This window comes from Clarias gariepinus, chromosome 11 (genome assembly GCF_024256425.1).
Source record: "Clarias gariepinus isolate MV-2021 ecotype Netherlands chromosome 11, CGAR_prim_01v2, whole genome shotgun sequence".
Taxonomy (NCBI): Eukaryota; Metazoa; Chordata; class Actinopteri; order Siluriformes; family Clariidae; genus Clarias; species Clarias gariepinus.
In genome coordinates, this window is record NC_071110.1 from 24,250,573 (window position 1) to 24,378,138 (window position 127,566).

At 38.8% G+C, this 127,566-nt stretch overlaps 6 protein-coding genes across 6 annotated transcripts; 5 read left to right on the forward strand and 1 right to left on the reverse strand.

Annotated features, from left to right (window-relative positions):
- The first annotated feature begins 3,192 nt into the window (after positions 1-3,192).
- On the forward strand, positions 3,193-8,769 carry LOC128533079 (zona pellucida-like domain-containing protein 1). Its single transcript, XM_053507284.1, has 10 exons — positions 3,193-3,311; positions 3,390-3,616; positions 3,795-3,985; positions 4,190-4,262; positions 4,343-4,440; positions 4,551-4,634; positions 4,739-4,910; positions 4,992-5,088; positions 5,212-5,238; positions 8,076-8,769. The coding sequence occupies exons 1-10, from the start codon at positions 3,218-3,220 to the stop codon at positions 8,204-8,206; spliced, it is 1,194 nt and encodes a 397-aa protein (XP_053363259.1). The 5' UTR covers positions 3,193-3,217; the 3' UTR covers positions 8,207-8,769.
- Positions 8,770-8,872: 103 nt separating this feature from the next.
- Positions 8,873-10,288, reverse strand: zgc:162608 (uncharacterized protein LOC100037332 homolog). The gene is made up of 3 exons (XM_053507290.1): positions 10,109-10,288; positions 9,887-9,992; positions 8,873-9,796 (listed from the first exon to the last, which is right to left on the reverse strand). The coding sequence occupies exons 1-3, from the start codon at positions 10,152-10,154 to the stop codon at positions 9,010-9,012; spliced, it is 939 nt and encodes a 312-aa protein (XP_053363265.1). The 5' UTR covers positions 10,155-10,288; the 3' UTR covers positions 8,873-9,009.
- Positions 10,289-14,693: 4,405 nt separating this feature from the next.
- On the forward strand, positions 14,694-22,744 carry LOC128532810 (uncharacterized). Its single transcript, XM_053506914.1, has 5 exons — positions 14,694-14,703; positions 18,169-18,392; positions 18,698-18,859; positions 21,455-21,539; positions 22,605-22,744. Exons 1-5 carry the CDS (start codon positions 14,694-14,696, stop codon positions 22,742-22,744), a joined length of 621 nt encoding a protein of 206 aa, XP_053362889.1.
- A 6,221-nt stretch (positions 22,745-28,965) lies between these two features.
- si:dkey-103g5.4 (uncharacterized) lies at positions 28,966-43,435 on the forward strand. The gene is made up of 19 exons (XM_053506915.1): positions 28,966-29,110; positions 29,212-29,547; positions 29,641-30,015; positions 30,999-31,169; positions 31,727-31,884; positions 31,964-32,104; positions 32,201-32,348; positions 32,434-32,567; positions 36,923-37,066; positions 37,299-37,488; positions 37,578-37,652; positions 37,778-37,933; positions 38,010-38,069; positions 38,965-39,081; positions 39,209-39,360; positions 39,535-39,621; positions 42,505-42,651; positions 42,737-42,889; positions 43,044-43,435. Exons 1-19 carry the CDS (start codon positions 28,966-28,968, stop codon positions 43,194-43,196), a joined length of 3,042 nt encoding a protein of 1,013 aa, XP_053362890.1. The 3' UTR covers positions 43,197-43,435.
- Positions 43,436-51,531: 8,096 nt separating this feature from the next.
- On the forward strand, positions 51,532-72,775 carry ttc12 (tetratricopeptide repeat domain 12). The gene is made up of 21 exons (XM_053507273.1): positions 51,532-51,629; positions 51,855-52,027; positions 53,230-53,260; positions 53,413-53,490; positions 53,592-53,713; positions 53,839-53,898; positions 56,216-56,287; positions 56,409-56,469; positions 59,925-60,113; positions 61,781-61,850; positions 62,715-62,803; positions 63,730-63,898; positions 64,694-64,786; positions 65,794-65,857; positions 65,948-66,082; positions 66,292-66,387; positions 66,557-66,625; positions 67,633-67,734; positions 68,441-68,540; positions 68,820-69,045; positions 71,673-72,775. Exons 1-21 carry the CDS (start codon positions 51,572-51,574, stop codon positions 71,740-71,742), a joined length of 2,127 nt encoding a protein of 708 aa, XP_053363248.1. The 5' UTR covers positions 51,532-51,571; the 3' UTR covers positions 71,743-72,775.
- A 22,113-nt stretch (positions 72,776-94,888) lies between these two features.
- ankk1 (ankyrin repeat and kinase domain containing 1) lies at positions 94,889-100,208 on the forward strand. The gene is made up of 8 exons (XM_053507272.1): positions 94,889-95,145; positions 95,432-95,711; positions 96,436-96,587; positions 96,693-96,742; positions 96,831-96,986; positions 97,931-98,049; positions 98,199-98,229; positions 98,338-100,208. The coding sequence occupies exons 1-8, from the start codon at positions 94,946-94,948 to the stop codon at positions 99,588-99,590; spliced, it is 2,241 nt and encodes a 746-aa protein (XP_053363247.1). The 5' UTR covers positions 94,889-94,945; the 3' UTR covers positions 99,591-100,208.
- The last annotated feature ends 27,358 nt before the right edge of the window (positions 100,209-127,566 follow it).

Here is a 127,566-nt window from a genome sequence, read left to right on the forward strand (position 1 = left end):
ACCAACAATAACCTGAGATGCCAAATCCTTTGATTCACCAAAGTTGTCAGTGGCAGGAACCTTTTTCTGAATCTTATGTACTCATAGAATCATAACATCATAACATCATAGCATCAGAGTAAAGTCTAGTCTCACAAATTCTAATTCCCAGGGTATCTCTTTACGCTGTTAAGCTGGTTTCATAAATGAGACTGATGGCCACAGGTCCTTCAGGAAATACGATCATTCAATTGTTGGCATCTGAAAATATATACAGGAAGAACACACAATAACAAGCTATAGCAGGTTATAGTTTTATTTCCTCTTTGCATGATAGGAATGACATCTGGGACACTTTGTTCCTTCCTTCCTTTTTAAAATCCTGCCCCTTATTTAGGGTTTATTTAGGATTTCACATAACTGAGTAGGACACTGGATCATGTATTTTCTGACGTTTATTATATTTATAAAAACATGCATTAAAACCAGAGCACAATTCGTCACTGTTTTAATCATGTGACAGTTATGAAGACATCAAATTCTTAATTATGAGCTTATGGCTTTACATTTACAGGATGGTCATTTGTGGAATTAGTGTCTCTGAATGTCATAAAAAAATATATACCAGGATTTTATGTACAGTTTGTACTTACTAATGAGGTCATAAATAACAAATTACATTTTATCTGTACACCGGAGTTAATGTAGAACATAAATCAACAGTTACATTTGTTTTTAATTTACACTGCTGTCAAAACGCTCTAGCAAATTTCTTTATTAAACTCCTAAGAAAATCTAATGAAAAAACATGGGCTGTGACGAAAAAGCCGACCGTGTGCTATGCGTAAACCTTGCATTCTCAGATACATTATGCATGCAAAAACACTCAATGATAAAAATATTTACTATCTCATATACAACAAATATTTTGATCTCATATTCTTAACAGTTCTTTTTAAACATATCAATACTTCACTGTTTTCCAGGCAAAATCTTTTTAGAGCTCTTATTACTAACATCTAATGTCTGCTAGCAAACCATCATGCTTTTAATACAATCTACTGTATGCTCCAAAGAATTGTGCAATGTAAAACCGATCCCTTATACTCATGCAGGATAAATGCAATCTGACCACAAGGTGTTTTTAGTTTAATACAGTATTTGTGTATGGTTTGTATCAAATAAAACCTTTCACTAGGTCAGACAAGCTTGTAGGGCTTTCTCAAGTCACTCAGATCCTGAAACCTTATACGCATTAAACCCAACTAAAGTTGATTAGTTGTGGCAAAGTGTTATGTTGTATATATCATCTTTCCTGTATTCATACCTGTACATCCCTGGGGGATGATACCTCATTTCACCTATTATGTGACCTGTCATGAACTGTGTATTATATAATTCATTGGCTCCTAGAACTCTGTTTTGGTTCCAAATGGATCAGATTTTAGAGTCAAGTGAATGAGGACCCACACGCATAAAAGCTGTATATTCATTCCCTGTTTTGTGCTTGAGGGCAGTTCATGTACTTGTAAGAATCAATGAAGCAATCAAAAGCTAATTATGAGAGCTTTTAAAAGGTTTTGCTATGTTTGTAAGTATATATTCTGCATTCTGGACAATTTGACTGAAGTAACAGAATTTCAGCTTTATTATGAGAGTATCTATGCACATTGTATGTACATTATATTAGATAATCCCTAGTGACACAGTAGATAGCATGAACCCCAACATGGATTTCCCCATGGTTCTCCATCCATAAAAATGAACTGTAGGCGTGTATGTGTGTCATTTTGTGTGTGAGGTGCTATTTGATAAACTGGCATACCATCTGGGATGAATTCTCCTGGGATAGGCTTTGGATCTCCCACATACCGTGATAACAGATCAGTGCTTACTGAAGATGAATGAAGGAGACAGCGTGTGATCTATAACATACTGCCTGAACTGTAAAACATGGTGAAATGTGCCTGACAGGATGATAGAATCAATTCTGAAAAGCATCTTTTCAAAAACATCTTACCTGCGCAGGTCCTTCTACAGTATATGCCTCAAAATTCAAAGAACAGCAATGAGAATGAAGGCTGGATAATACTACCTTATCTATAAAACAGTTAGGGAGCTGTGAACTTTTTTTTTTTTTTAGGGCAAAACTGTTCATATTTGGTATTAGCTGACAATCACCTAAGTAAAAAAAATTAAAAATCCACTGGATTTGTTTTACTTACTAAAGATGAGTGCCCCAGTCCTAGAAAACCAGGAACACCAAAAAAAGGAATGAATGGAACAAATGGGTTTTTACATTTAAAAAATAATTGGTATTCATTGTCATGTATTATGCATAAATGTCTGATGACAGATCATATCGATTGTGCATGCCAATCTAATTTTTATTTAAAATCCAATAAAGTGCCATAGAATCAACGTAATAACAATAACGCCACAATTTGCTGTATGACAAAACCTAAAAACATTAATATAGCTGTTTAAATGTCAGCCTCTCAGATCCTTGGAGTTTATTCCGTCATCGCCAGTAGATGCATTATACTGGTCAAGGTTGTGAGAGATATGGACTTTACTCTAAGTATCTGGGGAGTGGGGAGTGTTGTGTGTGAGGCATGAATACAGCCTGGAAGGGACAATAGTCTATCACAAGATACCATGCACACACATCGACACCTAGTCAACCCACCTACCATTATGTTTTTTTTGCTACTGTAGTTGAAGGGAAACCCAGGTAGACACAGGTGGAAAACCAAGCTCAGGATGAAACCACAGAGCCTGGGGCTGTGAGACAGCAACACTACCTTCCTACTGTCTTCAGAGTTAAGTTCTGAACAAACTGTGAGTCTATGGTATATGATATACAGCACGGGTGGGAGGGGTGATATGTGATATGTGGGAATCCCCTAGACCTACAGTAAATATCAACCTGTTCACACTTATCTGGACTTCTGATACTATATAAGGTGTAGCTTTGTGCATAACTGTCTCAGAACTAAACCAGGTATGGTATACTGACTTTTCATCTAAAACTTCTTGGCTAGAGTGACCGAATGCAATCAATCTACTGTACATTTTCGGTCAAATATCCTTTATAATAAAGATTGATCTAAAGGCAAGATTTGCAATGTAGTCTGTACTATTTTCATGCACTTTAAAGTTGATTTGGGCAAGTGTAAAAAAGCTTAATCATTTCTTTAGGATCTTCTCCATCCACGTTCCATTGTTGTTCTTCAGGATGCCGTGTTTGCTGGTTTTCACAGTGCTGACCCTGGCCCTCCAACCCGTACTCTCGCTCTACAACTGCTCCTCACTTTATGAGAGAGTGCCAAGTGAGTCCCAAAATGCATGCTGACCTTTTGCCATGTCTCTCATGTTGGCAGATATTAATTTTCTGCCTGTGTCATTAGATAATGATGACCTGAATGTGGACTGTGGAGTCAACATTATCAAACTGGAGGTTAACCTATGCACAGCACAGTGGGCTGGTTTTGACCCAACCGGCCTGGCACTAAATGGCATGCACAATAATAGCCAGTGCATGGGCACTATAGACACCAGCGTGAATCCTCCTGTCATCCGGTATCAACTACCGGTCAACGACACTCAGGGCAACCTGTGCCGGCAGTCACTTCAGGTGAGAACAATGCATTCCTATTTTACTTATTAATGGTTTTGGTATCATCATCTGTATATAAAAGCAATGTAGGGAAATAATCATGTGTAAATATGTGTAGATATGAAAATGAAATATATGTACCTATATATGGCCTGGGAAAAAATATATATCAATGTGTTATTTGTCATGCACACAGATTGTAAATGAGATTCCCAGCCCGTCTGGACCTTTCAGTGATTTCTCCACCATCCAGTCAGTCGTCATCACCAGTTACATTGACACCCCAACCTCCTCGGCAGGTGTCGTCAGCTATTCCACAGACCTCTACTATCACTTTTCCTGCCGTTACCCTCTCGAGTACCTCATCAACAACACCAAGATAGTGGCGTAAGTTTCATACCCATCCCTGTCTATTTCACTTCATTAAATGACTTAATTTAAGTTACTCAATTTCCGCTTTAAATGACTTAATTTAAGTTACTCAATTTCCGCTTTAAAGAGAGCATACTGAATAAAACCTGCATAAAACCATTTGTGTGCCCTTCTTAAAAAACATCAAGACCTAAAAAGAGCATTATTTTCCATTTCCAGATCATCGGTATCAGTAGCGACTAATGACAAAAATGGAAGCTTTACTGATACCCTCAGCATGAGCGTTTACAACGTGAGTCCCTTTCCAGCTTCATTTGAACATCTTGAAAAGATTTTTTAAAATTTTAGTTCCATAACCTGATATGTTTGTAGGATACTACCCTTTCCCATCCATTGGTGATCCCACCTAGTGGACTACAACTGCGAACCCGTGTCTACGTAGACGTGAAAGCAGTTAATCTTTCTGGAAAGTAAGAACACGTCTTTTTCTAATTGCAAATGTAAAAAAAAAAAATTAGAAATGTGTTCATTTGTTTTGAAGTAAATAATTAACTTTTCATTTGTGTTTTATTTGTTATAGCTTTAATCTCTTATTGGACCACTGCTTTGCAACTCCATCGCCTTATAGCTCCAACAACAGTTCACAATTCGACTTTTTCACAGTGTAAGAAATACAACTTTTGTCCATCTTCGTTCTTTTACTCTTTATTACATTCTGCTTAATTTGCTCTTATTCTTGCATAAAGAGTCAGCCTTGTTTCTCCACAGGTGTAATACTGACCCTCGGACTACTGTCCTGAGCAACGGGGTTGCTAAAAGTAGCAGGTTCTCCTTTGAGACGTTTCGTTTTGCGGAGCATCGCAACCTAGACAAGTCCACCATCTACATTCATTGCATACTGAGACTCTGTGAGCCTGACTCATGCCAGAACATTATTAATGTAAGAGTTTGATTTGGTTCTTTTTTTGAATCACAGCAAATACAAATATAATTTACAAGAAATTTTGTACTGCTTGTGCAGTCTTGCAATGGTAGAAGAAAGAGATTTGCGGAGGTGCAGTCTGGACAACTGAACACAGCAACATTGACAACGGGGCCACTTTATACAGCTGCCCAAAGTAAGTGAACGTATAAGCTTCACAATAAGATATATGCGTGATGCCTTTATTTAGTTTATGCAAAATACCAACAGTACTGTATGTCTATCATTGAAAAGGACTTGTAACCCTTCGCTTTTTCAGTTCCTGAACCAACTGCTTCTGCGTATGGTAAGAAGTTCTTAGCTTTATGTTATAAATGTAATTTTATATTTTGATCCAAAAGTTTTGTTTTATGTGGATTTCCAATGCTTTACAACTCATTGCCATTTAAAGTAAAGGAAAATAAATATTCTGAAACATTTAATTTACTTCTAGTGCATACATACATCATTGCATATGGTCGTGGGAATCTGTGCGTATTCATTTAGTAGAGCATTTAAGAGGTAAGGCACAGATGTTGGACGAGAAGGTCTGGCTCCATTCCGGTTCATTCCATACTGTAGGTGCTTGATAGTATATAGGTCAGGGCTCTGTGTGGGCCAGTCAAGTTGTGCACTGGGACACAGTCATGTTGAAATAAAAAAGGGTCTTCTCCAAACTGTTGCCATAAAGTTGCCTTTCGCTGGGAATAAGGGGTCTTAAGTAGTATAAAGTATATATTTACTGTATAACCATACACAACGAAAATTTACAGTAAAAAAATGTAAAGACAGCACAAATTAAACACTATGTCGTTTTGCACCTCCAGGGTCAGGGTTTGATTCCCGCGCATGTTTGATTCCCGCCTTTGTGTGCATGGAGTTCTCCCCATGTTTGTTGGGTTTCCTCTGGGTACTCCAGTTTCCTTCCACGGTTCAAAGACATTTGGCCTATCAAAAGTGCCTGTAGTGCCCCTGTGATGGATTGGCACCCTGTCTAGGGTGTCCCTTCCATGTCCCCAAAATCTCCTGGGATAGGCTCCAGGCCCCCGTGACGCTGTATACAGGATAAAGCGGCATAGATGATGTCTAGATGAAGCATCTTCCCAGACTCAGCTCCACGGGGGATGAGAACAATGTCTCCTCTAATATGTTCTTTTAAAATCCTCTATTCATATTTCTAGTCCTAGTACCTATTTTAAATAATCAGCTGTTATGATGGTCTGACCACTATGCTTCATGTAGTGGTCAGACTATTTGGTAATGTATTTTTGGATTATTCACATAATAAGAGTATACTGTTTAAAAAGACACATCTCCATACTTCTTTTTAAGCACTGGTGCTTCCCATGAGGTAGGGGAAAGGAGATGATTGTGGTGCTGCTTCTTGTTCATTGTGTAACAGATGCTCCTGCTGGTTTTAGGTCATCCGGTGATTCTTTTTAATTGTCTTTGCAAAGTCTTGTATAGACACATCTGTGTAAGGATGCAAACTCCACCAGGTGCAACCTGTATTTAGGACTTGATTTATGTTTATGTAAACCCTTTATAAAAACATACTCTCACATACAGTGTGTATGCGTGTACTACCCCATTTAAATTTGAAACGCCCATAAAGGACGTTAATAAACGTCAATGTACATAAAGTTTGCGGAACCTAGACCTAACCAGATCATAACACTGCTTGTACAGTAGGCACTAGGCATGATGGCTGCCTCACTTCTTCCACCGCTCTTCTTACCCTAATGATCCCATCACTCTGGGAAGAAGGTAAATCTGGACTCATTAGACCACATCACCTTTTTTACAATGCTCCACAGTCCATTCTTTATGCTCCCTAGCAAATTGGAGCTATTTGTTTCGATAAGCCTGCACAGCATGGAAATGCTCCAACATTCACTAATAAAACATAACCAGAAATTTTAATGTTGTTTTTTTACAGTTAGATTTCACCAACCGTTTAAGTGATTGCCGAACATGATCATTAATCTTTTTCCCCTAACCACATTTTGCCCTCGAAGATGATGGTTCACCACTATCCTCAGGTTTTAATAAGGGGTTTCAGTTCTCGAAGCAGGACAACAATTTGACTCTTCTGAAACAGAGTAACTGTATCTTTGCCATGACCTGAGGAAAGTCTTCTGACATGGTTGTTTAAGAAATGAGAAGCTACTCTCAAAGAAGTTACAGTAGGGTTAAAAAGCTGGGTAGCCAGCTCAACCATATTATATATGAACAGTTTAACAGAAAAATAAGATCAATCCCATTTTCAGATTATTCTTTTTGGCAAATTATTGTTAGTAATGCATCAATGTGGCATGGAGTTGATCAGCCGGTGGACTCTATTTGAACCCTATTATAAACTTTTTGGGACAACAGATATGCGATGTTGATGTCTAATTACACAGGACATCCCTGTACTGTGTAATTAAGTCTGATAACAATGCATTGTAAATTTAATATTTTATATTGTATAATGTTTCTCATAATCCATAACAAACTTTGTAATCAAAAAGGCTTTGTGTACAACTAAAATCAACTGCTATGTTTTTAAATAAGTCTCAACAGACATTATTATTAACGCTACATTGTATATTTACACTTCCACAAACACAATTAAAGGCTGATTTATCCATTGGAACAAAACTGTTAGAGTAGGAGTTGATACTGTTTTTCAAAATCATCCCTAATTCTTAGTGACATAATCAAAACTAATCTGATAAATAATTTTGGCATTTTTGCTTTTTAAAAGTTAAAAATAGTTTATTCAAAATATTTTGTAACAACTTGTAATCCTATTTGCTTTTTCAAAAAACAAAACAAATCTAAACAAAACCTAAAACTGCCATTTAAAAAAAAAAAAACTGCCAAAAATCTTATTTTGCCACCTCACTGTTCATGTATTTGTTTATATAAATTTTAAGTTGAAATATGTTTTGGATGTATATTAATTATCAAAAACGAAAGTGTATAAATATTTATTTTTGATTCATATATCTTTATTTCTATTATTTTAATTAAAATCATTATTGGTGTGATTTTATTTCATTTATAAGCTTTAGCCTTAAGCTATCTTACACTCCTTGGTTAATGAAAGTCATTTTAATGTGTAATATAAATAAAATTTGACTTGACTTATTACTTCAGCAGGAGGCCCGGGATTGTCCAACAGAGGCCAGGAGAACATTGCTGGGGTGGTGGTAGGGACTATTTTTGCTACTGCTGGTGTATTGCTACTTGTTCTGGCTGGATGGTTTGTGATGAAGAAAGTCTGGTAGGTTGGTGACCTGTTTTTAAAGAAAAGAGCCAGCAGAGCCAGCCAGTCATCAAGCAACAAGAGCTGAACTTCAAAGACAGCTTAGTATACTGTATCTATTTCTTATTGTGCATCGCAAGAACATCTAACATCTAACTAGATACCCTAGATTATAAAAAAAGTATTTTAAAATCATCTCAATCTGTAAATACAACATTTTGTGTTTAACTTGAGGAATTTATATACTGCTTTATAAGAATAAAAGTGTTTATTGTAGCACTTACAGTTCATTTGAAGATGTGCCACATCATTTTTTGATAATCTTATCTTGAGAGGTTTACATACATTGTGTCAACTGTATTTCACTCTAGAAATAATTGTGGCAAACTACTATTTATTCAGAGTGTGTTGATTTGTATCATTTCCCAATCCTAAAATTAATGAATTACATTTTATATACAGATACAATTTTTGTTAATTTTACTTGAGAAGACAACAATTGGCAAAATATATATATACAGCCTACACATACACACAGACCCTTTTTATGCTTTAATTTACATGCATTTAAAAAAATTGAACACTTTAGATATTGATTATGCAAAGTTCAATAAACTGCATTTAAAAAAAGGGTTTATTGGTGTTTTTTGTATTGGACTGTTTGTAAAGAAGACAAACAGACACTACATTCTTCTTTTATTTATTAAAAAAAGTGTCTTAACAGAGACATGTTTCTATAAAAATACAATAATTCACACTGTACAGGTTCATGTTTTCACTATTTACATTAAAGAGCTCATTCTAATGTGAATGCGAAGCGTTGCGCTAGTTGATAGTGTGTACAATGTCCTGGAGTAAGGCGTTTAGTCTGGTCGAGAAATCCTCTTGTATGGAATCTATGTTTACATGACTTGATGGCTCACCCTTACTCTGCTTTTCCTCAAGCATAGATATTTGCTGCACTAAATCAGCAATAAATTTATGATTTTGCGATGAGGAGCCCTCACAGAACTGGTCCACTTTGGAAACCATTTCGTCTTCTAAGGGGTCTAATGATGTGAGGAGTGTTGTTAATGTGACCTTCAGTGCTGCCATTTTCCCCTGTACTTCCAAACTGAATGAACAGATCTCTTGGCCCAGCCTGGCTGTCACCTCCTCCCAAAGATCCTTCCTACTGCTGTCTTTTTCCTCCTCGATTGCCTCAAAGGCCTTAGTTTTAAAGTCCTCAAAGGCAGCGGTTCTTCTCTTATGATTCTCGTCCATAGCTTGATTAATCTTCTCGATTTCCTCTTGGTATAGTAAAGGTCCAGCGGAACGAACCCTTTGGATCGTCATTGTTAAATTACTGCAGAGTTGTTGCGTGTTGGATTCAAGAGCGATCTGGAGGCCCTTGGTAAAGGGAGACAGAAGATCCTGGACATTAGTTGTGGTGTCATGGGGGTGGCTGGGGAAGGGAGAAAGCCTCTGACGGAGATCCATAAGTTCCTGTTTTAAGCGAGCTCGTAGACGGTCTGACTCCTGGCTTAGTTTGTGTCGGAGATCAGCTGCCATAGTGTTTAGGGAATCTGTAGAGTAAAGGTCACTGCTCACGACATGATTCTTCCACATTCCACTGCAACATATAAATTGATTTGTTGTTTTTATACCCACTTTTCATTTTATAATTAATAATAAATATGAAGCACTCTAAAAAAAAACTCACTCAAATTGCTTGGTGGCATCTTTTTTATTAATGGCTAGATTTGTACTCTCATCCTGGAGACTCCAAAATCCTTCTCGACTGGCAGAACCTTGATTGACAGGAAATGCTATATGGTAGACAAAGCACAAATGTGTGAGCTTCATTTTTCTGTTTCATGACAAAAAAAAATGAAGGCTGTTTTATGAAGAAAGCTGAACTCTGACGATACCAAGGGATACAAACCTGTTGTGGTTCCCAGTGTCATAGCAAAAAGCACGTATAGAAGCATGTTTTTTTCCTTCAGAGAAAACTTTTGTGTCCACTCTGAAATGTAGTAGAGACAAGCTAGACATCACAGAGCTTATAGACATTATAGCCTAAGTCAAAATATCATGAATGTAATGCGTTCAGCTCTTACCTTGCAGGCAGGGTCTGTAAGGTACACTTCTCAATCCGGCCTTTTAAAGTAATCTCTTATCAGAGACCTTCCTGCACATTGCCTGTGTCAACAGATACCACGTGGAGGGTCAGTATGATAGCAGAACACCACTAGAAGTGGTACTGCTCCCTGCGATTGGCTGACTCATAGCTGAAACATTCCTGTCAACTCTTCTTCAAAGTAATCCTGGTGCCGTCATACCAAGGTCGGGAATGACGCACTGCAGCTTAGGTTAGGTCAAAGCTGCTTCTGATGATTTTACTACCTGATGTGGCTTACATGCTGGTTCAGGGTGGTAAACATGTATATCTAACTAAATATAAGTTAAAGGAATGACCATAAATATGAGTGCCTGGCAGGTTAAAAAAAAACCCTGTGTAAGTTATTCTAGTATAAAAAAATAGGATTTTGCAAGGAAAATACTTTGTTCTTGGTTCCTGAGTCACAATAGTGTTAAAAGGCACAAATGCCTAATGATTTAAAAAAAGAATTTCGGTTATATCAGTGTGAATTTTGTATGATTTTGCACAATACTGTAAATTCATGTGTTTTCAGTTTTGTCACACTAAATAACCAGCCTGTAGTTGTGTTTGTGTATTTTGTGTCAAAATTATTTACAAGATCTATTGTTAAAAAATCATAAAAAGCAAGTTCATGTTATGATTGTGTTTTGTAGTGAGTCACTCTGGCAGCACACTGAAACAAGAACAAAGTGTCATGGTTTGTGCATACAAAATCTTTTTAATTACAAAAAATGTTCAAGATTATGAAAAAACATTTAAAGCAATATGAAAAACATTAACTTCCTTCTTTACCAGGTTAAGTTTCATTAATGTGAGCCACCTATTACAGAAGTCCATGACTGCTGGGGAAATTGTGTAAATGTCCTTTTTCTGGACTGGAAATTCACCAAAAAGTCCATAAAACACATTTAGTTCATTCACGTCACCCACTATTTTGACCTGCCAGTAGGCCCATGCCTCATGTTTGATTATGGAATGCAGCCATGGGTTGGTGCATTTTTGCCAATTGTGTAAATTCAAAGCATTTAAAAAAGCATGCAAAGTTTGTTTTAGTCATCCTTGTGTGTCTGAGGAAAATACTTAGAATAAGTGAAAATTATATTTGTCTCATTTTGCAGGAACATCATTTGCAATCCATGAATGTCAAGGTTGTTTGTCAAACACTTTCTATCATTTACATTCACTCTGATATCTAATGTACAGAGAACAAAATTGTTCTATTGGTTTGTATTCTGCTCAGAAAGGTGCTGTTTGTTTCATTTGTCTTCATATAAAATTTAGTTTTATGTGTCTCTTCATGTTCAGCTGCAATTCCTAGTATATTACACCTACAAAACTTTAACACTTAATAGAAAACCCAAAACTATTTTGACATTATTTACTAAAGCATATAGTAAGTGAAGTGAGTGGAATTGCACTTGTTCTGGTTATCGATTATTTCCCGTAGGCAAACAGTTTGAACGTGCTTAATGTTTTTATCTTCTGTCCCTGTTTGCCCTTGAAGTCCTTGAAGCAAAGAGAATACACACAACCGAACGTGACACTGCATGTCAAATAGGACAAAAAGAGTGTTAGACTTTCTTGAATTTACACTGAACATTAAGTATAAACTTCTAATAATGTGAAAATGAAAATCAATAACCAGCTTATTAAAATGTGTGCTTATTCGTCACTTATTATCACTTTAAATATTATGCAACATTGATTTCTTTATTGATTTTTTTTTTATCAGTAGGAAATAAAAACAGAAAAAGCACATAAGTGCATAAGGTTGTATCATCAGGGATAACTAGTTTATAATTAATGAATAGTAGTATGCTAAAAGCAGTGTAAATAAACAGTTCCATGTTGGGTTAGATTATTTCGGAGTTCTGCTAACTCTTTCCCAGCTGTAAATGATTACTGAAAATAGTATTAACTCTAGATAAACATGTAAGAACCCATTAACCTGAAATCAAACTATATCGGGATGTTTGGATGAAGCTTTAAGCAAAAATCCTATATAGTAACAGAATCTAATAGATTAATAATATTAATAATTGCTTAACACTGGGTTGTGTTGGCTTTGAAAATTCAATTTTAAAACATCAGTATATTATCTGATTATATTACCAAGATACAGTATATTTGATATATTTGATATATTTTTAAAAAGTACCAAAGAGATGATTAATTTTAAGCTCCTTCAAAACTATTACAGGGTAACAAGTCAAAAAAATTCAATTACAGAATATAAAATAATATTACTTTATTTATTTATTTTTTTGGCTGGAAAAAAAAAATCCTTAATATGAAAATGTTAAAACGCAGGAACAAAGATTAGGAATCTTTTCAGGTTAAAAGGAGGCATATTTTGTAAAGTCATAAAGTCTGTAGAAAGTTCACTCAGACCAGGAATAACCCACCCACACACATATATACACACACAAACACAGGGTACAAGCAGATGACACAATTGCTAGGAAGACTGCCAGGTGTTTAAAAACCATCACAATCCAGCACATTCCTCTTGCACAGACATCTTCACATGCCAAATAAGAACCTTAAGAGAATTCCTGTAATAAGGTACTAAGCTATGAAGTGTAGTTATGAATTTCCCTTTATAGCTATTTCGTCCTGTAATACTGTTAATGGAATGAAAGACATGTAAAACAATCTCTTGTTAATGTAGTACTCCTTAGTGGAACACACTGTGTGTATTTCTGGCCTGAGGAGGCAAAGCTAGACTAGTTGTTTTTTGAGAAAAGGCTATTTGGTGTGTAAGCAGTTGAGAACCGGACCGTAAAGGGATAACACCGTTGTAGCTTATGTATGTGCAGCTTTAATAAAAAAGCTATTTCTGTTTGTGCCTGCTTGCATCTTTAGGGCCTCAGTCTAATCCCTGAGCCTGACCCCCCCAAAAAAAAAAAAAAAAATGTTAAAACTTGTCAAAGTGAACGTGGACTGTCCCATAATCAAAATGTAGTAAAAAGAAAAATGAAATGAGGAAATACATGATAAGATTAATGTTGCTTGATTCAAAGTCATTGATTGGCTTTGGCAAAATTTTCACAATGTTTTTTGCAGTACATAAGTTGTACAATCTCATCATTTTTTAATGGAAAAATATAGCTCTTGTTCCATTCAGGCAAAATGTTCTTTTTCGTTTTGCTTCATACCCAGATCTTCTTTGTTTCTCTGGAGAAGTATGCTGCACTGCCAACATCCCCCAAAACATCATTTCAAAGGGGTCAAATGATCAAGTATTAAAAACAGTTATTGTATGGTCCAACACAATATACAGTAGAAACATGTAAGGACTGTGCTAAACCTTTATTGTATTACCATAACACTACGTGTAATAATTAACCATTATTAAGAATCATAAATGGAGGTCACCTAAGCACTTAATAAAGGTAATAACTGATAGAAGAAATCACAGCACTGTTTACTAGAGACAGTAGGAGCATTTCCACATAAACAATGTGATGACAACTCACAAGACAGGACAACCAAAAAAGTGTTATGATCTGGGGATGCTTCAGTTGGTCAGGACTAGGCGCAGCAACGTTATGTGGCATTAAAATGAAGTCAGCTGATGACCTGTATGTACTGAAGGACCAGTTTATCACATCTATTTCCTTTAAAATTGTAAAAGCTAGAGCATGAGAAATAATTGCTGGGAAGGTGGCAGAAATTCAATACTCAAGTATAAGTACAGGTACTTGTTTAAAATGTACTCCAGTACAAGTACAAGTACAAATTAACCTTTTTTTTACTCAGTAGAAGTAAGTGCTCTAAAATGTAGGCCACATGTGAGGAAACCGGAGTGTGCAGAGGAAACCCACCAAGCATGGAGAGAACATTCAAAGTCCATAAAAGTATTTTTAACACAATCAAAGTTGATGTTGTTTATAACATGCATGTGCAAGTCTGGTACAGATTTGTACAAAAATCCAAAATATTTCAAATTTTTTACCAGAATGAAAATATAAATTGTGTCTCACATATTCCTCTTCACAATACCCTACAGATTCTCTATGGGTTTTAGGCGAGTTTGCTGGCAAATCATGCACAAGGATACCACTCTTACTCACTCACTCATCGTCTATACTGCTTTATCCTGTATTTAGGGTCGCGGGGACCTGCAGCCTATCCCAGGAGGCTTAGGGCACGGGGCAGGGTACACCCTGGACAGTGTGCCAATCCATCGCAGGGCACACACACACATACACACACTCACCCATTCACACACTACAGGCAATTTGGGAATGCCAATTAGCCTAATCTGCATATCTTTGGACTGTGGGAGGAAACCAGAGTACCCAGAGGAAACCCACCAAGCACAGGAATACCATGCTCTTTAAACCTATTTGTACTTTCGGCAATGTGGGCAGGTGCCAAGTCCTGCTAAAAAATGAAAATAAACATCTCCATAAAGCTACTCAGCAGAGGGAAGCATAAAGTGCTCTAAAACTGTCTTGTAGATGGCGGCACTGACTTTGGACTTGATAAAACACAGCAGACCAACGCAAGCAGATGACATGGCTCCCCAAACCACCACTGCAAACTTTACACTGCTCTGATTTAATCATTGTAAGGTTTTGTTTTAACTTGCTGAGCAAAAGTTACTTTAATAATAAGGGGACAGTAGCTTCATGCCCTAATTTTTGTTAAAAAAAAAAATCAGAAAATGATGTCACAATCTAACAACCGTTCCTTTCTTACTTCCTTCCTGGGGTCGAACCCCTTTCAAGATTATCACTTTGTACCTTGAGTTTTTTTTTATGGTCAACTACCAATTCTCACCCAACAGCAAGTCACCCAGTTGCACACAAGCAACAAGACACAAGAACCCAACAAAATGCATATATTTGAAATGATGCTCATGCTGCCTCACAAGGCAGGACTGTCTATCATCTTCCACATACATGAGCTTACAAACACCTGCAATTGGCAAGTGTTGCTGATACTGACGGGAAAGAGAACATGAGATCCCTCCCACCCAGAGGACAGCCAATTTTGCAGCTTTGCCTTTTGGCATAGTTGGATCTTGAGTTTGTGATCTCTGGACAAAAAGGGGAAAAAAACCCAAACCAACTAAACAAACAAAAAAAAAATAATGCTTACTTTCTTTTGGACTTTTACCTTGAAATGTTTACAGTATGTAATGGTATTAAATGTTTAAAGGTATTAATCTCCAAATGGTCACATTTGTACATTAATTAATTTTTTAAGTACATGATGTCCACCAGTGCAAATTCCAAAAGATGTACCTATGATTAAACGTATGATATATACGCAATGATATTGCTGATATATACTATGCATTTATTTGCATTGTATTGCATTAAATGCAACTGTACATACAGTATCTGTACTTTATACCACATACACAGTGGCATCTATTTATTCTGTAATGCTTATTCTGAAAAGGGTTGCCTGGAGCCTATGCCAGGATATTTTAGGGACAAGGTGATGTACACCCTGGACAAGATTCATTCACATGCCAAAACCAATTTTAGACTAATCTGCACCAATTAGTCTAACCTGTCTTTACTGTCAGAGGAAACTGGAGTACCTGAAGGAAACCAACCAAGCACGGGAAAAACATGCAACCTCCTGGCACACAGGAACCCTCGATCCTGGAGGTGTGAGGCCACAGTGCTAAAACCACCATGCCACCCAATATACAGTGGTGTGTATATATTTATATATTTTATTATTATTGTCACTATACTTTTTGTGTGACCAAAAAATTTGATTTAAATGGACTACAGTGGACTAATATTTATATATAACAGTCTAATGACGAATGGCATGTATAAACCTCACAGAGAATTGTGGAGTAGAAGGAGACATTGTATTATCATTATACAGTGTGTCTAATAATTAACTATTATCAGCAAAATATTACCTCATTTGAGATGATCCAGGTAGATATTTATGTCTCACAGGGTCAGCAAGCTTGCTTTCAATAAGTTACGTATTGCAAGTAGGTGAAAGGCCAGTCTAGTTTATGATGAAATTTAGGTCATAGTTTCTACATATATGCCAAAGGAAACTACATTAAAAGATTACATAATATACAGTAATGTGCATCCAGGTCAGTAAACTATTACCCCTGCAATAGTATAAACAGTATATTTTTCCAACTACTTCAAATATTATTATCCATTTATCGCTCCTGTGGAAACCTCATATATCCAAAGTGCATAGTAAAAGAACACAGTAATGAAAGTAAAAACTAGCTGTCCAGTGACACACTAATGCACTCATCCCAGTGTTTTACTACTGCTTGAAAACTATTTAGAAAGAAAGGTTCTCTAGGTTAGAAAGTTTTCTCAGTACGCTGGAGCCATGATTGGACCGCCTGTTTCACATCTGAAATGCTGGCCTCCCAGGAACTCCTTTAACGGCCCAAACATGTGGAAGTTAATTTGACAATATCTCCCAGCTGAGTTCCTGCAAGGTGCAAGCCGTGTTTGTGAATGATTGTGTGCTCAGTTCTTACAGACAGGTGCATCTGTTCCAAAGTTCCACAATTCTACTAGCTGAATGTTCATTTTGCACGACTCTGGTGGACTCTGAGCCCCCTCGGCTAGGACTGTGATTCAAGAAAGTACTCACTTACTCACTCACTCATTCATCGTCTATACCGCTTTATCCTGTAGTGAGGAGGCCAGGATCCTATCCCAGGAGGCTTAGGGCACAAAGTGCGGTACACCCTGGACAGGGTGCCAATCCATTGCAGGGCACCCACATACACTCACACACTACGAGCAATTTGGGTACGCCAATCAACCTAACCTACGTGTCTTTGGACTGTGGGAGGAAACCAGAGTACCCAGAGGAAACCCACCAAGCTCAGGGAGAACATGCAAACTCTATGCACACAGAGCCGGGAATCGAACTCTGACCCTGGAGGTGCAACACGACAGTGCTAACCACTACACCACAGTGACCAAGGAAGTACTGCCTTCTTCAAAACATTTGCACCAATCAAATATTTTACTGCAACTTAGAGTCTCATCACCGTACAGTGCTTGAAGTTTTCTGTAAATGCCAATCAGCTCTACACGAAATATCTGATTTTATTTGGACGCCCCCTCACTGTGCTCTCAGGGAACTCAACTTTAACCCAGAAATCAGCAGAAGCTTTGCAACTGAACAGGCAAGGCATGATTGTTTTTAGGAAAGTAAACACTAGTCAATCATTCCTGTTAGTTTAAACTGGTTTGTCATTACTAAAAGAAATTAAGGCAAGGAAGATGAAAAATGGACTGCAATTTTCATTCACTTTAAAATGCACTGTTAATAAAAGTTACAGCTTTTACAGACACAACCAGGTGATGAGAGACAGGTAAAGCTCAGCTCAAATCAGTAATCAGTTTCAAAAAGGCTGCAATATGACCTGGCCGCATTGGGTAGCCTCTGTCTTTGCCCAATGGCATGTGTGACACCTAACTCCTCATGAATCATTCAGCCTGGGAGAGAAAGTGCTTCCTGTTTCCCTGAGAACCATCTCAGAGCATGGTACTCAACACTGCAAGATGATGCATGAAACTAGGTACTGTTGCTGGCAAGTCCTTCTTTTTTTCCTGTCTAGCCTTGCAATAAGGATTGCTTTCGGACTGAGCGCCATAAAAGTACATCATCGTCAGCCTCCTTGTCAGCCAGGTAAGGTGCCTGGTGTTCTTGCCGTTAGGGATGGGAATATAGGAATACCTTGTGAGACCAAAAGTATTTTGTACCTGTTGTCTGCTCGTATTGTCATTTTAAACTTCTTTAAAGAATACGACTAGTGCCCTTAAGGAAAGAAAAAGGTACGTATGAATGTTTTTGTGTCTTGGAAAAAAAAGGTCACTACTGTCTAGAAGGCAGTGAAACCGCAGTGCCATGTCCCAGAGGAATGTTCACGCCGAGTTTTTGGGCCAAGCACATCAACGACTGTATCAGCTGCCCTCCACACCACTATGCTCCCATTGAGGGTCTGTCTGCCTGTCTGCCCTGTGGATCCAGAGCACAACAGCCTCTACCTGGGCAGGAAAAATGTGCATGCCAAGTAGACGGCCAAGTCTTCCAGGTGAGCCCATATACCTGCTTTTTTTGTTAGTTTGTTTCAATATGTCTGTAACTGTATGCAGACAGACCAGCAGTATCCAGTTATGCAATCTGTAGTCTCCGGCAAGAACAGCCACTCATGTTTCCCACTAGTGGCGATTAGGTTACACTTTCTGTCTGTCTACCCTTCACTATGAAACGCTTGAAAGTCAGATTCAACCACATGAAAACCAAGCTCAGTAGACAATTCACCATCGCTCAAGCCTGTACAAAAGAATGGGGTTTTTAACATATGATCTACTTATTTATGTTTTTTCCTTCATGCAGGCCAGCGATGGGCAGTGTCACTGCGCTCTGGGGTACCAATCTACCCAAAAAGGGGATGCCTGTGAGCTAAAGATATACGAGATATGCAAAGATGGAAAAACACGAGATCAGTATGGCCGGTGTCTGGATCACAGGCAGTGGAAACACCTTTGTTCTTATGAGGTCGGCATGTGTGGCTTCACTTTGTACAGTCAAACAGTGCTATCATCTTCATATCTCTGTGAACTTCGCCATACAGAGGGGTCCACAAAAATGTATCCACACTTCAATATTTGTTATCTATGCTCGTTTTAAAAACTCTAATTGAATTATGGCAGCAATGTGTAGCATGTTTCCTCTTAAGATATTCTACAGTTTTCACACCATCGTTGATGCTATCATGTGACCGTCAATATAGAGGCGTATATTTTCATGCTGAAGTGTGTATACATTTTATCGCGCTTCTCTACATATTGTTGGTAGCTTGCAGCACTGGAGATCACAGTCTATTTCGTCTCCTGCATCAAAATGGAAATGCATTGTGGTGATAATGGCAATATGATTTCAGAATGATAACACACTGCACCCATACTAATGCATTGCTAAATTAACTTTTTGTTCAACCGGGCAAATTAATTCATTTCCTTGTGCTCGGTCGTTATATTGATATTTACTTATTTTACTGATTGCTTTGCATCAGTCTGTGAAATTATGGTAGATACCATCCTAAACTATATAAATATACAGTGGTGTGAAAAACTATTTGCCCCCTCCCTGATTTCTTATTCTTTTGCATGTTTGTCACACAAAATGTTTCTGATCATCAAACACATTCAACTATTAGTCAAAGATAACACAAGTAAACACAAAATGCTGTTTTTAAATGATGTTTTTTATTATTTAGGAAGAAAGAAAATCCAAACCTACATGGCCCTGTGTGAAAAAGTAATTGCCCCCCTTGTTAAAAAATAACTTAACTGGGGTTTATCACACCTGAGTTCAATTTCTGTAGTCACCCCCAGGCCTGATTACTGCCACACCTGTTTCAATCAAGAAATCAGTTAAATAGGAGCTACCTGACACAGAGAAGTAGACCAAAAGCACCTCAAAAGCTAGACATGCCAAGATCCAAAGAAATTCAGGAACAAATGAGAACAAAACTAATTGAGATCTATCAGTCTGGTAAAGGTTTTAAAGCCATTTCTAAAGCTTTGGGACTCCAGCGAACCACAGTGAGAGCCATTATCCACGAATGGCAAAAACATGGAACAGTGGTGAACCTTCCCAGGAGTGGCCGGCCGACCAAAATTACCCCAAGAGCACAGAGACAACTCATCCGAGAGGCCACAAAAAACCCCAGGACAACATCTAAAGAACTGCAGGCCTCACTTGCCTCAATTAAGGTCAGTGTTCACGACTCCACCATAAGAAAGAGACTGGGCAAAAACGGCCTGCATGGCAGATTTCCAAGGCGCAAACCACTTTTAAACAAAAAGAACATTAAGGCTTGTCTCAATTTTGCTAAAAAACATCTCAATGATTGCCAAGACTTTTGGGAAAATACCTTGTGGACAGATGAAACAAAAGTTGAAGTTTTTGGAAGGTGCATGTCCCGTTACATCTGGCGTAAAAGTAACACAGCATTTCAGAAAAAGAGCATCATACCAACAGTAAAATATGGTGGTGGTAGTGTGATGGTCTGGGGTTGTTTTGCTGCTTCAGGACCTGGAAGGCTTGCTGTGATAAATGGAACCATGAATTCTACTGTCTACCAAAAAATCCTGAAGGAGAATGTCTGGCCATCTGTTCGTCAACTCAAGCTGAAGCGATCTTGGGTGCTGCAGCAGGACAATGACCCAAAACACACCAGCAAATCCACCTCCGAATGGTTGAAGAAAAACAAAATGAAGACTTTGGAGTGGCCTAGTCAAAGTCCTGACCTGAATCCTATTGAGATGTTGTGGCATGACCTTAAAAAGGCGGTTCATGCTAGAAAACCCTCAAATAAAGCTGAATTACAACAATTCTGCAAAGATGAGTGGGCCAAAATTCCTCCAGAGTGCTGTAAAAAACTCGTTACAAGTTTTCGCAAACACTTGATTGCAGTTATTGCTGCTAAGGATGGCCCAACCAGTTATTAGGTTCAGGCAATTACTTTTTCACACAGGGCCATGTAGGTTTGGATTTTTTTTCTCCCTAAATAATAAAAATCATCATTTAAAAACTGCATTTTGTGTTTACTTGTGTTATCTTTGACTAATAGTTAAATGTGTTTGATGATCAGAAACATTTTGTGTGACAAACATGCAAAAGAATAAGAAATCAGGAAGGGGGCAAATAGTTTTTCACACCACTGTAATACTTTAACAGAACTAGAATCAGTGACTGGTAATTCAATGCTTGAATTGCATGATAAGCATAAATGTTTGTCTTAAAATATAATTATGGAAAAGACTTCGATATATACTTGTTAAACTTTTAGTGCTAGATGTTAAAGGCAAAGTGCTAAAGTTGAAGGTAAAAAATATTTTTTATTGATTTTTTAGCCACTTCCGATCTTGTGGTCTGAACAAAACTGACCTGTGAGTCAATGAACCACAAGGGAAACCAAACACTCTTTCTTTTTCCATGAATCTCTTGTTACTTACAGTATAAACTAGAAGCTTTTCAATTACCAGCATTCAGTTGACAGTGAATACAATTTGTATCAATTATCATAGTTAATGTAATATACAGTACATTAACTATTGTCACAACCTGCACACTCCAACTCCTCAGGTGTGTGCGTCTCCAGAGCTGTATGAAGGCTTCGATGCCTCTCTGGGTCTGTGTGTCTGCAAAAGTTTGCCTGATTCAGGAAGAAGTGAGTGCTCAGGATGGTGCGGAGAAAGAATGAGACCGGTGTTGCAGCTGGTATGCAGTTCTGCTGTCCTTCAGCTGCTTTACACTGAGGCAAATAGACAGGTACAGGTTATTGACCCAAGTATACCTTTCAAGCTTCTATGTTAGAGAGACTTATTATACATGATTACACATTGTATGTACTCTTAATAAACATAACTTTAGTCTTGCCACACTACAAGTTCAACATAATGTTAGTAACCATGTCTGCACATTATAGTGCTTCAACATTTCCATAAAATATTTATAATTGGGTTTAACTTAAAGTGCATATTTAAATAAATAAATAAATAAATAGAAACTGTATTCTTCAAGCAAAAAGCATCACTGTCATAAAGATGTGTTTATTAACTGGAGATTTGCATTCTCACGATCATGGCTATAATTTTTTTTTTTTGTACCTGTCTTTGATATTTTCTAATAATATTAGTTGTTTTTATGGAATATGAAAAAAGAAGGGGTAATTTAATGGATCATGACATAACCAGTAAGTTTGATGCATTTTTGTCAATGAAAAAAACTTATGCTACTGTTATGTTTATTTCATATCATATATTTTTGTCGAGCTTTCTTTTAAAATAAAAATCAAAGAGTTCAGAAGGTATTATCTGTTAAATTTAATGTAAATATTGCAGTTATTTATATTCAACCATAATCAACATATAACGGTATAATGCTGTCTTCCAAAATGCAAGTTTTCTCCACATTGGATTATTAGACAGTTTCTTTAACAGTGTGGTCTGTAGGTTTCCTAGGAGCCCTGTTTATCTTAATAAAGCAAACAAGGCTAGAGTTTCACTTTAATCTATATCTTTGAGGGACACAGGTAAGTGCATCAGGAAATGCACTTTTATCTCTCTTCAAACATTGGGACTCCAGAGGAAGGCTGAGGTGTGAGAGACATCATGGGTTCTCCAGGCCTGTGTACACAATACAGGCAAAGGGTGAGTACTCACGGCCAAGGACAGGATGTTGAAAGAATTTAAAACCAATTTTGTAATGCCTCCCACTGTTTGCCTCGCTACAGAAGGTGGCTTCTATGGGTTCCTCCACACTATCCCAGCAGGAGTGCGGATGTCGATTTTGGAAGGTGATCAAGTGAAGGACAGTTTGTCTGAGATCTCAGACAGACACAGCATGGGTAAGGTGTTACTTAAAGGCAGTTAGTTCATCATGAGTGACAATAGCAGGTAGTTTTAAAACCAATTCTTTTACCAGAAAACCATACGCACATGGATGCAGAATCCTATTGGCCCATGGGTTCTGCTTCAAGAGAAGCCAGGAAGAGAGAGGCCACTCAAGTGATGAACCCAATTGCATGCTTGCATCTAGAGGATGTTCTTTTATTCACTGTGACCAGGCAACACTATCCACAGTATGATGTGTAAGTGTACTTCATTTGCACGATTTAAGCATTTGCTCTCTCAACAACTTGAACTAAAGAGTTGTCTTGTTGTTTACAGGGATAATTTATTCAACACTAATGCTGCGTTTGACTGGGGAGTCTTTAGAGCATTCGAACAGGAGCTAGCAATGGGAAGATCTGCAAACTCCTTCTTTTCTGTTAGCTTCAGTGAGCCTGGTGTGTATGTTCTCAAACTGAGCAGCAATCAACACAAGCGTGTGGTACTGTCCTTTTTTTTTTTAACCTACCTTTAACTCCATTCAAAATATTCCCTTGCTGTCCTTAAGATGTTGACAGGAACTTCTTGTTCTACTACAGTATGTAAGGGTTTTACCCGCTGGAGGAGACTGTTATGACATCGGACCATTCTTTGCTACTGATCCACATCACATGATTCGGATGGGCATAACTCCCCAGCGCCAGCTACTGCTGCGACCTGACTGGTGGGTGATTGGGGGTCTCTTGGCTGGAGCTACGGTTGTGCTCTGCTTGTGTCTTGCAGTACTGGTCAGTCTTGTATAACTCATATAAGAACCAATATAATTATTTATCACTAAACTCTTGGTTAAAAAGGTTGAGCGCCATTGAGGTACCTTTCGAACACACAGGTCTTGTTTAGGGAGCATGGTTGGCCAGAGAAGCTGCCTTCTCAGGCCAGGTATCGAGATCTACATCTGAAGTACAACATGGATGATTATTCATCAAAAGGTTCCAGGGTCATAGCACTAAAAAAGATGCACCGAAACCTACAAGTTGGGATGAATGAGGATCCAGTGCTGAGAGGTATCAGCATCAGTTCACTTGCCAAAGTTTATATGAGTTTGATTGTCCTATTTAAGATTATTGTGTTAAACTTCATACTAATTAAGCACACATTAGAAAGACCAATCCAGTTATACAGTAAGTAGTTATCCACAGACATCATATACAGGATTCCACCACCAGAAGAGCATCAAATAACTGTAATTATCTGTCTATCTTGTTGCTTCTCAACACTGCATGCAACTTTGACATCCCTGACATGAATAATCATGCACTCACTCACTCTGCGTCTATACTGCTTATCCTGTGCATCTACATGGAGCCTATCCCAGGAGAAAATCTTTAAGAGAAGTATTGTATGTTGCTTAGAACTGAAATGTGGGAGGATTTCTAAAATGTTGGTCTAGAACATTGGATTAGCTTCATCTTGAGATAGATATCTTACTCAGTGTTCTCATTTTTGTCATAGCTATAGCTATATCATCAGATGAGTTCTGGGACTATGAGGAGCAGGTGAACTTGGAGGCTTTTAGTTCCAGCACCTTCTATGACATCTTGCTTAAGCACAGCGTGTCCGTTACGAGTCGTCTTGGACAGCTGAGAGAAGAGGTGAATTTTCCATGGTTTGCTCCAAACGTCCAGTGACTTTCTTCTGAAATAACTTAAAATGGACACATGTTAAATGATTCTGTAGCTGAAATGGTGCCTTTGTGTGGAGTTAGCGAACCACCAATAACATACTTCACTGGAGCAAGCTGCAATAATTCAAAAGAAAAAAAAAATCTTTCTTAAATAAAGAAAAATCATTGTCCACAGGTGAAGCAGCTCTATCAAGGGGTACTGGAAAAGGTGCAGGGGCTTCAACCTGGCCAGGGGACAGTGGTGGTAAGGGGCAAGCTGGAGAGTTTGGAGAGGAAAGTGGAGCAAGAGATAACACGCAGGAAAGTTCTGGGCTCTCAGATTTCCCTGCTGCTTGACAGCCAACTACAGATACTACGGAATGAGTCTCAATGCCAACATACCATGCACAAGTCTTTCTCAGCACTCCTCAGGGAATGCTTTCGGTTGCTAATGTTGGTTTCTGACAACCGGGCCTCTCTCTGGAACAAATACATCAAACAATGGTAGGTTTTATGTGCACATGCACTTATCAAGCCCTAATCAATTTTTAGAACAGTTGTGTACTGCTTGTCCTACCACGGTCATACAAATTGGAATAAATACAGTACAATGGTCACTTTTGGCCTCTATGTTCCCAAGTTGGACTACAGAGGTTCCTAGATGGATGAATGGATGTGTATTGTGTATGTTTTTATGGTACAAGCTAAAAAAAAGTGAAGGTAATGCTGATTTATTTTATACTCATATGCATTTAGTGATGAATACCAATTACGTAAAGATTGATTGGTTTTCATTGACACTCACAAAACTAAAACTAAATTAAAGCCTATAAGAAGCTGTACAAAATGGGGACAAAACAGGAAAACAATAGGAATATTTCAGAAATAGAAGTGGAAAATATTTGACTCATGTGTTTCCCTTTCGAAATATTATTAAGCAGATTAACCACCTGGAATGATCTGAAGACGAATGACAGAAAATGAGAATTACAGTAGTTCCAAAATACTGAAAGTAATGTGAAGTAAATTATTTAAAATGACACTGAAAGGAAAAAGCAATATCTCCAGAGTGTACCCAGGCGATCATGGACACCAAGCGCATCGCACAGTAAAAATTCTAGGTTTAATTGTTTCAACTGCCTCTTGAAATACTAATGAGGAACTGTTTTATATTCCAACTTTTGTCCTAGGAAAAGAAATCATACTAGCAAATCTGTTTCCTGAATGTAGTTTGGAGTAATTCTTTATATAACCTAATGTCAGGTTATACAGTAGATACTATATGCATGGGCAAATGTAGGGTAAACTATTATTCATTCTTGATAGTCTAATACATTTAGGATTTTGCAGTAAGTTTGTCAAATAATGATTTTAAGCCAATCAAAAGCCACATTCTTGAGTCACTAATGAGCTCCCAGAGGATATGAACATTTCTTTCAAGGTAGCTGGATTCCTAGACTTTCCAAATTAAACAATAAAATTTAAACCAACACAAACCACTCAAGGTAACTTTTTAATTTTCCTGTTAACTGGCAGGATTGAGCAGACTGATTGACCACAGCTGAATCTGATTACAGAAGGCTTTATAAGCCTGACAGGTAGTTGAGTGCTGTCATGATGCAGTGCTGTGACTTGTGGCGCATGTATGCACACACACACACACACACACACACACAAAAAAAAAAAAAAAAAAAAAAAAGTCAAGTTATATAAAATTAATCTAGGCTTCCAAACTTCTAAAGGTGGTAGGAGAAAAGATGTCTGTGAGCTGCTGCAAAATCACCCAAGGCAGATTTTAAATAGGTGACCCTCTTAATTAATGATTCTTAGTGACTCATGATCATATTTATGTTATGATGTTTTTTCTAACCAAAAATCCACCAAGTACCATTTCAAAAACTATTAATTTTCTTTACATGCCATTCAGCATTTTTTTTTTTTTTTTTTTAGAAATACATAAACTTTGTTTGGTTTGCCTAACGCTATAAAACTATCTTTCATAGAGAAATATCCTGGACACTGGGGAAGAAACTATTAGGTAAATAGTCAAAGACGTATTTGGCTCGAAGCAGGAACTTTGAACTGAAGTGTTCAAAAAGCCTTAAAGTTATGAAGCAAACATACAAAAAAATACAAAAAAAAAACCCATAAATTTTACTTCAATGTTTAAATAGAACATGCACATACTGTCAGCAAAACAGAAAGTAAAATATGAGTATTGGAACACGTTTCCTCTTTTAAATAAGTCTGATAGATTTTCCATTTCATAGCAACCTTGATACAGTATTGATCTGTTTTTGCATAACGGTTTGGAAAGAGAGAAGGAAATGTAAGAAGAGATGAGACCAGGTTCATTTTCAGGAATGACCCAATAATCCAGGATATGGATGTATGATGTTGGAATAAATCTAAAATAATAGCATTATTTTTCAGAAACACCGAATGGCATAATTATAGGAATCAGATTTGATTGAGAGTACTGGATCACTTGTACAACATTACCACATCAAACATTCTTACTGATTATTATTTTATATATTTTATATATTCTTCATTTCAGAATTGAGACAAAGGAATATCTTTTAAAGCCCGAAACATTATAATTATGTTTTTGGGACAATTTGTCAGTTATGTGCTTTAAAGATATTGCACAATGATGTATCCATCAATAAAACATTTTTTTTACCTATTTTAACATTTATTTTGTCATTTTTAGACATTCTTAAATATTCAGTGACAATGCGAATAATATTTACAAATGAACATGTTTATTATTATTATTATTATTATTATTATTATTATTATTATTATTATTAGTATACTAATTATTTCTTCAAAATAATCTGAATTAGTCTTCACGCTTTCTACCCAAGAGCTCAGACTCTCCTTTCATTGGTTTTAATCTATATTTCCTGTCAATCTAATGTGAATAATATGCATGTTGTGCTGTGCAGTGTTATGGAAAGAGTGAATGTGCTGGCTGAGGAGATGTCAGAGCTGGTTTCAGTGGAGGCACAGAGGCAGGGATGCTGGGCAGTACTCAAACAGGGGACCGGGGCACGTCTACTGTGCCCCTCTTCTGGATCGGTACTCACTAGGGATGACATAATTGGTAAGTTCTTGCTTTTTTTCTATCCAAATATGAGAGATGTCCAAGGCCCTACATAGGAAACTATGGAAACATTGGAAAAGGTTATAAAAAGATCAGCTACAAAGCTTGAACCATCCTATGAGCTCTGTGAAAAGCATTAGAACAAAATGGAAAAAAGGCACAACCCAGAAATTGTAAACATCAGCCCAAACTGAGTGCTCAGGCAAAAGGGCAATTGTCACAGCAGTGTCTAAGAGTCCAGACTGAAGGAGCTCATTGGCTAAAATAGGAAATCTCAGGCAAACCGCAACAATATCAGCTCTTTACAGACCCGGGTTCTGTGGGAAAGTAGCTAGAAAAATCAATATTCTTTTATGCCCTGGTGACACTTAAGTACAGCAATTTGTTCAACAACCAAAGAAAAATGTCAGATGCAAAGCAAATTCATAAAAATACAAAAAATAGTTTACATGGCTGAAGTTTAATTAAAAATTTGTTGCATGACCTTAAAATTGCTATTCACCAACATTCTCTATTCAGTTTAAAGGAATGGACAAAATGTGCAGTGACAAAGTCAGCAAATGTTTCATCGTCTGTGACCCCTTAAAACTACTTGCTGCAAAAGGAAGTGTGGGTGAATACCTATCAATTAGGATTGAAGAATTTCAATTCATTCATTTTATTTCTGTAAAGAGTCCCATCAAAAGGAATAGAAAAAAAATTACATGATATCATGTTGCAAGACAGAAAAAAGATAAATAAGGTGGTGAATACTTTCTACAGGCACTGCATATACCTAACGCTCTGGGATAATAGCGTGTGGGGGCTGTTAACCAGTTAAGTAACTGCCCGTGTCCACAAATCATAAGTTGCATCGATCAGTCACAAGTTTTAAACAAGCTGACAAACGTCTTTTTTTTTACTTCAACCTTTGATTATGTTTCCAGCCGAAAGAAGTCAATCTTAACAAGAATAACAATAAGAATTTCAGCATTGCATGTTCTTTGCGTGAACCTAATAATGTAATGATATACAGTAATTCCACATTTCATGTTAGGTTTTTCTTTGTTCCTAATAAAGTTAAAACTTAGTTAAAGCCTTTTATTGCATTAATTTTTTTTAGGCCAGGGACTGACCTATTGGCTAATGTAATTTGTGAGTTAGAATCAAGAGGTCTAATTTCTGCTAAATATAATAATTTAATTAGAAACTCTTAGATTTATTTATAGACTGTAAGTATGTTTGCCTACAGTCTGATGAACTTAATGGTTTTCCAGACTTACGTTATATACTTCATACTTCATAATTTGTTTAATGTCCAGTAAGTGAACTACCCCATCTAGTGGTAATTGAATATAGGAGGTACTGCTCACTGGTGTGTGAAAATGATTGATTGGTAACACACTGTAAACATTGCACCGATACAGCACCTGATGGGTCTGTCCGGGCTTCTGATACCGTCCACGTGGACCCCTGCACAGGACTCATCCATCCAATCGCAAATGCCCACATGCTCCTAGCTAGCGGCCACAGCATGCCTGTGCCTTCTGACTTCTTCTTGCACACTCAGACTGGCCGCGTGCTTCCTGTGGCTGGGAATGTAGGATTCGACCCCTCTAGCTCCACTCTTATCTACACAGCCGATGCTTGTCTGGGTAAGTCGGGGGTGCTTTATTTATCAAGATACACCTGAGTCATGATGTTTATAGTACTGTACGTGAAATGTTGGACATGACTTTAACATCATTGATCTTAGGTGAAGTGGGAAAATGGGAGTCTCCAGTGCTTCCGTTCATTCCCTACCCTTCATCCCGGCATTCTGATCTGCTAGAGCAATGCAAGTTGAAAAGCCTCCAAACAGGACAAAAGCTTGTATTTGGGGGACCCATGTATGATTATGAAACTGGTGTAATTGTCTCAATCCTGGCAGTCACTATCCACCCCCAGACAGGGATGGTGTACCCGGTAGGTGGTGTTCATGTGTGCCCTGTGACGCGACTCCAACAGCCTATTCAGATTGGTTGTCCAATGCTGGATCCTCGCACTGGCAATGTGGTGCTTATCACTGGTGTTACTCTGGACTCACATACAGGTCAGACCATGAATAATACATTTTTTTGTCTACATATGCAAATATGTAACCTAGGACTTTCAAAATGACATTTACAGTACGTCTGTGTTGTAGGTGCAGTTCTCCCAGTAGGAGGTCTCTTGCTTGGTGAATCCTTCATTGAGCCCCTGAGTGGCAGGCTGGTGCGTACTGGTGGAGGCAGCATCCGGGGGGGAAAAGTGGTGCCACATGCAGGAGGTTTCCAGGCTCTGCTGGACAGCCAAGCTCTTGGTGCACGGGTACGTGTGGTGGAGCTCATACGGGCCTACAGTGATGAGTGGAAATCTGGGAGTTTGGAGCTCCACAATGAGATCAGCAAAGTGAAGGCAGCTGCCTTAGACTTGGAGCAAGCCTGGAGAAACAGTCAGCACTGCATGCTTCAGCTGCTAAGTTGTCTGGAGGCTCGGCAGGAGTGGGCTTGGTGGGTGGCTGAAGATGGAGGCAGTCTAGGTAAATGGGTGTGAGTAAACAGTCACAGTAAATTTGATGTGAGTAAACACTTAAAAAAAATGCATATTAAGTTTAAACCTTAATAGCCTGCTGTGAATGTGTCCTCAATAACAACCTAATATTATCCAAAGTGCACAAAATCACATAATCTCATTTGCATCAGTGACTGTCTAGTGCAACTTTGTATTTTTAAATTTGAATGTAAGTAAATATGAGAAATAAATGGTTTATTTTTTTTCAGTTTGTCTAGTTGTAATAACTTTTAAGTCATAAATTAAAAAGCACTAACCTGTACAATACAGTATGTTAATCACTACCTGATGCCAAGACTACAGCCTATAAGACTATAGAAAAAGTCCACTTGCATCATCATGCAGGAGGGCACCTTGTAGTGTTCTTACACCCTTTCCCTTTTTTTCCCCACCACATTTGTAATAAAAAAAAAATTAATAACCAGGTCATACAAGCAACACAATGTGCATACAGTACTGCACATTACTGTACTTAGTTAAACTTTTGCATTATTAAATTTTTGCATTATTGCATTTTTATATATTTTAAATATTTTGCTAGTGAGTAATTCTTATACATTATACTTTTATATATTCTAGTGGTTTAACATTTCTCTCACAAGTATCAAACATTTGGATGCAACTATTTCAATGGGCTTTCGAGATAAAAAAAAAAATCTTTCTACATTGTAAAGCAATGCTGAAGGCACCAAAATATGTAATAATCTCAATCTTGTTATTGCAAGGAAGACTATGAAGTAGCTGTCTTTTGGGTTGTCATTGTTATTTAATAACCTAATGTCATATGTGTTATTTCATAGTTTTAATAAAATTCACTATTGTTCTATAATGAAGAAAATTTTAATCCAAACTATTGACTTACCTACTTATCTATTTATTTCCAAAACATAGCTTTAATTTTTTTCTTATAAAAATAATAATAATAACATATACAGTATATTCCTCTTGTAGGTGATATCAGTCTGCCTGGCATGGAGTTGTCCCTGCCTGCTTTGCCGGGATTTGAATATCCGGACCCTGGAGGTTCTGGATTATCAGTCCCTGTTCTCGGAGAACAGATGGATTGGATGTCAGGGTGTATGGTGCCTCTTGCTGGAACCATGGAAGATGCAGATGGCAAGGGTGAGGCATATTTAAAAAAAACAAAAACAAAAAAAAAACTGGTTAGCCTAGCCACCTGACTGAAAACTATATTCTCCTACTCACTCACTTATTCTCTATACCCAGTTATCTTGTACAGGGTTGTGGGAGGCGTGGAGCATGAGGTAGAGTAAACACTGGACAGGGAGACAATCTAACACCAACACATATGCACTGTTGCCAATTTGGAAATGTCAATTAGCCTACTGTACTCTGCATTATGCACTCTTTGGACTGTGGGAGGTAACCGGATTCTCACCAAGCATGGGGAGAACTTGCAAACTTCACGAATACAGAGGTGGAAATCGAACTCTTATGAACTGCTTAGTAAAAGCTGATGAATTTCTGATTCTGACACCCCCACTATGCTTTTTAGCAAATAGTCAAATTATGGCTGACTCTTAAAAACCACCATCATTTTTATTTTTTTTGTAAGAAGAAAGCAAAAGTAATGTCAGAGTGGCATGGCTGACTCAAGACTATGTGTATGGTCTGAATGATATAACCTGCTTTCTCATCAAGAGCATGAATGTGTCCAGGGCTGGTTCCTATCCGCTTTGGGGCACAGACTGTAGACCCTGTAACAGGGGTTGTGGCCCCGGTGGTAGGAGTTCAGCTAGATGTGTGGAACAGGACTGTCGTCCCAGTGACCGCGTCCCAGTGCCTGAACATAAGAGAAACTCCAGACATGGTGCTGGTGAGCAAATTTGTTTACATTATATGTTTCTCAAAGGCTGTACGTGCTGAGAGGATGTATATGTGTGTCTTTGGTGCAGGCAGAGGCTTTACAAAAGGAGTGCAGAATGAGGGCTCAGTTCTGGAGAGAGCAGAGGGTAAAGGAGGAGGAACTGGTGGCAGATTTTGACAGAACTCTGCGGGAGTGCCTTTACACAGCCCTTCAGGAGGAGTCAGATCATGTGAAGCTCACAGCAGGCTTGATAGATAAGAGATGGTGCTAAATGTGAGTCGAAAGGCCTTAATCATTGTGTGTGTGTGTGTGTGTTTTACTGTAGCTTATGTGGAGAGACACCGAGAAGAAAATAAAGGAGGCAGCAGCCGAGCTACAGGAAGCAGTCTATAAAGAAGCTCAGAGAAGAAATGCTGTGACGTCAGAGCTCTCGCTCTTGCTGCCCAGACACATTCTACTCACTCTTACTGGAGGTGATGTCTAAACACTATTGAGAAGCAGTGGTGATGATGGGTTTACAACAGAGCATGAATCCCATGAATGTGTGTGTTTGCGCAGGTGATGATGAAGAGTGGAAGCAGCAGCGTGACTGGTATGCTGAACTGACCTCAGTGTTAAACAGAGTGAGTGTGTTTATGGCAAGGCAGCAGTGGGAGCAAGATCAGTCCACACCTCGGGGTGATGAGCAACAGGTCAGTCTCAACACTTACTGTACGCTCGCTTCCCTAGACACTACCTGTACAGTATATTATTATGGAGATTCCCAAAACAGACACTGGATTGATAATCATATGTCATATGGCTGTAGTGATGGTTTAGGTGAAAAAATGTCAGCTAATACACTAGTATTAGTGCTGATTTTATTATTTTTTTATGTTGCTAAAACTTCAGAGAAATTGCAATTTTTCAGCATTATATTGTCTCGTTTCAAACAATAATAATTTAAAACGCAAATTATTTATATTTCTTTGAGTATTGATAGTAATATTGGTGTAAGCTTTTAGAAACATATGAACACTGTAAGTGTTGCTTAAATTGGTTGTTGGTAAAAGCTTAAAAAGCTAAACATCTGTAGTGTCCGTAACCATGTCAGACACATGCTGCAATATCTAAATTTTGCATTTTAGAATAAAACGCTTTTCCAGGTTTATGTCTTTTCATGTGAAACCTAAATTGGCCAAGCTTATCTCAATGACCATTAAGATTAAAGATTTAAATAAAAAAAAAAAAAGGCCATGAAATTGTATTTAGCAAATGTTTCTTTTTATCTCATAAAAATATAAATGTGTATGAAGATTTACAAAAAAATAAAGCATGGATCAGGTGATAACATCATTAGGTATTATGAAAAATGGTGTTATGTGAGCATATCTGAAAATTCACTCTTTCACCTAGGTGAGACTTTTTAGCACCAATACCATGTTTGGGACGTGTACATTTCCATGTGTTCATATGACATTTTGCTTAAACTGCTTAGCAGTAGGTTCAGTTTCCATTCTGTAATCATTATTTGCTTGGAAATTGGAGACCTTCTGCACCTTTTAAGAAAAAAAAAAAACATTGTGTTTTTTAAAGCAGTCATTTGTCCTCATTATACAGATTAATTAATGTCATTTAAATTTAGGGTTGTTTCAAAAAGAGATAAACAAACACTCCAGGTTTGTACAGTGGCGACTATGCAGGTCGATGCATCACTTCATGCACTTCTCTTCTTACTCTGACACATCCATCACTCTGGAATAATCTGGACTCCACACGCCACATGTTCTTTTTTCATTGCTTTAATCAAATACAAACTTTATCCTCCTTAGCAAACTGAAATCACGGTATCATATCACACTGTGTGTGTGTGTGTGTGTGTGTGTGTGTGTAAATGTTCTTGCTTTCACTATTAATTATTTTCATCATTTCAAATGTAAATTTTTTTGGGGATAAAACTTCACCAACCATTAGATCTCCCTTCATCGATTTTATTACTGACCACATTTGTTTCCCACCTAACTTCAGGTTTCAGCACTATCCTTCTTTAACAATGCATGGGACAGTTTAAAACCCAATGTCAGTAAATAAAAATCTTCTTAGTTGGCTTCTTTGCTTGATGCAATTTACAACTGTTTGTCAGGCATTTTTAAGACGTTTTAAGTTAAGCATCAATCATCAGACAAATTAATTCCTGTTAACTCATTTACATTCCAACACCTTTAAATAGTTGTTCCTCTTCCTGACTTATTTAATTTTTTTTTTAATCTTAAAGGTAATAAAAAAACTCAGCTTGTCATATGACGAAGACACATAAGGGTATCAAGCCTTCTTTCCTGAAGACTCTCCTATACAAGAACTTCTACACATACTGTACATGTAGCATATCAACCATGATTCATGTTAGACACGTACAGCAATCAGCCAATATGTTTAAAACACCTAGGTTTTGGGTTTCTCTTGGGCCACCAGGGTGTGGATCCACAGGGCCTCTGGGGTAGGGGGTGTAGTGTCTGACACCAGGACATTGACAGCTATGGGTAGGAGCCTCCATGGATTGGAATTGTTTGTCTTGGTCGAAGGCCTTGAGATTGAGAACCAGTGAAAGGCAGGTTGTGGTGCACTGGGTGTTCTGGTGCCTTTCATTTGTGGCCAGTGTTAACTTTTTTGTGCTGCATTGGCTTTTCTCTGGAACCTGGCAGGCTGGCCTTTTGGCCTTTTTGTTTACTGGTTCACACATGGTTTTTGGTGTTGTTCAGTTCACCTGGCACTGGTACAAATGTTCCTGCTGAATGGTGTAGCTTCCATAGTTTAGAACTCATACCACATTACATTGAGCTTAATGAAATTAGATTTGAGAATTCAACAGCACGTCCACCATAGCATCAAATCCTAACCATGCCAGCTCCTTTATATTTGGCTGCATGCTGCACACATTTATATTCAGGGCTGTACCTGCCTGTATAGTTGGTGAGAACGTTTGTGTTTCTACATTTCCCACTGCAGCCAATATGCGTGGCTTTTTCTCGTGTTGCAGCATCACTGCACATCTGAGTGTGCATAAGAGCTCCTTAATGAAGTCAATCCTTTGTAAGATAGCCCAGTCGCTCGCTTGAGTAACTATTCCAAGAAATGAGTTAGGCATTCATTCAACTGTGAAAGATCCAGTTTCAGTAGCGAAGCATTAATATCAGCCTTCAGAACATTTGCTGCTCCGGAGCTGCACTTCTGATCATCAGAACACTTAGATGCCAGGTTGTCAGTGCTCTCCACCCAGGCAGGCTCATTATTCATGTTTAGAGAATGGTAAGCAGCTACTGGCAGTACATCAGGGTCTGTCTGTATATGAGACAGCTGTACTAAGCTTCTCTGAATTCTACACTTCATTTCTCTGTGTTGCGCTAACAGCTCGTGTTTTTCTCGCCTGCTGATGACCCATCTTCATTTCAATGATTTAAAGAGGCTAACTTTTCCCGTTCTAGCTAAGCCTTCTGTGCTTTTAGTGTTACTGCTACAACAACCAACAAATGATAGCTTATGGTTTTGCTCCTAAGGGGATCGGCAACCGTGTCTGATGTTCACATAGTCTGCGAGTTTCTTGCATTACAATCAGCATAATATTTTGGTTAGGGCAAGGCTTATCACAGGTCTTCCCATTCTTAGGCTATCCTAAGCAGTGATCTCTCTCCATCATTTAACATCCATCTGAGTCTGTTAGAACAAACAGTTCACCATCCTGCACTTTAACATTTCTAAGATTCACAATAAGTTTCATGAATTTATAAATGTGTTAAATTAGCTATATTGCATCCTGCCACTCACTACTGCTTAATGCCACATGTCTGCTCTATTATTATTTAGAGCTATCATGATATTATTTGTAATAATAATAATAAAAGAATGGAATGGGGGCTTAATTGATGCTGTGGTGACCATTTTTACCTGCATTTTGGGCTTTGTTAAGGAAACAAGCAAATGGGAATACTTCTGTATACTATTTCTAAAGGAAATTGCCATAGTGGTTTTTCATCACTAACTTTATTATTGGGTTCATCATTTAAACCAGTAAAGGTATTTAATAGGGATGGAGAAGAAAAACTTCATTCACTTTTGTAATACCTATCACACTACTTGTGTGCCAATTCATGTTTAGCTACAAAATCATTTCTTTTTTCTTTCTAGTTATATACAGTACTATCTGTCCTGTGACTTTATTAGGGTGGAATTTAATTGCACACTCATAAGCGTGTTTTAAAAACTTTACAATGCCATCTGTTGAATTCTGCATTAAACTGAAATCTTTATGTGTTACCGTGAAGCACGCTTATAAGCCTGTATTAAAAAATTTACAGCAACATCTGTTGAATTTTGAGACAAACTAATGATTTATTTGATTTAAAAAAAATGATATAAGGGCATTTTACCTTTAAATTCAAAGTAGCATATCTTCTTTTTCCATGGGACAATTGTGATGAAACAAGGCCTATATGGTACCTCAAGCTCAGCCAAATACACCTGTTCAAACCCCATTACCTTCTTTCAGTAGTTTTACCGTGATGTGTGCACAAACAAACAGATAGACAAAAATGTCAAACACCATCTTGATGTGTCCTCCTACTCATCTAACATCCTCCAAGTTATTATTATAAAAGTATATTATTATTATTATTATTATATCATGTGGTCCTTAGTCCTTACATCCCTAATATTTATGTATTTCTTTGCATTTATAAACATTATAAAAAACTTTTTTTTATATATATATTAAAGGGTAACAATGACATAACATTTTAAAAACTAATTGCAAATAAGAAAAAAGTCTCCCTAAAGGCCAAAATTCTGTCTGAACCAAAAGCATCTTGTTGTGTCTAGCGTTTTGTGGTTTGTTAAAAGGAAAATATTAAACCCTGTCTCTGCATTCCTTAGATTCCACTTCGTTCTCAGTTTATTCAAGAAACCTATGCTACACCAAAACAACAGGTTACTGTAAACTTCTCCAGCCGTTTCAACGTTGCAAATAAGCCATAAAACAGTCAATGTAGTGAGCACAGATTTGTACTTGTTACAGGATGAACGGGTGCTGCAGGATGAACAGGCGAGGCAGAAGGAACTGTGGGAGCAATTAAAGCAGAGATACACCGAGCTGGAAGTTGCTCTTTCTTCAGTGCACTGGGCCTGTGAGCTCAGCCAGCTCCGTGCTGATACTGCAGAGGTAAAACACCACACACACACGCGCACACACACACACACACGTGTTTAAGACGTTGCACACCAACGTGTTAAACACGCCACACTGGACTCTCAATGAGCTCAGTCAAGGCTGATTGCACTTCGAGATGATTTCACACATCAGCATATTGTATGGATAAGCCAGAGCTGCTTTATATATAGCATTGTATCAGACATATACAAGTTCTATATTCATGTTTTTCTGCTCTCAATAGGCCATATTATTAGGGTCATTCTCATATAAGGATTATGGTATGGTGCAACATAGAGGCAGAAAAAACCCTCTGAAAGCAGTGGCCCTGACTCAGCAGAAGATGCTCCCTCAGTTGGAGCGCCTCATTCAGCTGCTCGAGGATGGCAAACTTTCCAGTCTCTTTACCAGCGCCCAAAGCCAGCAGAGCTCCGGTACAACAAAAGTCAACATAGAAATGGAAATTAGTGTCCTGCGTTCTTTATAAGTCTTTAATATGTTTTTTTTTTTTTTTTTTTTGCAGACCTGCCAATGAAGCATGTGTTTGAGAGGGACACAAGCTCTAGAGCATGGACTGAATCAGTCCCTGTAGCTAAAGGTATTGAAAGTATGAATGAGTTAAACTTGTCATAGCAGCAGTTTTTGTATTTTCCTCATCTTTGCTCTGTAAGGTGTTGCGTTCTAGCTGGCCATTGTGATATTAATTTGATTTTTGGTGCACAGATGCCAATCTGTCTCGCTGTGCAGCAGTTTCTGCTCAATCACTGAAAGATCATGAAAAGGCTTCGTCTGTGAGCGAGCAAAATGAACTGAAAGCTGCATTGTACGGTACATCCCCTACCCACAGAGAACAGGATGTAAGCCCCGCTCAGTATCAGGGTAAGGCAAGATTCTGACCATCAAATCTCTAGTGACAAGCGCTTCAGCTAACCGTCATAACTTTGTGCTCATACAGAGGCCCAAAATCTCAAGGAGACACCATTTCCCATGCACATGACCATCCCCAAACTGTCAGGTAGGCATCTTTTCCATTTGTTAAAGACTAAAGAGGAATGGAAATATTTCATTAGATAGGATCATATAACACCATGTTATATAATACTTAATACTTTTTTCTAAATATGCATACATATTTAGATTTTTATCAAATAAAAAGAACATATTTGCTTAATACAATTTCATGCCCTTTTATGTATAGTAGTGTCTGTAACTTTTTTGAAATCAAATCTTTCAATGATAATTGTCATTCAGATGAAACTTGGCCAATTTAGATTTAACATAAAACGACATAAACCTGAAAAAGGGTTATTATTCAAAAATGCTAAATTAAGATCTTGCACCATGAATTTGACATGATTACCTACGTAAACTCTCTCAGTCTTCATCTATACCGATTTATCCTGTATTCAGGGTCGCAGGGGGACCTGGAGCCTATCCCAGGAGACTTGGGACACGAGGCAGGGTACACCCTGAACAGGGTGCCAATCCATCGCAGGCCACACACACATACACACTCATTCAAACACTACGGGCAATTCGGGAACGCCAATTAGCCTAATCTGCTGTACATGTCTTTGGACTGTGGGAGGAACTCAGAGTACCCCGAGGAAACGCAACCAAGCACAGGGACCAAGAACAAGCAAATTCCATGCACACAGAGTTTGGAATCGAACGCGTCTACTGGAGGTGCGAGGCGACAGTGCTATCCTTTACACCACTATGTCGCCACGATTGCGTACACTAAATTTATTTATTTTTGGACGGAATGCTTTCATTTAAGCGGCAATTTTTACAGGTCATATGCTTCTAGATGCTCTAGATTTTAGTATCAATACTTAGAAATAGGGAGAATTTGCATTTAAAAATTTTGAAATAATTATTGCTGCTTTGTGCTCAACGACATCATCCAGGTGAGGAATGGGCAAGTGTCCTGGAGCTCTCTCCGATCTTCCAGCTTATCCAAGAGTTAGAAGAGACACTCAAAGTTCGAGCAAAGGACACAGGTCTGCTGAGCGGTGAGCACGTGGGTCAGTCCCTACACTCTTTTTGACCACTTGCTGTGTTACGAAACGCTTGGTTGTACTTTGTAGTTATTAGAAGTTGGTCTACTTAATTGACAATGAATGGTTTGAGCATGGTGTGTTTGCGCTGTAGGATCAGGTTGCCCCTTTATCGATTTTTTGGATGCGCAGTGGGATTGCGAGGGAGAGCTTGTGAAAGTCAGTGCTGACAAACTTAACCCGCGGGAGTTTCTGATCTACCAGCACGGCCAGTTGCTTCTCCAACTGATACACACACACAGAGTGGTTTGAATCTTTTTATTTCTCTCTCTCTCTCTCTCTTTCTCCCTCTCTCTCACACACACACACTTCTTCATTTTAATTTATTGTGAGCTTTATTTTACAGCCAATGAACAATGACATATTGGAATGTATTGGAAATTACCTCTGATTAGTTATGCTTGGGTCTGTACCTTCCAGGCACCAGCAGTGAAATTACACATCGCTTCAAGTCTGCCTACAAATAACTACTGCTGCAATGCCTTCCGCAATTCCTTTTATTACCAGGTATGGCCGAAGTAAGCATATAATACTACTGGACGTTTGTTTTAAAGATGGAGAAATCTCTTCCATATTATCTATAGATGTAAACTTTTATAATATTTAGTCTTCTACTCACACTTGTACTACTGATATTTCTGTGTTTTAAACATATTCATGTATTTGCGTCTATGGTCGTGTGTCATGTTAATCCCCGGTTTAAATTGTTCTGTAGAAGTCTAAAAGAACAAATCAGGTGGAATTTATATAAAAAGAATGAAAATCCGATAGAACTTTAGTATCCCAGATTTTATGAGGCATTCAAGTCAAACTGGGACTTTTGATTGTGGAGAATATCAGTTATGAGAATAAAATCTACCTTTGTCTTTTAATATAATCCCCTGCTACAATAATACAGGCTATCCTTTCGTTTTTTTTTAAGAATCAGGCTTTAGAAATGGGTCTATAGAAATGGTTCTGTAATTTGTTAGGGGTAAAAGTTTTATGTAGAATGCTAAAACTGGGGTCAGAGCACAGTGTCTGCCGGGATACAGGACCCCTGGAGCAGATAATTTCACTAGCCTTGCTCAAGGGAGGAAGCTTTGACAGTGCTGGGTCTTAAATCTCCGACCTTCTGGTCAGGAACCCAGAGCCTAAACAGCTTGAGCCACCACTGCCCCATGCATGAGGCACAGTGTTAAAGTGCTTGGCGCCGAGTGGCACAGTGTTAAAGTGCTTGGCGCCGAGTGGCACAGTGTTAAAGTGCTTGGCTCTGTGTGGCACAGTGTTAAAGTACTTGGTCTATCATCCGGAGATCAGGAGTTCAATTCCCAGGTGATGCTCTAACCTCTTCGTCTCTCAGAGCGGAGGGATAAGAGGTACTTTCATTCAGGTCTCACATTAATTACAGCCAATAAGGGGCGTCAGTGGATAGAGCTGTCCTCTGAGTGTTACGCCGCCTCCAATGGTGCGTGAGCGAGCAGTTCGAAAAGATGTGGCGTCACCTGGTCTAGAGGAAACATGTGATAGTCTTCAGCGCTTCCGACTGAGTGGTGGTAGTAGTTTAATATAGGAGCGCCCTAGTGATGGGGAGGAATTGGATACGACTAAATTAAGGAGAAAATCAGGAAAAAAAAAATAAAAAATAATAATCCTATCTAAATTCTATAGAATGTTTTTGCACTGTTAAGATGCTTCAGGTAATAGAAAATGGTTGGCCAGGAGACATTCACCCTAGGACATCAAAGCACAAGTTAACATATTTTTAGGTTTTCAGTGGCAATTCAAAAATAATTCATTTTACAATCATTTTACAATCCCCTTATATGATCATTTAAATCCAATTAAAATGATCTCAGTGGCACGTGGTTAGCACTGTCCATAAATAATTTTAAACCATCCAAAGCCATTATTTATAAGCAGCTTTTTTGTAAGAACAAATGATTAAAAAAAATGTTAATGTGCAGCCAGATACTGGGGAATGAGAGGAGTGTCAAGCTGCAGTTACACACAACCTTATGACTATATTTTGCTTTATAGTCTGGCCAAACTGCCCGGCCAAAAAAGTCATTTTGCCTTTGTATTGAGCAAATGAAACCACTAGAGAGAACCACCAAGAGAATTGTATTAAGAACCCTTTAGCGCATTATTAAAACCTGGAAGGATAGTGCAGATCCATCAGCCTCATGGAAGGAATGTGTTAGAAAAAAACAAAAACATAAATGGTCATTTTAATGGTTGGTGAGATGACACTATAAAAAAAAAAAGACAGTAGAAATTACAGCATGTCTACACACAATGTGGAAAAGAGGATTCAGTTTCCTAGAGAGCGTAAAGATTGGACTTTGAAGCAATTGAAAAGGGTCAGGTGGTCTGATGAGTTCATACTGACCCTATTCCAGAGTGATAGGCATGTCAGGGTAAGAAGGGAAGTGCATGAAATGATGCACCCAGAATTGTTTTTGCCAAAGGAAATGCATATACAGGACTAAAACTAATGTCTACGTTTTTAGCTAGCTAAAGTGTTTAGTTGGCTCAACAGTGAATGCTTGTTAATAATGAGACACAAGAGATGGATTCCCTATGTATAGATTATAGATTTCCTACATGTATATGTATAGATTCCCTATGTATCAGGGAATTTTTTTTTTTATTTAAAAAATGCAAACTGTCTTAGCAGGGGGCGGGCGGAACACCCTGCACAGGGCACCAATCCAATGCACACATACACACAATCACACACACTACGGGCAATTTGGTAACACCACTTAGCCTAATCTGCCTAATGTCTCAGGACTGTGGGAAGAAACGTACCTAAAAAAAAAAAACACCAAGCATAGGGAGAACATACATTTACATTACATTTACATTGTAGGGACAGGGGTAGCTCAGTGGTTAAGGCATTGGACTACGGTTCGGAAGATCCCAGGTTCAAACCCCACAACCACCAAGTTGCCACTGTTGGGCCCTTGAGCGCGGCACTTAACCCTCAACTGCTCAGATGTGTAATGAGATAAAAATGTAAGTCGCTCTGGATAAGAGCGTCTGCCAAATGCCTAAATGTAAATGTAATGTTCATGTTGCATGAAAGTATGCTGTCAAACATCTATGTGCTAAGTACTTGCAAAGAAAAACAGTTCTTTACTTTAACTGACCTCATACTGTATGACTTGTGAGTCGTCTTTTAAGGAAAAAAAAGATGAGGTTTAGAAATCCGTGGGAGGGATGGAGTTAAGTTCATGGTTTAACAACAGCTTAAAATAAAGACAATTTATATAAACATTGGAAATAATTATTAGTATAAAAATTACGATGGGATCATTGAACTTGAATCGTATTATTATATGCCCAAAAACATTTGTCTTGGCGGTACATCTCTTTCATAAAGGCAACACATGATTGTGTTTCTAGGAGACGGATGGTACTCTGTACGTGCGCCAGCAGAGGCTGCAGTCCGTAGGATCTTTCTCTCTGTTGCTTCTGCACTGTGCTGCTCACATATCTACCGGGCAACTAAGTTTTGACCCAACTGTTGCTTTCCAAAGGGCTTTCTTTAAGGTACAAGTCAGGCCCATACACCCATGCACCATTTATTTTCGTAGCATTTTCGGGATGTCAATTCTGCTTTGTTTTTATGCTCCAGGTCATACAAGTGTGTCTAAATGAGTTGTTCCGGGCCAGACTCGAGCTTGATTCAGCTGAAGACAAGAAACAAAGCACTGATTCAGCTATTAATAGCCTTGTGCTTGAGAGAGTGCAGAAGCATGACTCAGGAACTGTGTCTGAGAACCTAAATGTAAGCCAATTAAATGTAACCTCTGCTTCGTTGTCTGGATGTAAGGTACAACGCTGAAAGCTGGGACGTTCATTTAAGAGGTGCAGTGTCACCTGGAAGCAGGTTGTGATTAAACAGAACGACTAATATATTTATTTATTTCTTTTTTTGACAGGAGGTGACCAGGCTGCTAGGGAAGCACAAAGAAAATTCAGTGTTCAGGAATATAGAAAGCCTGCTGAGAGAGAAGACCCTGGAGGTCAGCCCAAGTGACAGTGAGCTGCCAATTAAACATGGAGCAGAAGGCCAGGGCATTGCGCCAGAGTGAAGTGATGAATTGGTGTTGAAATACGAGCGCTGCTGCCTTTCCCTGAATGTGACAAGACTGAATATCTCATCCAAACTACTGTATGTCGCTCCATGGGAGACAGATGGTGGCAAAGACAATGGCTTTGTTTTGGAATGAAGACATTCAAGTAACTAGAAAAATAAATAAATACACAATATAAGAAGCACAGGGCATATACATTAATTAACTTAAAAAAAAAAAAAGCAAAATTGAATATGTTAAGCATGGGACATACTGTAAGTGTAATGCAAATCACTGCACAATTTAATGTTAAGATTTTGTGTTGGACAAAAAAAAAACCCTACTAAAAGGCAAGGTTGTGTAGTCAGCACTGTGTTATTAAAGGTATAGTAAAAAAGGTTGTGTATATTTTTTTAAATACGGAATGCTTTCAGTATTTCATACAGCAAGGCCATATTTAACATGAGGTCATTGAGTAAAAAACTATTTTTTCTGACAGTTTTTGATTTGAAAAATTAACGAATTCTGCCCAGATTTTAAGTTTTCTGGAATTGTTGATTTTATAATTTTTTTCATTAACCCCCAATCCATGTGTGTGTGTGTGTCTGTGTCTATTCTACCATTGTGTTTGGTTTTATGAGTAAATTTGTCTCACATCAGGTCACTATATTTTAAGGTGGAGCAAATAAATTCATGCTGTTGAAGTAAAGCACATTTCCCACTGTGGTCCTCTAATGTTATTTAATCAATGTATAAGATCTTTATTTCTTTCCTGTTTCATACTTATTAGATGCAATTATAAGTTGTTTTTTTTTAGATCATGTTCTCATTTCATTGCATACACCAGATTTTCTTTTTATCAGCACAAAGCTACCAGACCGTGAGGGGATATACAGTGTGCTGAATTAGACAAACAGTTTATTTAGTTAGAATCGCTGACTCCTGCTTCAAGGGTGTAAATTTAGACATACTGTAATAGATAAATCCAGTTCTGTGGGAAAAGTAAAAAAAAAAAAAAAACCTCAGCTCAGTTATTTCCAGTTGCGAGATAAATCACAGGTTTATATTAATGCACTATTTTAATACATTATTGTTTTTATAGTACCAGCTTACATACAGTAGGGACCTGTATAATGGCTAAGGGGGTTAGCACCTGTAAGGCAGATGTTCCTCATTAACATTCAATAATGCAGCTTAGACTCTGCACTGCTGAAATCTCTTCATTTCTGCCAGATCAACATCCACCTTTTGGAAGATGAGATTTTGGAAGAAGAATGAATGACGTACCATCCAGTAGGTGTAGCAGATCTACAAAGAAATATCTGTAAGTGCTTGGACATCTTTGTAAGAGATGAAATACAGTAGGCAGATGGTGGCACAATCATTGACTCAGGACATCAAGAAATAAAGACATATTGTAGGTGTGGGCTTTATGTTAACACAAGATGCCCAAAAACCATGATCTATTAAGAATTATTCAGCTCAAGACTGATCATAGCCAACCTTAGAATGAAATGAACAAATTATATGATTAAAAACTATGGAAAAATAAAGTGGTAAGCAAATAATGTGTGGGCCCAATGAATGAGGTACTGTAACAAGTAACATGGGTCTCACCAAACATCACCAGAAATAACCAGATAGAATACAGTATATACACATAGAAGTTTATTGGACATATAGTTGGACAAAGAGACGCATATACTGGATCTGAGTGCAAACTAAGAGCCAAAAAAGCTACATTTTGAAAACTAAAATATAAAGTGAATGGCCTCAGAGATAGAGAAACATCAGAAAACTTCAAGAGCTCACTCACCAACAGATTCAAACAGTATTGGGGGAAAACAACTATACATAAAGAATGAGAAAAATCAATTAGAGGAGAAACTTAAGAGCGAAAGCAAAGGCAGAAACAGCTTATGCAAATGTACACAAAAGCTTTGAAGTCGGAAAAGAAATGTTTCAGCAAGCTTGCATCATAAGGTGATGAGTCTGCAGCAAATTGAAACATGAAGACCTTTACTAACAAAGTATTCAGACACTCCATACAGGGTTATGGGTTGTGATTGGGTCTAGAACACTAAATCCCACCCATAAAAGCTATTACATGCACTCAAGAAAATAACGAAAACATTTCATCTCATAGACAGGCCACTTGGAAATAATTCAGAGACATCCTTTATTATGCCCCATATTTTGAACTAAGCTGATTTAAACTTCACCATAAAATACCATGTTGGGAATCAATTCAGGCACAGGTCAATTTCACGAGATAATGCACTAAAAAAAAAATAGGACATGATGTGCATGAATAAATGTGTCACTTGAGGCAGAAATGTTTCTACTGTGGCCAGGGACAGACGGTTGTAGAACACTTTGTAGTCAATTTGTGTGAGAGTCTTAAAAATAAACCATCACATAAGGTGACTAAAAGCCCATCTGACACTCGTTGTGACTACAAACCCTTTCAATCTAGTGTCAGTTACTCTTCTGGAACAATGCACGAATATGTAAGTCATATTCGTTTTATATTAGATTTGTGCCAGTCAAGAAAAAAATATTTTACATTTTCTTATCTATCAAGTTTTGAAAACAAGTGTATTTTTTAATACTTGAATTGTGTGTCTCTTTTGCACATTTCCCAATCAAATAAACATGGACCATTTTAATATTATGTATGGTACTGTGGCAAAGTCTTGAGCCACCCCTCATTTCTCCATATAAAAAATTTAATTAATTGTAACAAATGTGCCTAAAGATCTGCTGTTTATGCCTCAGCAGCAACCTCATTTCTCCTCTCGTCTTTTCCAACCACTCAGCATTCAGCATCACCAGCATACAAATCACTATTCTGATCATCTCTCATCATCTGCATCTGTTTCTCAATAGTTCGTGGCTTAAGTTAGATGTTTTTTAATGCTTAAATGATTTATAGGTCACTGTGTGGCTTAACAAACAAAAAACATTACTCTGAGACTGCTCAGGTACAAGGACTAGACTAAAAATGAGAGCCAAAAAGTATAAACATTATTAAAATAATTGAACACAGACAAGGCTGATCCTGTGTACATGCCCATTTTGGGAGAAACTAATGAATATTAATGAGCATGCAAATGCAACAGTCACGTGACAAGTTGTCAAAACAAACAGATGTCACACCCCCAAACAAGTGAAAAATTTTCTTGCCAGATTCCGTAAAAAGCTTGTCTTTTTTGTGAATTGGCCCTGTGTCTGCCACAATGGTTGTTTTAAAGGAAACTATAATAATATAATAAGGTCTCGGGTCACATGATCTCAGTGCCATGGACGGGAGGTTGGGCTTAATGAGCATACTAAAAGTACAGGCTGCACAAAACACACTCACTTATCTTTTATACCGCTTTATCCTTTACCTAGGGTCACGGGGGGCCTGGAGCCTATCCTAGGGGACTTAGGGCACAAGGCGGGGTATACTCTGAACGGGGTGCCAATCCATTGCGAGCCAATTTGGGAACGACAATTAGCATAATATAGATGTTTTTGGACTGTTAAAGAAAACCAGTGTACCTGGAGGAAACCCACCAAGCACAGGGAGAACATGCAAACTCCATGCACACAGAGACCCTAAGGTAGGAATCGAACCCTGGTCCTGGACGTGCAAGGTGACAGTGCTAACCCTCTTAGCCATTTTCAACTAAGCTATTTTTAAGTTATTACTATTATTTTTACGCCATGCAAGACCAAGATAATAACGGTAGGATTAGTCATTTTTATGAATATTAACCTTATTTATTGTGTAAAGTTGTATGTGTTGTATAGTCAATGTCAGTGCTGTAATCAATCTATAACAATTTGGGTGAATACTTTTTTTTTCTTAACTGCAAACACTTTCCCACATGCAACACATTTTAATATAGTTGTATTTAAAACCCAAAACTTCATGAATAAACTGCAGCAATATTATACTTATGTTTTACAACAAAACAATCCATGTAGATACTTTAGGATATTACAGTACTTCATGCAGTATACCAAGTTTAATAAGATGCTAATTAATGACATCACCAAAAAACTAGATGAAGAATTTACAGATCACCAAATAAAATACAAAGAAGGGAACATTTTAACAAGGGAATATGATTAATTAAAAAGATGTGCACAGCATTTTAACAAGCTACTTAACTGACCTACACTATTAGATGCACCACTTTATCACAGAGGCTTCATATAATTTTGAATATAATTCGTGAGAACATCCAAACCAGACAGCAAATATTCATTTAAGATGCTTTAATCATAAAAGTCAGCAGAACCAGACAACATTCCACTTAAAGTTCTCAAATGAATTCCAAATTTATCCGCATATGTTTTTGTTTTTTTTACAACTTGTTCTAAAAGATCAGGGATGAAGGAAAAAATGTCACAGGGATGGGATGAAGGTTACATCATAAAGCTTTCAAAGTTAGTAGCAAGGAAGGTCAAAAATAGAATCATGTTAATGATCCTTCAATAAACAGTTTTTAGCTTTTGGTTTTAGAAGAGAAACATCATCACTGACCACATAGCAACCTTTAGAATAGTCAGTAAGCAGTTTGTCAAATGGAATCATTTATAGATTCATAGATTCGAGAAGCATTTGACAATGATGACTGAAGAACCCTCTGGAGCCTTATGAAACATTATGGCATCCCTAAGAAATTGATCTAAATCTTAAAATGTTTCAATGACAGGATGACCTGCAAACTTCTGCATGCTGGAAAATTTTTTTATGAGCTTCACGGTAAACACCAGCATAAAACAAGACTGTGATGGCACCTTTCTTGTTCCTGTTGTCCATTAAATGAATCATGAAAGAAACAACAAAAGGAAACGAAATGGGATCCAGTGAACCTTCAGAGGCTAGATGACCTCAATTTTGCAGCTGATAGTTTGTCCATACCTCAAGTACCAACCAACCGTCAGATACAAAATAAACAACACTACTGACAGCAAATGTACAGCCGAATATCAAAGAAACTCAGATAATAAAGATTAACTTCACCAACTATCATAATAAGGGATAAAATCTTGTAAGAAATATTAATTATATTTTGGAAGTTGTCTGCGGCAAAGTGGTTTAGTGGTTAGCAGTGTCACCTTGCACCTTCAGGTTCTGGGTTTGATTCCCGCTTCGGGTCCGTGTGCATAGAGTTTGCATGTGCTTCCCATTCTTGGTGAGTTTTCTTCCAGAGTCCAAAGACATGTGAAGTAACCAAATTGCCGTAATTAATTAGCACCCGTCCAGGGTGTACCCCGTTTCCTGGCATAGGCTCCAGGACCCTGCGACCCTGTATACAGGATAAAGCAGTATAGAACACATGAAAATGTTAAAAATATGGTTATACACATACTATGGGCAGTTTGGGAACGCCAACTAGCCTAATCTGTATGTCTTTGGACTGTGGGAGAACAGTCCAAACTCCAAGCACACAGACCCCAAGGTGGGAATCGAACCTCGGCCCTGAAGGTGCAAAGCGACAGTGCTAACCCCCACTGTGCCGTCTTAAACAAAACTATTTTTAAAGTTGTTTGATTATACAGTTTAAATAGACCATATTTATAATCTCAACAAGGACAAAGCTGAAAATGTTTCACTTAAACATTAAGTCAGTTCTGCTATATGAATCCAAAATCTCCAAGAGAAGCACTCAGAAATCACAGACATTCAACCAATTCATTGTTCTGGAAACAAACAGAGCAAGAACCAGTAGTGATGAAATGAAGGTGGTTAGGATTAACCTTGAGGGAACCTGCAAACAACATGACAACGCAAGCACTGAAGTGGAACTCTCAAGGAAAAAGAAAGAGAGGATGCCCAAAGAACACCTACTGGAGCCTAAAATAAAAAAATGGAACAAAGCTTTAAACCATCTAGAGGCAATAGCAAGAGATCGAAACAGATGGAGGATGGAAATCATCAATGATCTACAGTATGCTCGACTGGAAGCCAGGAAACTAAGTCAAGTAAGAGACTTCAAGAGGGGCTGGCAAGGCAATGAAAGTCTATAACTGCTGTAACAAGCTTGTTTTGTGGGTGTATCATACAATTAAATATAACTTTATTTGGATAAAATATGAGATGTTGTTTCTTTAATAAAATGTGTTAATTAATTTAAATTTTGCTTATAGAATAATGTATTTTCCCCTGTTGATTAAACATGTATTCCTTTGCCCCCATCTTGGATAAAGTAGGGTTAACTTATCAACTCAGATGAGCAAACAAACACCCTAGTCGTGTTTTTAGAATTAATAACTTTTTTTAAAATGCGTTTCTCATGTGTGCAATGTCACACTGGATATGTTATACCTCTGTGCTTATGGTGATGGGCATATGACATGCCTCTTATTAAAAATGCTTTTGACTTTATGTCTGTCAAGTGTACTGTCAGACAATCTTCACATGAAAAAGAAGACACATTATTTATTAAACTGGGTCTTGCATTATTTTCTAAGTGGGAAAAAAAAACTTTGAAAGAAAGACCATCAGGAGGCCATGGCCCATAACGTCTAGGTGTTTGAAAAGCCTAGCAATGTACTGTAAGAGTAAAAAAAAAAGCATAGAGTCAGAGTTTATTTTTCCTTCCACCTAGATCTCATAAAAATAATGTATAATGACTGAATGCAAGCCACTTAAATAAGGCATGGGACCCAGGAGGCCTGTTATTAAGCTACTTGTTGCATAAAAACTCTGTCTATATTGACATCATAATAATTTTCTGCATTTGTTAAAAGTACACATGCATCTCAATTTCAAATGCACCACTGAAGTAGTTAGTGCTATACTTACTATCAAAACTAGTTATTCCCTGCCAAATGTTTCTTAGCTGATATGTTGATGGGTGACGTCTGAAGTACTATAATTGATTTCCATCAAACTTCCACTCCATATAGGTCTTAATAATATTTACAGTGTGCTTAGGTGGCCATTATCCTGCTGAAACGAAGGTATTAGACAGTTTTCCCAAAGGTACATGCAAGGTACAGCATAATGAATACAAAAATTGGCTTGTGATGAAATAATGAAGCCGCCATTACCTGCCGACTGTTCCTTAGCTTCTTATATGCTGATACGTGGGGTCTGAGGTGGCAGAATTAATACTGCAAATCCCATTGGACTCCAAGTAATGATGTTTGCAGTGTGGTTGGGTGGACATTATCCTGCTGAAAGAAAGGTTTGTCCAGTCAGTTACAGGTTACAGTAGTTTTCTTCAAAGGATATCATAATGAATGAACATCATAATGAATAATAAAACAACCCCTTTATCATTCATTGTTGTATTGCTTTTAACCATGTGACAAAGATTAATGCTTCACAAAACAAAAACATAAATGTATTTAATTAGTGTACGGCTTAATGATCTTCATCTAAAATACTTATAGTGTTATATAGTGTACAGTTATAAAAAATGTGGCTTGGATCTGGTCATCACACTATGTTTTATGTTTATTCTCTACATGCGAGCATGCTAGCGTTTCTGCATATCTACTGTATGCTTCAAAACTGTTTTAAAGAATGCATCAGTATGGAGATAACACAATATAATATTGATTCTGTGACAAATCACTTTACACATTAATGCCTTTCTATTAATATTTTTAGCAGTTCGCTTTGTTTTAAAAATGTTTTATATGTAAAAAGTCACTACAGGTTTTAATGTTGCACATAATTTTTAAATGAAAAAATCTGCTATAAAATAATGCTTATTTTTTACTTAAATTTTTATTAATAAAAAAATCTAATATTTGTAGCAGATTAGAGAATATTGCTTGAATGAAGTATAAAGTAGAAAACAGCTAAATATACTAAAATTAATAAAATACAAGAAGTGAGAAATTAAGTAACAAATTCAATTCAAAAATTAAAAATTAAGTGACTATTTGATTTAATTTAAACCTTTTTTATTATTTCAAACGTATTTCATTATTCTTAACTACACTTAATATTATATTAACGCTAAAGCCCTTTTCGTGATTTATTTATACATCCTATTAATTAATTCATTTTGTTGCGTATTAGAAGAAATTACAAATTAAATACACTTAATTACTGTATATCAAGTTATTTCTATTATTATTATTACTATTTTGCACAAAAAGAAACACAATCCAAAACAACATACGCAGGAAGGATAACCAGAGCAGTAAATAACACAACAAATGATTATAAAATAAATAAATGACGCAGACGGAAGAAAAACAATAAAACACAAAAGCCAGACACAAGAGCATCTATTACGCTTCTACAGTATTTTTGTTTTGGCCGCGCGCTTCAATGACGAAGTATACCACGTGACTCCCGACGTTTCTATGGTTACAAGTGTTCCCGCGAGGACGCGCAGCTTGACGGCGTTGTTGGCTGGTAGCTGATTTAAAGTATGGATTCGTGTGAAAGCGAGGATTTTGAAAAGTTTCTGACAAACGTCGACCGTATAAGTGCGTGTTTTTTATTCCATTTCACCTTGCCTTAATTAAGTATATTCGCTAACTGATGTAGGTGACTAGGTGACGATAAGCAAGCATGTTAGTATACTCTACATGTCGCGCTGTTACTCATTTTACAACTTCCGGTTTATTTTCTCTTTTTTTCTTTTCAGAATAGCTGAAAAAGGTTAGTTTTTAAGCTGATCGGTGTGTGTTCTCTGCTCTGTTTCTTTGCAGGTGAGCTGTTGAAGGAGTTGAACTCGAGTGATGTGGCCATTCAGAAGAAAGCTGTGGAAAAGGCTGATTGCCTGGTTGCCTCATTGCAAGACAAACCGAGCAAAAGTGTCATCAACAGGACTGTTATTAATTCCAATCCCTCATGTGTGGAGAGACCAGTGATACATAACACTGTATTTATCTGTAATCTTTTATTATGCAAGCATTTTGTTATAGTCTCTTTTGTATACAAGGGTGAGTCAAAAATGATCTCTGCACTCTGACGGATAAATAATTTTAATTAACTTAAAGACAAATACATTCTTTTTTTTATTATTCTCCTTGATTTTCAATACACCCTCTCCATCTGACAACAAGCTTTCGTATATATATATTGTAGCGTTTTTACGCCGGGAAGAATGCTGGAGAGACGAGTGAGCTTATTTGCTACCCAATGCAATGGCTGGAAGTACTTTATTAAGCACACAGCATGTAAGGCATGAGCAGCACCTTCACTCAGGAGCTTACATCCAATTCAGCACTAGCTTGAACTGGAGCACATTACACACGTCACACACCCCTCACACAAACAGGACCGAAGCCACCAACCCAAACACCTTTCCCCAACATGGTGAACACACACCGACATCCCCGCAAGGCATGCTGGTCGTCAGCCGCCGCCCCGCCCACGCCACAATATATATATATATATATATATATATATATATATATATATATATATATATATATTGGGCTGAGATGAGAGCCACTAATGCCTTCGCTGCAAAACTTCGACCTTGTAGGGCTGCTTTCAGGGAACCAAACAGGTGAAAGTCCAATGGAGCAAGATCAGGACTATAGGGAGGATGCTTTACCATCTAAAAACAAAGGTCTTGCAGAGCGTCGACAGTGTGGGCAGAAGTGTGCAGATGTGCATTATCATGAAAGATCACAATGCAGTTGGATAACAGTTCTCTGTGCTTAATCCACAGTTTAGGCTTCAGGTCATCTTACTCTGTAACGTGCAATGTTGATTCTGTTTATTCTCGTCTGTGAGTTGTTTCCGCACCAGATACCACCTCAGACCACAAAAAATTCATTACTGCACGCTGCTCTTCTATCGTGGAAATCACAAGAGGATTTTACAAGAAGCACATTTTTTGCTCATGTCTCAGTTACAAATGAACTGATGTAACACATTCACACCTGCACAGTAGTGACCAGGGAGACAGAATGGAAAGGGCTGATAAGACAGTGCGGCCAACAGAAGTTTTAATATAACCAAAGTGCGGATAAGTTTTGACTCACCCTCCTAGTTTGATTTGAAGGTCAAATGCTTTAATTGTTCAGTTTTTTTTTTTTCTTGCTGGTGCATTGACATCTTTTAATTTTCTAGAATGTAACTCGCACACCCAGTGAAAGTCCAGGTAGGTGTACTTCATACACAAGGCTGCTTTTTAAATCAGGCTCAGTGCCATAGCTTTTGATATTGCCCTCAGAAGATGAATAATTATTGTGTTTATTTATTTATATATATTTTTTTGGTATAACATGACTTTTAATGTCCCTGACTTTTTAGATAATTTTATGAAGGCTTTAGAAAAGGATGCAGAGGAGAGAAGAAAGATGAGACAAGTGAAAGAAAAGAAAGCAAATGGTGTGTATGTGTATGCATGTTTATTTTGAAACCATACCAATTCTATACAGCTGCATTTCTATACAGTCATCATCTTTTCTTTCACTCTCTTTACTGTGCAGCCTTAAAGGAGAAAGGGAACAAAGCGTTTGCCCTGGGAGACTATGAATTGGCTGTTGAGGTGTACTCAGAAGGTCTAAAACAGCTTAGTGACATGCCAGCCCTTTACACAAACAGAGCTCAGGTTCCCAATGCCTTTTTATAAACCATTATTTAATTTAAACTGTTAAATTGCCTGTATAAACTGATAAGTAGCCTGGTGATTGAATGTCCCTAATGTTTCCCTTCCTTTCGATCCAAATCCTGCAGGCCCTTATCAAGCTGAAGAAGTATAAGGAGGCTATAAGTGACTGTGAGTGGGCCATAAAGGTAAGCATACTGTATCTTTGAGGTATGCCATGGGATAACCTCTCATTCATGATAGTATCAGCTTAGCTTCTTCTTCTTTTATCCCGTCCTGTTTGTAAACTGATTCAAGATGCTCAGAAGCAGTGTTTTATTAAATGGAATGGTTTTGCAGCCTTGGAAAACTGGGTTGTGCCTTGTTTTTATCAGCTGTCTACCATTTCTCTAAATGCAGCAACTCTTAAAGTAATTTGGGTACATGTTTATTAAAAGGCGATCTAATACTGTAAGTCAAAAATGAATATAAAATAACATGGAAGCCTTTCTGAGGAAAAAACACTAGCATAGAGTTCTACTTAGAGCCTTAAAAACAGCACGCCATCAGAAGGACATCTCTGAACATCTAAGCAGTATAGTGGTCTAGAAGGTTTAGGTCTGACAGGGAAATTAAAGCAACACTGAGAACATAATAGTCTCATTTTATAAAGCTAGCTCAATCCTGAGATCACCTGGTGTTTTGAATGTTCTTCTAGGGGCTTTGTGGGTCTTCCCAGGGCCCTTTAGTTTCTTGTTTTGATAAATTGTGGACCCTTTGAAGGATATGTCAACATTTAAAAAAACATTTAACATCATTATTCCACTTCCACATAGGGTATGCAATATCCAGTTGGATAAAACGAAATAGTCCAACATCAGTAAAAATAGGGTCAGTCTCATCATAAGATCTTTGAATCTTTGTAATATTTATGTTATCTTTGATCAATGTATTAATACATTTATTAATACATTTTTACAAGTACTCTTAGTACAACTTCCATTTTGTGTGTTTTTAAGTAAAAGTAAAATTTCTTGACCATGAAAATCACAAGACTTGCCACAGCTGTGATGAATAGACACTACTGTAAATAAAAGAATTGTTGGCATTCTTATGTGTATTGCTGTAACACTTTCCTAGGCAGCCTTGTGGTATGCTAAAAGGACCTTTAAAAGGTCAGTTGCCAAGCAACGCCCTCAGGCAGGTAATCGGCGAAAACGAGTGGCACCTGGCCGTGCACCTTTATAAACCCTCCGTGTTCATCCTTCCGTGTGGGTGAACATGCCTTCTGTACCATGCAATGTATGGCAATCAAGCGCGAAGTTCCTACTGAGAGGGCACTTAGCCTAGTTTAAATATTGTCATTTGAAGTAGAAAATCTCTATTGAGAGACCACACATAAAGGTTTACATAAAGGTATTTGAAGTAGACATATTTTATGTAGAAGAGAAGCTTAACTGAAGGAAAAGTGATTGTAATATGTAAATATGTAAAGTGTAAATATTTTATTTCAGATAGAGAACCTGAACATGCGGTTGGTGATAATAGCGTTCTCCGTCTACGGATGAGTCACTTCTGGTTCTGAGTAGACCCCCTGTCCAACATCACAAGTACATGTATAAGCATCCTTCACATAATCTCATCCATCCCCAAAGCTCTCACCAGATTTGAATTTCCACTTGTTGTCGTCTTTAGTAGGCAGCTCTGGTTCTACTTTGCACTAAACCGTGTAGCATCTAATATATAGTAATATCTTATTCAGATAGTTTGTTGTCCAGATATACTACCCAAAAGCATTGAAAAATTTGACATTTTTTTGATGCATTTAAAATGATAATAATAATAATAATAATAATATAATATATATATGTGTGTGTGTGTGTGTATTGAAATATAATATTATATATATAATGTGTGTAAATTATCCAGACAGAGTAAATCAGTTTAGATTGACCCTATTCCAGAGCAATGGGTGCATCAGGGTAAGAAGAGAAGTGTATGAAGCGATGGACAGTGCCTGTTGTACAGTCCTTTGGAGGCAGCGTTGTGATCTGGGGTTGCTTCAGTTGATCAGGTCTAGACTCATCATCATTATGTGGCAAAAAAATGAAGTCAGCTGATGACCTGAATGTACTGAACGACCAGTTATCCCATTTTTGGAGTTTTTCTTTTCTGTTGGCACAGACATATTCCAAGCCTCAAATTGTAAAAGAGAGATTCTGGAAGTATAGTTGAGTAAAAAACCAAACAAACAAAGAAGCAAACAATCAAACGCTACCTGATTGGTTGGGTGAACTCTGGTTTGAAGCGTACTCGAAGCAGCTTCTTGCAAAAATAGACTACGTCAGTTTAGTAAAGCATCACAGAACATGAGAGGTGCTTTTGGTACTTTTTATTAATGTGTCATGGTGCAGCTGGTAGAAACGACCACGATTCTGTTCCGAGGTAAATCCGTGGTAAATATAGGGTCAAGTGGCTAACCAATGCATTTTTTTCTGTTTTTATTTTTTATTTTTTTTTTATCAGTGCAACGATAAATGCATTAAGGCATATGTCCACATGGGAAGAGCACATTTAGGACAAAAAAACTTTAATGAGGTAAGAACAGCTGGCTGCTTTAAATAACCACTTGCAGGTTACGTTTATGGTGTTCAATTCTTTATGCTGGCTTCCTTTTTGCATAACATTTCATCTTTATATTTTCTCCATATTCCATTAGGCCAAGCTGTGTTATGAAAAGATATTGGATATAGCCCCTGAGCACGAAACCCTTGTCAAAGGTAAGATTAGACATACTATCAAGAGGTGTATATCTATTAGATGCTGACATTTAAGTTTCCCACTTATGCGTCCTTTTTGTTTTATTTAAGTCGTCATGTTGTGCTGCCATGACAACATAACGTATGGTCTCTCTCTCTCTAATGTGTCTTTCTCTCTTTCTTTCCTCGTGTGCCCTCGTTTTTTCCTTTGCTTGCCTGTGTTCAGCTTGGGAAATAATTGGAAATGTGTCTGTACCAGCTTCCCTTTTTAAGCGTTCTCATTTAAAATCTATACATATTCGAGTATTGCCACTTGACATTTTAAATAAGTTAAAATATTCAACCATAATCTGTAATAACTAAGGTAAACCACTTCTCATGTTAATAGAATTTATAGTTGTCATTTTCTCATACTGTGGTGTAGCAGTTAGCACTGAGGCCTCGCGCCTCCAGTGTCGAGGGTTCGATTCCTACACGGGTCTGTGTGTGTGGAGTCTGCATGTTTTCCCCTGTTTGGTGGGGTTCCTGTGGTTACACTGGTTTCCTTCCACAATCCAAAGAAATGCAGAGTAGGCTAATTGTCATTTTCTAATCACCCATAGTGTGTGATTGTGTGCTCTGTAATGGGTTGACACCCTGTCCAGGATATACCCTGACTCATGCTCAGAGTTCCCTGGGATAGGCTTCAGGCTTGCCGTGACCCTGTACAAGATAAGCAGTATAGAGAATAAGAGAGAGAGAAAAGTAATTCAACAACAGATATCAGCTTTGGAGCTTTTCTGTTACTGACAGTTTTCCATTACCTAATTATAGCGAAATGTTTATCAAAAAAAATAAATGAATCAGTTTTGCCTAAAGAGAGAGAGAGAGAGAGAGAGAGAGAGAGAGAAAATAATTGGCAAAGGAAAGTCTTGGAAGCAGTTTATATGAGCAAGATGAATTTGAGAAGATATCTGGGTTATGAATACACAGAGTACAGTGTGAGTTTTGGCATAGCATTGAGTATAAATGTATTATGAATAAACACAGGTCTCGAATTAATTGAAATATAATTAAATGGAAGTCATAATGGATTTAAAATTAATTAGGTTTAAACCCAAGGCTATGATGCTATCGCAGATTTTTGTAGGTATATTGTCTTGGCATAATTTTGTCCTTAAAGGGAAAAGTAATCACATTAAATATTATAAGGAATAAAGGGGAAGCATGGTGTCCTGAGTGCTTAGCTCTGTCATTCTGTGCCTCCAGGGTTAGGAGTTTGAAATTTGCCTCTGTTGTATGTGGATGGAGTTTGCATGTTCCCCCTGTGCTTGGTGTGTTTCTTCCCAGTACTTTGTCTTGGGGGTACCCTGCCTATTGATATATACTGTATTATGAATTGATGGATTTAAGAGAGGAATATGGTTCAGAAGTTGATTTGGAAGGGGTCAGGGGTTATATGACAAAGACATCAGTGTAGGGTGACTGGTATTTTTTTTAATTGAGTGAGTATAAATGAATGAATGAATAAATGAATGAATGGATGATTTAAAGGTATACGAGTTTTTCTACTGAATGTATAAGCTTTGCATATTCAATTTGATTCAGTGTATTTCCCCCATAGCAACTGCTCTGAGACCATCTGAGTGAAGTGTTCTTGGCTTGGTTCTTTGGGAAACCTAGCTGTAAGGGCCATATTTCATTCCTGTGATTTGTTGTTGTGTTTATTTCATTTTAATGTATTAGTTAAGCATTAAGCATTAAGACTGTTAGTTAAGCATTAAGTATCAAGTCCATTACGTTTATTAGTTTAGCATTTAGTATTATAATCGTAAGTTGTATTGTTACATAATTTCATGAGTTGTTCTGTGACATCATACCACAGTTGTGTATCTGCATGTCTATCATGTATGTTAGTCGTTCAGTTGCTGTTAAGACACGGAAGGATACGAAAATTCATGGCATAAACAGGGTTTATGCCAGATGCCCTCCCATTTTGGGACCAGTACTGGATGCAGTTCCTGGGTTGTATGGGGCATCATCCAGCAGTGGTGACCCCAGATGGCCGGGCTTGAACCCCCTGACCCTCCAATTAGCAAGCCAGAGCCTCAACTAAGCTAATGCTGCCCCCAAAATTATGCAGTTATATGGTACCAGTCAAAAGTTAAGATACAGGTTTGCATTTATTTTCTACATTTTATACCAATACTAGAATTTTAAACAACTATGAAATATGGTAACACATATGGAATTAGGTAAATAAGTAACAACAACAACAATTAGTTGTTATTTTAGGACATGAAGGTCAGCTGTTCTGGAATAGTTCTTACAAGAACAGTATTGTCAATTGCATTTGCAAAACCCATCAAGCACCATGATGAAACTGGCTCTCATTAGGACCGTCTCAGGAACCAAGAGTAAAAATTAATTACATGTTTATTTAGAGTTACCAGCCTCAAAAATCACCAATTAACAGCACCTCAAATTAGAGCCATCACGAAGGCTTTACAGAGCATAAGTGGCAGACACGCCTCAACAATAACACTGTTTACAAAATAGATTATTGCATACTTTGAATGTCTTCAGCATTGTTTTACAATGTAGAAAGAAATAAAAGTCAGAAAAGACCATGGAATTAAAAGGTGTGTCTATATTTCTGCCTGGTAGTGTCTTCTTCTTTTTGTCTTTCGGCTAATCCCTTTCAGGGGTCACCACAGCGAATCATCTGCCTCCACTTAACCCTATCCTCTGCATCCTCTTCTCTTACCACTAACTTCATATCCTCTCTTACTGCATTCATAAATCTCCTCTTTGGTCTTCCTTTAGACCTCCAGCCTGGCAATTACAACCTCAGCATCCTACTACCTATATATTCACAATCTCTTCTCTGAACATGTCCAAACCACCTCAATTTGGCCTCTCTGACTTTATCTCCAAAACATCTAACATGGGTTGTCCCTCCAATTCTATCTATTATTTTCACTCCCAAGGAAAACCTCAACATCTTCATCTCTGCTACCTCCAACTCTGCCTTTTGTCTTTTCTTCAGTGCCACTGTCTCTAAGCCGTACAGCATTGCTGGTCTCACCACTGTCTAGAACACCTTTCCTTTCATTCTCGCTGATACTCTTTTGTCATATAACACACCTGACACTTTTCTTCACCCATTCCAACCTATATTACACAATCATTTATATAGTGCTGACTGAAAGGTTATTGGAATATTGTACCCGTTACTGTAATACATTTTTGTCCCTCTGTCAGATCCATAGGCCCTTACAGTTAAAGTGTAATGGTTTATTGATGGAGATCAATAAAATGTTATCAGCATAGATCCTAAATGTTCACTTGGAAAGAACAATTTGAAAATTCATGTCATTGGTAATCGCACATATACAGAGAGATGATGCTATTCCCGTAATATCGGTACTTACAAGCAGTAATAGTACACCGGCGATATAAATGACATTTCTTTTCCGTCTCTGCTGCCACTATAGATTATCTGACACAAGTGAAGTTGGAAGAGAAGAAAGCCTTTCAGGAAGAAACAGCACTCAGGGAGTTAAATGATGGAAAAAAAGATGCAGTGGTCATTCCTGACTTGCTGACGAAGCTGGATAGACCCAATGAACACAACCTTTACTACTGCGGTGGAGTGGAGCTTCTCACACAAGCCGTTACAGACAGTGAGTGCAGATAATGCTGAATTTATAGTGTTTGTCCTCTGTTTGATTTCTCAACCTATGTCTCACTGTTTGTGTCAAGTCATCTCCATTTAGCTATGCTGGTCCATCTTTTTTTTGAACGTGCATTTATTCTTGTTTGGGCAATGCCTCAGCGGACGAGACAATTTGTTCTGCTTTGTGGTCAATATGAAAATGAGTATGAGTGTAGGTGTTTCATCGATTCCCCTTTGTGCCTTAACACCCTATGATGAGATATATCCATGCAATTGGACTGATCTCTTTAAGAACATGTTTCAAGCCAAAAATGCAGCAAAAGGCAGGAACAGGTCGGAAATACACTCATCGGCCATTTCATTAGGTACACCATGCTAGTACTGGGTCCACTCAGAACTGCCTTAATTTCTTGTGGCATATATTTAACAAGGTGCTAGAAACATTCCTTGGATCCATGCCTTTATGTTGTTTAAGCTAAATTTGAGACCCTACCATCTAAACGTCACAGCAGAAACTAAAGACTTATCAGACAACTTTTTTTCATCTTTGCTTGTGCAGTTTTGGTGAGACCATGTAAACTCTAGTCTCAGTTTCCTGTTCTTAACTGAAATGGTGTGGTCTTCCGCTACTGTAGCCCATCTGTTTCAATGTTCAACATTTTCTGCATTTAGAGATGCTCTTTGGCATACCTTGTGTTGTAACGAGATGTTGTTATTTGAGGTATTGTTGCCTTTCTATCAGCTCAAAACAATCTGGCCAGTCTCTTCTGACCTCTGGCATCAACAAGACATTTTTATTTCCAGAGAACTGCCACTCACTGGATATTTTCTCATTTTACACCATGCTCTGTAAGCCCTAGAGATGGTTGTGCGTGAAAATCCCAGCAGATCAGCAGTTAAGGAAATACTCACAACATCCTATATGGCACCAACAACCAAGCCATGTTTAGGTCACTTAAAGCACCTTTCTACCCCATTCTGATGCTTGGTTTGAATTTTAGCAGATTGTCGTGACTAGGGCTACATACCTAAACGCGTTGAGTTGCTGCCATGTGATTGGCTGATTTAGATATTTGTGTTAAAGTTCTGCTTCTGTCAGTATGTCTGCACCTGAACCATACAAATTACTTTATTCCACTGGGTACTGGAGTTCTGAGCTCATTCCAAAGAAGACCTTTTATATTACAAATGAGAAAGTTGCCCTCCTTACATAATAGGCTATTATAAACAAATTACAAAAAAGTGCCTAAATTAAATAAAGTGTAGTGAAGTTTTCACTGCTAGCAAGGTGTGTTTGAAACTATTCTGTTGGATGGTTGTTATCAGTGAAAGCAGAATGAATGCCATGTCCTGAAGTTATTTCTACAAACCACGCAGCCGTGAAAGCTTTCTAAAATGAAAAGATCACAACCAGCACCCTGGACTGGGAAGATACCTAAACAGGGCCTTTGTGAGCTAATTTTTTTCCACTGAAGGTGTACTGCTTTGGGCCAGATAAGGGAACTGCCCCTGACTTTTAATGAGTTTTTGTTTATTTCTCTCTTGCTTTTGTCCCTTTGCCCTTGACAATAAGGGATTTCGTTTGTGAGGCTGCCCAGGGTGGTTTTGCATTGATACCTAGCTTTCGATGGATTTGTTTTGCTCACAATGACTCCATTGTTTTATCTTTCTTAGGTACTGGCCAAACGTTATTCCGATTAAACAATGGCTTTGATGTCATCGCAGAAAATAACAATATAAGGAGGTAAGTTTTTTTTTTCCAGAGAAAAGCTTTTTGACAGCATGATCATTTGGAAAAGTTTTCTTTCTTATTCCTCAAGGATATCATCTGATGCAGCAATGAATTTCCCAAAGTGTTTTAAGTGCACAAACCAGCTCTTAATTGATTACAGCTTTTAAAGGCTTAAACAGCTCTCTTGATCAGCTGGCTTGATGTGGGCTAATTTCTAAATGACTGAATGTAATAAACGATACAGTGGTACCTCGGCAGTACAACCGCCCCACCTCATGATTTTTGCTAGATACAAAAGCATTTTCGGGAGTAAAGGCGATGAACCGACATTGGCTAAGGTGTGCGTATGTCTGGGAGCTGTTTTAGTGTAGACATAGCACAACGTGTCCTTAGAATGTTAGGAGGGGGGTAACAAGAAGAAAATGGAGCCACTTTAAGTTTAGTTTTTTAAAGCAGCCGATGCCAAGAGGAATCATAAATTAAGGTTTAGTGAGGTTTATTGTCGATTTTCTTTTCATATTTTACTTCATTTCCATGTCTTTTTTAAAAATGTGTTAATTAATTTTCTGTGCAAAGAAATATATGATTATAGAGTTATATAGCAATTTTTTTGCGTGGCTGGAATGGATTATCTGCATTTACATTATTTCCTATAGGAAAATTATTTTCGCAATATGAAATAAATAAAATTTATATGTTGAGGTACGACTGTACTATGAATAGGCATGGAACCATGAAACCTCTTTTTTATTTTTTATTTTTATGTCCCTTATGTCTTATGTCCCTTTTTAAATCAACAAGATTAGCAGCAAAGGTTAACCATGAATAAGTGCATAATAATCCCCTCTTTTTTTATCTGTCTCTGCTCTTTTCCAGCTGTCTTACACGGACTTCTAAAGAGCCGCACAGTGAGGAGTTATGTGTTTCTGTCCTTAGGTTATGGAAGAGGGTTTGCAGTGAAAATGGTAAATAGTATTTTTTTTTTTTACATATTTGTTTATTTGGCAGATATTGTTGTGTAAGTGTGCAGAATATAATCAAAGTATGAAGCTGTATTTTTTTTTTTTTAACCACAAATTCTATCAGATCTAAACCCAGAGGGATAGAGAGAATAACAGTACTCAGAAGTACTATTCTCTCCAAATCACATGAGTAGAAAAGTCCTGATTTATCTCGAATAAAACGAAATACACAATATTGTTCGGATATGCATTAAGTATTCTTTCTGTTTAATACTAGTTTGAAGTTTCTTTCCACCATGAAACAGGACAATGGGTATGCCCTCAAGTGTATTGCCTAGCTACTTTCTTTTATATATTTGACCTATATTCCATACATAATAGCTGGATTTCAGCTGTGTAACCATGCATATGCTCAGTCATTTTGTTATATTGATCACCAGCCTTGGTTCTTTCATTTCAAGGAGACTGCACCCAGTTGTGAACTTGAGAAAGCCCAACCAAGTGCCACAGCTTGACATTTAGTTCAAAGCAGAATCACAGGGCTTAAATCTTCCCTGCTTATATTGAGTGTATTAGAGTGGTAAGCGTAAGAGCAGGCACTGATGATGAGACTTCAGCTGCTTGGACAGATAACAGTTCTAAAGAAATATTTCTCCAGTTCATTATCCTAGCTTTTCAAGTGTAGAAAATTCATTGGCCGTCTCTACAAGAATAATAAACTTGTCTAAAAGCGATCGGTTGTTTGCTTTCCTAGAACTGGGTGTGTGTCACTGACTGGTTCATAATGCTGCCAGGAAAGAACTCAGTACTAAAAGATTACTTGTGGTGTCAGAAATTCTGTGCTACAACCATTCTGTTCTGGATGTGAATGGTCTCAGGACACTGACTAGTCTTGCAATGGTTTTTTTTTTTTTTTTTTACATTTGCAGAGGAAAATCAGCAGCTGTTACTGCAGTGTCTCAGCACAAGAGAATCGATTGTCCAGTTGTTATCCTCAACTTCATTAGCAATTCAGAAGGAATGTTTAACCCTTGTCCACATGTACTGTCAGACCCAGTATGGGAGACACCTGGTAATTGAAAACCTCGAACTGCCCAGGTAAAAGTTTTCTGTTCTTGGAAAGCATTATGCAGTTTCAACTTAGAATGAATCCAAGGAATGAAATCACCATACTGTACCACATGGTGTAATGAAAGAGGAATAAAACACAATGGGGTGTGCTGTAATTAAGTAATACTGCATGAGTAAATAGCTTAATTTGTTATAAATGAGCAACATGCTATACAGTCAGTGTGGCTTCTTCAGGATCTTCAGAACAAAAATAAACATAGCACTTGGCTTTATTGTGCCTGAAATGTCAATTATTAAATATAAAGTTCTTGTATAAAAGAAACATTGCAGTCACAATGTGAGCAGAGTGATAAACACATTGAAACGTCCCAGTGCTGTTCTAGTAAATATAAATACCACTTGACTAATCAAAGTAGTGAATCGGAACCAACTGGTATATACTGTAATGGGAAAATAATAATGTGGTGTGATGTCCTAAAGGTTATTCCTAATTAATAACAAACATGCTTTTTACCAATAAAAGTTGCATTAAATGTTGTGGAATGCAATGTTTGTTAAGTAACAGGAGATTATTTTGAATTGTTTTGCATGAAGTTTTTTACTTGGACTACAGCCATTGTCTGGCCCATGTTGTTATAGAAAATTTACATCTTCTGGCCAAAGGATTCAAGAGCATTATGGTTTAACAGATATTAATCTATTGTTATTCATTTTTCCAAGAAATCTGCACCATGCATCTTAGAACTGATTTCTTATCTGTAATTGAAATTGTTTGGTGAAGTCATTTATTAAGTGTATTTTCTTACTGTCTTTTACCCGTAGAATGGTCGAGCTCTTGATGGACCGTATAGGCAAAGCGGACAATTCAGGAACCATGGCCCTTGGTATTCTGGAGAACTTGGCTGGAGAAAATAAGTAATGTCCTGTCAATATATTCACTTCCACCTCTCAGCTACTTGCCTTCTGTGCACCTAACTAGAATTTACAGTACTTCTACCTCTCGCCCACTTGCCCTCTGCAGACCACACTAGAATTCATCAGCCTGATGGCAAGTGCGGAGCAGCTTCACGAAATCCTGCACACAACCCACAAGGGATTCCATTACGCACCCGTGTATCATAGCAACACATTTTAAACCAAGACCTATTAAACTGCATTCAAATTAACAGACAAGGCCATGTTGGAATGCCAAATTAACCAGTATGAAACAAAGCAATGCATCACAGCTCAGTGCTTCAGAGTCATCTCTCTAAAATGAGAGGATTTTTTTTTCTTCCTCTACAATTTATTTGACCTCTAATCAGAGTAGAAAGGCATTGATCACACTTGTGGTTTTAGCTGTCTTATGCCATGATAAGAATCCATACTCATGGCTGAATCCAGAGCTTTAGGTCATATGGTGTGATGCTGTCAAGGACAAATGATTGACTGACCTGTGAGCTTTCAGATAAAGACTTCTACCTCTAGAAATTTCAAGCATTTGATACGGTGTGTGACATGGTCCAGTAAATTCTCTTTCAGCACCACAACTCAGATTGGCTTTCACTATAAACCCAATGTTCACGTTTAAAAAGATTTTTGATGATGGTGTGATAGATGGTAGTGACCACCAGGAAGAATGACTGCATTCTTCATTAATCAGTTAACTGGTAGTTTGTTAGCCACTTTACCAGCAAAATTGAGTAAATATCCTTGATAAATTAATTGCTGCACAGGACCCCATCTTTCTTCTTGTAGTAGCATGGAAAACTCACCAGTAATTTAACATTTACATGCTTCGCATGGATCAGTGAACACAGTGGGGGAAATATGCTCTTTATATTCCACGCCTGAGGCTCCATTTGCATAACATAGAGACACTGTCATATCACTGCAGTAAAATAACGGCAGTGTAAATATTGTTCTGTTGTTGTTGTTTGCAGGTTTCGAATACGGTCAAGAGAGAGCATTACAAAGGTTTTCGCTCCTGCTTTTGAGCATCTGCTGGTAAAAAAAAAAAAAAAAATTTCCGTCGTTCTGATTTGTTTAGTCACCATGCCAGGATAATTGTACACAGAACTTTTATTTCATCTGTAGGAAAATGTTGCGGCATCCAACCGAGACTTGCTGCCCTGTTTAATATCTGTGATTGGCACCATGTCTGTTGATGAAGTCATCGTTAACAAGCTGGCAAAGCGTGAAGAATTTTGGAAGAGCTCGTTCTCTGCCATGGTAAAATTTAACATGATGAAGTTATATTTGTCTTTGAACATGACTGAATAATGTATAATGTTTGCCCAGCTTGCATTTTGAATTTTGAATTCTGAGTCCAACCTCCTGTTCATTTTACATTGTATGAGCTGCAAAACATAATGCTTTTTTTTCCACAAGACACATTTAAAATTTTAATCATGTAAAGATGAAATTATGTTTCGCTTCAGGGGCAATGTGTTGGCTGTGAATACAGAAGTGTTCTTTATCCTCTACTGGGCCTGATGATCAACCTGATAGCCTCTAATCAGACTGCTGCCATTCAAGTAGGGAGCTGGCTACAACTTTGGATCGATTCAATAATGTATTTAATGGACCTGAGGAAGGGGATGGGGTTGGAACAGAATGTCTTTTTTCCTTTTCTCTCTACTGTCACGTTGCTGTAATCAACTCATACGAGTGCATTGGGAGTCTGAGATGTTTTTCCTCACACAGGAGTATGCTGTTTCGAGCTGTAAAAGATGTGTTGCTCTGCTCAGTGATCCTGATGGTGGCATCATTACGGTGAGGATTTGGCTTCAAGTCTTGTCAGCTTTTACACAACTGCTCGTTCTTAGCTTTCTGTTTGCTTGTCTTACTGTGACTTCACTTTTAATGTCTTTTCAGGTTATCTGTTGTTTTCACATTCATCCGATTTCACAATATGTTCACTTTCACTGCTTAGTTTCTGCACCTCATTATTTTATATATAATCCTTGTCTAAAATGGTCCCCAGTAACTGAAAAAGTTGTTGCTTATTGGGCAGAGACTATACAGTACAGTACTATACAAGGTTCAGGTGCAACCTTCTATTAGCAATAACGCTATCTGTCAGTCCTAAAGAAGTGTGTTTCCTCTTGGACAGAGTCATCATAAGTGATAACAGTAACCTTGTCTGTTTGTGTGCTGACCCCAGCTAACCCCTACAATAATATTATAGTATTACTGTACATACAGATTTTATATTTCATACATATTTCCTTCTGATGACCTGTGTTATAGTCCATTACCAAGTTACAGACTATGTTCGATTTAAAACAGTACAACAAACAGCAGTGAAATTTGATCCTAAATTGTTAACTCATTTTATGATAACTGTCTATAATGAAAAGATGATGTGTGTCAACTTGATAACTTTAAGGCAATCCTGTCAACATGGCAGGAAACGTTAGCAGTGCTCTCTGCAGCAGCCCATAACCATCAGATACAAAGACATTAAGCTTATCTGTGTCAATTAGTCTTCACATGCAGTCAGACACATTTACCAGTCCTACAATATACAATTGGAGCGATAGCAGCACACTAGTTTGCCTGTATGTTGAATACTGAATTGGATTGCTTACCTGCAGTAGCAACCTTTTCAGTGCTCAGTCTATACAGTACATCAGCACAGTGAGTAGCTTTCTGTTATCCTCCTGCTAGGATACTAAGCAGCTATGGAATTAAACTCTCTCTACCTGTCTGCAAGTAATGGTGCTGTTACTCAAGATTGTCTATCAAATGTCACCTTTTTTTTTCTTCACTGGCATTAGAGAGCAGCAGGATTGCTAAGTGTGGTCCTCCCAAAATCGGCTGCTGCCACTCAGGAAGTTGTGCAGCAAGGAGTTGTAAAGAAACTGCTCAGGATTCTCAAGGTATCAAGTATTTCATAAAAAAAAAAAAATAACAGTTACCAAAAAATCTGTCAAAAAACTAAACAAAACACTAAGCTTAAAACACAGTAATATGCAAGAACTTTTGTGCTATTTTACCTGTACATTTGACTAATCTCACATAAGATGTTGACACAATGATTGTCATTCCTGCTAATTACATTTTGCATTATTGTTAAAAAAAATTGGTCTCACAACGTGTTTACAATAATTTTGTAGGAAAATGGCATATAACAGCTAATGTTGAACAGAAACCTCAGCTAAACCTTTTTTTATGCTACATCTAAGTATATTACATTATCTCTAGACTATCAATCCTAATCCTTTCAGATTCAGGTCGTGTGGACTGTTGATCAATTTTAAAACATTTTGTTTAAAGACAGATAAGCATAATTTCACATATTGCTAAGAATCACACAGGTGAGAACATAATCACATCAAACACCACTACGGGAATATGATGAATGACCCAAAGTAGTTAAATATGCAGCTCTAAGTAGACTCCTGAAAAGTGTGAATTTGTCAGCTCTCATGATTGACAGTTGTACATACAGTACAATTGTAATCTTGAGCTAACTTTTGACAGCATCAACTGTTTTTGTTTTGTGTCACAATGGGATACCACACTGAATATGTAACGTGGTGAGGTTTCCTGAAAAGATTAAAGTGCTTCTTGTCATTCTATCAGGGTGAAGGGAAGACAAGCTCAAGGTACTCAATTAAAGCTATGGCAGTGTGTACAGCCTCCGGCCAGCAGGCCTGTGAAGAGCTGGTAAAGCTTGACAGGAGTAAGTACACAAGGCAATTAAATTGGGACTCAATAATTAAACAAAAATTAGCATATATATATATATATATATATATATATATATATATATATATATATATATATATATGCAGCTTAATTTTACACATTATTTTCTATATATATAGTAAATAATGTGTAAAATTAAGGTAGAGTAATGTAATGATTTAAGGACAAACACTATGAGAAAGTATATATAAAAAAAAAAAGTTAAGTAAACATGCTGCAACTTTGTATGCATTATACACACTTGTTTATTCAGGGCTGACGACCATGAGGAAGCTTCTGGGCAGCAGTGATGAGTTGGTGGTAGGGAACGCTGCTCTGTGTCTGGGACACTGTTTGACAGTGAAGGGAGTCGCAGCCAGTCTCTTGGGAACAGATTGCGTGATGCTTTTGCTGCGCCATGTGGCTGGCGAATCTCAGAGAACGGCCGTGCAACAGAATGCCGCCATCACTTTGGGGAAACTGTGCAGAGCCGAGCCCAGGTATGCAGACGTGCCCTTTCTGTCACCGTGACCATTATGCCAATTAGTGCTATGTTTCCATCCCACCTGTTGCCTGATTAGCATTCCTACTCCATTGTGGTTGATCAATAAAATGCAAGAGAGTGCCAGATAATTTAAAAAATAAATTCAAGTGTTGCCCTGATCTGCAAAGTTCTCTGTTTATCCATAGTCATGCGGTTATTAATAATGCAAAACATGGATGCATGTGGTATAAATATTTGGGTTCCTCCCTTGTCTCATATATATTTATCCTCTTTTGGCTACAAGACTAGTTTACTTAAAAAATAACCTTTTTTTTTTCAGGAAGACCAGATTATATATTCAAAAAGTTTCGACTCCCAGAAAGCATTAACAGTGTCTCTACATTATGTAGCATCTCCTTGATGTCACTGTTCTCTATTATGCCAAATAAAATTATTATTACTTATTTTGATAACAAAATGGGATTATTTTATTATAACCTTTATTGTCTTATATTAAGCACACAGGAGCATTCAGAGTTCAGGGCGAGAGATTTATGTGTGTTTTCCTCAGAGTATGAATAATAAGAATCATAAAGGGACACACATTTTTGTTATGAGATTTGAGGTATCTAAATAAACATTATTGAACTCTTAGAGAGCTCATTCTATCCTGATCTCATTTTCTAATGAAGCTTCCTATTTTGCACAAGACATGTCGATTTAAAAGATTGCAGAAGATTACAGTCACCGGCTACTTTAATAGTACACCTGCTTCTTTATACGATTATTCATTCAGCCAGTCAAGTGACAGCATTGATTCACTTCATTAAAACTGCAGCTAATTGCTGTCCATGTTACACTTGTTTCATGATATTTGCAAAGTATAAGAAAGTTGCTAATTTAATAGAGTGCATCTAAAAAAAAATTATATTGTGGAAGAGTTATTACATAATTTATTTCAAACACTGGAACTTTTATATATTCTATATTCAATATGTAAAAAGTAAGTTATGTCAAGTATTTTTTTTTATTTTGATGATTACTGCTACCAGCTCATACAAAAAAATAACTACCTCAAAATATGATAATAAGTTTAATCAAAAAAGGATTTATGATGCAGAAATGTCCACCTTCTAAAAATTATTCAAACAAAAAGAAAATTTTTACTTGTCACATACACAGCCATACACAATACGATATGCAATAAAATGCTTTTACAGCTGCCCGTGACCTAAGATAAAAAATATAAAATACAGTAAAATATTTAAATAAAGAAATTAAATATGACATAAGAGAAAATTATATAAATATATAAAACACTTTTTTGCTAAAATAAAACACAGCTTTTGTTTTTTTCAGCTTAATTTACTCAGTGCATTTTTTTAACATCCACGTAAAAGGTATAACACCAACATGTTTGGAACATAAAACAGGATCACTGAAAAAGGATTACCACCTGATAAAAAGGAAATGTAACCTCAATCAGGTGACGTTAATCACTTTCTCAATGGCACTTAAAGCTTTCCACATCTAGACTTTGCAATATTTGCCCACTCTTTTTTGCCAGACACCCTGTGACAGACACAGGGAAAAAGCTCCCTGTTGATATTAGAATTGGGATAAAAAGTGCTACTTTAACCATGGCATGGATGTGGGTCTTAGACAGGTGGCTTCTATTATCAGAAATTGCTGGGCTGGTATTTTTCATGCAGTTTACACAGAGTGGTGTGGGAAAAAAAAGATCTGGTGAGTGTCAGTTCTGTGGATCAGAATAACTTGTCAATGATAGAGGTCAATGGAAAATGAGCAGCAGAACAACAGAGGAGCACACAGGTTCTAGTCCTGTCAGCCCAGAGCAGAACCTGTCAAGATTTTGTGAACCTGTGCTCCCTGTTTCCTCAGATTCCTGATCTTACTGATTATAGTGGAAGCTCATGTGGTTTCCTTATGATCTCACATGTTTAGTTGTACAATTGTAGGCCCTTTAATAGATTTTCACATGTGATTACATAGCACATCCATAATCACATGTGACAAATGTATGATGAGATTTAAAATGTAAAAAAACTGCAAAAAATATAGGACATTTATTGTAATTTATCAGTATGTAGTGGGGTCAATTCTTCTTCTTCAGGTCAGTAACAAAAAGTGACATTTCATGAATTAGATGCAGAATCAAGATTAGCTGTCCGTGAGGAGGCATTTTGAATTGCACTTATCTGCTTCATGCTTTAATTCACTGTAAAATCTGTCTTTCAGCCATTGCATTTATAGCAGCTAATGGAGCAGCTCGGCTAGAGTAGATCTGTTAAAATATTTCAAGTTTTCAGTTATTTGACTTCTCAAGACCTTGCTGTAATTGGTTTTAATTAATGCTGCTTCTTTCACACACCAGAAGTATGGGGGCAGAATGCATAATCTGGGTCTCAAAGACTAAGATGTTGTATAAGATCAGGCTCTTTAGTGGGCTGGTGTCTGGATAAGAAAGCTGGGATGTTTCGGATAATGAACAAGGAAATTGTTAGACGATGACCATACAGAATTCATTATATTATAAACATATTATATGGAGTTTTAAGCAGCTGATTTAAGAGAAAATTCAATAAAGGCCAACATGACAATGTTCTTTGGTCTTATTTTCAGGCACATGGTGAAGCTCAGGGAGCTCAACGGTCTGGAGATCCTTCACTCCTGTATGAAATTAATCACATAAGCCTTTCCACTTCATTGAAAGGACTTTGGATTAGTACGAGGAAAATCAAAACCAGAACAGTCTTCCTCGTTTTAAAATGAGAAACCTGCTCTGCCTCAAGACAAATTTTATTACTTAGTTCTTCCCTGTGTTTATTTTAATTACACTGTGAAAATATTTGCAATATGTTTAAATACTTTAAAAAAGCATTTGATTTGATTTGGCACACAGGATTATCAGATATTAAAAAAGCGGTATATGGGTAATTATTAATCATTATATTGTGTATTTATCAAGTCTATCTATCAGAAAAACAAACAGTATAAAACTCAGCAAAAAAGGGACTGAATACATAACTCAAGGGCCTAGAGTGAGAGGGCTGCAGCTTAAATACTGTACATCTAGGCCAAATTTCAGCCCTACACACATGACCTAAGATTTTCTGAGATTTGACCTTTTTTATTTTTTAGGAAGTTGACAATTTTAGTTGACACTGTGCACTGACAGTCAATCTGGCCAACACTAAAATTGTCATCTTCCTAAAAAAAGGTCAAAACACACGTTTACTCTGGTAAACACTGCCATAGAGCATGCTTTCCTTGGTGACTACCTGGGCCTCAAGAAGGCTTTGATCTGGAGGTTTTGAATCTTTGATAGCGTCATTGAACCTGTGAATGTGAGGTTTGTGGAAGTGAAATACTCTCAAACACACACAAAAATCCCAATTTTTTTCAAACTGTCAGATGGTGAAGAAATTTAAATAATTTTGGGAGAAGTTCCCACTGCTGCCTTCACTGCAAAATGTGTCACAGTATGAGAGTCTATGAGAGACGCCATGTGCATACACCCTAAATACACCTTACCCCAACTAATCACAACTTAACACTCAACTGTTCAGCTGTTACCTGATAGTTTTCATTGTTGTTTTTACTATTGTTGTTTTCTGTTATTGTTTGCCTGCCATGTTTTTTTATTTAATATGTTTAATGTAATCAACCTTCTCTAATTTCTTTGACAATAGTGTGATTTATTAAATGTTTTTAACATTTACTGAACCGAATGAACTGAAATTGTTACACTAGATTACATATAGTCCAAGACGAATTTTTTTTTTATTTTCTCATTTCAAATGACGGGCTTTGCATGTCTGTAAATTTTCATTGCATATGCACACGTTTATTACAACAATTGATTTTTTTTTCTATATGGATTTTAATAATAAATAAACTTGGGTGTTTAATGTACAGAATTGAAGAAATCTCATTGTATATGAAATTGCATAGACATCCTGAAACCGAACAAGCCACACTGAAGAGATACTGCAGCTAAAATATATTTAATTTAATATAATTTCAGGCTCACTTAGACATAGTTTTAGGGAATCACTAATCAGGTTAGAACCTACAGTACTGTGGTTAACAAACCTGACATTAGTATTTTCTCCTTTCTCCTTACAGAACATTACTTTTAATTTAAAGTTTCCTCTGCAGAAAGTCAATGGTTCCAAACTTTTAAGTGACATTAAATCTGATTTATGAAAATTAAATTCGTTGCTGTTTGTAACTCCATGTCTGCAATAAAATTTATCAAAAACTTTCAGTCTAATTAGGAAATGAAGAACTCATGAGTAGACATCTGGAAGAAATGGCAGGCAATGCATCTATTTAATAATGGATTTGTGAACACAGTCTTATCATTGCTACCTCATGCAAGCTTTGACACAGATGGCAAATAATATGACTTGAAAGTTACATGATTAAAGTAATTAATTCTTTTCTTGATATTTTTTGTTCATGTGTGGGTAATTTATTCTAATTGGTTTATTTAGAATCAGATTTATCCCTAAATAGGTTTTCAGATACAGGAATTTGTCCGTGGAAACTGTTAAATATACATTTTGGTAAAGTCCTGATGGATTGCAGCATTGTACCAAAAGGGAAGTTTGTTTGTTTATTTATTTATATTTTTTACATTTTTATTTTTTACGTTTTTTTGTCTGAGATGGGAGGGGTCAGCTTTGGCTCCTGGAATCATGCAGGCCCTAGGGCAATAGTAGTCTGTCCCACATTACTCTTTCACCAGGGCGAATAATAGCAGCAGTCTGCTTTTGCCCATGGCAGTTCATAGTGATGAAGCAGGTCGGAAGAGACTCAATCATAGGAGTGAAGAAATGCACGATTATTGGCCATGGCAGGTTAAACTCCTTGAGTTGCCACATGTAGCACATCATCTGCTGTGCCTTCTTTGTTAAGAAGCTGATGTTCAGATCTCAATTAAAGTCCTGAGCGATGTTGGTGCCCAGGAAGTGGAAAAACTCCACACAATATTAACTGGTTGAGTAATGGCAGTTGTTTGGGGGTGCGTGCATCCATTAGCATCACTGCTGTTTCTGGGACATTAGGTTTTTTGTTTGTACCACTTCACCAGATAGTTAATCTCTTGTTGGTCGGTAGACTAATCACCTCTGGAGATGATCCCAAGCAGAGTGGTGTTGTCCACACTTACACTTACTTAGTCAGTTAGGGCTTAACTGACTAATGACTGGAGGGGAAGCTCTTTGTGTACATGGACAAAAAGTAGAGAAGAAAGGACACAGCCTTGGGGAGAACAAGAGCTGAGTTTAAGATTTTGGTCAGAAGGTAATGCTGCTTCCTGTCCATCTGTTTTCCACATGTAGGTGGAGACTGGCACACTTAGCTGGGGAGAGACAGCAGGGCTGGGATGATGGCATTGAATGTTTGACTAAAGTCCAATTTATTATTTGGAGGCCCATGCTTAGAGCATCTTCAAATCTGTTGGCACTGTAGGCAAACTGCAGGTGTCCAGGAGTGGGTCTGTAATGTCTTTAATTTAGGACAGCATGGACCCTGGCCATTGGAAATGTAGAGCTTAAGTAGAAGGCCAGTGGCAAGATGGATGGAGAATGGCATTAAATGGAATTATAATGGTACTTTTTACTCTCATATTTTGAAAAACCTTATTCTGCATTGTAGAAAATAAATTAAAGATAGAAAGGTAGAAAATAAATTAAAGATGATTGTATTAAAAGGTTTGTCTGTGTGATTAAATTGGTCATGCATTTTTAATATTTTTCCAAGTAATATAAATGATGGGCCAGCTTTTGATTTTAGAATTCATTCCAATTTTTCAAATGATTTAGGTAAACCTAGGAATGTTACATGGTTTATAATTGATGAATTTTCAGCGTCTGCAAAAAATACAAACTGCTTCCACCTTTCACAAATTACTTCCAAATTCGGAAATTCTTCTATTATGCAGAAAGAATGTGAAAGCATTGTAAGCAATGCACAAATATCACCAGCATGAAAGTCCCATTCCAGGAGTAAATTGTGCGAAGTGAACGTAGTTGGTATTTTCTGCATATTTTTTTTGTACTTTAAACCATGCAATGTTTGTTAAAGTCCAACATAGTGGACCCTAATTCATAAAATAAAGAAAAGGTGGAATAAAAGGTATCTCCACCATGACTGTGAGCTGTTTGGAAACACTTAAACCTGCACTGTATATATATTTTATTTATTTTTACAACTTGAACACTGAATTCTAAAATTTGATCAATTATCAAATAAACGTCACAGTAAAACCTTGGATTGTAAGTAACTTTGTCTGCGACTGTTTTGCAAGACAAGCAAAATTTAACTTTTTTATTTTAACTTGATAAACAAGGGAAGTTTTGCCCGCCAAGTGTCAGGTGATCACAACTGAGTCAATGGTTCCTTTTTCTCTCGTGCTGTTGGATTGTGGGTAATTATCTCCCATGCTCTGTCTCAGTGAGCGTACATCACTCGCATAGTCAACATTCGTGCATGTGTACACCCTCCTCCTCCTCCTATCCCCCACAGTTCTTTTTAAAGGTGAAGTGCAGGTTAATTTGTATAATTTTTACTTTATATTTTGTATTAATAATTTTTATATGGATATTCTTGGGTATTATATGCTTTGATAAATAAGTGCCTTGGATTACAAGCACTATTCCAGAACAAACTATGCTAGGGTTAACTGTATAAAATGTATACATATTAGTATTTTATATATCCCTTGATAAAATAGTTAATGACATGTATTAAATGTCTGTATATCTCGAGGTTAACTAATAAATAATTATATAAAGAATAGGGCTGGCAATCAGCAATCACCTCCTGATATGATATTATCACAATACCTAGGTGCTGATTTGATTAACATTTCGATTCTATAAATATCACAATTTTATAAAATCGTTAAAATTTTTTTTTAAAACATTTTAAACCTTAAAGAGTTTAAAGAGTAATTAAATGTAGCTCATTCCTTATACCTATAGTTTTCTCACCTAACAACCAAGTATTTAAACAATACGAACTTAAAATACAAGAGTTTAACTTTTAACTTAGCATTCCATATCTCTGTAATCCTCCGTAATTATTTTTTTAAAAACATGTAATGAATAATTCACTCCTACCACACGGTAGGAAAGCTGATCAGTTTTATTTTTTTTTGCTTTCTATAATATATAATAGGTCTTCTGCTAAGTTTTTATTATATCTGATCAGATTGCAACACGTGCTTACCAGGTGCTTATCATGCACTTACTTTGTTGTCATTGCATCTGGCTGGTTGGTTAAAAAAAAAAAAAAAACGCAACATGCACATTGCTTTTCATTACAAAGTAATGGTGTGAAGAACTGGATCCAGTATTGATACTTAATTTAAGTTCTTACTGTATTCATCCAATCTTTTAAGGAGAAAGTGGGAACATGGCTTAGTGTGATGGCTTCCCAAAAATTTCTTCAAGAGTCCTTGAAACCTTTCAAGCTGCTTGTCTGTCACAAGACCAAAACATCCCAAACCACAATCGTCCAAGTCTCATCTGAGTACTTTTCTTGTTTGAAAGTGCCTGTAATCACTTCTCCTGAGATAGAGTTGTTTACTTGCACTACACCAAAAGCACTACTACTATAAACTCAATCCTGCTAAAGATTTAATTAGGACAAGAGGACAGAAGTTCATTTAGCCTGGTTCATATTCTGTGAGTAAAGATAGTAGCTACTTTAAGTCGACAGCGTTACAGTACAGTGGAAGAGACTTTTGACATTGACGTGCTTTAAGAAAGGATATCCTCAATGCAAGTCCATTTGGTGCATGTTGAGTCAGTACATGTTATTAATTGGACCATGGTGGCTGTTACTCATCCAACCAGAATTACGGGTAGGATTGCTGCCTTGCTTTACACTTTACAGAGATGTTAAGTCTTTTTAAGATCTTTTGCCAACAACTAGAACCTCGTGGTATGAGTCTGTGGTCCAGCAATAATTGATTACCTTGAGGAGGTTTGGAACTTTGGTACTGAAGTTGCTGGGACTGTTTAAACCTCTGAAGGCTACTGAGAAAGGGCAGCCACATGATAATGTTTTAAAAAGAATTCTGGTACACACCAAGGGTAGTGCTCCTGTAGTTGAACTGGGTGCCAGAGAGAGAAGAATAGAAGAAAAAAATAGGCTTGGTGACTCTGAGGTTAACACCTGGTTAAGGTTGGGCTCATCCAGCCAGGAAGCATGAGACAGCATTTATCCTTAATGATTACATAAGCATAAGAAGTGTGTTTAGAAACTCTAAACATTCTGATTAAGAAGCTCCATGTTTTTCCATTTTTAAAATCCCCTCCTCAAGGACTGCTTAAAATACAACTTTGGCACAGAGAAACAAATACAGTCTAATATTTATACAGCAAATACACACTGCCCACTCGCCTTCTCCGTCAGCAAAAAATGGAGGCGTTTTAACATAAAGTAAGTAAATAACTTTAACACAGAGAGAGATTGAGTTTTAATCAAAGTCGAAAATTTCACTCAGTCTGAAAACAATCTCCTTTTATGCCCTGAAAACATTTTATCAACTGAGAGCATGTCCTTTCATATGCTTGATCATTGCTCTAAAGCTTCTAGTGAGAATTGAATGTTATATCCTTATGGGAATGAGACCCTTGACAGATTATCCCCGACTGATAACAGTGCTGCGAGAGTTATGTCTGCATCTGCTTGGAGTAGAAGTGATTCAAGCGTGCAGAGTGGAGGAGAGATTTAATGAGCCTGACCCCAAGTTTACTGATAATGCCTTGAAAAATATGCATCAAATATATTAGTTTTGTCAGACAGCTCTCACAGTCCCCCTCTCATCTTACTCTGACAGAGATGCAGAACTTTAAACATTACTACAGTAGTGTTTGAAGGTCACGCTGTCACTCAGGGCTCTGTCAGACAGCCTCTGACTCGAGCCTAGACAGTAACTGCAAAATCTTTCCTATCAAGCTCAATTGGCCATGCGCCATTTCCATCTGCCTGTGACTTTTAAAGAATACTCATTGATTTTTGCCTTAGGACAAATGACACCTACTCAAAGATCTCTGTCTTTGCTGGGAGTAAAAAAAATGGCAAAGCTTGACAGGTTTTCATTTATTTGGTTAAAATAGAGAACCATGTCTTTCATCACACTGAGAGGCTAAGCAGAATCACAAACATGGACAGCAACAGGATTAAGCTCAGTATCCACCTGCTTGTCAAGTGTACCAGGAGAAAATATATTTCAGGCTAATTAAATTCCCTGCTTCTAAGAATGTCCTTTTAAAGTTAAACTACTGAAGACCAAACTAACACAGCTGTTTAATGAGCACATATTAAAAGTTTTCAGTCAGCTCCTCCTCCTTCTACGTTTGCGGTTTGACAGACAATTAATCAGGTATGCTTGTTCCATGCTACATTTTAATCCATGCAGCTACAAATGGCCCACGATCACCAATGCAAATTTCAGTACATGCTACCATTTTTAGCAGACATCATCAGATAAATTATCTCAATGCCCTTATCAAGAAGCTGGACAGACTATTTAACTATGCCATGAGTACATCCACATGTCCTCACAACTCCTGACCTTCTATCGTCATGAAAAAAGTGAAGAAAATGTTATGAAAGAAACTCTTTACCAAGACTGCACTCTCATCTCATGCTGAAACAACATTCTTGACAACAAAGATGGAAACTTTGACAGGTTCAGAGATAGAAGCAAAATAGCTCCCCAGTGTTTTTCCCCTGTTACGATCACATAAAGAAAAACACTTGTCTGATGTCAGGTTCTGAGTCAAAACTTATGAATTGAGTAAAAATCTGACCTTCCAGTCAGCTAGACGACAATGAAGTCGTCATTACCAGATTTTCTTCCTGCAGAAATATGACATTTTTTGCTTTCACTAGTAGAGCTATATTATTCTTATGTGTGTAAAGTAACAAGTAACATTTTACACTAGATATTTAGTACAGTACTTGAGTACATACAGGGCACAGGTATGAAAGTAAAACTTTCTTTAATTCTCTATATAATCCCCTGCTGCTCTAATGCACTTATCCCAGCATTTCATTAATGCTTGGATTCCATCAAAAAAGTTTTCTACAGTAAGTATACTGAAGCCATGATCGGACTGCCTGCTTCATGTCTGAAATGCTGGCCTCCTTGGAACTCTTTTAATGGCTCTTTACTTAAATGAAAAAACCTTATAGACCTCAAACTGCCCATCACACAAGTTGCAAATTACAGGAATTTAGCTCAGTTACTGCCACATCCCCCATGCTCTTCTGACCTCACACCAAGCCATTTCCACATGCTCCTGCGTTTTAGCAGCATATTCAGTAGACTTGAATAATTATATATTATATATTATGATATGGAAAAATAAAGGTAGTTTTTACTGTCATAACTGTGTCTGTTATTCTGCACAATCAAAAGTTTCAGATCGACTTGAAAACCCCTCATATTATTAAAAATAATTTACACTTTTTTTTGCCAATTAAACGACAATGTGCAAAGATGGAAACTTTGACAGATTCAGAGTTTCAACAATAAGCTGATGAAAGTCTACACCTCAGGCACCAAAAACGTATTCAGCAGCAGCAGAAGACCTAAGATCATTGAGACAGATGAGTGTACCAGAATTTGTCAGGTATCCTTAGTTTGAAAAGCTTTAAAAGAAACAGTGTGATAATAAAATGCAAATGATGCCAGCCAAAACCTGTGGAGATACCTGCACCTCACAGCTAAACATCCAAAAGAACATGTGGAAACAGGTGGAGATACACCATTAATAATCTGAGTGGGTTGTTTAGCTAGCCAGATGATATATTTGATATAAAGTATAAAAGCTCTTTATTAACATGTTTGCTAGTTATTCCTTATTGATAGGGAATGCTCAGAATAATGTTCAAAGGGCATTTCTTCCAGAACTTTCTATGTAGCTGCAAGCATGTGTGAATTATAATGAGCCAGCTAGCTTTAGGTACCTAATGCACCTAGCAAGCTAATGAAACCCCCAACAGCATTTGGCTAAGTTAGCAAGGTTGTAGCTATATATATTGTTGATATAAATGTGTTGCTTACATTGACATAGCCCACAAAAGCACACTTTAATTAATGTAAGACCAGAAGAGAAAACAAAACATTTAGGCTATGTGTGTCAAAATCTTGCATAGACTTGTGAAAAGTCATTTCTAAAGTAATTACTTATTCTGTTTCTCAGTAGTTGATTTATTCCCTCTTAATTGATTAATTTCATGCTACTTCTTTTACTTAGGTGAATTGTTGCAAAAGTAGCAGGACTTTCACAAAAAACAGTATGTTTTTGTTCTCTTTGGACAACTGATTATTCTCAGTCAAAGATCAAGGTTTTAATCCACATTTATTAATTTAGCTTACAGATATAATTAATTATTGCATTTTTAGCATCTTGAATGAAGTTTGTCTTTAGAGGATCTACCCACGATGTACAGTACCACTCTGTACACTGTGTTCAAGGCTGATTAGTCATCAAATTGTGCTTCAGTTTAAACTCCACTGTGACAAGTCTTGACAGCCTTTATTATAAAAGGAGTAATGAATAAATATATAGAAATTACATGTTTTTCTTTTCTTTTCCTATCTTTTTTTAGTTTATTTAAAATGAGTCCTCCTAGGTATTCGCTCATGGAAAAAAAAAAAACTCTATCGAACAAATATATACCCTTGGGAATTATAGCAATATAGCAATAATTTTATACAGTTGAAATTTCCTGAAAAACAGGATGGACATTACCTCTGCCAGGTGATTAAGACAAAAATATAGAGACTCTTATTTGCACTGTTATAAAAATAATGCTGCGTACAATAACACAACACCATGATTAAACATACAGAAGCATTAATATTTTTTATTTTGCCCTTTTTGTTTCAAAATTATTGGAAAACCGTCTCGGGTTACTTTGCTGTAACCCTGTTCCCTGAAAAGGCGGGAACGAGATGCTGCGTGAAAACGCTATGGGAACATCTTGTCATGTTGCCGGTTGTGAAGCATGTGTGTACCAAACACGCCAAATTTTTGGCTTTTATAACCTCGGTCAGGTGACGTCATCTGATAGGACGCACCTGCAGGTTATAAATAGGAGTGAACCGGAAACATTCCTCAGATTGATTTGTCTGAACGGACGTCCGGTCACATAGGCAGTGCGGCATTGGGACGCAGCATATCGTTCCCGCCTTTTCAGGGAACAGGGTTACAGCAAAGTAACCCGAGACGTTCCCTTTCAAAGGCTACACTCGATGCTGCGTGAAAACGCTATGGGAACGAGAGTGCCAACGCCGCCGCACTGCGAGTGTCTGGACTCCAAGGTTGTGTAGCGTGTGCGCACAAGGCCGAGAAGGTCTCAGAACTATGTCTGGGTAGCTGACTCGAGGACCCGTGAGCCCGGAGTAGCATGAACATCCAAACTATAAATGTAATTAATGTGTGCGGAGAGGACAACCCTCCGTGTCACACACTTGCTGCAGGGGAATACCTCTTGCTAGTGCAATAGATGAGGTGATACCCCTGGTTGAATGAGCCCTGATTCCTAGAGGCGAAGTGAGCCCACGCGCCTCATAGGAGAGGGCAATAAGCCCAGTGTAGTGGGGGCCACCCCCCGTTGCGGCCCCAGACCATGTAAAAGCTGCTTTGACTTACGCCACTAGCTGATGCGGTGGACGTAAATCTAAAGAGCACGTACTGGACAAAGTAAGTGAAGTCTTGCTGCAAGGGAATACCTCTTGCTAGTGCAATTGATGAGGCGATTCCCCTGGTTGAATGAACCCTGATTCCTAGAGGCGAAGTGAGCCCACGCGCCTCATAGGAGAGGGCAATAGCATCTCTCACGCCGCTTGCGGCTTCAAAACATGTAAAAGCTGCTCTGACTTACGCCACTGGCTAATGCGGTGGACATAAATCTGAAGAGCACGTACTGGGCACAGTAAGTGAAGTCTCTCCTGCTCCGAAGCTGTAAAGGCGGAGGACAGAAGGCTTCAAACCAATAGGATGCATATTGGCAAATGTGTGCGGAGAGGACCAACCCTCCGCATTACAGACTTGCTGCAAAGGAATACCTCTTGCTAGTGCAATTAATGAGGCGATTCCCCTGGTTGAATGAACCCTGATTCCTAGAGGCGAAGTGAACCCACGCACCTCATAGGAGAGGGCAATAGCATCTCTCATGTAGCTTGCGGCTTCAAAACATGTAAAAACTGCTCTGACTTACGCCACTGGCTAATGCGGTGGACGTAAATCTGAAGAGCACGTACTGGACACAGTAAGTAAAGTCTCTCCTGCTCCGAAGCTGTAAAGGCGGAGGACAGAAGGCTTCAAAACAATAGGATGCATATTGGCAAATGTGTGCGGAGAGGACCAACCCTCCGCATTACAGACTTGCTGCAAAGGAATACCTCTTGCTAGTGCAATTAATGAGGCGATTCCCCTGGTTGAATGAACCCTGATTCCTAGAGGCGAAGTGAACCCACGCGCCTCATAGGAGAGGGCAATAGCATCTCTCATGTAGCTTGCGGCTTCAAAACATGTAAAAACTGCTCTGACTTACGCCACTGGCTAATGCGGTGGACGTAAATCTGAAGAGCACGTACTGGACACAGTAAGTGAAGTCTCTCCTGCTCCGAAGCTGTAAAGGCGGAGGACAGAAGGCTTCAAAACAATAGGATGCATATTGGCAAATGTGTGCGGAGAGGACCAACTCTCCGCATTACAGACTTGCTGCAAAGGAATACCTCTTGCTAGTGCAATTAATGAGGCGATTCCCCTGGTTGAATGAACCCTGATTCCTAGAGGCGAAGTGAACCCACGCGCCTCATAGGAGAGGGCAATAGCATCTCTCACGTAGCTTGCGGCTTCAAAACATGTAAAAACTGCTCTGACTTACGCCACTGGCTAATGCGGTGGACGTAAATCTGAAGAGCACGTACTGGACACAGTAAGTGAAGTCTCTCCTGCTCCGAAGCTGTAAAGGCGGAGGACAGAAGGCTTCAAAACAATAGGATGCATGTTGGCAAATGTGTGTGGAGAGGACCAACCCTCCGTGTCACATACTTGCTGCAAGGGAATACCTCTTGCTAATGCAATTGATGAGGCGATTCCCCTGGTTGAATGAGCCCTGATTCCTAGAGGCGAAGTGAGCCCACGCGCCTCATAGGAGAGGGCAATAGTTGTTCGATCCTCTTAGAGAGGTAACACCACTTAGAATAGTCTTAATTACGCTGGCTGGAAGACCAGCTTGACTTAGAGTCAGAGAGTAGTAAAGGGGACATTTGCTGATCTTGCGAGGCAAAGAGGTCCACCTACGCTACATGAAATTTTCCAAGAATGTAAATCGCCCTGAGGGACAGGAATCTGGTGCGCTAGCTATTTAGCGGCGCGAGCAGAGTCCGCCCTGGCGATTAATATACGAGACTGCCATAGTGTTGTCCACCCGCACTAGGACATGGTAGTCTCAACTGCTGGAGGAAGTGCTTTAGGGCCTGAAATAGAGCCATGATTTTGAGGCAATTGAGTGCCGCGCAAAAAGATGGCCTCTCCAGCTCCCTTGGGCTGGACGGTCATTTAAGACCGCACCCCAGCCCATGAGGGAAGCGTCTGTCGTTAGCATCTGCGACGACAAGGCGAACTTAGAGTGGGACCCAGAGTCAGAAACCGGGGTCTGAACCACATAGGAAGGGTACGAACCACCTGGCGCGTAGCCCTTATTGGGGATTGGCCCTAGAGTAAAATCCCCTGGTTCTTAGCCACAACTGAAATGCTCTCATGTGCAGAAGGTCCAAAGGTGTCACCGTGGATACAGCTGCCATGAGAGCTAAGATCTCTGAAAGTGATGGTCACTTTCTGGTCTAGCTTGATTTCCTTGATGGTGTTGAGAATGGATTCGACACGAGCGGGAGACAGCTGTGCCCGCTTACGCTCAAATTCCATGTGACACCCAAAAATGTTGTCCTAAAAACAGGAAAGAGCATGCTTTCATGGCATTGGATCTCAATCCTAGGAAACAAAGATTAGCTAGAACGACATGCTGATGTCGAAGCGCTAGCTACTGAGACTGGGCCGGCCAGTCATGTAATTCAATACGGATGCTCTGGAGTCGTAAGAGCCAGAAATACATCCATGTATTTTGTGTATGTGCGGGTGAAAAGCTAGACCAAATGGAAGGACCCGATACTGGTAAGCTTCGCCCCCGAAAGCGAACCTCAGGAACCTCCTGTGTTGTGGCAATATTTCCATTGATTTATTTTTAGATAGCGGTAAAGCCCGCAAAATCTAAAAAATTGGACGCAGCCCCCCGTTCCTCTTGCACTTTCCGGTTTCATGGAAGTGGAGACCACGCCATTGAAACGCGGAGGGTGATGTGAGAACTGAATCCTGTAGTTTCTCTGTACAGTGCTTAGTGCCCAAGGAGATATACTTGGCAGTAGCTTCCACGCTGCCAGTTTCTCAGAAAGGGGCAAAGCTCAGCGGCTTGGTTAAACGGGGGGGGGGGGGGGGATGTTAGATGTTCGGCATCCTGAAACACGGCAGGAAAAACCCGAAGAACTAACATTTTATTGGAGACTGGAGTTGCCCGAAACACCAGTGGTGGCGGAGCAAGAACACCAACCTCCTGGGGGTGCCAGGGAGAACACTTTATTCTTTAAAAGGAATTCTGCGTGCCTCTCCCCAATGGGGGGCCACCCCCCACGGTCCTGGGCACATGAACCTCAGGGCTTCTTTGTGAAGACAATATAGTCTGACCTCTTTTGAGGCGGATTGCGTGACGCACCCCAATCTTGCGACGGGGTGCCCAGCTCAAAAACACTCTCCTTGTGTGTTTCATGCCTCGCAACAGTCAGACCCGGTCGAGACTGGGTGGCCGACAGTCCCGACTCTTGAGCAAGGCGGGGAAGGAATTTCCCGAAGGCTTGTTATACAAACTTCGCCTCATGAACCTAGTGGCGACCGAGTTAACGACATCGCCAAGTAGGCCGGGAGGCGAGATGGGGCATCGAGGAGGAATACACGATCCTTCTCCTTAATGCCCCTGAGATTCAACCACAAGTGCCTCTCCGCGGAGACCATAGCAGCCATAAAACGGCCGATAGCACGAGCCGTCTGCTTTGTTGCACGAAGAGACAAGTCTGTGGCCCGGCGTAAATCCAATACGCCTTACCTTGCAGAGCCCCGCCAGTACTCAAGTCTCTCAGCAGGTCAGCCTGGTAGGCGTGCAAAACCGCCATGGTGTGCAATGCGCCAACCTGACCTGCTGCCTGAAAAGCTTTTCCCTCCAGGGAAGATAAAAGTCTACACAGCTTGAAAGGAAATAATAGCTTTTCAGGAAGGATGATGTCCCAGAAGAGAGATAGCCTGGAAGCGTCTCTTCTATCTGGGTGTCATCATATAACTCCGCGTTTCTACCTCAATTATATTTAAATAAATAAATAAGTTGATGGCAGGAAAACACGGGATGAATACAGCTTACTCCATGAAAGGGTTAACTTATATGGAGATTGCTAAGAAAAGGGGAGAGAGCGTCGTTGAGGCTCCGCCCCCCGGCCACCCGACAGAACCTGCCGTCTATGTTTTTTTTTTTTTAATTATTATTTTTAAGTGCTTAGAGCCTATTATCATCTCCGCGGAAGCAAGAGAGGATGTTTATCCTTGCCCATTCACAAGAAGCGCGGCGCGCGCTTGCGAGCGGACAGAGGGATTTCCCGATCCGATGAGAACGCGAAAGAAAGGAGTTTTAAATCCGTCTCTCACTGCTCTGCCGGATGCACGAGTTTAAGCCCCAGGAATGCGCGGCGGCTCGAAGATTCTCAAGGAATGCGAGGCGCGCGCGTAGCACTTAATCGAAGCAGTAAAGTGTAGAGATCGCCCTCCGATATGGATTATACACACGGAGGGACATCTCGTTTAAACTCTGCCATTATCGGTGAGTTAAACACTTATTTTTGCTGGTTAGACACAACACGCTCACAACTAGACAAGGTGAAGACAAGAATCTGAGGAATGTTTCCGGTTCACTCCTATTTATAACCTGCAGGTGCGTCCTATCAGATGACGTCACCTGACCGAGGTTATAAAAGCCAAAAATTTGGCGTGTTTGGTACACACATGCTTCACAACCGGCAACAGGACGAGATGTTCCCATAGCGTTTTCACGCAGCATCGAGTGTAGCCTTTGAAAGGGAACTAATTAATATTGCATGATGCCTGCTTCCGAGAGAATAACTCAATGGGAAAGTTGTTTCTCTATGTAGCAAAGTTTAGGAGACACCAAAGGTTACTATATTATTCTGCATGCATTTAAATTTTTACCATGCTATGGCCATCTAGAAACGAGAATCAAGAGAGCACAATTAATTGTGCATAATCTCTTCAGCCAATTGTGGGCATATATGCATTTACAGTATGTATGCAGAAAAGGGCAAATAGGTCCCCAGTTGGTAGTTGGTAGCTGTCATATTATAGAACATCTTATTAAGACTATTATTTCGAAATCAGAAAAGAACCACTGAAGCACCAGGCAATTTTTTCCCTTTATTTGCCTAAATAATCCCCTGCTACACTAATGCACTAATCCCAGTGATCAGTGATTCCCTAGTGCTAGGATACAGTCAAGGCAAAAAGTTCCCTCTCTTGCTGGGGCCATGATCAGACTGCCTGCTTCAAACTCCATTAATGGCCGAAAGCTGAAAAATGACTGCGAATGAGGTCAGGATTATATGTATGATGTGGCAATAGTTCCCATCTGAAATCTTGTAATGTGCAAGTGGTGCAGTGGGCAGTTATGAGATTCTGCATTATTCTGCATTATTAAGTGAGCTCAGAGCCACCTTGCCTGGGTTTATCATTTACAGACATACTGTATGTCCTTCTTTAAAGCATTTGAGCCATTTAAATGATTTACTGTGGTCATAACTGTACTGTACTGTGCTTGAAGCCTTCTGTAAAGGTCAATTGGTTTTACATCTTCTTTCATGAGAAATTTTATCACAAGTCCGGGATTGACTTGAACCCTCCTTATACATGTTCATCTATTGCCATATTTTAAAATGCTTGAGAGATTTGAAAATTGACTGTTCTACAAACTATATCATTTTTTCTCACTTAATGGATGTGACAACAACTCTACAGGACACTCTAGATGTTACCCGCAGTGTGGCCCATCACTGAAAATAATGACTTCAACTTTCATCCAAATCACCACAGAAATGACTACAAGCACAAGGTCAGTGTTTTGCAATTGCAGGCTTTCTCACTGACTTTGATTCTGTTTGATTCTGGCTTTTTTTTTTTTTTTAACTTAGGGCATAAATTGAAAAAGGAAGTCCATATGGAAAATCCTAGAAATCTGAAGAAGCACCAGTGATCTGTGTGAAGATGTCTCATGGGAAATATACAATGGAAATGCACATCAACCTGGAAAGAAATATCAAACCAGCCAATCCCATCTCTGCCCTTGTTGACCTGCAGGTTGTCCTCAGATAAAAATAACCACCAAATAAACCTGGAGATTAAACCCTGTTTATTTCTTACTAAACCATAAGATTTGACCAGATGCGTGTTTGGTAAGTGTTTTAGAAAGTTTTGCTCTTCCTATTTAGCTTAACATATTTAACATTTAAAATATGGTGTCTATATCTCCTTTGTTCATGATACAAAATGTATATTACACGCCAGCTTATGAGGACATAGTATATAAGATGATGGAGTCTTATCAGAGGAGAACAGCACTCTCCAAGGACTGTTCTGTTCAAAGAACTTTGCAAATCGCTGAAAAGTCTGCAAATCCAGAAGTTATAGACTATGACTGCAATGGTTCTCTGCCCAGGATGTCTAGTCAGTGTCCTATCTCTGTCCATAGTCACTTGTTCACAGACACCGGTCTACTGAGTGATCAGACTTCTCCATTTAAATAATCCAGTCTGGCTGCCACATCTTGCAAAATGTCCTGCTCCAGCATTGTCTCAACAAGAGGTTTACGGATTTAGTTTATGCCTAATTGCTGATCTCCTGACTATTTGTCTGCCTAATGTCTTAGAGCATTGCTGAGATCTATTGTTTGCCTGCTGTAATGGCTTTAATAAAATCTCTGATGCTATAAGCATGGTGGATTAGATTTGGATTGGATTTCTCCCATCCCTCCCTGCAGATTCTTTCAAGGTTTGTCAAATTGGATAGAGAGCAAGTCCATGAATTAGGTTTATGGCTGGGATAAAAGACTTCACCTGTAGTCACTTCTGTGTTGTATTAAAACATAAATTTTGGCAAAAATGTAAACATTCTGAAAACTTTCTGAAACCACGGTATATCTGAAGTTCTGCCTTTCTTCCACTGTTTGTCCTCCATGTTGTTTGCCAGGTTACCTTTAGAGCCATAAGACACCCGCCTGCTTCCCAGGCCCCTGTCAAAAAGACCCAGCTTTACAATCAGTCTCTTCCAGTTGATTAACTACACCACTTCCTACCTACATTGGGATCTCTCTCTCTCTCTCTCTCTCTCTCTCTCTGTGTGTGTGTGTGTGTGGAATTGATCTGAGTGTGCGAGCTGCCTCGCTGTCCCTGAGAAAGCCTGGAGATCATTCAGCAACCATGAGCACCTGTTAATAATTCTCGCCCAATAATTTCTACACATGATTACTTTACTGTTTTATGTCACCTTTTTCTTTTCCTAGTTTTCATCAGATTGATTTATTTCTAACCTTCCATTAAATGTAAAAACTTACGCAAGCTTGGAATGATCCAGTTCTTTTTGGCATATTTGAATTTGACACCAGATGAAAAACTTAACTTTGGAAAAACTTGCATTTTTGTACACATAACATATAACATATAATGTATAACATAACAAAACATGACAAAACATATAAAACATATAACATGACATACAACATAACATGTGTTTTGTTTTCTGGTTTTAAGAAACCAGAAATATATTTTACCAAAATGATATGGAAGTATGTTCATTTTCTTTTGAACATTGCCTTGTCTGGTTTTCCCCGAAAATGTCATATTGGGTAAAGAGCCGTTCAACAAACTAGGTCTATAACCAGTCAGTCTGCCTAAACCTTTGCTAGCTACATTTGATTTACTTATACAGTGAATGTCAGGCTTTGATCAACATTTAATGTTTCTACATGTTTGTAATCAGATACAAACTTGGGGGAGAAAGTTGATTTTATCTTGCTTGAACATTATTTGTGTTTGAGATACAGATAAAAAAAGCTTATGCAAGATCACAATTATTTCTGCATTAATTTCTTAGCAAGACCTTGTACTGAGGATGGGAGAGTTGGACCACTGCGTAAAGCTTTCTCCGGCACATCCCAAAGATTCTTAATGGTGTTAAGGTCTGGACACTGTGGTGGCTAATCCATGTGTGAAAATGATGTTTTATGCTCCCTGAACCACTCATTCACAATTTGAGCGTGATGTATTCTGGCACTGTCATCTTGGAATATGCCCATGCTATCAAAAAAAGAAAAAAAAAATCTATTGATGGAAAACCTGGTCATTATATTCAGGTGGTCAACTGCTACTAGGCTTGTATGGTTGGCACTGGACATGATGGGTGCATCACGTCATCTTTCTCTCTTCGTACCCTGATTCACCCATCACTCTGGAACTGGGAAAATCTTGACTCCTCAGACCACATGACCTTTTTCCAATGCTCCACAGTCCATTCTTTAAGCCCCTTAGAAAATCAAAACTCCCCCCCCCCCCGCCAGAATAGCTTTACCGATTTTCTTACGTAAGGCTATACAGCTGTTAAATCCCAATCCCTTGAGTTTTCTTTACACCGTGCATGTAAAAATGCTTTTAATTTCATTATTATAAATAGCCATGAGATCTTCTGTTTTTTTTCCCCCAATTTGATTTGCAGTTTTTTAGTGATTTCCGATCACAATGATTTACTGTAGGTTGTTTTTCTGACCACATTTCTTCCTCGAAGATAATGGGTTACCACTATTGTGTTCTTAATCCAAGTTTGCTAAACCAGAGTAACATTTTTGCCACAACCATAGGATATGTCTTTTCTTGCATGGTAATTTAAGAAATAGGAACTTCTTTCTCATGAAGTATAGAACTTTCTTCTCATGAAGTATGTAACTGGCTCAGGGTCAGAGGGAGGTATTGAAAAGTAATAAAAAAACTATTTTTGTGACATTAAAGAAACAGAAATTAAAATACGCAGTCTGAGGTCTTCACACATATTTTGTTGGTAGTAGAACTGTTTTATAAAAGCAATATGACACTCATAGTCATGGAGATATTAGTCATGGAGATCCCCTTTGTACATCCATAATAATATTAAGCCATATCATTTATTTTGTAAAGATATGAATATGGAAGTTAGACAAGTATAATCTTCAAGAAAAAAAAAATGTTTAGTTTGATACTGTAATGGAAAGTCGCCAAGCACCTCCACGTCCAATGTTCATGCTATAGTATCAAGGTAATCTTTTCCCTCTACAGTATGTGATTATCAGACATCATGTACAGTATAAAGGTTACCACCCTCTCAACAGCAACAGAGACGCCAACTTGAAATGCATCCAAGCCCTGCGAAATACATTTACTGCTAGATGTGCATTGATCACACTTTGGCTAGCAGATTATAAATAGAGTTGCTTGGGCAGCAATCAAAACAGCAAACGATAGTAAAAATGCAAAACTGAAAAATATATCTAAGCGTTGATATCTTTCTCAGGTTCACACTGAGTCTGTGTCTGACTAGCAGTTTAGCTCTTTAGCTCACAGTGTGAAAATGTTCAGGACAAACCTCTTTCAAATAACTGCAGAGTCTTCTGTCTTGTTGTTTGAACAGATTTATCAGATTGGAAACTTAAAAAGATAGCAACACTAGAAATTATTCAGGTTAAAAATTCTTATCTTTCTATCTGATTGAACTTCAGCAGGATCAGTGTGAGCCTCTCATCTTGATTGGAAATGTTGATCTCTGATTAAATCTTTTGTTTCTATAATCATTTTAATCAAGGCATAAAAAGGTGATTTAGCTTTAGATTAGATATTATTATTATTATTATTATTATTATTATTATTATTATTATTATTATATGAATTTAAATAGTAAATGTTTCCCTTTAGGTCTTCTCACACACACAGCTCAGGCTTAAATACATACATTACAGGTTATGTGTTATTTATTATGTCATGTCTCATTTTTCAAATAAAGTGTCTGGTTGAAATATATGAGGTATAGCAATTAAATTGTAAAAATTAAGTGGTGCCTTTAGGATGCCTCTATTCATCACCAGTGTAGCGCATATGAGCTAGAGGTAAGGCAGATTTAGGTGTCAGAGGGAAACTGACGGAGATGATTATTTATAAGGCATTTAATAGGTTCCTGTAATTGAAAGGTGCAAGATGTAGAGATATTTGCATCCATCCATCCGGACCATGCACACTATTTAAAATAAATGTTCCCATTCAATGCATTGATGAGTCAGCATAAATCAATCAATTGGTCAGGCTACAGTAAGGCCTTGTTCACACGGGCATTAAACTGTTGGATAAACAAACGCGCTCTGAACGTCCTAGACGTTTATGTTGCATTTTGTAGTCGCACTCGATGGACTTCTACACTGGCATTTGTTTGGCTCTGTCTTACGCCAGCCTGCAGCCCTAATTGTAGTTTGTGTGTTAACCTGTGGAGGCAGTGTCGGGGACTGGATATAAAAGCCCTTGTCGTTTTGTTTGAGGTGCCTCCGTTTAATATGGACCTTTTTGCTATATTAGACATTAATCTTCTCATTTTAAAAATTCTCGTAATACGGTGACCTCTCTATTTTGCTTTTTTCCCCTGATTTCCCTATGTATAACATGTAGGATCATGGGATATATCCGGTCCTCCGAAGCGTGAAATTAAGGCGAAAAAAAAACGCACTAGAAGCGTTTTTTTTGCATTCATTGGGATTTGAATGGCAAGTAAAAGCTGCATGCAACGTTTTTTTGACGCCGTATAAATGCACGTCACCAAAGTCCGTGTGAACACTCTCATTGACTCCTAAGTGTAGAAAACCCCAGGCGCTTGATCCGAGCTCACCAGTCTGAAAAACACTTGATTTTAACGTCCGTGTGAACAAGGCCTTAAGAGCAAACACAATAATAAGAACAGTATACATATAGACAAATATATACAAAACAAACAAAAACACAACAATACATATTTTACAAATCAAGCACATAAAAATACAGAACATATCCAGCATATTAATATTAATGTTTTTAAAATTAATTAGTGTCCTTTAAATTTCTGAGACTCCTGGACTCTACTGTTTCTCTTTTTAATGAATGTTTTCGAACAGAGAGAAGTTTGGCAAAACTTCCTTTTTTGTTATACCTAATGATATCATACAAGGTTATACAACATAGACAATGGAGTTGGGAGATAAAGCCATGTCCTCATGACATTCCGGTCTTAAGAAGTTAAAATAAGAACTTCAGCTATACAAATACATCCATGCCACATTTCAATACAATCATTGTGTGTAAATGTGAAATTCAGTGTTTCTTCTTTGCAAAGAAGAAAATAAACCTAAATAAAACAAATTACCCTCATTAATTCAGAAATGAATGAAATGCAATGAGCCATGCTGCTATAGGAAAATGATCAATTACATCTTGTCATGTTGGCAAGAAACCGAGAAGCACTGTCACATGTGTGTCCTTCCATAAATTATTGAACAAATGTCTTCTCATAGAAATAATCAGTGATTTTTTTTTCTTTGTTGAATAACATTTATAAAAAAAGACTTAGATTGTGTGGAGTCTCTGAGTGATTTAGGATAAAAAGGATAAAATGTTAAAATGACAATGCTGTCATAAATACATGATTTGAGTTGCATTCTGTGCTACTGCCAGAGCTTCTGTTATATAGGCTGTTCATCAGATCTTAACCAGATTTGTAAATTTAGTTATGGGGAATATATTATTTTAAAGTTACATGATGGATAAAGATGGAAAGAAGGAAGGAAAGAAAATATATATTAGTGGCAATGATCCAAAGAATGTTTAGTTTAAAACATAATTACAAAGATACTATAGGAAACATTTGGCGAAATGCCATGACTTGCTTCACATTTCATTTGATTTGTTTAATAAAACACAATGAAGTGTGATACAGTTTTGAAGTAAGGCTATATTCTACAGTATTTCCAAACAAACTCAGCATTTTGTTGTTGGAATTAAAAAATCCATAATGGAAAAAAAGTGTTTTCCATTATACAGTTCATGCTATTTGATATCATTAAATGATTTAAAGAATGCATTCAAATTCTTTTTATTTGAAATTTCTGTGAAGTTTCATCTTTTCTAAGCATCAAATAATTTACCCACAATATTTAGAATAATAATAACTAGGTACAATTCCTGAAAGTGTTAAGTCGGGGTACAGTGGGGTACTGATTTTCCTAAGCAAAAATTAAAAATGTCTTGTTTATACCACATGCAGTTACAAAGATATGAGTGTATATCCTGCACCTTCCCATGCACGTGAATCTCACAGGCCCAGAGAATGTTTAAAGTTTTTCTGTATTTCTTTTACTTATATCAGAGGAATGGTCGGTGCTAGAACTTTAGATGAGAACTTTGAGAACTTTGGGCATTTTGAAAATTTAAAAGCGTCCAAGTGCATCCAATTTTTTTCAGTGTATATCCACTCTATAAAAACCTGTTACAATCTAGAAACTATATATATATATATATATATATATATATATTTAATTCCAGGGCCATTTTAAAGGGGTGAATTATTTTTGATCTACATGATTTTTATCAAAGTAACTCTTATATGGTATGGTAAGTTTCATTTTTTCGATTGGACCAAAAACGAGCGAGCTAGGAGCCATGGGACCATAGGGGTATGAACTGTTTTTTTTTCTTGGGCCTGTCCATGTTATTTTCATTTTATTGCACCCAGAAGGCCGAGAACAACAATTTGATACAACTTTTGTGGGGGTGAAAATTTCAGATCCCTCAGAAAAGGAGGAATCAATTCCTCCACTGGCCTGGGAAGTAAAGGAGGAATCAATTCCTCCACTGACCTGCACTAATCTCCAAAGTTATTGCTCGTTAAAAAAATATCAACAACAATAGTAAGGGCCTCTACTAATACAAATTTTGTCTTTGCATATAAATAAAAAATATAAATATTCCATATAAAATATTTAATGCTAAAGACCAAAATTGAAGAAATACATCAATTAATGTCAAATATTACTTAATAAATTGAGCAATTTTCAGAATATTATAATTTTTTAATGAAAATTTTTTTACAATTTGATGATGAAAATTTTATGTACAAAATTAAAAAGTATAATTTACAGAAACATTCTCCGTTAAGTCTGGAGATCTTTAAAAATAAAAAAAAATTTGTAGCTGAAACCCTGCTCGTAAGTGTAAACACTAGTCATTTAAAAGGTTAAAGGTGGAATTAATTGGGCCAGAATCCAGTTTCAATACTTTTGTAATTCCCTGATCGAACAGAATAAACGTTGCAGTTTGCAGTTTGACATGAGTAATAATAACATAGAGATATGGAGAAAAGAGCTTGGACAGATATGGACAAAGCATCAGTCTTTTTTTCTAGCTGTTTATGTAAACAATGTTTTTTTTCACAACACACTTACCTGCACACAAAGTTGTCAGGGAGACTGAATCTATGCTGTCTCACCTGTTCAACATAAAAACCGGCTAAGTAACATTCTTATGCAAATAAGCAGCACATTAAACGCCTCCTATTTCCCGGACAAGCTAAAAAAAGGTTGTAGTTCATGAAGTTGTTGAAGAGGAGATACAGCTCATGGTTCAGATTTCGAGAATCTGGACTTTTTAAAACTTCAAAATGGCTGAGATTGCTTTAAAGAAAACTGAGCGTCATGATTCCATCAACCAGGAGAGATTTACCTGTTTTAAAAAAGAAGAATTTGAAGTAAACTGGGAGAAAGTGTCTGAAAGCAAGTTCAGCTGCGTGTACCAAGTCAAGCTCAAGCTGTGGCGGGAGAAGTGTGCCATTAAGACTTTTACTACCACCAGTGATTACAGGTACAGCTGTACAGTCACTAAAATTACACTAAGACTCGCAAATGGTTTTTATTCAAACAAATTCAGTTCAGTTTTACTTGTTTAACTCATGTAACAGACCACATCGCAACAATGCGGCTTTACAGAAACTTTTTTTTTTAATCTTCAGATTATATTTACACCATAGTGCATAATTCTAAATGTTGAAAGAAATTTGCGAGCATTTCTATGGTTAGATCCAGAATTACAAGTCACCACTCCTACTTGTGTGTGGATCAGATTGTGTCATGTGATCTATTTCTTCTAGGAACATGGTACAGGTTTCCAAAATAGGAAAGATTAAGTTTAAATACTTGATGACTATTTACGGGCTGTGCAAAGACTCGTCCGCAGTGGTGATGGAGTACATGAGCAGAGGATCCCTGGATAATCTTCTCACAACTCATAATCTTATGTGGCCAAAGAAGTTCCAAATGATTCATGAGGTGACCATGGGCATGAACTTCCTGCACAGCATGAAGCCACCTCTTCTGCATCTGAATCTGAAGCTGGCCAACATCCTTCTTGATGATCATCTCCATGTTAAGGTGAAGATAATTATAATCAAAAGTGCTTTAGAGCAACAGCAAAAGCTGTTGATTAATTCTTAAATAGTTGTGCTGTCCGAATGTTTAATATTAATACTCTTGTTTTAATCTTATTATTTCTATAGTGACAGCTCACACAGGTATTTTTATATTTGATGCTTTATTATTTGGGTTTAAATAAGTCAGAGGTACAGCTGTAATAATGTTTGCAATTAAGTCTCAAGAATAGAGGCCATTGCTGATGATAGAATAACTGTTAATACCTGTTAGAATTAAAATCTTAAACTTGATTACCATTACATTGAAATTGAAATTACATTAAAACTCTTTTTATTTTTTTTAAATAATCACCTCCATACACTAATAAAAAAGTGCTTAGATAAAGTAGAAAGTATGACAGAACTCACAAGTGGTGGACATGAATGATTGTGTGTACAGTTTCCACAGACAGATGTGACACTTCCACAAGTTATCTGTCGATGTGTGTGTGTGTTTTTTTTAAGGATTAAATGTTTCACTTGCTAAATGTCCTTGACCGGGATCACTATCCACGGATGTACAGATTTCTTTAAACCTTTGCGATTTAAATGTTTTACCGCGCCCAAACATCCTCATCATTGTGTCTTCTGTAAATGTCAATCAGTTTTAGACCTTCATTCAAAACTAAAACTTGCACAGCACAACATTCTTTGAAATAATTTTTTAATTGATCTATTTCTCTAAGATTTCAGATTTTGGGATAATTAAATGGGATGACTCTTGTAGCAAGATGCCCTTCCTTGAGCATTTGGCGTTGAGGGGGAACGTTAGTTATGTACCTCCAGAGATTGTCAGCCAGAACCCTGAACCTCCTACTTCTAAGTATGATGTATACAGGTATGAATTCAATAATCACAATCACTTTAGAATCATAAAATCAAACCTCACTATATTTACACCCATGCCTGGTTAAGGACTGTATCTGTACTTCCTTCATAACAGCTTCGCCATCGTGATATGGGAGATTCTGACCCAGAAGAGGCCGTACTCTGGTACATCTGAGTCCTAATTTTACTTCATAAAGGATTTATGTATAAACCATTGTATCATAGATTCAACGTTTTCTGCTCTTTGATTCAGGAATGAATATGAGTGAAATATTGATCAGAGTGACCTCTGGCAAAAGGCCCAGTGTGGAAAAGGTCCCGGATGACAAGCCTCCTGAGTGTGAGGAGATGATCAGCATAATGCAACAATGCTGGCATCAAGACTCGAGCGAACGGCCAGCCTTTTCTGGTAACACACAGCTGTGTTTGTTTGATGCATTTTACTCTAGAGGGCTGAATAAGAATTCGCGGTTGCTGTGACTTTAAACATAAAATTTTTCCAAAAATTCAGCAAGGACAAAAAAGAAGTATTGTTGAATATTCTTGATTTTTTGTTGATTCTACATTTTAGAAAATATTAAATTATATTTGAGTAACAGATTTCATTAAGATACCAGTCACTGAGCTAGATGTAACAGATGATTTATTTTGTTATATTCCTTATTTATATCATGAAGGATATATAGAAGATAAAAATAATGGTTTTAAACATGGCCTTGGCAAATGTGTAATTGCTGAGCCTTGTCTGGAATTCTTGTTTCTAATTGTAATGCACATACAGTATGAGCCAAGGATCATGGGGCAGACTTATGCAACTATGGAAAGAAATGTACTTAAGGGGTATAACTACCCATTTAAATATCAAAATCACCTGGTTAGAGAGTGAAAAACATAATCTCGTGGAGGAAAAAAAAACTAATCTCACTTAATGCACCTTTAATACAAACTATCGTCATCTAATGCATTAAAACGATTTAACGTGCTCCTACTCATTTCAGCAGTCTTAAATCTAATGAGCTGAATGTAATTAAACCTGAGTATCAGCTTACTAAAAACATGATTAGCACAGTTATTTTCTCAGTACAACACTTTTATGTTTCATGTTGAGCACTGTTTAATTAAGACACTCCAGCTGCTCAGAGGTTACAACTCATTTGAAGGCTAATTACATATTATATATGGTAATGAACATGGACTGAGAACTATCAAAATAATCATCAGTGCAGACTCATTTTACCAGAGCAGCATTTGCCCCGACATTCTAGAAAGGTAAACTGAGACAAATGTTAAAATTAACCCGCATGGATTTTCGGCACTATACCTCCCAGAAGGATGATATCTGTTTTTCTTCAGAGACGGTGTGGATGACTGAAGCTCTAAGTGATGTTCTGAAGCTCCCGGACAAGATTCCAGGCAAGGACATGAAGATATCACGTAAAATCGAAAAGTCACTGCCAGTCTTCCAGAAAGGAGTAAGTCATGTAGCACACTGTCAGCACAAAAGAAAAAAAAATGAAATTAAATTTCCCACAAGTTCCCTTGTGGCCTTCAGGCTAGATCTAATACAGTGTAGACCTAACTGATGTATTAATATAACTTGTTTGCACTCTTGCTTTTCCAGGACTCCACTGAAACACCCGATGAACTTTTAGGTTGGTTTTTTCCAAACACATTTTAATCTATTCTGTATTATATTTTAAGCATTAAAACATCTACAGCATTGTATTGAAACATCTTTTTAAAATCTATCTTGCTAACAGATAAAGACATCATCTATTATTTGAAACGCAAGGACTTTGAAACCTTCAAGAATCTGTTAAAGAAGGAGCATGTCTCAATGCTCTTCAAACACAACAACTCGCTTCTTCATCATGCAGTTGTTAGCGGCAACGCTGAAATCGTGAGGCTGGTGTTAAATCATGGGGCGTCAATTAACTGCCAGAGTGCTAATGGATACACACCACTTGTTGTCGCACTGCTGAAGAAGTTTCACGAGATCTGCGGCCTGCTTGTGGAAAGCGGTGCTAACGTCAACCTTGCCGACCAGGACAAGTGGACGCCGCTGCATTTCACCTCACAAAACGGAGATGACCGGGCTGTCCGCCTCTTACTGGATGCCAAAGCCGTAGCTGATGTGAAAGACAAAGATGGATGGAGGCCTCTTCACCTTGCTGCTCAAAATGGTCATGAGAATGTTGTGCGCCTTCTTCTCTCTCGCTTGAGCAATGTAGACAAACAAGAAGAAAAATCTGGAAGGACAGCACTCCACATAGCATGTGAGTATGGTCACTTGAAAATAGCCAAAATCTTACTGAGTAAAGGAGCTGACCCAAACAAAACAGATCATTCTCAAGCCACTGCGCTGCACCTAGCAGTCGAGCAGGGCTACTTTAGAGTGGCACGGCTGCTGGTGACCAACAGAGCAGATGTGAAATGCAAAGACAAGCGTAGTTACAGCGCTCTGCACTTCGCAGCCCTACGAGGATGCACCGGCATCTGCAGGCTTCTGTTGGGTCATGGTGAACACGTTGATGTCAGGACATGGCAGAATTGGACACCCATGCACCTGGCGGCCCTCAAGGGACACTCAGAGACACTGCTGGTTCTGGAAGAGAATGGTGGATCTGTGGACGGACAAGGTGATGGAGGGTGGACGCCCCTGCACCTCGCATGCAAGCACCAACACGATGAAGTCGTCTCTGTGTTGATAAACGCTGGGGCCGACCCAAATATAGTTGTGGATGGAGGTTGGACGCCGCTGCACTTGGCATGCCACAATAGTGGCTTTGCCAATGTACTCTTGCTTATAGCTGGGCACGCCAAAGTCAACGTGCAAAACAGCAACAAGGACACACCACTGCATCTGGCTGTGCAGTCAGGCAGTGCCCCGATTGTCAAAGCCCTGCTGATGAATAATGCAGATAAACACATAATCAACTGCAAAGGATATACAGCATTAGATTTGGCTCAGAAGGGAAATAATGAGGAGATAATGCAGGCGCTGAAGCAGTAGAAGACTGGCCGAGACAAGGTGACTAGGATTAAGACATTCAAATTCACACTTAATGGCAAATAACAACAGGCAGAGGAAGAGGAGGAAGAGCTGCATTGATCAGGTTTATTGATTATGTCGCTCTGCATCTGTTTTTTTTCGTTAAAAGTGTTCCTATTGATTTGGCTCAGGGGCATTTTCATAATGTGAAAGGCCTTACTCAGGTATTGGTCACCCGTTACGGTGAATGGCTTCTTCTGTGAGTGCATCCTCTGGTAATAGTTGATTTATAGTTCAGAGCACTTTTGTAGTGTCGTGATTGTATACACTACTATCCATGGAATCTCTCCTTCAGTGATAAAGAATGAAGGTAATTTTCTGACATTCCATTCCTTCCAACTACTCACATAACACAGATTCACAACTGCTCGTACTGCATTCTTCCCTCTTCTACTTTGCATTATACAAAGAGCCATTCATTCTGTGTGTGTTTATTTTCCTGAGAAGCTTGTAGACTTGAAAAAGCACAGGTTAAACAAACACTAGTAAAAAACCAACAGATTCAAATGAACCTTACCGATGTGTGATTTGATTTTAATTATATAATACAATATAAAGACTTACCCCTTTTTAACCTTTCATATGAAACAAATTGTTTCTTTTGCCAAGTGAAAGAACATGTAGAAACGTGCACTGAATACACACTGACTCATCACAGCTCTCGCACAAAGGAATTCCTGCTAATGAATTTTTATAGGGCTTGATTCAGAAAAAGGCTTAATCAGAAAACAAGCAATAATTATTATTAAACAGTTAGCTGTTTATTCATTTAATGAAAGATCAAGCATTTTTCTGCGCAAAGAAAAGATTAGTCCCTTATACACTAATCTTCTGCACAAGATTAGTGTATAAGGGAAAAATGCTTCAGATAACATTGTAGCATACCTGTAGCAAGTAATAAAATGGAAAACACAAAGGTGTATTTCATCATTTTATATCAAGTGGAAGTATCTCTTTAAACTGGTAGCTGATTTAAAATAGCACATTTTATTTTGAAGTAGATTCCCAAGAAATATGGAACGCCTTTAATACAAACTAGACTTCTAGACAGAGCATAGTTATGAGAGGTAAAAACTACCATTATATCTCTATATAATCCCCTGCTACACTACTTTTGATTTTCAAGATTCAACCGTTCCGCTTGAACATTCAGTCATGGGAAGGACTGCACCGGGCTCCAAGCCAACTTGGCCGGAATCATCATTCCACGATGTATACCCTTCTTTAAAATGTTTACGCAATTCTAATGTGATTCTAATGTACTGCGACCAAGCCTCTTATTACTGTACTGTGCCTAAAGTCTGGAAATGGCAATCATTTTTACACTCCATTAAAAGTTAATTCTGGTCAGGCAATTTAAACTCATGCTTGGACATTGTTTTCAAACCAACAAAGGGACAACAAGGCACTGCATTCTTGTGACATGTCAGGCAATGTTTGCAGGTTTCTAAACGTTATTATGTGCTCCATAGAAACCCTAATAAATTGAACAGAATGATGGAACTGGTTTTACTGTTTGAAATCCAACGAAGTATAAAGTGACACAATTTTTCCTGTTAGTGCTATTATGCAAGTGATTAATGTCAGTGACACAATTACAAGGTTTTAAGATCCTACTGTTGCATTGCTTTCTCACTCGCCATCTTTATGTATAAGTGATAATGATATTATCAGAGTATTCTCCTAATATTATCTTATACTGTATAGCAATACTTATAAAACTTGCTTTTCTTTTCCTGAAGTGTAATATATAATACTATACTGTATACAATAATATATATAGTAAAGACCAGGCTAGAGCAGACCTTATTGTTGAAACAAGCCTTAACAATATGCAGTTATGTTATTTCAAAGAAGATGTTAACTAATTATTTATATTGTACATTCGATTATATTGTAGTAAACAGACCTGTGCTAATATAACGAAAGGGTTTACTCCTGTACCGTTTTCAGTGAGTGGCATTAAAATCATTCATTATAATAACACAAGACCTTAGCTTCCTGAGGCTTATTGACAATTTCTCCCTAAGGAGACCATGGAATATTGATTGTGTCCAGACTGTTTGCTTCAGCAACAGGCTTGTTTTACTATGGTTGTCAAATGCTAACTAGATGCTCTATTAAATTACATCTCTCTCTTAACACTCTTTCAATGCTTTGTGTTATGTTTTTCTCTCTCTTCTTTTTGGCATATTTGGTATATATTTTAGACACTACAGGGTTTGTTTATACACTATCACCACAGGATTTCAAAAGAACGTTGCATCAATCCCACCGTAGAGCGATATATTAGGCGGCAAACATGACCGTCCAGTGGGATTCCTCTGAACTGTGAGATCTAATTATTACAACACAGGTTACAGTATAATTCTTTTATGTGGAGAACGGGCACACAACTGTGTGGGTTCATTTAATTAAATCTTTTTGTACCAAGGCATATAACTATTTCAATCGAATGCTTAATTTCGAAGTATAAATGATTTTTCATCCTTTTGAAAACCTCTTTTATTTTTTTGCAATTGAAAAATGTATTATAGTTTAAACAGGATTTCAAGCTCTTGAAAGTATGATGATACTTTCTAAAACATCTCTTGAAAAGGGATTTTGTTAAATATGGTGAAGGAAAATGGCAGAATGACTCATCACACCTTGCAATCCTCATTGATCTCTCACCAGAGGATATTACCTTCACAAATCAGCTTTTCTTAAAACAGAATATGTTAAAACGAACGCCAATGTTTCTAGTTATCTATGATTTAAAATCTATGACTCTTTGCTATGAGTGCAATGCGAGATGTGACATACGTATACTGTAAAAGCTTTATGTCTCTGGGGTTTTTAAATCCAACTTTTGTATGAAAATCTTCTTTTCCATTATAATACAAAGACTCCCAATAAATCAATACTTATTCAGGAATTATAGACATACATGAATCGCAGCTATCCGCTCAGATGATTGTCCAGCAGACTAGACAAATTGCTCCTGCCCATAATTTGTGACAGTACAGGCGCTACTAAATGAATAAGTGATGTACAGCTTGTGTTTAGCGGACTGCCAGGCACGGTCTGTCAGAAGTGCCTTTATTAACACATTAGAAAAACAAACACAGCACCTGCCCCAGGCTCAGCTGGGGCAGGATAATTTCCTATATAATGGGTGAGCCTCATCTCACTGGGCATGTGATTAAAGGCACAACAGGAGCTTCCTCTACTTGCTTTCTTTTACCTCCTAAGTTTGGCTTTGTTAATATAAATAAATAAATAAAAGAATTATAATTTGATGTGTCTGCCACACCTGAATACGCCTAAAAACATTGGGAGAGCCACAGTCTGACACACACGCACACACACACACACACACATATAGGTTTTCTGTTGATTGTCAGCAAAAAAAAAAAAAAAAAGCGTATTTAAGCTTTTAGACGGTTATATAACAAAAGTTATATACATGTACTGTACATTAAGTCAGACTTAGAGACGGACAGACAATAGAAAGTGCATTAGCATGTTCCAGTTAGAACACAAAGGTTCAAGCAAGACATAGGAAGTGTATAGGGAACAAGGAAGTATAAAAGTAACAAGGAAGTTGTGCCATGAGTTTCCTTTATCAACATACTGTATAAGACAGAGGACAAAGAAAGATGTAATAGATTGAGGCACCATGTGAGAAAACCCTAACAGGCCTGTATCAGGAACTCTATCACTGCTATACACGGACATGCAAGAAGTAAGTTTTTAAATCCCAAATTTTTAAAATAAAAATTAAATGTTTCCTTTTTTTGGCCTTTCTTTAACAACTATAAATGCATACTTAGGCATAACATTTTTTTGTGATAATGACAATGTGATATTGAAATGGCCACGGCGTTCAACTTACTTGACACCTTGTGATTGTTTTCTATGGGGCTATCTATGTGAGAGGACTGGTCTTTATCCCTCCTTCTTGTAGTTCCTACAGGCCTAAAGAGCCTAAAGCAGACATTTATTGAGGCGCTGGAGAATGTTACACGAGATATTCTACCGACTTGCCGTGTGTCGTGTCAGACGATGTGCATATTGAATATTTGTGAAGCTTTGTGAAATCGGTTATAAAATCGATATCTATTTGAATATGTTCTTGAAATTTTAATATATAATTCTTTTATAGTTTAACATAAAGCCTAATTAAGTCCATTTGCCTCGGACATACAGTTACTCAGATATTCATATTTCAATTTTATTTGTATAGCGCTTTTAACAATTGTCATTGTCGCAAAGCAGCTTTACACAATCAAAAGAAATTATTCAAGTCTGTATGAAATGTCAGTGTGTATGAATCAAAAATGATTAGATAGTCAGTCCCTGATGAGCAAGTAGGGTGACAGTGGCAAAAAAAAAACCCTCCCTTTTCCATTAATTTCAAATGATGTCGATTTTTTGGGACACCCTGTACTTTAGTGGTGACAGATCTTTCCAGAAAGGTGTGGGGGCAGGTTTTTCATTCCACCCAAGCAGCTGCCACACCTGATAGTCTTTTGAAAGGCAAGAACAACTAATTAAATAGGTGGAATCAGTTGTGGCTTCTGCTTGGTTGAAATGAATGCATTTCAGGAACTGCTGACTTTTATGATTGTTTACATTTCCACAGCTAGTGTCTCCACTGAATGGATTATAATTATATATGTTTCACATAGCTGTCCAACAGCTTAATCAGAGGGTGACATTTGCTGTATGAAGGAAGCAAATATGACATGTATACATGATGTATAAGATTGCATTTGATACAAACAGTTTTGCCACAATTGCTTATGACTGTAGTTGCTCTGATAGTTTTACAGTAGGACCGGAATTGCCATGAAAAGTTTTGTTTACAAACTCCATCATTAATTAATTCACTGAAATGTTTTTTTTTGTTGTTAAACAATTGCACATTTGTCCTGAAAGCATACATTTACATATTTTGTACATTTATAATTGTGCTATCCACTATCACCCAAAATGAAGAGGGCTCTCATTATACTCTAGTAGATATCAAGGTTTCTGCCATCATATTCCTGTGCAACCCCTGTACTGTGCAAGAGTCTTGCCAGTCTGGACATGGTGCCAATCAATTGCAGGGCAAACAAATACTAATTCACATACTACAAGCAATTTTAAGAGCCCCAATTAGCCTAATCTGCAAATCTTTAGACTGTGGGAGGAAATTGGAGTACCTTGAGTAATTCCACCAAGCACGGGGAGAATATGCAAACTCCATGCACACAGAGGTGGAAATCGAACCTGGATCCTGGTGTTGCAACCACTATGCTGCCTCCAGACATTCTTTTTTTTTTATGTATTCCTAAAAAATAGTTCTCAAGGACTGTTTAGGCCCTCATTTTTGGTAAAGTTTTATGTCTCATTTTTATTCCAGAACCTATACATGACCAGTTTTAGAGGAATGTTTTTGTTCGTTAATCCTCACACTGACCTATTAATCCTTTAGTTATGAAAAACCATCTAACCTAAGGCATAAACTAGTAGGAAACAGTTGCAGATAATAACAGATAATCAGGTCAGCGGTTAGTATACTGGTCATGCCGAATGCTGAGTGGTTGGCAAACAGCAAAATTAATTTTACTTGGCATAATTTAACTTAATATGAAGAAATCGGGGAAGCCCAGTAAATACTGTATATTGATTTGTCTGATACTCAAGAAGTTTTGCCATGCTGTTAAATTTGTAACACTTGGGTAGTAGTCAGCATTAAAATGATAATGAAGCATTTACATTGTAAGAAATTGCTATGCATGGATTTTTTTTTTTTAAAGGTGAACAGCACAGCATTTGTCAGTATATGCGAGCTGGAATAGTATACAATAGTAAATGGCACACTAAAAGAATAAACGGTAAAATGTCCCTTATTGGATCAATTCTCCATGTTTTAAATCCGACCTTATTGTTAAAAAAAAATTGCCTTACTTAGACATACTGTAAGCTCATTGCATTTTCAATTCTTTTTTATGAGGCCTGGTGTATGTGCATAAGCTTTTCTTTGTTGTGCAGGACTGTGAAGTAGCTTATTTGTGCAAACCCTCTACAGAGTAAACGAATGCATATACATGTGATATTATACTTGTGGTCCATTCAGCAGGCAGCTGCTTTGTAGATAGAACTGCGGAGCAGCAATTGTGCATTCCTATGATAACGACTGTCCCATTCAGAATGCCGTAAAATACAGCTGCCCTATATAGCACCCTAATTTGGCCAAATTTGAATCTAGCATTCCATCCTTCCTTCTCTGTCAGTGCAATTTCACAATTCTGTTTACAGGCACAGAGTCTCCTGGAATCTGATGATCAGAACTGATGCTCCACTACACTTATGCAGTTAATATAAATTGTACATTAATGCAATCTTTTTTTTTTCTTTGGATAAATATCTGGATATCTAAATTTAAATCATCTGACATTATCAGAAAACATATTATATTTAAAAATTCAACTTGTTCCATTTAAGAGACATGATTGCATCTGTATATGTACTGCAAGTCATTAATTTAGAATTATTTTTAGAACAAAATCCAAACTGCTCATAACAGCAGTTAGACTATGCCTCTGAATTTGCCTTTGTCTCTCTGGCTCTGCAGCAACCAGGGTTTCAAATCATGAAGGGATCCAGCATCACTCATGAACTCAGCTTTTGGAATAAATCATACCTATTTTTCCTGGTCATGTGTCCATCTTTAACAGTGATACACTGCTGTGAAAACTTCAGGCAATGTCACTGGACTTTTTGTCCAGAGTTGCATTAATATTCGGCCAACATCTTGTATTGATGACCTGAGAGTTAAACTAATGTACGGTCTTTTCAAGGACATTTGAGACAATTATTTATTATGCTTCCAGAACCACAATTTGAGCTCGGCCTTGCTGGTCTGGAATATGCCTGTGCTGTCAGGAAAGCATTTAGATGTAATAATAAAAAAATGGGCTCCCAATATTTGCGTATTGAAATCCAAATGGTAACCCGTTTTTGGCCAGGCATCGTATCTCAAAACAACTTATTTGTAGGTGCGCATGGATTAATGTTATTTTCTGCCTGACTGAACTCATTTGGATACATTCCAATTGGAAAGTGTATAGCTTGTGAATGGTGTATAAGAAGTGGTGAAATCTTTAATTACATCCAAACTTTCATTTGCTTTCATGTTGTAGAGAGTGTTTTGAGTGTCTGCAGGCTAAAGCAATGATTTTTACCTCATCCCTTTAACAACCATGGCTCATTTATTTCCCACTCAACAAACAGTCACTCTTGGCCTCAACATCTTGATACTAAAAATGTCAACTAGGCTTTGTAATAAACCATTCAATTCAATCCGTACAATACAAAACAATGCCTTTCACAGTAGTTTTAACCAGGGAGTAATTTATATATATATATATATATATATATATATATATATATATATATATATATATATACATATACATATATATATATATATATATATATATATATATATATATATTAATTTAACATGGTCCAATGAAGTTTTACTAAAAGATCCCCATGCATGTGCAATATCAACCAGCTTAATATTTTATTTATGTACAATTAAGTAACAGTTTAGGCACAGGGCAGGTGTCTTAGTGGTTATCACCGTTGCCTCACATCTCCAGGGTTGTACTTAGAATTCCGCCTTCAGGCCCCCTGTGGCCCTACAAAGAATTAAATTGGTATATATATATATTGTAGCGTTTTTAGCCACACTGCCCACACCCGAGCTGTGACCGTCCCTGGTCACCATGACGAACTTTGTTTCGGAGGCGTGGAGGCGGTCGGCGCTGGCGGTGGGAACGCCGGCGTCCTTGGGCAGGTGAGGGATGAACGCGAACATTGTCCTGAGGCGGTCCGGCCTCCACAGAGTTCGCTGTTTCCTCGGCGTGCGGCTGGTAAGGCGCAAGACGGTCCCGGTGGAGCAAAACTCGTGCCCGCCCTGCCAACCGCACCCGGTAGATGACATCGGAGAGCCGAGCAATTACCGTACAGGGGCCCACCCCGTGGGACATAAGCTTGGCCGAAAGCCCCCTCTTCCTTCTGGAGGAACACACCCATACCTGCTCTCCAACAGCAAAATCTCGCCCCTGGCTGTGCGACACGCCCGTACCTTCACATAGCCCCCAGCAACGGTGCGGATGTTGAAGGCAGGATCAGGCCGTCCGCAAACACGCTTGCTTTGCCCCAGTAATCCAGAGCGCAGCAGCGAAACAGTGGAGCCGGTGTTCACGAGCGCCCGCAGTAAGACGCCGTCCAGCACACAGTCGACGTAAAGCCCAGCGCGGCTTCCCAAGCGTCCTCCCGGCGCTAGTTTAGCGGCTGCTGGTGTACGCTGTCCCTCCGGCCTGAAAACGTTGCAGTCCCGAGGTCCCGGGCCTCGCCGCGAAACATCGGAGACTTGCTCGTTGCCTAGCCGCGACGGGTAGCCCTGTCCCCGGCTAGGTTCACAAACCGAGCGCCACTGAGGCGATTGCTCGGCTCTTCCGCCGTTATGTACCGCCAATATGGGCTCAGCGCGCTCGGCCTCGCGCAACGGCAGGTCGCCTTGCCGGCTAACGACACACAAAGCTGTATCTTGCTCCGGCGCTTGTGCAGCGCCGGCCTCCGCCCCAAGATCCAGCGCCGGGATTTTCTTTTCGCCGCTCCGCGTTGGTTGACGTGGTGTGCTCGCGTTAGCTCCGTCGAGAAAGCGTTTCTTCCTGAGCAGTCGCTCCGCTACTCGGCGTCCCGCTTGGATTTTGAGAAGGTACTCCGTAGTGCGCTCCAACCCGTTACTCTCCATCCCACTTCTGACACCAATGTAGCGTTTTTATTGCCGGAAAGGATGGTGGAGAGACGAGTGAGCTTATTTGCTGCCCAATGCAATGGCTGGGAGTACTTTATTTAGCACACACGCAGTCTAACAAACAGCATGAGCAGCACATTCACTCGAGAACCTATCTCCCAATGAACCGGAGCACATTTCACACGTCACACACTCCCACACACACAAACAGGGCCGAAGCCACTAACCCAAACACCCTTCCCCATCATGGTGAACACACCGACATCCCCGCAAGGCATGCTGGTCGTCAGCCGCCGCCCCGCCCACGCCACAATATAAAACGAAACTTAAAAGGGTCACAAGACTTGTCCCAGTCTTTGATTGTCCCAGACTTTGATTGTCCCAGTCTTTAATGATCTTGGGTGTAGTAATGGAACGAAGAGGAAAAGCCTCAAGATACCTTGTCGCATAACCGCTGATGACCAGGATGTATTGGTGCCCTGCACTGCTCTTTTCCAGAGGTCCCACAATGTCCATGGCAATACGCTGAAAGGGTACAGAGATCACAGGCAAAAGAAGTAAAGGTGCCCTATCCTGTCAGCGCACAGCACTTGCTGTCATGTGGTGCAATAAGTCTGTACATCAGTGTACTTGGAGGGCAAAACAAATCATGAGCTTACAGTATGCGAGCAAAGTGTGCTAAGTGTAAAATAATGGACGACAACAAGTAGGGACAATCAAACGGGTGAATTCAGGTGTTTGCATATACAATACATCATTAATGACAGCATATTTTTTTCCCACACAAGTCCGTTTGTATTCCATTAAACACTTTAGCAAACCTCATCAGCTTTCTGCAATTCTGCAATATTTTCTGGTACCCTCTAGCCATGAACTTTAAGACCCTCAGTTAGGATCTCAGGGACTGGGGTACCAAGACCTTTTTCTAGTCATTGTTGACGACGTGTCTTTCTGGGGCCCTTAGTCCCGCCTTGCAACAGACTATAGTGTAAGTCTGGCAAAGGCTGCAGACCTGCTTTAACCTGGGCTCGTGTTACAACAGGATAAGCAACATCAGCATGGTCAGAAGTGGTTACAAAGTCTTTGGTAGAATGCAAGTTCAGTAAGCACCAGCAAGTCTCTTCTCTAAATCATATCAGCAGGTAAATCATCAACAACAGCTACATTCAACAAATACGTTTGGCCTTGTATACACACATTAACTTCTGTTTGTGGGTACTGCTTCACAACCCCATGAACACATTGTACATTCACCAGATTAATGAAACATGTGACGTGTGACTTCTTTTGAGTAACATTAATGAGCTACCAGTGTCCAACAGAACATTTAAACATTGTCCAGTCACTTGAACATATTTTTTGGCATGCATTGTTTACATCAATGTCCTCCTCCCTTGCAGCATAGCAAAAACCAGTCAATTCTGTTTTACAAACCGGACACACGGTTCCTTTGTGACCTGGTTGTTGGCAGTAATAGCAAACAAATCTTTTTTTTGGAGCTACCTTCTGTGCATGAGCAACATTTGAGTCAACATGAGATGCATCAGAGCCACTGGAAGAACTTTTAAAGATATCTTTCGTTGGGTTGGGCGCTAACTATCACGGTGAGCATTGATGTACTGCTGAGACAGTTAAGCAGCATCAAGTCCAGTTGTTGGCTCAAGTTCCATCACCTACTGTACACTCGGATCTCATGGGGAAGAATTACCTTTTTCACATTATGTCATTGTTACAACAACAACAAGGTGAATGTATTTGCATGGGATTTTATGTGATGGAAAAACACAAAGTGGAACATAATTGTTAAATGGAAGGAAAATTATTAATGGTTATTAATAAATGAAGTATAAACAGTGTGGCATGCATTTGTATTAAGTTCCCTTGGGTCAATACTTTGTAGAACTACCTTTTGCTGCAATTACAGCTACAAGTCTTTTGGGGTAAGTCTCTGCCAGCTTTGCACATCTAAAGAACATAATTGTTGCTTATTCCTCCTCGCAAAATAGCTCCAGATCAGTCAGGTTGGTTGGAGAATTTTCAAGTCTTGCCACAGATTTACAGTACAATTGGATTTAGGTCTGGATGTTGACTGGGCCATCCTAAAACATGAATATGCTTTGATCTAAATTATTCCATTGTAGCTCTGACTGTAGGGTCATAGTCGGAAAATGTGTGGTTATATACATTTCAGAAAAAGAAAAACTTGTATAAATATTTTGATGATGGATCGATCCATCGAGGTAACAGGCACGGTACACTGGGTAAAGATCAGACATGGCATGCTGAAGCTGCAGGAGAAGAAAGTGAAGGCCGTCCGTCTCAGATCTCCTGAAAAAGGGTCTTCCAGAGAAAGTAGGCTGGATGGAGAAGGAGAAAAGAGCATTCAAGCAACTCAAGGTCCACATCACCAGACTCCTGCCTTCCAGAACTCCGACTTTGACTGCCCGTTCCTAGACCACACGGATGCCTCCAAGACTGGAAGCCTGTTGTTTTAGGAGTTGAACGGTGAAGAACATCCCATCCAGTACACGAGTAGCAAACTCTCACTCACCGAATCAGTCATTATTGAGAACAATGACCAAACAAAACCTGTTCAGTGCATTACAGGATTTTTCTCAACACTGTCAGACAGTAAAAGATGTATTTAAATTGTATTTTTTTTCTTGAAAACACTGGTTTCATCTGATAATCAAGTTTTTTTTTTTTTTTATAATATAATTTAATCTTTTAATATTATTTAATTAGAATAAAACATGGATGCCTCTAAGTTGTTGTGAAAAATTCATCCTTGTTTTTACCTAAAAACAGTAAAGTAGCAATCCTATTAATAAAATCTTGAAGAAATGTAATATTTCTTTAGATATACAAACCCGAATCCAAGAAAGTTGGGACATTGTACAAATTGTGAATAAAAACAGAATGCAATGAAGTGGAAGTTTTAAATTGTAATATTTTATTCAGAATAGAATATAGATAACGTATCAAATGTTAAAAGTGAGACATTTTGAAATGTCATGCCAAATATTGGCTCATTTTGGATTTCATGAAAGCTACAGTACACATTCCAAAAAAGTTATGACAGGTAGCAATAAGAGGCCAGAAAAGTTAAATGTACATATAAAAATCAGCTGGAGAAACAATTTGCAACTTATTAGGTCAATTGGCAACATGATTGGGTATAAAAACATACAATATCAGAAAGAAGTTTCTCAGAGAAAAATTGCAAAGAGTTTGAAGTTATCATCATCTACACTGCATAATATCATCCCAAAATTCAGAGAATCTGGATTGCATTTACCAACATGACCATGCCAGACCACATACTGCATCAATTACAATATCATGGCTGCGTAGGAGAATTATCTGGGTACTGAAATGGCCAGCCTGCAGTCCAGATCTTTCACCCATAGAAACATTTGGCGTATCATAAAGAGGAAGATGTGACAAAAAAAGACCTAAGAAAGTTGAACAACTAGAAGGCTGTATTAGAAAGGAATGGGACAACATTCCTATTCCCAACTTGTCTCCTCAGTCCCCAGACGTCAGCAGACTGTTATAAAAAGAAAAGCGGGTTCCACACAGTGGTTAATTTTTTTGAAATGTGTTGTTGCCATGAAAATAAAAATCAACTTATTTTTCCCTTAAAATGATACATTTTCTTAGTTTGAACATTTGATAAGTCAAATACAGTGGAAGCTTGGATTACGAGTAACGCAGTTTACGAGTGTTCCAGAAGACGAGCAAAGATTTTTAATCAATTTTGACTTAAAAAACAAGCGTTGTCGTGGTTTACGAGCTCCGAGTATCATGTATAACATGATATATCATTTTCACACGCGCCTGTTCAAACACAAACACACACGCTCTCTTTCTCTCCCGCCTTTACTGTGTGTCAGTGTTTAAGTGTGTGTGTTTTTCTTTCTCTTGTGCGCAAAATTTGACACCGCGCAGGTTCGCACACACACTCTTGTCGTTAGTGTGTGTCAGCTTTTGAGTGTGTGTTATGTGTGTGTGCGTGCGTATTTTGTCACCGTGCCGGTTCACACTCTCTCTCTCTCTCGCCTTTAATGTGTGTATGTGTGTGTGTGTGTGAAACAGAGAGGGGGTGCTTTACTCACACACAACTGGCACGCTGTCAAATTACGATCGCGCACACACATAACACACACTCAGCAGCGCAGGAGGGAGAAAAACACACACACAGCGCCTGTGCGCATAAATGGAAACACTTATTGGTCGGGATTTATTTTTACTTTTTTTAAGGTAACATGCAGGTTAATTTGTTTTATTTTAACTTTATAATTTGGGGTTAATTATTTTTATGTATTTATTTTTTTGGACTGTGGAACAAATAATTTTAATTTCCATTATTTCTTATGGGAAAATGTGCTTTGATTTACGAGTGTTTTGGAATACGAGCCCGCTTCCGGAACGAATTATGCTCGTAATCCGAGGTTCCACTGTATATTGTATTCTGAATAGAATATTGAAATTTTAAACTTCCACAACATTGCATTCTGTTTTTATTCACAATTTGACAGTGTACCACCTTTTTTGGAATCGGGTGTGTACACTATTGCTTATAAACACTAAAATATACAAAAATACCTGATGGTTTTGACACACATCTGATAGTGCTGACATTCATTTATAAAAAAAAAAATTCTGTTTATTTATTTTGGCAGCCGGTGGCAGGCGTTGTATGGCCGGTGGGCGGTGGTGTCGCATAGGTAGTCACAATGTGATTATCAGCTATTATGTCATGCTCTGGGCATAACAGAGGCAATTATCAGCTTTTGTGTCACACTATGGGCGTGTCACAGTCATACCTAACCGACTGTAACGGTAGGAAGCGTCATCATCAACTTTCACAGTACTTCATACTTTGATCATCTCACAGGCATTTATCACTGAACGCACCAGTAGGCAGCATCACCTGGAATTAAAACATGTACATCGGGCACAATGTTAGCCTTATGTACACGGGAGGAGATGCAGGTAATGTCATAAGAGAAGAGAAAAACTATTAAATTATATTGTAAACATTTATGCAGCATTGAAAACACTTGCAAACACTTAAATCAATTTAAAATTCTTTAAAACATTTTAAATGTTAACAAGTTTTAGCATCGAACTCTTTTGGAATCCAGCTTTTATATTTTTTTAACCACTGAATTGTGATTTAGGCAGCATGTGTGGAGTTCCCTTTCAAAAGCTACACTCAATGCTGCATGAAAACCCTATGGAAACATCTCTTTGTTTAACCGGTTGTGAAGCATGATTGTATCAAACACGCCAAATTTTGGCTTATATAACCTCGGTCAGGTGACGTCATCTGATGAGGTGCACCTGCAAGTTATAAATAGGAGTGAACCAGAAACATCCTCAGGTCTTTTTGTCGTCAAGGACCGCAAGTGTTTGCGTGTGTGTGTCCAAGCGAATATGCAAAAAAGAATATATACAAGAAAGAAAGAAAGTGTTAGATAACTCACCAATATGGCAGAGTTTGTTAAGAGATGTGTGCCTCTGTGCGACAGATCTCTTTCGGAGGGTGATCTCCACACTTTCTGTTTTGAGTGTTTGGGGGAAGAGCACACTCTCCTCGGACTCCAGGGAGCGTGTAAGAACTGTGATCTCCTCCCTATTAAGGTGCTTCAGGCGCGGCTTGCCTTATTGATAGAGAAACTGCAAGCCGCGGTGCATTCACGGGGTTCACGTGCCGATCTGGCAGACATGCATCAGGAAGTTTTAGTGTCCGCTTCTCAAGCGCGCTCCGATGCTACTTGTAAATAGGCAAAAGAGACTTACTTTCTTGCTTCCACGGAAATGGAGATAGCCACCTCAAAGCGCTCCTCTAATGATGACAGCTGGCCACAGGAAAAAAAAAATCCCCCAAGTGCTCAAAGTTAAACGACAGGTTTCTGTTGTGTGGCCGGGGGAGGGGCCTCAATGACAGTCCCTCCCCTTCCTTGGCGACCTCCATGAGGAGTTAACTAATTCATGGAATAAGCCCTATCAACCGCGCGGTTTTATATGATGAGGCTCCTGATTGAAGAGACGCTTGCGGGCTATCTCTCTCCTGGGAGCTCACCCTCCCTGAAAAAGCCCACACTCCCCACCAAGCCGTGTGGACTAACATCTTCATTGGTGGGAAAAGCTTTTTCGGGCAGCAGGTCAGGCTGGTGCTGCCCTGCACACCATGGCGATTCTGCAGGCATACCAGGCTGACCTGCTGAGAGATCTGAGCACTGGCGGGTCTATCGACAATGCAGCGTGAGGTGCAGAAGGAAAGTTTGGGGGGCTGGGTACCCCCGCTGATGTGCCCAGGACCACGGGGGTGTCTCCCCCCGGGGAGGGGCGGTGTAAAAATTCCAATAAGGAATATAGACTCCTACCTGGCACCGTCTGGAGGCCGTTATCCAATCTCCGCCACCACTGGTGTTTCGGGGAGCAGCGGCCTTCAGCGAAATTTTAGGTGCTCGGTTTCTACCTGCCATGTTTCAGGATGCCAAACACCTGTTTTTAAATCCAACCAGAAGATTGGTTTGTAACAATCGACCTAAAGGACGCATATTTTCATATAGAAATATTGCCACAACACAGGAAGTTCCTGAGGTTCGGATTCAGGGGTGAAGCTTACCAGTATCTGGTCCTTCCATTTGGCCTAGCCCTGTCACCCCGCACATATATAAAATGCACGGATGTAGCTCTGGCTGTATGATTCCAGGGCATTCGTATTCTGAATTATATAGACAACTGGCTGATCCTGGCTCAGTCTTAGCAGATAGCGCTTCAGCATCGAGATGTCATCCTAGCTTACCTCTATTCTTTTAGATTGAGACTTAACACCGGAAAAGGCGTTCTCTTTCCTGCTCAGAGGACAACGTATTTGGGTGTCACATGGAATACGATCGCGATGCAGGCACAGCTGTCTCCTGCGCGTGTCAAATCCTTTCTCAATACTCTAAAGGTAATCAGGCTAGGCCAGAAAGTGATTGTTCATAACTTTCACAGTGTTTTAGCTCTCATGGCAGCTGCGTCCACGGTGATACCCTTGGGCCTTCTGTACATGAGATCATTTCAGTTGTGGCTAAGCGCCAGGGGATTTTATCCAAGGGCCAATCCCCAGAGGCAAATAAGGGTTACGCGGCAGGGGCTTTGTACCCTTTCTATGTGGTTTAGACCCCGGTTTCTGACTTTGGGTCCCACTTTAGGTCTGTCTTGTTGTCGCAAGATGCTAACGACAGACACTTCCCTCACGTGCTGGGGTGCGGTCTTAGATGGCCGTTCAGCCCAAGGGATCTGGAGAGGCCATCTTCTCGCGTGGTAAATCAATTGCCTTTAAATCAATTGCCTCCAACAGTAGAGACCGGGAGTAGCTCAGTGGTTAAGGCATTGGATTACAGTTTGAACCTGGGTACAGTAGATCCCAGGTTCAAACCCCGCAACCCGCTAACCCTAACCCTAGGTTATTCAAAGTTCCTTCCACTTGTTTCTGACTTCCTCTGGGCTTCTCTCATACCCATTTCCAGAAGCATTAATTTTTTGTGCAATTTCATTCCATGTTTTTTTTTTGTCAGAATTTGTAACTGTGTTTTTTAATTTGGAGAAAAGCAAAATTTGATTGTTTCCCACCTCCTCCAAAAGAACTGCAAGCTCTTTTGTAGTAGTTGTGGTTTTCATTTTTTTTTTTTTTTTTATCAACTCTCATTAAAACATGGCTGTATGTAAAGGGACTTATATAGGAAATGATCTTGAGCAAAATAGGTAACAGGTGTTCACAACACAATCCCAGCATTTTTAAAACCCATAATTTTTATTTTATTTTAATTGTACTTATGTATCAATACCAAATAAAAAACGAGTTCAAATGAAATATAACTAACAGTTATAGACTTTGTTATCCGAAAAGAGCACATTTAAACTGTGTATGCCTATATATGTTTTATTGTACAAATAATGAATGTTGCGTTTGTGACATTATTGCACCACTTCTACGTAACATCACTGCGAAAGCGCATTGAATGCGAGCCGAAGAGAGAAAAAAAACACACTTTACAGTAGGGAGCGATATGTGCCTATGGCACTACTCCGCCATTCTATCGAAGAAGAAAAAAAATGACAGATTAAACCAACATGGTTCTAACGATGGAAGTGCGACACAGGTGCTATGGTGTTGGGAAACAGTCGTGACTAGTTAGTTATTTTTTTCAACGTTGCATCATACAACGGTAGTTAAGCAAAAAGCTACATCGTTGTACGGGAAATGCACCCCTGGATAAAAGCATCTGCCAAATGTCTAAATGTAAATGTAGAGAGGCTACCATGTCCTAGTGCGGGGGGCAACACTACGGTAGTCTGTGTTGCCCCCCGCACAGACTGGACGCCCTTTCAGACAAAAAAAATTCACCTTAAGGATGTTTCCGGTTCACTCTTATTTACAGTATAACCTGCTTTGACCTCATCAGATGATGCCAACTGACCGAGATTATATAAGCCAAAATCTGGCGTGTTTGATACACACATTCTTCACAACGGGTTGAACAAAGAGATGTTCCCATAGCCTTTTTACGCATCATCTTGTTCCCGCTTTTTCAGGGTTACAGCAAAGTAACCCGAGATGTTCTCCCCATGCTCATTGGGTTCCTCCGGTTTTTTTTGCCTTACCAACAATGCCTTACCATAAATTACCACCATCAGAAAAATTTCCGGTGTTGATGTCTGACAGTGTTCACAAAATTCCAATGTATGCTATATAACTTCTGAAAGACCGACGAATTCCAATGTATGCTACAGTATATAACTTCTGAAAGACCGACGGCTTAAATTATATTACATTCTGTGTAATAAAAATTACACAGAATGTAATATAATTTAAGCCGTCGGTCTTAAAGTAAAATGCTGACATGTTATGGTTATGACCACAGAAATGTCAGTGTAATGTTTCAATCAAACTTACAAGAACCTGTGCCAGTGAACAGGTTACAGAACAAACAGGACAAAGTCATAAAAGGTCCTTGGAGTTTAGTTGGACTACAAGTTTGCAGACTTTATATATTTTAAAAAAATGTCTGATGGTGTTGACAGAAACTCATGACACAAATTTAGCTAATTAAAAATTCAATAGTTAAAAAAAATTAATTAATGATTTTTTTAACAGCCATTAATTAATTATCATGTATTTATTTTGCTTAGCATGCAATACGTGATTTTTTCATATACACTACTCACAATAAGTTAGGGAAATTGTGAGAGACTTAGTGGATGTCAAGTTTTAAGTTTCAAGTTTTATTTTCATATACAGATAACAATGAGGCATCACTACTGTAATGAAATTCTTAGACCCGTGTTCCCCAACTTTACATGAACATATAAATATAAAAATATAAGAAGAGGATAAAAGAAAAGAGGAAAAAAAACATTATTTCAAAGGTATATGTATGTGCAAGTAAGCTAAAGATAATTCAGTATGTACATATAACAGTGCAAGATGCAATGAAGTATTTTGAATATATATTTAAAGTGGCATTGTTTAAAGTGACATTTTTAAGAGTCCAGTAGTTGTGGTTAGTGTATATTGGTGTGTGCAGAATGTCAGCAGTTTAGAAGCCTGATGGCTTGTGGATAAAAACTGTCTCTGTATCTGCTGGTGCGGTCTTGATGCTCCTGTACCGCCTGCCTGACGGCAGGAACGTGAAAAATCTGTGGCTGGGGTGGCTGGGGTCAGAGAGGATCCAGTGCATCCACCTCATACAGCACTATCCGTAGAGGTCCTGCATGGCTGGCAATTCAGTCCTGGTGATGTGCTGTGCTGATCTCACCACCCTCTGCAGAGCTTCGCGATCTAAAGCATTACAGCTGCCATACCAGGTGGTGATAATCCAGACAGAATACTCTCGATGGTGCATCGATAGAGGTTTGTGAATATTCTGGGGTCCATGCCGATCCTCCTCAGGTGCCGCAGGAAGAAGAGCCGCTGTCTTGCCGCTTTAGTGATCACACCAATGTGGTGTGACCAACTCAGATCTTGCTGATACTGTATTGATGCCTTAGGAATCTAAAGCAGCTGACTCTCTCCACCTCTGCTTCCTCGATGTGGATGGGGGGTGGCTTCCTTCCTGCAGTCTCCTGTAGTCCACGATGAGCTCCTTAGTCTTGCTGACATTGAGCAGCAGGTTGTTGTATTGGCACCATGATGTCAGGGCTCTCACCTCTGCCCTGTATGCCGACTCATCTCCATCAAAAATGCAGCCGATGATGGTGGTGTTGTCTGCTAATTTGATGATGGTGTTGGAGCTATATGTTGCTGTACAGTCGCGGTTGAACAGGGTGTACAGTAGGGGGCTGAGCACACATCCCTGAGGGACACCGGTGCTGAGTGTTCGTAAGGATGAGGTGATGTTGCCGATCCAATCACCTGAGATCTGTCTGTCAGGAAGTCTAGGATCCGGCTGCACAGGAAGGAACTGATGCTCAGTTCGCGGAGTTTCATGACCAGTCTGGGTGGTATGATGGTGTTGAAAGCGGAGCTATAATCGATGAACATCCGCACGTATATGTTCCTCTGGTCCAGGTGGGAGAGGGCAGTGTGAAGTGCAATTGCTATTGCATCATCAGTAGATCTATTTGGCCTGTAGGCAAACTGGAGTGGATCGAGTGAAGCAGGGAGTAAGGATGTGATGTGAGCTTTGACTATGCGCTCAAAGCACTTCATGGCAATGGAGGTGAGTGCTACTGGGCGATAGTCATTTAGGCAGCTCACATTCATTTTCTTAGGGACAGGGATGATGGTGGTCCTCTTAAAACATGTTGGGACAGCAGACTGGTGCGGGGAAAGGTTAAAAATATCTGTGAAGACATCCGCTAGCTCGTGGGCGCTTGCTTTGAAGACACGACCTGGGATATTGTCTGGTCCAGGAACTTTCTGTGTGTTTACTTTCCTGAAGTATTTACACACGTCTGCCTGAGATATCTGAAGAGGGCAGCTGTCCTCTTCCAGTGAAAGCTCCTGAGGTAAGTGGTTATCAAAGCGTGCTTAGAAGATGTTCAGCTCATCAGGTAGAGAAGCAGTTACCTCCCCCACTCTGCAGCTCTTCCACTTGTAGTCTGTGATGGTCTTCAGTTCGGTGATGTTAGAGTTGCTATAGCAGGATTCCACCTTTTCTCGGTACTGTCCCTTGGCAGTTTTTATTGCTTTTCTGAGTGCATACTGGGATGATTTGTACTCACTTGGGTCTCCGGATTTAAAAGCTGCAGTCCGTGCTCTGAGCGCTGCGCGGACCTCTTCGTTAACCCATGGCTTCTGGTTGGGGTAAATCCGTACATTGACCCGCGGTACGATGTCATTGATGCATTTGTGAATGAAGTCCGTTACGTACTCAGCGTAGTTGTTGGTGTTATTGTCAGCGGCAGTCCGGAAAACTTTCCAGTCCGTGATGTCGAAGCAGTGATGCAGGGCGCTGTCTGATTGGTCGGTCCAGTGCTGAACCAAACGCGTCATAGGCTGCTTGCGTTTCAGCTTTTGCCTATAAGCTGGCAGCAGCAGGACCGAGGAGTGATCTGATTTGCCGAAGGCCGGTCGAGGGCGGGCTTTGTAAGCATGTGCATACGGAGTGTAAACATGGTCCAAGATTTTCTCACCGCGTGTTGGAAAGTTTACGTGCTGGTAAAACTTCGGCAGAACTTTCTTCATGTTGGCTTTATTTAAAATCGCCAGCCACGATGAAAGCAGCCTCCGGGTGTAACGCTTCTTGCCGGTCGATAACATCAAACAGTTCTTCCAGTGCGCGTGTGATGTCGGCGTGGGGGGGAATATAAACAGTGGTACAGAATATCGCTGAAAATTCCTTGGGCAGATAAAAAGGTCTGCATCTGATCATGAGATGTTTAAGATCAGCAGAGCAGCCCGATGAAACTTCCTGTACATCAGGTTACCACAATTTGTTGGTCATTACACACACGCCACCTCCCCTGCACACATACTGTGTTTGTTTCACTTCAGACATTTTTGGGATAGGGAGGCAATTTTATTGGTGTGATAGACACACCTCATTTTGTGTTTTCCATGTAATGGTCTCATTGTGTACAGGTGTGCACACCTTATATTGGGGCCCATTCCAAAAGACAACCATTTTCAATGTGGCATCAATTTCAACATTGTGTGGGTATAAAAAGCTGGTATTGTCAGTAAGTCATTTCAAGTTTATCATTCAAGCAGCCATAAACACATGACGGCACTTAACAAGCGAGCAGCGCCACCTGGCCATTGCGTTCCTTTAGGTCGGTGGCAGTCAGTCAGATGTTGCTCGTAAACTTGGTGTGTCTCAAAGTGTCATCAGCAGACTTGCATCAAGACACAGAACTACTGGCAGAGTTCATGATAGAACCAGGAGTGGAGCCCCAACGAGTGACAGACTGCAACGATGACCAGTACCTAAGGCTCCTATGCACTCAGACATCGTTATGCAACTGGCACACAGCTGCAGGCCCATTTACAGGATGCGAGGGGTACTAGGGTTTTCAGACAAACCATTCGCAATCGACTTCTTTGCTTTGGCTTGAATGCCAGATGACCGTTGCAGGTGACTCCACTGACACCAAGTCACCGCCGTGAACATTTGCAGTGGGCCAAAGACCATGTGACCTGGACAGTTCAGCAGTAGTCTACCGTCCTGTGCACAAAATGATTGTCGTCAGCGTTGCTGGAGAAGGCGAGGTGAGCGATTTGCTGAGGTCAACATGGTCCCCAGGGTTTGCTTTGGTGAAGGAGGTTCAACAGTATGGGCGGGCATCACCAGTCAGCACAAAACAGATTTGTTTTTTGTACATGGCTCAGTCACTGCACGTTCTTACCTCAGACATATCATAAAACCCATCATCACCCCCCAAGCAGAGACTGGATAATCGTATCCCACCCCACATGACCTGGCAGAACTGCATGTAGCACTTGTGGAAAGATGGAACGCATTGCCTCAGAACAACATCATGAGGCTATGAGGAGCATAAGACGTCGCTGTCAAGCTGTCAAACGGTGGAAACACCCACTACTGACATTGTCAATTTTTGTTATTTGGGGCTATTCCTGTTTTAGTCAAAATTTTTGGGGTAATAAATATTAAACTAATGAAAATGGTGTTTTTTCTCATACATTATTAGTAATATCAAAGGGAACTTTTACGGTTCCGAGTGGCGCAGTGGTAAAGTGCTCGCCCTATCATCCAGAGATCCCGGAGGCCTAGAGAGAGCTGATTGGCCAAGCTCTCTTAGAGGGGAGGGATTAGAGGTACTTTGTGCTCCCACATTAATCACGGTTTTACAGCCAATCAAGGGCGTCTGTGAGCTCGCGCCCGCGAAAGGAGCGGCTAGCGCTTTCCTCCGAGTGTGTTACTCCGCCCCTAATGGTGCGTAAGCAAGCAGTTCGAAAAGATGCGGTCAGCTGGCGTCACGCGGTTCAGAGAAAACACGTGATAGTCTTCGGTCCTCCCGGCTGAATGGTAGTAGTAGCCTTAATGTGAAAGCCCCCTAATGACGGAGAGGAATAGGCCACGACTAAATTAGGGAGAAAATCAGGAAAAAAAATCCAAAATAATAATAATAATAATAAAAGGGAACTTTTACGTATTTCATTTAAATTCAGAGCAAATAGGAAAATCACTTATGTAAATAACAATATCCCTAAACTATTGTGAGTAGTGTATTTTAATCACTTGTGTATTTTAATCTCTATTTTAAAAATGCAAGCCCTTGTTCTGGACAAGGACTATTTCAGGTCTTGATAAAATTAAATAAAAATAATTTTAAAGTAGGATTGAACAACTATTTTGTTTTGCTCAGTTGATTCAGCTTATAAAATTGATCATAATCAAATTATGAATTATTTCCTGAATTTTACAGAAAAATACAATATTGTATTGGACATGTTTTGTCCCGGTTCTCTACAACTGTATGTGTGTGTGTGTATATATATATATATATATACACACTGCCCCCACCCGAGCTGTGACCGTCCCCGGTCACCATGACTCTCTCAGTCGTGGAGGCGTAAGGGCGGTCAGCGCTGGCTCTGTGAACGCCGGGGTCCTTTTGTGAAGGAGAGAGGAGCGCAAACATTGTCCTGAGGTGGTCCGGCCCTCGCAGTGTTCGACGTTTCGCTGGCGTGTGTCCACGCCCATGCGCTCCATAGGTGCCCCCACCCGAAAGCGCTGGGTGCGGCCCTTCTTTGCCGTGCAGAGGTCGCATCGGTGGACAAAGAGTTTACTGTCGGTATGACAGCCCGGCCAGTAGAAACAAGCGCGCAAACGCCACAGAGTTTTACTCACCCTGAAGTGTCCCGAACCAGAATGTCCATGCACCAAATCCAGTACACATGTCCACACAGACCTTGGCACCAGCAGCTGAAAACCCTTCGTGCAACGCCAAGTGAGTAAATTGGGAGCGAAAAGCTTTTACCTCCCGGGTGTGTGTGCTACTAACATGTCCGGCTGTGGTTTGGGTATTAGCAACCTGGCTTACCCGAAGTTACCACGCAGAGTTCCGTTATTTAAGTCTAGCACCGCACCCCATTTTTCTTAAATGTCCAACCCCAAAATGCACTCCTCCTTGATATTACCCACAAAGAATTCATGTGAATGAGTCCGCTCACCTATTTTTATTCGGACCGTGCGACACGCCCGTACCTTCACGTTGCTCCCCGTAACGGTGCGGATGTTGAAGGCGGGATCAGGCAGTCTGCAAACGCGCTCGCAGTCCCAGTAATCCACAGCGCAGCAGCAAAACAGTGGAGCTGGTGTTCACGAGCGCCCGTAGTAAGACACCATTAAGCACACAGTTGACATAGATCCCAGCGCGGCTTCCCAACCGTCCCGACCGGAAGTTAAATCCACTAGTTGCCGGAACAAGAACGGTTGTGGGAGGCGGCTTCCTCCTAGCAGGAGCTAGTTTACGGCTGCTGGGGTACGCTGTCTCTCAGGTCTGAGAACATTGCAACGGTAGTCTCGAGGTCCCGTGCCTCGGCATCGCTGCGAAACCCCGGAGATTTGCTTGTGCCTAGCCGCGACGGGTAGCCCTGTCCCCGGCTAGGTTCACCTACCGCGCGCCCTTGAGCTGCGTGCAGTCATGTGATGTTCCGCCATTATGGATTCAGCGCGCACTGCCTCGTGCAGCGCCTCAGAAAAGGGAAGCTAGTGCTGCTAACCTGATGTGCTCGCATAGCCGCGGTGTTCGGAGTCCCCGGAGAAATACGCCACGAGCTAGCTCTCCCTGCTTGTCGTGCTCGAATTCTGGATAGCCCCGGCGCGCCAGGCATCTTAAATCCATGGGAATTCGCCTAGAGGCACGCCGCTCACGGACCGCCAGCTCCTCGCACGCTGACTCCTTACGGCCACCCGCGCCGAACCGGAAGTGGAGCGACTCCCGTAGCTTTGCCCAGTCCTTCCGCTCATCGACCCGGAGGTCTTCCAGTGCCCGGAGCGCGTCGCCCTCCAGCAAGAGTGCTACCCGGACGGCTGTTTCCGCCGGGGACCAGCCCGCGAAGTTGGCGGCTAGCGGCTAGAAGAATGCGTAGGCCGTAGCTTGCTCCAGCGCTTGCGCCGCGTCAACGTTGGGCTCTGCCCCAGGTCCAGTGCCAGGATCTTCATCTCGTCGCTCCGCTTTGGTAGCCGTGGTTTGCTTGCGCTAGCACCGTCAGGAAGATGCTTTTTCTCCTTCCTTAACTGCTGCACAACTTGGCGGCCTGCTTGGATCTTTTTTAGGTCCTTGATAGTGCGCTCCAACTCGTAACTCCCCATCCAACTTCTGACACTAATGTAGCGTTTTACCGCCGGAAAGGACGTTGGAGAGAAGAGTGAGCTTAATTGCTGACCAATGCAATGGCTGGGAGTACTTTATTTTGCACACAGCATGTATAGCAAGAGCAGCACATTCACACGAGAACCTGCATCCTATTTAGCCTAAGCATGAACCGGAGCACATTCAACAGGGCACACATACTCCACACACAAACATGGCCGAAGCCTAAAGCTCAAACAACCTTCTCCAACAGGGTGAACACAAAGAACCCCCGCAAGGCATGACGGTCGACAGCATATATATATATATATATATATATATATATATATATATATATATATATATATACTGTATATAAACCTCTTGTTAAAAGTATGTTTTAATCAATGACAAAACATTTCACCTGGGTTTTCTTGTCGACTTCTTTGCAGAATTTCTTTATTTATTTATTCAGCTTAGTTGTCAATCAGAGAACAAATGCAATTCTTTTACTGCTAATGGGACTTTGATCTTACCTGTCTATGATGCAATAAATCCTGTCTGTCATGTACCTGTAATTATGTCACAAAAAAAGCATGAAAAAGAAACAGTAACTATTGTAAATAGATTTGTAATAGCAATTTTTATTTCTTTTCTCAAGGCCTCACTTTCTAAAGGGAAGATCGATGCTATCAGATTTATTTTACAACACAGTATCTATAAAAAAGGAACATTTTACAGATGAGAGGTCAGAGGAGAATGACTAGACTGTTTTGAGCTGCCAGGAAGGCCATGGTAACCTAAATAAGCACTCTTTACCACCATGAAGACCAGGAGAGCATCCAAGAACATCCAGCAGACTTCAAGGCAGATGGGCTACAACAGCATAAATCCACAATGGGTTGCACTCCTGTCAGCTTTGAACAGGAATAGACTAGACTGGTGAAGACTGGGAAGAAACCAATATTTTTTAACCGTTTTTTTTTTCTTCACACAATTCTATGTAAACTTTAGAAACTGATGTATGTCTACAAAGATAATTCTAACAGATATGCAGTTTTTTTTTTTAATTACCAGCCTGTCTAGTACCAACTACCTAACCACAAACAAAGTGATAAACTGGTTCACTGATATAATATATATTGGAATTTACATAAGCAAATACACCAAGAGCCTTTAATTGGAATTTTTTTGCACAGGTTACTATGTTCCATCTGGCAACAATTCTTTTAACCCTAGCTGATACAGTATGTAGCTTCTAATTTCTTAAAATTTCTAAGTGGGAAGATGCATCTGGTAGTCGTGGAAAAGATGTTACTTTGGTGTTACTTTGCTAAGATTGCTGAAAATATTTTAGTTGGGTTAAGCCTGAAATGACAGTGGTTGTCTTTGTTCTGGAAAAAAAAAAACTTGATGAATGCTTGATAAAATTGTATCATAACAGATCAATGCAAAAAGGTAATGTGGTCTGATGAGTCTAGATTTGCTGTTTCAGAGCGATGCGCGCATTAGGGTTAGAAGGGAAGCACATGAAGCAATGCATCCATCATGCATAGTGCCCACTGTAAAAACCTCGGGAGTAAGTGTTATGATTTGTGGCTGTTTCAATGGCACATGCCTAGACTCACCTTCCTGCATGTACTGAATGACCAGGTTATCTCATTAATTACCAATGTTTTCTCCTGTGATGGAACAGGTATTTTTTTTTTTCATATTAGGCTCAAATTGTGAAGGAGTGGTCCTGGGAGCATGTTACTGTACATATTTTTTGCATATGAATTGTCCACCAAAGATCCTTGACCATAACCTATTTATAAGTCTTTGAGAAGTACAGTACTAGAGAAGACTTTACTGAGTGGTTAGACTTTCCTGTTATCAATATGAGAACTCACTCAAAAATTATTTCAACTTTAGATGTAAATAAATTATGTAACTTTGTGTAAAGTTATCAAAGCAATGTCATGGCAAATACGTTCCATGATCAAAACTAAAGGCAGCTCTTGACTGGCGCAATGGAAATGTATTATCATCCAGAGTATGTAGGTTTGATTCCCAGATGTTAGGACAGCTGAAGCCGGGACCCTTAAGCGCCGAGTGACCAAGTGTCTCAGAGGAAGCATGTTAGGGTCTTCACCCTGGCTACAACTAATTAGGGAGAAAATCTGGATAAAAACATTCCAACAAAACATTCATTGTGCTGCTACCACATGTTTGCATTAATGAGTAAAGATGTTCCTAATAAAATAACTGGTAGTGTATAATGTGGAATGTTATTTCCAATGCTAATAAAAGTTAGACCTTTGATTTTTTACGCAGTCTGAAGCTCTTGTTTGGTGTATACTGTAAACAGGAAGCAGTGCTGCAGGTCCCAGGTTGTCTGAAATCAACAAATGGTTGCCATGAGGCTAATGACACTTGGGTACCCAAAGTGCACACAACTACATCAAGCTGCTTCATGCCATATTATTTATAGAGTGTCCTCAGGCAGCAGTCTTGCGAAGGGAAAATAATCTAACTGAGTGAAGTGAAGCTACAAGAATAATATTATTCACATTAATTTCTGTTCATTTCAGCTGCATTCTTTTTAAATTGCTTGGTAAAGACTTCTGGAATTATTACCAGCTATCATAATTAGAACCTAAATCTAATGGATTTTTAACCATTTTGTGGCATTAGAAATAGAATGTAATTTTCACGCTAATTACTCTTAAGCTCTTTACCTTTTTGCGGTGACCTGTAAAACTGAAACCAATATTTCAGTTTTAGCACTAAATCAAGTAAACAGCTCCTATAAGGTTTTACAATATTTTATTATTTTATGATTACATTTTTTATTTATTCATGTATTTTTGCAGCCCATTAGTGTATTTGCTTTTGTCATAGTACAACATGTAAACATGCTTTATTTTTAGGAGGCTTATCACATTTAATGGATGTAATTAAAACATGAACAGCTTATCACAGTAGTGTGTGTGTGTGTGTGAAACCAGGACTTGTGATCCAATTTCTTGTGAATGAGGGAATAAAACTCATTGACATTTACAGAAAAAAGAAGAATATTTGAATTGTCCAAACATTTTAAATAAGGCCTTACGTCCGTGAATGACGATTCTGGATAGGGTCCAAGTTGCGTAAGAGACACGACTGTCTTTGGGAACTGTACACACAATCATTAATGAACACCACTTGCACATTAAGCAATTCAACTGGAAGTTATTGTCATATCCCCTGTACAGTCCTGACCTCGCTACCAGCCATTTCCACATGTTTGGGACATTGAAGGAGTTCCTGGGAGGTCAGCATTTAAAACGTGAAGCAGGCAGTTCAGTCATGGCTTTGGAATACTACCATAACTTTGACGGTATCCAT

Excerpts from the sequence above, each read along its gene's own strand:
- LOC128532810 (XM_053506914.1), top strand. Across the intron at positions 18,393-18,697 it reads TAGACGGCCAAGTCTTCCAG|GCCAGCGATGGGCAGTGTCA; the intron begins GTGAGCCCATAT and ends TCCTTCATGCAG. Across the intron at positions 21,540-22,604 it reads TTTGCCTGATTCAGGAAGAA|AAGGTGGCTTCTATGGGTTC; the intron begins GTGAGTGCTCAG and ends GCCTCGCTACAG.
- ttc12 (XM_053507273.1), top strand. The coding sequence starts at position 51,572 with ATGGATTCGTGTGAAAGCGAGGATTTTGAAAAGTTTCTGACAAACGTC. Across the intron at positions 56,288-56,408 it reads GACAAAAAAACTTTAATGAG|GCCAAGCTGTGTTATGAAAA; the intron begins GTAAGAACAGCT and ends ATATTCCATTAG. Across the intron at positions 62,804-63,729 it reads GAGGGTTTGCAGTGAAAATG|AGGAAAATCAGCAGCTGTTA; the intron begins GTAAATAGTATT and ends TTACATTTGCAG.
- ankk1 (XM_053507272.1), top strand. The coding sequence starts at position 94,946 with ATGGCTGAGATTGCTTTAAAGAAAACTGAGCGTCATGATTCCATCAAC. Across the intron at positions 95,712-96,435 it reads ATGATCATCTCCATGTTAAG|ATTTCAGATTTTGGGATAAT; the intron begins GTGAAGATAATT and ends TATTTCTCTAAG. Across the intron at positions 98,230-98,337 it reads AACACCCGATGAACTTTTAG|ATAAAGACATCATCTATTAT; the intron begins GTTGGTTTTTTC and ends TCTTGCTAACAG.
- zgc:162608 (XM_053507290.1), bottom strand. The coding sequence starts at position 10,154 with ATGCTTCTATACGTGCTTTTTGCTATGACACTGGGAACCACAACAG. Across the intron at positions 9,993-10,108 it reads GACACTGGGAACCACAACAG|CATTTCCTGTCAATCAAGGT; the intron begins GTTTGTATCCCT and ends TCTACCATATAG. Across the intron at positions 9,797-9,886 it reads GATGCCACCAAGCAATTTGA|TGGAATGTGGAAGAATCATG; the intron begins GTGAGTTTTTTT and ends TATATGTTGCAG.
- LOC128533079 (XM_053507284.1), top strand. The coding sequence starts at position 3,218 with ATGCCGTGTTTGCTGGTTTTCACAGTGCTGACCCTGGCCCTCCAACCC. Across the intron at positions 4,263-4,342 it reads TCAGCATGAGCGTTTACAAC|GATACTACCCTTTCCCATCC; the intron begins GTGAGTCCCTTT and ends ATATGTTTGTAG. Across the intron at positions 4,635-4,738 it reads CAATTCGACTTTTTCACAGT|GTGTAATACTGACCCTCGGA; the intron begins GTAAGAAATACA and ends GTTTCTCCACAG.
- si:dkey-103g5.4 (XM_053506915.1), top strand. The coding sequence starts at position 28,966 with ATGCTCCTAGCTAGCGGCCACAGCATGCCTGTGCCTTCTGACTTCTTC. Across the intron at positions 29,111-29,211 it reads CACAGCCGATGCTTGTCTGG|GTGAAGTGGGAAAATGGGAG; the intron begins GTAAGTCGGGGG and ends CATTGATCTTAG. Across the intron at positions 32,105-32,200 it reads TTCAGGAGGAGTCAGATCAT|CTTATGTGGAGAGACACCGA; the intron begins GTGAAGCTCACA and ends GTTTTACTGTAG.